Source organism: Alnus glutinosa, chromosome 10, assembly GCF_958979055.1.
Source record: "Alnus glutinosa chromosome 10, dhAlnGlut1.1, whole genome shotgun sequence".
In the NCBI taxonomy this organism is placed as follows: domain Eukaryota; kingdom Viridiplantae; phylum Streptophyta; class Magnoliopsida; order Fagales; family Betulaceae; genus Alnus; species Alnus glutinosa.
The window spans coordinates 5,496,813-5,615,552 of NC_084895.1; the positions used below are offsets into that span (position 1 = coordinate 5,496,813).

General features: G+C 36.3%; 8 protein-coding genes, 1 long non-coding RNA gene and 1 pseudogene across 12 annotated transcripts in view; 2 read left to right on the top strand and 8 right to left on the bottom strand.

The window, feature by feature from the left end:
• Nucleotides 1–3, top strand: part of LOC133880459 (probable pectinesterase/pectinesterase inhibitor 46) — a 4,925-nt gene extending 4,922 nt beyond the window's left edge. Inside the window, exon 3 of the mRNA XM_062319407.1 lies at nt 1–3. This exon is cut by the window's left edge and continues 713 nt beyond it. The gene's annotated coding sequence lies outside the window, so the exon portion shown is untranslated.
• Nucleotides 4–17,279: 17,276 nt separating this feature from the next.
• LOC133879935 (probable pectinesterase/pectinesterase inhibitor 25) lies at nt 17,280–22,416 on the bottom strand. The gene is made up of 4 exons (XM_062318757.1): nt 21,671–22,416; nt 19,422–19,779; nt 18,357–18,680; nt 17,280–17,770 (listed from the first exon to the last, which is right to left on the bottom strand). The coding sequence occupies exons 1-4, from the start codon at nt 22,304–22,306 to the stop codon at nt 17,403–17,405; spliced, it is 1,686 nt and encodes a 561-aa protein (XP_062174741.1). The 5' UTR covers nt 22,307–22,416; the 3' UTR covers nt 17,280–17,402.
• A 4,688-nt stretch (nt 22,417–27,104) lies between these two features.
• LOC133880246 (probable pectinesterase/pectinesterase inhibitor 25) lies at nt 27,105–31,081 on the bottom strand. Its single transcript, XM_062319159.1, has 4 exons — nt 30,441–31,081; nt 29,103–29,460; nt 28,027–28,350; nt 27,105–27,472 (listed from the first exon to the last, which is right to left on the bottom strand). Exons 1-4 carry the CDS (start codon nt 31,074–31,076, stop codon nt 27,105–27,107), a joined length of 1,686 nt encoding a protein of 561 aa, XP_062175143.1. The 5' UTR covers nt 31,077–31,081.
• An 8,458-nt stretch (nt 31,082–39,539) lies between these two features.
• LOC133878942 (uncharacterized) lies at nt 39,540–40,832 on the bottom strand. The gene has a single exon (XM_062317505.1). It carries the CDS (start codon nt 40,830–40,832, stop codon nt 39,540–39,542), a length of 1,293 nt encoding a protein of 430 aa, XP_062173489.1.
• A 1,632-nt stretch (nt 40,833–42,464) lies between these two features.
• On the bottom strand, nt 42,465–94,337 carry LOC133880267 (probable pectinesterase/pectinesterase inhibitor 25). Of its 4 annotated transcripts, none has more exons than XM_062319187.1 (5): nt 57,388–58,116; nt 47,300–47,357; nt 45,479–45,836; nt 44,415–44,738; nt 42,465–42,869 (listed from the first exon to the last, which is right to left on the bottom strand). In XM_062319187.1, the coding sequence occupies exons 1-5, from the start codon at nt 57,957–57,959 to the stop codon at nt 42,502–42,504; spliced, it is 1,680 nt and encodes a 559-aa protein (XP_062175171.1). In that variant the 5' UTR covers nt 57,960–58,116; the 3' UTR covers nt 42,465–42,501. The 4 variants fall into 4 exon arrangements, with proteins under 4 accessions (XP_062175171.1, XP_062175169.1, XP_062175168.1 ...); XM_062319185.1 differs by having other exon boundaries at nt 47,300–47,343; nt 57,368–58,116; XM_062319184.1 differs by lacking the exons at nt 42,465–42,869; nt 47,300–47,357; nt 57,388–58,116 and adding exons at nt 43,391–43,827; nt 93,531–94,337.
• Nucleotides 61,860–62,662, top strand: LOC133879495 (uncharacterized). The gene is made up of 3 exons (XR_009902100.1): nt 61,860–62,186; nt 62,280–62,438; nt 62,605–62,662. It is a non-coding gene; the product is annotated as an uncharacterized LOC133879495 (long non-coding RNA).
• Nucleotides 63,974–66,641, bottom strand: LOC133879762 (uncharacterized). Its single transcript, XM_062318539.1, has 4 exons — nt 65,906–66,641; nt 64,819–65,814; nt 64,558–64,729; nt 63,974–64,227 (listed from the first exon to the last, which is right to left on the bottom strand). Exons 1-4 carry the CDS (start codon nt 66,521–66,523, stop codon nt 63,974–63,976), a joined length of 2,040 nt encoding a protein of 679 aa, XP_062174523.1. The 5' UTR covers nt 66,524–66,641.
• On the bottom strand, nt 69,161–73,365 carry LOC133880334 (probable pectinesterase/pectinesterase inhibitor 25). Its single transcript, XM_062319287.1, has 4 exons — nt 72,692–73,365; nt 71,228–71,585; nt 70,129–70,452; nt 69,161–69,567 (listed from the first exon to the last, which is right to left on the bottom strand). The coding sequence occupies exons 1-4, from the start codon at nt 73,325–73,327 to the stop codon at nt 69,200–69,202; spliced, it is 1,686 nt and encodes a 561-aa protein (XP_062175271.1). The 5' UTR covers nt 73,328–73,365; the 3' UTR covers nt 69,161–69,199.
• A 4,468-nt stretch (nt 94,338–98,805) lies between the features above and the next one.
• LOC133880276 (probable pectinesterase/pectinesterase inhibitor 25) lies at nt 98,806–103,110 on the bottom strand (annotated as a pseudogene).
• Nucleotides 103,111–106,640: 3,530 nt separating this feature from the next.
• On the bottom strand, nt 106,641–114,821 carry LOC133880741 (probable pectinesterase/pectinesterase inhibitor 25). The gene is made up of 4 exons (XM_062319734.1): nt 113,941–114,821; nt 108,662–109,019; nt 107,686–108,009; nt 106,641–107,129 (listed from the first exon to the last, which is right to left on the bottom strand). The coding sequence occupies exons 1-4, from the start codon at nt 114,589–114,591 to the stop codon at nt 106,762–106,764; spliced, it is 1,701 nt and encodes a 566-aa protein (XP_062175718.1). The 5' UTR covers nt 114,592–114,821; the 3' UTR covers nt 106,641–106,761.
• Nucleotides 114,822–118,740: the final 3,919 nt, after the last annotated feature.

Sequence of the window (118,740 nt, forward strand, 5' to 3'; positions counted from 1 at the left end):
CTTTTTGGATAAAGATGTTAGTTTTTGTTTTTGTTTCTTTTTTTATTATTATATATATGGTTCATTGGTTGAGAAAAAGCTTGGAATAATAATAATAAAAAAACACACTCTAACAAGTACTGTAGAATTAATAGGCCCCTCAAGCTTCACGGGAGGGGTGGACTTTGAGGGTTGTGCAAAAAGAGCCGAATTTGTGAGAGATGATAGAGTGGCTTGGTGAGGATGTTAGCGATTTGGTCGCCATATCACTACAAAAAATCGAAAGAATTGAGTTGTTTTTTGGCATAAAAATAACTCAAATAATTTTAGATCGTCTTTTTGGAGTCAATTAGAAAACGACTTAACATATAGGGTTTAGACTCTAGGTTAACGTCGTTTTACTGTTCAAATGATTCCAATTAGAGTCGTTTTGGAAAAAACGACTCAAATTGTTTGGAGTCGTTTTGCATTCAAAACGACTCCAAAAAAGAAAATAAAGAAATTAATAATTTGATTAATTGTTTTAAGTTTTTTGTTTGGTTTTTTTTTTTTTTTTTCCTCTGGTAATACCTGATATAACAAGAATAATGTTTACATATTCATACACTGATAAACGATCAAATACACTCATAAACAATCACTATGACTTGATGTAGATCAAAACAATAACAAATTAGACGACGACGTATTAACGTAATGTCACTCAACTCCAAACATATATGATACAAACCCCAAACCGTTCAAAGTAATTCCAAACATAATATATAAGTTACCTACAATCCCAAACTAATCAAGTCTAACCGATAAAACCATATGAACAGTGTTTACATTATTTACAAACTTCAATATCCTACCGATATTCAAAAGAATACTAATTCGGTCTGTCACGAGTGGAAACATAACTTCATATCCTATGTACATAGTCACTCATGCGGATCATCGTCTTGGGATGAGGACGTGGCACCTACATTAATGATTCGGATGAAATGTGTTACGCAAATATATATGGGAAACTAATAACCATATACATAACATTTTCAACCATATAATGAAAAAAGCACACTTTGTTAATTAGTTAATCATTTTGTGAACTAACATGGTCAGCTGGCTACTGAAGATTTCTCCTTCAAGACACCAGGTGACTCAATGTCTTGTGCAGCCAAAGTGTCACCCACTACTGCATTGGAGCCAACACTTTCGATAATCCTCTTCAAATCCGCTATCATCTAATCCTGTGCTGCCATCCGTTCCTGAGTGATTCACTTCTCTTTCTGCAGTTCATGCATTTGTGTCTTCATTGAACTCATTTCAGAGACATATGTAGGGTCCTATGACATGCGTGACTCTGATGTAGATGAGTAACACGTGGATCTAATAGGTAGTGGACCAAGCCCCGTTCCAAGGACACGGCCTGAGTATCCTAGCTTCTTCGTTGTCCTTGCATATGCATTATCCTCGACCCATAGTATTGAACTCTCTGGAGATACCAAGTTCCTTATTGCACTGTCCTCGACCATGTGCTCCTTAAGCTTGTCCTAACATATATTAAATGTGTTAGTTATTAAACACCTATTTGCCTCAGTAAATACTTATATTATTTCAATATATATGGTAAATATAACAACACACAAATTAAATCATTAAGTTAAGCACATACGATTATCTTCGAAAACTGTTGAGTGCTGGCCGTCACCAATGGGTATTGCCCAAATTGCGTTGGGACCCCCAACATCTCAAACTTGAAAATTACCTTCGGTATCTGTATTTAAATTAAACATATGCAAAATATTAGAGACATTACATGTGTATATTTGTTGAATGGAATATAAGCATTCTTGCAGCATGACCATGTAACAACTTTGGACCCTAGATAACATATCAAACGTAACATACATACCTATCGTACGGACTTGCCGACTATCCAAGACTGTAAGATGGATTAGGTGATGGGATGGAAGTATCAAGTAAACTTGAAAAGTCGTTGCCTGTATCTGACGGAGTATGTATGTAGTCGATTAAGGGTTCATACATGAGTAGTTGGGGTCTTGTGTCTCATCGTCATCTTCGATAGATGGTTGTACTGACGGTGTGGTCTTCGTAATGCGTCGTGATGGGATCCATGCCAAAGGTCTCTTCTTTGATAGTGAGGCAATATCGATCTACAAAATACACAAATAAATAAAGTGTAAGATCACATGGAAAATATAAAACCACTCAACATGTATAAAGTAATTTGATATCAGTTTAAGTTCATTAAAAAAATAAATAGTCATACAAGCTACTTTTACTGTGTTAGTTGTACTTCGAATGCAGGTATGTCGTTACAGGATAGTAAACAACGTGGTTGTCAACATCATTTGGATCTAATTGACATTCAAGTTCAAAGGCTCACTCTCATGATAGTTGAGACCTTCATAGTTGTTCCCTTCCCCTTGACCAACGTCATACTCGTTTCTTGATTTAGTCCTTACTACCACTACAAAAATTCTTGGTTTTAGTAACCTGGGTTTACTAACGTGCAAAAGCCTTTTGCACGATAGTAAATTATAATAACGTGAAATCAGTGGCGTGATTCTCACGTTCCTAATTCCTCAATTAGTAATATCATTTTAGTAACGTGGAAATTGTCACCACGTTACTATTTAGTAACGCACAAAATTTTGCACATTACTAAATATTTAGAAACGCACAAAAGTGTTGCACGTCACTAATTTTAGTAACATGCAAATTTTTGCACGTTACTAAATTAGTAATGTATCAAAATTAACACATTACTAACTTTAATAAAAATTATATAAAAAAAAACGCGTTACTAATCTAATACAGAAATTTTTTTAAGGAAATTATAGTAACGTGTGTTCACACGTTACTAAAATTAAAAAAAAAAAAAAAAAAAAACCACCGGAGACCCATCCAAAGACCCAAGACACTGAACACAAAACCACCGCCGTCCATTCCTATTCAAGATTTCTGCTCCTCTCGGTGAAATTGTAAGAAGAAAATGAGAAAACGTAAGAAGAAAAGCGTAAAGAAAAATAGGGAGAAATGAAAACGAATAAAAAAGAGCGTGTTCTTCAACGCCACCTCCAGTTTTGATAAACCCACAACAAACCAAAAACCAACCATAATCCAAAACCAACCATTTTCCGGACCTCGTAAATACCCATATATAATTCGAGAGAAAAATTCAAGAATCTAAAATCAAAGCCATCAAATCCAACCCAAAATCATAATCAGAAACTAAACAAAATTACCCAAAAAAAAACAGGAGCTCATAAAGACCAATAGATCCATACCAACCAAAAGTCTAACCCAGCAAACCCAACCAAAACGCAAAACTTAAAAATCAAACAAAAATAAACAAAACTCAGAACCAAAAAAGAAAAGAAAAAAAAAATCATTAAATATACCAAAAAAAAAAAAAAAAAAGGATTTATGAGAAAAGCGAATCGAAGGAAGAAAACTAAACCGATTGTACCAGAAATTTCTAGCCATCAAAAAGAATAAACAAGCTCTCTAAGCAACGACGTTTAGGAGAATCAGAAACTTAGATCCAGGGGCTTCGATGTGTCTGGGCTTTGCCTTTCTTCTTGTGGATTTGTGTGCGGAAGAGAGAAAATGCTTTGCTTTTTTCTTTTTTTTTTTTTTTTTTTTTTTATTTATATTTTTTTTTCTGTGGTGTGTGCGAGAGTGAGAGAGAGGTGTTTTAAAAGAAAAAAAAAATTAAATTAAATTAAAAAAAAAAAAAAAAAACCCAAATGTTTGACATTTGGGATGTGGCACGCGCGGGACAAACTCCTGTCCAGGGCGGACATCAAAAATTTTCATTGCATTAGTAACGTGCCACATTTGGCACATTACTAAATGCATTTTAATTAAAATAAGTATATTAGTAATTAATTATTTAGTGATATAATAAAATTTTAACACGTTACTAATTTAGTAACGTGCTAAATTAGCATGTCACTAAAAAAATTTAATTTCAATTTATTTTTATATATGTAAATATATTTATAAAAATGGATAATTCTTTCATTTTCATTTTTTTTTTGTTTTTGTTTTTTGTTTTTGTTTTAGTTTCTTTTTCAAAAAATTGGTTTTTTTTAGCTTTTCTAATTTGTTTAGTTTTCAGTTAATTTTTTTTTAAATGCTTAATTTGGATGCGTTTTTGTAACTAGAGAAGGAAGAAAAAATAAAAAATAAAAAAAATGAAAGAACTAGTGGCATTTTACTTTTGACACGTCATTAATTAATGATAGATATTCTATCAATCCTATGATCCTGTCATGATCGATCAGACTAGTGCTTATTAGGATCAATCGGACTAATTAGATCGTTGTGAATGCTCTTATATCGAACATTCGATCATGATAGATCAATAGGATCGATAAATCATCGGATCGATCATAGTAGATCATCCAATCGATCATGATAGATCAATAGGATCGATAAATCATCCAATTGATCATGATAGATCAATAGGATCGATCATGATTCATGATAAATCATCTGATCAATCATGATAGATCATCCGATCAATCATGATAAATCATCCGATCAATCATGATAGATCATCCAATCGATCATGATAGATCAATAGGATTAATAGATCATTCGATCGATCATGATAGATCAATAGGATCGATCATAATAGATCAATAGGATCGATAGATCATCCGATCAATCATGGTAGATCATCTGATCGATCATGATTCATGATAAAATCATCTGATCGATCATGATTCATGATAAAATCATCTGATCAATCATGATAGATCATCCGATTGATCATGATAAATCATCCGATCAATCATGATAGATCACTAGGATCGATAGATCTTTCGGCCAATCATGGTAGATCATCCAATCGATCATGATAGATCAATAGGATCGATAGATCATTCGATCGATCATGATAGATCAATAGGATCGATAGATCATCCGATCAATCATGATAGATCAATAGGATCGATAGATCATATGATCAATCATGGTAGATCATCCGATAGATCAATAATGGTAGATCATCCAATCGATTATGATAGATCAATAGGATCGATAGATCATCCGATCGATCATGATAGATCAATATGATCGATAAATAATCTGATCCATCATGATAGATCAATAGGATCGATAGATCATCCGATCGATCATGATATATCAATAGGATCGATAAATCATCCGATCAATCATGGTAGATCATTCGATCAATCATGATTCACGATAAATCATCTGATCAATCATGATAGATCATCCGATTGATCATGATAAATCATCCGATCAATTATGATAGATCAATAGGATCGATAGATCTTCTGACCAATCATGGTAGATCATCCGATCGATCATGATAGATCTATAGGATCGATAGATCATCCGATCCATTATGATAGATCAATAAGATCGATAGATCATCCGATCGATCATGATAGATCAATAGGATCGATGGATCATATGATCAATCATGGTAGATCATCCGATAGATCAATAGATCATCCGATCAATCATGGTAGATCATCCAATCGATCATGATAGATTAATAGGATCGATAGATCATCCGATCGATCATGATAAATCATCTGATCAATCATGATAGATCAATAAGATTGATATATCTCCCGATCAATTATGGTAGATCATGATAGATCATTATTATTTAGTAAGGTGTTAAATTTGACACATCATTGATTATTTAAAATTTAAAATTATTTTTTAAAAAAAAATCATACCAACTTAGTAACGTGCAAAATTAGTCAGGCTACTAATTATTTAAATTTTTATTATTTTTAAAAAAATTATATTGACATAATATTTAGTAACGTGCAAATTTTCCCACGATACTAAATAGTAACGTGCAAATTTTCGCATGTTACTAAATAGTAACGTGCTAAATTTTAGGGTTACTACTTTAGTAACGTACCAAATTTAGTAACATGCAAATTTTAGCACGTTACTAAATAGTAACGTGCATATTTTCGCACGTTACTAAATAGTAACGTGTTAAAATTAGCAGGTTACTAAAGTTTTTAGTAACGTGCGAATTGTTAGCACGTTACTAATGTTAGTAACCCACGAAAATTTGCACGTTACTAAATCCTCAATTTTTTGTAGTGTACGCAACACCAGTTTGAGTTCCTGTCGTCACGAACGTAGTATACTTCTGATACTTATGAAGATAATACGTACGGATCATCAGTAATCCGCTCTCCCATGTGATACTTGTAGAATTATATATTTAAGTATAACCCTAACCTCATTTATGTATGTATGTATGTATGTATGTATGTATGTATAACCCTAACCCTATATACTTTATATATATAGCACTAAAATAAACCCTAAGTGTATGAGACACTATATTGAGGATATATATCTTGTTGTATGTACGTACAATATACCTTAAACACTAAACTTTAAAACCATAAAGTATCCAAACACTACACCCTAAACCCTAAAACTAAAATACTAGGCCTAAACTTTAAACCCCAAACCATAAAACCATATATGTACCCTAAAATACTAGACACAAACCCCAAACACCAAACATTCATGTGCACCAAATACCAAACACGCAACACAAAACCCTAAAACCCTAGCTAGCTAATCCACAAATGCCAAAACCTGGCCAAGTGGGCGACTGAGTTTTTGTTGTTTAGGTTTGATGGCCAGCGAATTGGTTTTTTTTTTTTTTTTTTGATTTCTAGCGACTGGATTTTTGTTCTTTTGGTTTTTTGAATCTAATGTACGTGATTAGGTTTTTCCCATTTTGGGTTTTGTATTTTTTGTTTGATGGGTTCAAATTTGGCGACTGGGTGATTGCCGGTCCTAGCCTGGATGTACGCTGAAAATATTGTATATATACGATATTGGGAGAAAAAAAAAAACAGTAAAAAACTTTAGTACGTGTCTTTAATTACATGTGGCTAGAAGTGCCCATTTTTTTTTAAAAAATAAAATTGCATCTAGTCACTTGGAGTGGCATGTGGCTAAACATCACGTAACTAAATAGCCACATATATAAAAGGCCATGTCTATAAATGTACATTTAACAACAACCGGATTCACTACGAGTAACCCATGTAGCTAATTGCACATGGCTAACTGCAAGTATCTAAAAACCAAGTTTTTTGTTGTGAGGGTTTTTCACGTACAAAATTTGGTGCATTGCTTGTGTGTGCTTAGTTTATTTTTCTACAGTATTTGTGAGTTAATTGGGTTGCATTTATTTTCTTTTTCTTTTTCTAATTGATAACAGGAAAGGGTTACAAGGGGTACTTGATTTGCATAAATAATGGTAGGAAATTTAACTGGGTGTTGGGAATAATCCTACTCTAAGTTGAATTGGGATAGTAGTCTCAATCCGGGTTCAATAAGGACTCTTTGGAGAATTTTGTCAACAGTCCAACTCTCAATTGAATGAGGATGAAATGACTTCACATTTTTACCTATAAATAGGTTCATACGTCAGGTATAAACGACAAACTGAAGATTTTATGCATAGAAACATTTTTCTCTTAAGTTAATTTAGGCATTAAAACGAGACCCCCCAAAAGAGTCTCTTAGTTTTAATTTTAGGGATAATTGCACCGTTGGTCCCTGTGGTATACCGTAATTATTTTTCACTCCCTATGGTTTAAAAAGTTCATGGGAGGTCCTTGTGATATGTAATAATTACAAATCGATCCTTGGCGTCAAATTCTGTTAAATTTTTTAACAGATTCCGTCAAATGCCACGTCAGCGACACGTGTCGCCAATAAGATGGCGACACGTGTCCACCGTAATAAAAAAAATATAAATTTATTAAAATAAATAAAAATACTTATTTATTTTTTTTAAAAAAAATAAAAAATAAAAAAAGCTAAAGGGGCCGGCCACCCCCAGCCACTGGGGGTGGCCGCGCGCCCCCCCCAGTGGCCGCAGGGGGTGGCGCGCAGCCATCCCAAGTGGCCGGGGGTGGTGCGGAGCCACCCCAGTGGCCTGGGGGTGGCCCGAAAGGCCACCCCTGGAAGATCGAGGGGTGGCCATTGGGCCACCCCCAGCCACCCTTGGATCTTCCAGGGGTGGCACGAAGGCCATCCCCTGTGGCTTGGGGGTGGCCGGCTCCTTCAGTTTTTTTTTTTTTTTTAAAAAAAAATAAGTATTTTTATTTAATTTTTAATAAATTTATATTTTTTTATTACGGTGGACACGTGTCGCCATCTTATTGGCGACACGTGTCGCTGACGTGGCATTTGACGGAATCTATTAAAAAATTTAACAGAATTTGATGCCAGGGATCGATTTGTAATTATTGCATATCACGAGGACCTCCTATGAACTTTTTAAACCATAGGGAGTGAAAAATAATTATGGTATACCACAGGGACCAACGGTGCAATTATCCCTTAATTTTAATTGTTTTACATGCAGTGATCGTGGGAGTGTAAAAAGAACATATAAATAAAATTAAAAAAAGAAAAAAGAAAAAAACATATGGTGTACGTATCATTGGTTTATGTGTTTACCCTACAATGACCAAAGTAAACTTTCACAACAATCGTCGTTGCCAAACAAGTTGATAAATGGAAGAGGTTGGTGAGAAATGCTAGTGTTGGGGATAAATTCCACTCAACCCGATCTAAGGAGGAGATAGACATTTACCAACTACTCCAGAGAAATCAGGTATTAGTTATCTCAGTAAATTCGGATTAGGACTCTACTCCAAGTTGAATTGAAGTAAATAGTCATAATTCGATCAGTACATGATCTTATCCCAAAGGGAATTGGGATAGGACTCATGGTCCAATTAGATAAGAAGAATAATCAAATCAAAAGTCTAATAAGATATCAAATTAGAAGTCTAATCAATGATCGAAGTCAAATTAAAACTCTGACACTAGTTCTAGATCAACAAGGAGCATGAATCCTAATTCAGGTTTGAGTCTACCTCTTTGCCTATAAATAGGCTCATACCCTAGGTATAAACAGAGACTCAATATTTTATGCATAGAGCATTATTTTCTCACAGAAGTTAATTTAGGCATCGGAGAGGACCCCCGAAAGGGTCCTTTAGTTTTTATTGTGTTGCAGAATTATTGAGAAGCGTGAAGAACATCAGAAGAACGTGCAGATTCACACCATACCGAAAACTGTACCAACAATTTGGCGCCGTCTGTGGGAAACGATCATTTGTTTCTTATAAAAGAAAAAGAAGATCCAACATGGTGATGAACACACGTTCCGAAAGCCAGACCAACCGACAGCCCCAAGCCCCACTGGAACCGGTTATTCACAATAATCCACCGCCTCCACCACCCGGTGGAGACTAGGATCGCATAGCAGCGTTAAAAGCTCGGATTGAAGCCTTAAATGCAGAATTGTTGCGCAAGAGGCCGGGACAGTCCAATCCCAAGATGAACAGGGATGAGCATGAGGAAGAAGATCGTAACAGCAACACTAATCCTCGGAGGGAGGATGACCGCCAAGGAGATCTGAGCAGAGTTATTGCCGACTTAGAGAGAAGATGCACATACATGGAGATGGAAATGAAGGACAAAAGCAGATCCGTAGTTGTGGATAAGCTCCTAAGGGGTACAAACTCACCCTTCACCAGATGAGTAGCGGACTATCGGCTACCCGAGAAGTTTAAGGTACTCCAAATTCTAAGTTATGCTGGAGACAGAGATCCTCTAGATCACCTAGAGAATTTTCGAGCTCATCTAGACCTTCATGGGACACTCGATGAAGTAGTGTATCAGGCCTTCCCCCTTACTCTTTTGGGGAATGCTCGGGACTGGTTCAGAAAATTGCCCCCGAATTCTGTTAATCAGTTCAAGGAGTTGTTCAAAATATTTGTAACGGAATTTCTAGCTTTCTAGACAAAGAAGAAGCCTTCGGGATATTTGCTATCGTTGCACCAGCAAAGTAACGAGAGTCTTAAGGAGTTTATGGCCCGGTTCAACCGAGAGAAGGTTACAGTCGAAGATCCGACCGAGGATATGATCTTTGCTGCCATTTATAAGGGAATTTCACCCAAGGAACCTTTGATGAAGAAGTTGGTCCGGAAGCAACCGAGTACATTGCAGGGCCTAATGGATAAGGTAGAAGAATTCATCAATCAGGAATAGACGTTGAAGGCTATGACCAGTTCTAGGCTACCCCAAGAGACAGCTCCAGAAAAGAAAAGGAAAGAATTCAGAAAAGCTGATGGGGAAGGGCAGAGGCAGGTAAAGAAGTTCAAAGATTACAACTTTACACATCTTAATGCCGAGATATCAGAAGTCCTTATGGAGATAAAAAAAGACCCGGCGTTTCGGGAACCACAAAAGATACCAGGTAATCCTCCTTACAGGAATGCAGGCAAGTATTGTGATTTTCACAAACAAGCAGGTCATTACACCGAGGGGTGCGTAACCCTAAGGTTGTTAATAGAAGAATTCATAAAGAATGGCAAGCGGGTTCTGTTCTTGGGAGAGCAACGAACCAGCCAGGAAATAACAGGCCTCGGAATCATCGAGACTATCAGCCCCTAGATCAGCAACCACGGGATTACTATCCTTGAGACCGTCCTCATCTAGACGAGAGGCATTAGGAGAATGATCCCCGAGATGACATAGAAAGAATAGAGGACCGAGGAAGCAGAAGCCCATGGCATAGAGAGCCAAGGCAACAGCAGAATCTACTTGTGATCATGTAGAAAGAACTCTCGGGAATTTCAGGCTAGACTTTTATTTTTAGCATTTATGTTTGCAAAGAACTAGAATTTTATTTTTAACTCAAACTAGCTATAATAAAAGACAGAAAATTCCCCAAATTTTGAGAATAAGTATTTTCAGAATAAAAGAATAGAGTTGACTTAAGCATCGGAGTGTTCCCAGTCTAGGGACCGGGAACCCGTTGATTTCGCTTCTTTTGCAGGCAAAAGCCTCTCGGATTAGTCCTAGCCGAGAGCAAGAAGAAAACCTCTCAGATCAATCCTAGCCGAGAGAAGGAAGAAAGCCTCTTGGATCAGTCCTAGCCAAGGCCAAGAAGCAAAGCCTCTCGGATCAGTCCTAGCCGAGAGCAAGAAGAAAGCCTCTCAGATCAGTCCTAGCTGAGAGCAAGAGGAAAGCCTCTCAGATTAGTCCTAGCCGATAGCAAGGCAAAGCCTCTCGGATCAGTCCTAGCCGAGAGTAAGAAAAAAAACTCTTGGATCGGTCCTTCCCGAGAGCAACAAGAAAGCATCTTAGATCAATCCTTGCCGAGAGAAAGAAAGAAAGAGAGCCAGGGGGTCAAATTTAACCCTCAGGTTTTGCAGGTTTTTCAAGAGTTAGCCCTTCCAAGAGACAGGGAGAAAACCCTAAGGAAAAACAAGAAGGTAATGGGGGGTAAGATTTAACCCTAAGGTTTTGCAAGTTAGTGGGTTTTCAGATGGAGACAAAGCTCAGGTTTCCTTAGACATAGAATTCTCATTATTCAAGCAAGCTTCGGATAAGGGAATTGGGGGATAACTGTTGGGGATAAATTTCACTCAACCCGATCCAAGGAGGAGATAGACATTTAGCAACTACTCCAGAGAAATCAGGTATCAGTTATCTCAGTAAATTCGAATTAGGACTCTACTCCAAGTTGAATTGAAGTAAATAGTCATAATCTGATCAGTACGTGATCCTATCCCCAAGGGAATTAGGATAGGACTCATGGTCCAATCAGATAAGAAGAATAATCAAATCAAAAGTCTAATAAGATATCAAATTAGAAGTCTAATCAAGGATCGAAGTCTAATTAAAACTCTAACACCAGTTCTAGATCAACAAGGAGCAGGAATCCTAATTCAGATTTGACTCTACCTCTTTGCCTATAAATAGGCTCATACCCCAGCTATAAACAGAGACTCAATATTTTATGCATAGAGCATTATTTTCTCATGGAAGCTAATTTAGGCATCGAAGAGGACCCCTGGAAGGGTCCCTTAGTTTTTGTTGTTTTGCAGAATTATTAAGAAGCGTGAAGAACATCAGAAGAACGTGCAGATTCACACCATATTGGAAATTGTACCAATAGCTAGGGAAAGGAAAGAAATATGGAATTTTTTATTTTTGTTATTATTATTTTTTTTTAGCCTGAAGGCAAGAAAAAAGAAACCTTTGTATATGTGATTGATTTACTCTCTGGGTTTTTGTTTTAAGGATTTTTTTTTATTTTTTTTATTTTTATTTTTATTTTTTTTTATTTTTTTATTTTTTTACTATGGTTTGTGAGTGTGTTTGCTGCCTTACCAGAATTTGGTGAAGGCACTTGTATATATAACGAGAACAGTTACGGATTGAGATTATCTTGTACAAGTGATTTTTATCAAGAATAACAAACAATAGTTACAGATTATAAGCTGAATGCAATCGAGTGTTATCTTTTGAGATTTGATTGAACTCTTCCCATCTTATCAGTTGTTGTCGAGAAATGATTATTTATTTTGGAGTCTTCAATTTCTGTTGTATGAGAATGATTTTGTGATGCAGCAGATTGTGTTGATGGATAATCCTTATCATTTTCTATTATGTAAAATTAAACTTTTGGTATATGTGATTGACTAATTATTTGGGTTTCCGTTTTACCTTTGGTCTTGGGTTGCCAAGCTCAAATGTGCAAGGTTTGAGTCTTGGGTGGCCATTACATACAAATTACTGAAGGGTAGAACCGTATCCAAGTCACACCAAGACTCTACCTATATAGGTTCAACACTAGATAATGACCCTTAATTTTAGGTGCTTGATTAACTAAATAATTAAAAAGAACAGAGGAAAAAACAAAAGGTAACTATCAAGGCAATGAAGTTACTTGGACTAGACACTTTCAAGAAGTGATGTCTATTGACTAAATTTTTGTTGCTTTGAATGTATGTATCCACTAGTTGGTCCTAAAGATTAACTTAGAGCCTGTTTGTGATTGTGTTAAAGAGCTTAAAAAGTGTTTTTAGTACATAGAAAATTGTGTCAAGCAAAAATGTGTTTGTTTGGTAAAAAACTTTAAAATCTTTAAAAACTTTTTTTTTTTTTTTTTGGCTCTAAAAAAGCCCAAAACTGCTTTTTAGGGAAGCTTAAAAATGAAGCATTTTCTATAGACATAAGCTCTATTTTCCTACGCAATCATAAATAGGCTCTTAATAATATATTTATTAGTTCCTTGTAAACAAAGATCATGATTTTGAAGATTAATTTAGGGAGAAATGCCAATATAGAGATATTGATTATGGGGGCTGAAATACTGTTAAGAACATTGCAACTTGTACATAATGGCATTTAGTTGAATACTTAAACCAAGTGGTATATAAATTATACTTTACATAGAGAAAATTCATATGTTTTGTTGCTGAGATGGTGTCTGGGAAAAGGAAAAGATGGTATTCATCCCTTCTGTACTTTTGATTTTAGAGGCCTCAGAATAACAAGTTTCCTTATAATTAAACCTAATAAAACTATGTAGTTGTCTAGTTTGATTTCCTTTAAGATTGTATTTTATCTCTACTTGTGTGTAGTTGTCTAGTTTGATTTCCTTCAAGATTGTAATTTTTGGTTCTTGCATTCTATATGCTGGAGTATTTGTACAGGGTCACTTTGTAGACTAATTGTTGTGGTTCTATTTTGTGCACTTTGTAGACTGATTTGGATGGGCTGCAAGCTTGTTGATTTTATCTATCAGGGTCACTTAGAAGGTTTGAAGTTTATCTTGTTTTTTAAGTGGATGAGTGACACAACAATTGATTCTCACCCAACCAAAACAAAGCACCCGAAGATCATCGAAGCCGCTGAAACTGTTGACGATAAGATTATGAAAGTTGCTGAAACTCTTGACGATAAGATCAAAGACACTAATGAAGAGAAGGATGCAAGAGGATTTAGAATAAGATGAACTTCATGTACTCAAGATATATATTGTATTTTCAAACATTATGTAATCACTTTTTAAGTGTGCAGCTTTTTTTTACAGGATGTGATTATCTAAAATTGTCTAATTTATTAGAAGGCTCAAACTTGAGTGTTAAAGTGGTGTTGATGGATTTAGGTTTATGAAAAAAAATTTGATGTGATAGAAAATAAAGAATTCTCAAATTATATGAGGCGAATACAACCGGAGAAAAATTGGCAAGTTGGATTTTTAAAGATCATAGTTAAATTTGATTAGATTGTTTAATACATAAATTTCATCATTTTCCTCTTTTTCTTGTAGGGTTTGCACTTTGTCAAATGGACTACTTTGCTTCATATTAACTTGAAAAAGAATCATGCTTTTGCATTAATAATGCATAAAAATCTAGAAGAAGTCGATCCACTCTGTTCTACCAATCATGCAGTTCTCAAATTACATTTGGTGCGTACATAACAATCAACATACAAATCTGAGACCCTTGATGTACAAGAAACAATAACCAGTAACACAAAGCTCATGTTGCGACCTTGGCATCTTATTAATACACACAAAAAGAAACACAATACAATTTTAAACAACCCAACATGCCAATAAATATACTATTGCAAATTCATATTAGACCAATAAAAATGTACTACATGTTTTAAAATGTAGACGTTGCTTGTTTATCTTCACCATGAGGCAAATGTAGACACTGCTTGTTATAAGAAAGGAATGTACTCTTCTAGAGCTGGCTTTTCAATAGTCAACACTCAACACGTTCTGTAGCTGAGAATTTGTAGGTGCACCTATACCATAAATTTCAACAAGAGATACAATTAGAAATAGATAATAACTATATATTGAAAACATGATGCCAAATATGCCAAAGTCGAAAAAAATGAAAGGCCAATTTCAAAATCTAATTTATTTTAGTGTTATGCAGCAAGAATGCAGAATATATACTGTTTGTTATCAAGCTTAAAGGAATCTGAAAAAGAACACATATTTTTACTTCTTGTGGGCCTTTGTTGTCTGAGTCTAACCATTCAATCAATTGTATCATCAAAATCTATTCCCGAAACTCTACACTTCAATTATGCACCTACAGAAAAAAAACTCAACATTTGAGAGAAACCCAGCATAACACTAAAAATTTTCATCAAGTGAGGAGTGTCCTCAAATCGCTTAATCAACCATTCAGATGAGTGCATTCAAATCAAACTTATAATCATTCAGAATGCAAATGATGTTATTGACCTTAAAACACCCTACCAAAAAACTCCAAGCATGCCATATTTGTCACAATAGTAAAAACCAGCAAAACCAATTGTAGATAAAGTCTATAAAAAAAATTGGGCAGCGCATTTAAGTTAGAAATCAACATCATCTTAACCACACACTTCTCCAATTGTTAGCATAATCTTAATAACTATCATGAAGTCCAGATTATTTCTAGTTTCTACTTCAAGGATGAACATTTCGGTAGATGATCAAACACATAAGATTCTGTCTTTCTTACTAATCAAGTAATGACAAAATACATTGCAGGAGCAAACAAGCATACATTTACAAAAACAGAACTACAGTTAAATGCCATTTGTCATGAACCATAGTGGAAAAATTAGTAGGCTATTTCTTTCTCCTAAAGCTTCGTAGATATAACAATTAGATGTGATACATATTAATATAACAAAACTAAACTTTCCAGAAAAAGAAGAGAAAACAACTTTTCCAAGAACAAAAACACTATTCCAGAAATCTAATACCCATGGTAACCAACAATACAATGCCTCTCTTCAAAAGCAATAGATGCTATTTATTAGACTAAAATTTTGAAATGATAATCCAGAGGCTAACCCAGCAAGATCCATTTTTTTTTTTTTTTTGAAGTGCAAGACCCATTTGTTAACACTTTCTTAATTAACACAGAGTTCATGTAATGGTAACAACAAGAGCAAGAAAATAGCAACAAGAAAATCATTAGACACACTCTTTCTCGTAAAACCATAAGCCATCAAAGAGGTTGAATCATTTGACAGATATCTGCAGAGAAACCATACATACATTCTTTAGTTGATCTGAATAAAGTGAAAATCAGTCTTCAATTTATAGGAAGAAAAAAAAGACCCATAAACAAAACTCTAAAACTCTACCCAAAATACAATCAAAAGGACCAAAACAGCCAAACATCTGAAACACCACACAACATTGTAGGAAGGATACTTGAAATTAGGAGGAAATCTATGGCTAGTACCAAATCCGAGGTCGCTGGAGGTTGGGTCGGCGTGATTACCGGTGCTCAGAGGTTAGGTCGGCGTGGTCATCGATGGGCGGCGTTGGGAGGGGGAGAGGGAAGATGGAGACAGAGGGATATTTTTTGGGTGAAAACCATATATAAGGTCGCCGGAGGTTGCGCAGTGTGGTCACCGGTGCTTGGAGGTTGGGTTTTGATGGTCGCCGATGGGAGGCTTTGAGCTGGAGGTGGGAGGGAGACTCCGGGAGAGGAAAGATGAAGGAGCGCGGGAGAGAAGATGAGGAGGGGAAAAAAATTTGGGGAGTGAAAAATGTTCAAAAAGATAAGATGCTTCAGCTTTTCAATTTTTTTTTTTTAAAAAAAAAGAAAAAAAAAAAGAGCAAAAAGAATTCCACGTAGGATTTTTGGCTACAAATTTTTGGCAGACAAAAACTTTAGAAGCTCATCATCATCATCATCTGTGACAATGCAAACTAAAACCCGACCATGTGATGCATGTGATGTCCAACAATGGTTAAGATTAACTCTTCAATAATTTCGTATTTTAATTTTTGAATTTTTAAAATAATTAACGGATGAGGATTTAGGTATTTGGGTGGATTAGGCTTAATTGCACCTATGCAGTTGTATGTATTCAGATTTTAATTTTTTTATTCTTTCCATAAAACACTTAAAATTAAATTTAGACCATTAAAATTTAAAACAACAACGTATAGGTGCTATAGTATGTTTTACGGCACTTAAGCCTAATCTTGTTTGGATAACCCCACTCAAACCACCGTTTCGACTAAAGAAGTTGCTAGTAAACGAAGTTCTTTGTTATTAGGTAACTTAAAAGATGAACTGTATGACTTATCTATCTCAAACGATTTAAGATCAATGCAACGGAAGATTTATTAGCTCGAGACAGTTTAGGGGGTTAACGTGAAATTCTCAAGAATCACAACTAAAGCATTAACAAATAATGTTCTTCACAAAAAAAATTCATATATATTTAATTGAAATGTGAGGCGAATGACTGAAATAAGGTTCGAACTCAATACCTCTAGACTCTGTAACCATATTAATTGATCCATCGTTCATCCAAAAAATTTAAGCTGATAGGAAGAGAAAAATTAAATCATTTAATCAATATATAATTTAACAAACACTAAAAACACCTCCTAAAAACTGTTATCAGACTTACACCACCGAATCATTTTTCTCGAAGATATAGGGTTCGAAAAAAAAAAATCATTAAAAAGGTAATCCCTGAAAACCAAATGAAACTTTTTATCTAGATACAAATCTCTAGCTAGTTTATAGAAGTCCTGTAGAGAATGGTATATCAGTATAAGGCAACCAAGTATCCCCCATTGTGAAATTGGAAACTGTAAAATTCAAAGCCTGTGAAGCATTCATCAAAGTATAACCAGGCCAATTTACTCTCATTCTCGTATCTGCCCCGAGCCCATGATTCTCAAACTCCCCATAATAGAGTGTGTCTAATCCAAAGGTTCCATTCCATTCCAACCATCCGACGGGATGGATCAAACTGCCAATATATGATTGCATGTACACAGTCCTTGAGTAATTCTTCCATGGTCTCCCCAGATAATTTAAGGTTGAATTGATCTCCATTGCCAAGTCTGGTGCAGCTTCAATTGTGCAGTTGTGGATTGATATACCTGTCAAAAGATAAATTAGATGATTCAACATTCACTCCTATCAGCTTAAGCTTTTAAGATAAATGGTAATTTATAACATGATTTCAGAGCAAAGGTCGTCTTGTGTTCGAATCTTGTCCCCGTCAATTTACCCCCTATTTAAATTAAATATTACACATGTTGAGCTTTACTTATTAAATGAGAGTTTCAGCCAGATGAGGATTCCCATTCTAAAATTACGTGAATCAGGCCGTTCTTTGCATCGAACAGCTTGAAAAATATTACCGATTTAAAATGTTGCATGTTATCAATAAAAATTAAGTATGTTAAAGCCAAACGACAGCTTTTGGCTTAAAGCTTTTCTACAACATGAAATGCACTAACCTAATAAAAATATACTCAATTCTTCTTGTTAATATAGCACATTTTTAATAGCTAGCATTTTTTTATCGATGTAAGTAATGGCCTGAATTCACATAATTTTAGAATCTACAATTTCAAGAGATCTTGAACCGTTTCAACCCACACGTGATGGAGAGTGTTATAATATAAATCTATTCCTTCCTATCAGCTTAAGTATTTAGAATAAATAATGATTTAACAATACCGGTGTTTTGATTTGGGTCCGACCGGCCTTGGGCTGTGAAGGCAATCTTTTGATTAGCCATTGGCTTCCGAGCAAATAGATTGCAACTCTGGAAGACAGCAGCAGCATTTCCAAAAATGAAATCTACAGTTCCATGAATTTCACATTCTCTGTAGAATTGTCTGAGAGAGTGAACATAAAGAATGTCTTGGTAGCCTTCAAAACTGCAACGGTAGAACGTGGAGAGGTCAGCATTGTTCCTTAGAGCTACTGCTTGGTGCTTTTTGGGACCAGCCGTGTTCCTGAACGTTACATCTACTGCTATAAATTGGTCTCCAGAAACAGCTGCATCAACGCATAATACATTAATTAGTTCAATTGTTACTTATGATCATGTTATGTATATATGAGATCCACATTCACAAAGCCTTCATTAATGTCTACTATATTCCACAAGTTATGATTGTTTATGATTAGAGAAGTCAAAGAGAAAATCTTGCAATTATATATCCAAATGAAAAGAAAACTTTAGTGGCATTGTCATAAAATTAGAGCCGACAGTTTTTACATAACCCATTAATCTAACAAAAACCTAACATAAAATTCGCAGTATAGAGTTAAAGGTTTGACTTGTTTAAATAAATGGGTCGAGTTAAGGTCTGACCCGTCTTGTAATGCTATGTCTTAACCCGATCTAAACCCGACACCCGACATTTAGTGTTTGTTGTCAATCTTTTACACTATTTGCAAGCCCTAAGGTTGAATGATTTGACCCGTTTAATTAAATTGATCAGACTAAGGTTATCTTGTATAATCTTATACCTATGCCTCGACACAACTTAAACCCGACATTCGACATTTAAGGCATGCAATTTTTGACACAATTCGTGAACCCGACATCAATCCAACACGAAATTAGCGAGTTAAGGTTGAGAGATCTAACCAATTTAATTAAATGAATCAAAATATGATTAACTTAGCTATATAGTTTAATAAAATAAACATATTTCGACACGAACCGAACCCGACAAGTAAACAAGAACTGTCACAAAAATTATAATGTTAATTTGGGAATGGTTTTCTTACCAAAGGTTGAAGAATTAAAAGTAGTCCAGCCATCAATTACACTATGGTTTCCTGTGATGACAGTCCGGTTGATCCCATCTCCAAGCAACATTATATTCTTCTTATAGTTCGGCACCTCCACATACTCCTCGTAATATCCTTCTGTGGCGTAGATCACAAAATATCCATCTTCGGGCTTTGAATTATTGGGAGCAAATGCGACGGCGTCGGAGATGGACGTGAAGTTGTCGGAGCCAAATAAGCCGACAGTCACAGTCTCATTAATAAGAATGCCATTGCTTTCTCCCAAAGCACTCAGAATCCGTTCCTTTTTCATGGGGCAATCCGTTGATTTTTTGCAAGTGGTTTTCCGTAGAACCTGAAGTAAAATACTGTCAAATAAAATAAATATACTTTTCTCATTATAATTGAAGAATTTCCTCTTCTTCTTCTTCTTCTTCTTTTTTTTTTTTTTTTTTTTTTTTTTTTTTTTTTTCTATGAATACAATTTCCTATTTTCCGTGCTTTATATCCACTATTAACCAACAAAGTAAAGCATAAATGCATGCGTATAGTAGTCCTAATGCGGATCCAATAAGAACTCGTTAAAGAATTTGGTCAATAGTCCAACTCCTGGTTGAACGGGGATGAGACTCCCATACCAAATTAAACACTAGACACTCATAATTCAAGTGAAAGTAGTAAACTCAATTCAGGTTTGACTCCATGTCTTCGCCTATAAATAAGCTCATTCCCCAGCTGGTACAAACGACAGACTGAATTCTTGAGGCAATTAAAAGATATACTTTTTTCTTTCAAAAACTAATTTAGACATAGGAGACGTGTTGTTTACACCATGCCAAAAACTGTCTCAAAATATACGAATAAGGCAAACAACTTTTACTATAAACCAAAGGAAAAATATTTCAAAATCCTGTATTAATATTCTCAATTTTACCTTTTACACCTCATTTTTTAATTTAATCAATTTAAGATCTAATTTTACTAAGATTTTAAACCTAATATATTTATTTGGGATTTAATTCTTGTACAACACCAATACAACAACTGTACAACAATCTCTCACATGAGGGTGGGCCCCAGTATGTGGGACCCACCCTCATGTGAGGGATTGTTGTATAGTTGTTGTATTTGTGTTGTAAATCTAACATTTTCCTATTTAAATATTAAAAAAAAAAATAGAGCTTGCTTTCTCCAACTGCTTGATAACCATTATTTTTTCTTATCAGATAACAATTATTTTCATAATAAAGAAAACTTTATTGTAAATAAGACAATATGGGCAAAGCTATCAATTTTTTATACGAGTTTAATACAAAAAACTAGTGGATTAAGGTTAATGAGTATGATCCGTTTAGTTAAATGAGTCAGGTTATAATTGACCAATATAGTAAGGGTTTAGATTTTTAATTTTTTTTCTCCTTTTTTATATAACACTTAAAATTAAATTTAGGCCATTAAAACAACAATATAGGAGCTATAGTTTGTTTTACGGCACTTAAGCCTAATCGTGTTTGGGTAACCCCACTCAAACCACCGACGTCTCATTAACCAATGAAGTTGCTAGTGGATGAAGATTCTTTGTTATTAGGTAACTTAAAAGAGGAACTGCAAAACTTATCTGTCTCAAACAGTTTAAGATGCAATGCATCGGAATGCCTGAAATCTCCTTATAAGAGTTTTCTTACAATTTTTTGTCCAAATTACTAAAAATTTATAGGGATTTGATTCATACACAACACCATCACAACAACCCCTCACATGAGGGTGGGCCTCAATGTGTAGGGTCCACCCTCATATGAAGGGTTGTTGTGTAGTTGTTGTGTTGGTGTTGTAAATTTAACATTTTCTAAATCTATATTTCGCTTAACTAATTGAGAAATGATCCCTACACTCATTTCTTACAATAGCCCCACAACAAGCTGACGTGACTGGTAATATTTTATTTTTTTTTGTTTTGTTTTCATTTCTTTTTGTAAAAAAATAATAAAATATTACCAGCCACGTTAGCTTGTTGTGGGGCTGTTGTGAGAAATTAGTGTATGGATCATTTCTCTTACTAATTAACCGATCTGGTTGAAATTGGGACACATTACACTACTAACGCTGTCATAATATTAATATTAATATTATTATTATTATTATTTAATTTTTTTTTTATATAGTCCCAATTAATCTATCATTTAATTATTCCCGTACGTGCATTAAAACAAGATAAACAAAAAGAGCAAGAACTAAAAATTGTTTACCTTGATGAGACTTTCAAGGCGTTCACGGACCGGGTGCACCATCCCCGGAAATCCACCTTCAGACCCCTTCTTCCGTTTGTTTCGTTTCAGATTCCGATCTAACGCATGTGTCACCAACCCAAGCGACATGCTATACAGCTGAGTTACGTTGTTCCGCGGCTCAGACAACGCGCTCGCAATGCTGCTCACGGAATCCTCAAGCCCGTCGTAGCACGTTAGCTGGTTCGTCACTATCGCGCTTAGCAGCGTCTGGACTTGCTCCACCGCCTCGTCGTTCAGCGACTCAGCTGACTTCAGCTCCGCCGAGATGGACTCCAAGTACTCCACGTTGAACTGGGACAGCTGGCGGCAATCGTCCAGTGCACCAACCTCGGCGTGGCCCATTGACGACCGTCGCTTTTGGCTGAGGTAGCTGTCGATCGCGCTCGACATTCTGCGTGCTTGCTTGAGGCATTGCTTCACAGAGAACTTGCCGTAGCGGTAGGGATCAGACGGGGAGGAGCGGATGGTGGAGAGGATTGAACGGCAGAGCTTCGAGTAGAGGGTAGACTTGCACGCAGCGGAAGGTGTCGACTGGGCTGAGGTAAACAGAGCTAAGAAAAGGAAGAGAATGAAGGAGAAGGCTTGGTTTGGCATTGTAATGGAGGTGGCTCGCTCTGCCTGCAACTGTAACTGTGATTATATATATATAGGCCGGTAAAAAGGGAAGCATAAGATGCGCGTGAAATTAATAATGGTGATGGGGTTTGGCGCGTTGGTTTGAGAATATGGGAATGGACATTTAATGCAGAGATGGTGGGAGGTTGCAAGGAAGTTCATGACCAAAGGTAAGCGCAACGTTTTAGAGAAAGAAAATGGTGCAAACTCTTGTCATTTTGCAAAGGCCACTTGTCTTTTAGGGAGAACAAAAAGTGTGTCGTGTGTTTTGTCAGAGAATGAAGAGGGGTTATTTATGGTATGATTTTGTTAAGATTTTAATATGTTGTTGAGACAATGAGAGCTTAGAGCTTCGTATTGACTGGTTTTCGATCGTTGAAAATCCTCTCCAATTGCTTGGTTACTCATACCTATAGATTGCGAGATCTTTCTTAACTGTTTTAATTGAAATCCACCTTAAGGACCGTGGTGAATTGATATTGTTATCCAAGAATATAATGTGTGTGTTCTTATGTGTTGGTAGCCTTTAAATATTATTTTGGAGAAGATAATTGTAAATCCATTGTTGATAATAAAAGATTTAACGAGATTAAGTCCCGTGATTCTTCTTTTCACATTGAAGGACAGGGTTTTTCATGTACAAAATTTGGTGTCTTGCTTGTGTGTGCTTGGTTTATTTTTCTACAGTGTTTGTGAGTGTTAAAGTGTCTCACATTGCTAAGAGATCCTTGTCTTGTAAACTTTATAAGCCATTGACACCCCTCCTCTCTCAAGGCGTCTTTTGAGAGTGAGTAAAGCCTATGAACTTTTACATGGTATCAGAGCAGGTTCCTTTGACAATGATGGGTCTTTTCCTCCCATTGTTGAACACGTGTTTGGCCAAAGATGCCACACGTGATCAGGAGGCGTGTTAAAGTGTTACACATTGCTAAGAGATCCTTGTCTTGTAAACTTTATAAGCCATGGACACCCCTCCTCTCTCAAGGCGTCTTTTGAGAGTGAGTAAGGCTCATGGACTTTTACAGTGAGTTGGGTTGCATTTATTTTATTTCTTGTTTTAATTGATAACGGGAAAGGGTTACAAGGGGTACTTGATTTGCATAAAAAATGGTAGGAAATTTTATTGGGTGTTGGGAATAATCCTATTCTAAGTTGAATTGGGGTAGTAGTCTCAATCCGGGTTCAATAAGGACTCTTTGAATAATTTGGTTAACAGTCCAACTCCCAGTTGAATGGGGATGAAATGACTCCACCTCTTTATCTATAATTAGGTTCATACGCCAAGTATAAACGGCAGACTGAAGATTTTATGCATATAATACATTTTTCCCTTAAGTTAATTTATGCATTAGAACGAGACTCCCAAAATGGTTTCTTAGTTTTAATTTTAATTGTTTTACATGCAATGATCGTGGGAGTGTAAATAAAAAAATTAAATTTAAAATAAAATAAAATAAAATAAAAAAACGTATGGTGTACGTGTCACTGGTGTGTGTGTTTACCCTAAACTTTCACAACAATCGTCGCTGCCGAACAAGTGGATTAATCAATTAATTGTAACCCCTCTCGCAACCATAATTGTTCCCAATAATACTTTCAGAATAATACAAGTCGCCAAAAGAAATTGATCAAATTCAATTTCTGCTTTTGCAAACAATATAAGCTTTTTTCTTTTCTTTTTTTTCAAAGTGCACTTTTCAGCTAGCGACAAAACTTCTGGCTGCAAGAAGCCTCCAATTTCGGCGGACTAAGATCGTGGTGTTACATCATGTACAATAGTTCTGATTTGAATTGAATGGCCTAGATCAGGATAACATAGTATTAGAGAAAAAAAAATGAAGCGTGTAAGTCACCGAGCTAGATGGTCATGGCCGAACCACCAAATTGGCTATTGACGGTGGCCGAGCTACCCCTTAGGCCAAAGGGGCAGTACGCTCACCCCAATTGCCGAGTTTTGAGATGGCTGAACCACTCTTTCGGCCACAATAAGTGGTTTGGCCACTCCTAATGGCCACGTTGGTGGCTTGCAATTTACTATTTTTTTTTTTGTCCTATGCAGAAGCAATTTGAGTTGTTCATTTTAAACGAACAATCCAAATTAGAACTATTGCACCATTTCCAAATCCCCTTTTGCCACCCAGTTATCAACAACAACCTGGGTGCAACAACTAATTTTTCGTTGCCGAAGTTTTGGCAATGAGATTTCTGCATTTGGCCACACTATAAAAATTTATGGGCCTTACTTATTCTCATAAGACGTCTTGATAGAGGATGGGACACCATGACTTATAAAGTGTCCAGGTGAAGGAAATCTTATCAATGTGAGACATTTTAATCCGGCCTAGTCCATTTCTTGGAGTGTAAGGAAAGTCAATGAAGTGCGAATTTCTGTACCTATTTAGTAGTGAGTAATGCTACACATCATCCTCTTGTCCACCTTTTATCCTCCCAAAATTGATGTGGCTCTTAAAATCACCATTGGATCAAAATTCAATAATGATCTATCATAAATTCAATGGTGATTTTAAGAGCCACATCAAATTTGGGATGATAAAAGGAGGACAAGGGGATGATGTGTAGCATTACTCTTTAGTAGTACACTGGGCCACAGCCAGTTCTTTTTTCTGGCCACATTCTCATTGCTCCTCCCCCTCTTTCTTCTATCCATATTATAAGTGGGAAAGATCCACCTCCCACTAGTTTGTTAGGTTTTTAATTTCGTTTGCTTTAAGCTTGTTTAGCTGTTTTGTACAATGTACTTAACCAAAAAAAAAAAGAAAAGGAGAAGAAGAAGAAGAAGAAGAAAGATATGAGCTTATTATAATACTTCATCATTTGCTGCCAACTATTGGTAAACGAATTTCTAGACCATATCGACGTTGTCTCGTTATCTTTGATGTTGATGTGGCTGCTGTGGGAATGATACATAATTATGAAGTGTTTTGAGAGTTATTTTATCTGAGACCTTGTCTCCATGTTTGATATCACTTCTCCTACTTTGTTTCCTTCTTTACTTACCTTAATTAGGCTTTAAATCCTAATTAAAACGATCCGTACCCTTTTTGTTTGATAGGCCCACGCATGTTAAAGTATATATGACAAAGTGATAAGTAAAATGCTTGTGCAATGTTTTCCTCATTAAATTAAAGCCTACTAATTGTTGATTAATTTATGCAATTGTGTTGGTGTACATGATTATGCAATCTTAATGTGATATATAAAATTGTGTGGGCATACATTTTGCAATCCTGATCTGATTTTTCTGTTCATAATCAACCTTTCTCAGTCTAAATTTCTTTGAAATTAGACTATAATAAGTCATTTGCTTATAATATATGGTAGTTTAACAAATTTTTCAAATGAGACTGAGAAATCACTAAATTATTTTAGACATGTCTGTTACAATTGTACAATTAGTTAGTTACAACTTAACGTAGAACAGAGCCCATTGAAGTCTACAAAGAAGAAAAACAACCAAGACCACCTGTCACTATATATAATAATAATATAATCAATTGGGGTCAAGAAATGTAGACGAGTCTCTCTTTTTTTCACACTCTTAACCATGATCACTTCAACTAGATTTGGTCATGTGATGAACTGCAAAAAGGAGAAAAGACAATTCTACCATACATGCTACAAAAGCTTTAGAGGAGGAACTTCATGTGACTGCTCTGCTGATCGAAGAAGCCCAAAATGCATTTAAAGCAACCAAAGCAGGTGAAGAGAGCAAGAAAAGGGAGTGATGGTCTCCAATGGAGGAAAGAGGTAACACTGAACTTTATGACATGTGATGATGGGTAAGCCCAAGATTGAGGAAAAGAATATTTAAAGATGAGTTCGGAATTTGGATGAATGAGCATGAGAAAAGGTTAAGAAGAAAAGATGAGAAATAAGGAATATTTGGTAACCCAACGTACAAATAATCAAACATGTGGTAGAACTTTTCTCAACCGTTTAAACCCTGTGTGATTAGAATAGCCACCCCCTACCAGCCAAACACCAATTTTCTTTCTTTTTCTCTATTTTTTTTATTAAAAAAATAATTATTTTTTATTTTTTATTTTTAGGGTTAATTTTTATTATTTTTTTAATTGAAAAATGACACGTAGAATGAGTAATATGGAGATATTTCGTTAAATTTGACATTTTTTAAAGGTTTTGGTAGTTTGGAGGGCCAGAGTTGGAGTGTTGACAGTTTGCGGGGCTAGTTGCAAACGACTGGCAGTTTGGAGGGCTAAACTGTAATTTTCCCTTAAAATTCTCAAGAATCACAACTAAAGCATTAACAAATAATGTTTTTCACAAAAAAAATTCATATGTATACAATTGTTTTTAACCAAAATACTATTAAATCAACACTTATCTTAAAAGTTCAAATTGATCTGAATAGGTAAATTTAATCATTTAATAAATACCTTAACAATCATTCTCACGTGTGGGCTCAGACTACCTTTTAATAGATGAAACCCAAACACGTGTAATATTTAATTGAAATGTGAGGCGAATGACTAAAATAAGGTTCGAACTCAAGGCCTTTAGGCTCTGTAACCGTATTAATTAAGCTACCGTTCATCCCAAAAATTTAAGCTGAAAGGAAGAGGAAAATTAAAACATTTAATCAATACATTAACAAATACTAAAAACTCCTTAAAAAAAACGTTATCAAACACCATCGAATCAGTTTTCCCAAAGTTATAGGGTTCCCAAAAAAATCATTAGAAATGTAATCCCTGATAAACAAACAAAACTTTTTATCTAGTTACAAATCTCTAGTTTATAGAAGTCCTGCAGAGAAGGGTATATCAGTATAAGGCAACCAAGTATCCCCTATTGTAAAATTAAAAACAGTAAAATTCAAAGCCTGTGAAGCATTCATCAAAGTATAACCAGGCCAATTTACTCTCATTCTCGTATCTGCCCCTGGCCCACGATTCTCAAACTCCCCATAATAGAGTGTGTCTAATCCAAAGGTTCCATCCCATTCCAACCATCCGACGGGATGGATCAAACTGCCAATATACGATTGCATGTACACGGTCCTTGAGTGATTCTTCCATGGTCTCCCCAGATAATTTAAGGTTGAGCTCATATCCATTGCCAAGTCTGGTGCAGCTTCAATTGTGCAGTTGTGGATTGATATGCCTGTCAAAAGATAAATTAGATAATTAAATTCATTCATTCCTATCAACTTAAACTTTTAAGATAAATGGTGATTTATAACTTGATTTCAGAGAAAAGGTCGTCCTATGTTCGAATCTTGTCCCCGTCAATTTACCCTCAATTTCAATTAAATATTACACATTTTGAGCTTTACTTATTAAATGAGAGTTTCAGCCATGAGGATCCCCATTCTAAAATTATGTGAATCAGGCCATTCTTTGCATCGAACAACTTGAAAAATGTTACCTATTAAAAATGTTGCATATTATCAATAAGAATTGAGTATGTTAAAGCCAAACAACAGCTTTTGGCTCCAAGCTTTTCTACAACATGAAATGCACTAACCTAATAAAAATATATTCATTTTTTTTAAGCCAATCAATGCAAGTAATGGCCTAAATTCACATAATTTTAGAATCTACAATTTCAAGAGATCTTGAACTGTTTCAACCCACACGTGATGGTGAGTGTTATAATATAAATCTATTTTTTCCTATTAGCTTAAGTATTTAGAATAAGTAATGATTTAACAATACCGGTGTTTTGATTTGGGTCCGACCGGCCTTGGGCTGTGAAGACATTCTTTTGACCGGCCATTGGCTTCCTGGCAAATAGATTGCAGCTCTGGAAGACAGCAGCAGCATTTCCAAAAATGAAATCTACAGTTCCATGAATTTCACATTCTCTGTAGAATTGTCTTTTAGAGTGAACATAAAGAGTGTCCTGGTAGCCTTCAAAACTGCAACGGTAGAACGTGGAGAGGTCAGCAATGTTCCTTAGAGCTACTGCTTGGTACTTCTCAGGACCAGCCGTGTTCCTGAACGTTACATCTACTGCTATAAATCGGTCTCCAGAAATAGCTGCATCAATGCATATATACGTTAATTAGTTCAATTGTTACTTATGACCAAGTTATATATATATATATGAGATCCACATTCACAAAGCCTTCATTCATGTCTACTATATTCCACAAGTTATGATTGTTTACGTTTAGTGGAGGCAAAGAGAAAATCTTGCAAATATATATCCAAATGAAAGGAAAACTCTAGTGGCATTATCATAAAATTAGAGCCAAAAGTTTTTACATAACTCGTTAATCTAACAAGAATCTAATTAACATAAAATTCGTGGCATAGAGTTAAGGGTCTGACTCGTTTAAATAAATGGGTCGGGTTAAAGTCTGACTTGTTTTGTAATGCTATGTCTTGACCCAATTTGAACCCAACACCGGACATTTAGTGTATGTTGTCAATCTTTTACACTATCTGCAAGCCCTAAGGTTGAATGATCTGATCCGTTTAATTAAATTGATAAGATTAGAGTTAGCATATATAGTCTTATACCTATGTCTCGACATGACCTGAACCTGACATTCGACATTTAAGGCATGCAATTTTTTGACACGATTCATGAATCCAACACGAAAATAACAGGTTAAGGCTGAGGGATCTAACCAATTTAATTAAATGAGTCAAGTTATGATTAACTTAGCAATATAGTTTTATAACTATATACATTTCGACACGAACCGAACCCGACATGTAAACAAGAATTGTCACCAAAATTATAATGAGCTCCAATAATGTTAATTTGGGAATGGTTTACTTACCAAAGGTTGAAGAAGTAAAAGTATTCCAGCCATCAATTACACTATGGTTTCCTGTGATGATAGTCCGGTTGATCCCATCTCCAAGCAACATTATATTCGTCTTATAGGTCGGCACGTCCACATACTCCTCGTAATATCCTTCTGTGGCGTAGATCACAAAATATCCATCTTCGGGCTTTAAATTATTGGGAGCAAATGCGACGGCGTCGGAGATGGACGTGAAGTTATCGGTGCCATATAAGCCGACAGTCACAATATCCTTAATAAGAATGCCATTGCTTTCTCCCAAAGCACTCAGAATCCGTTCCTTTTTCTTGGGGCAATATGTTGATTTTTTGCAAGTGGTTTTCCGTAGATCCTGCAGTAAATTAATATTGTCAAATAAAATAAATATACTTTTCTCATTATATTTGAACAATTTCCTTCCTCCTTTTTTTTTTTTTTTTTTTTTTTTCAAATGAATACAATTTCCTATTTTCCCTACTTTATATCCACTATTAATCAACAAAGTAAAGCATATATGTTGTCGAATTGGGGTAGTAGTCCTAATGCGGGTCCAATAAGAACTCTTTGAAAAATTTGGTCAATTGTCTAACTCCCAATTGAATGGAGATAAGACTCTCATACCAAATTAAACACTAGACACTCCTAGGTCAAGTGGAAGTAATAAACTCAATTCAAGTTTGACTCAATAAATTCTTGAGGCAGAAGATATACTTTTTTCTTTCAAAAACCAATTTAGGCATAAGAGACGTGTTGTTTACACCATATCAGAAACTGTCTCAAAATATACCAACAAGGCAAGCAGATTTTACTATAAACCAAAGGAAATATATTTCAGAATCCTGTATTAATATTCTCAATTTTACCTTTTACACCTCAGTTTTTAATTTAATCAATTTAATATCTAATTTTACTAAGATTTTAAACCTATTATATTTAAATATTAAAAAAATAAAAAAATAAATTTTAAAAAAAACTAGGGCTTGCTTTCTCCAACAGCTTCATAAACATTATTTTTTCTTAGCAGATAACAATGGAAACGGATCTCAAATTGAAATTACACAGTGAACTTGCAACCCCTTCTAATAAAAGAAATTCAATCGATCCGTTGCTACCCTCGCAAGAAAGCAGAATGCCTGAAATCTTCTTATAGAAATTCGGGCACATTACACTACTAACGCTATCATAATCTTAATATTATTATTATAAAAATACTAATAATTATTATTATTATTTAATTTTTTTATCTAGTCCCAATTAATCTATCATTTAATTATTCCCGTACGCGCATTAAAACAAGATAAACAAAAAGAGCAAGAACTAAAAATTGTTTACCTTGATGAGACTTTCAAGCCGTTCACGGACCGGGTGCACCATCGCCGGAAATCCACCTTCAGGCCTCTTTCTCCGTTGGTTTCGTTTCAGATTCTGATCCAACGCATGTGTCACCAACCCAAGCGACACGCTATACAGCTGAGTCACGTTGTTCAGCGGCTCAAACAACGCGCTCGCAATGCTGCTCTCGGAATCCTCGAGCCCGTCGTAGCACGTCTGCTGGTTCGTCACTATCGCGCTCAGCAGCGTATGAACTTGCTCCCCCACCTCGTTGTTGAGCGACTTGGCCGACTTCAGCCCCGCCGAGATGGACTCCAAGTACTCCACGTTGAGCTGGGACAGGTGGCGGCAATCGTCCAGCGCACCAACCTCGGCGTGGCCCATTGACGACCGTCGCTTTTGGCTGAGGTAGCTGTCGATCGCGCTCGACATTCTGCGTGCTTGCTTGTGGGATTGCTTCACAGAGAACTTGCCGTAGCGGTAGGGATCAGACGGGGAGGAGCGGATGGTGGAGAGGATTGAACGGCAGAGCTTCGGATAGAGGGTAGACTTGCACGCAGCGGAAGGTGACGACTGGGCTGAGGCAAACAGAGCTAAGAAAAGGAAGAGAACGAAAGAGAAGGCTGGCTTTGGCATTGTGATGGAGGTGGTTCACTCTGCCTGCTACTGCAACTGTGATTATATATATAATGGTGACGGGGTTTGGTATGTTGTTTATCAGCTTTATCGTATATTGCTTGAACTCTTCGGATGATTTTTGGTTGATCATTCTCGATCCGTAGTCCTCTATTTATTAATTTGGATTTGCAATTATAATTGACTTAGGAAATAAAATGGAGTTGCAGTAGAACAAGGACTGAAATCATGGATGAACCAATATTAAAACCACATTAGAACTAGAATCGGAGTTATAAAAGAAGTAAGGCTCCTAAGCCTATCCTACTATATGCACAGCCACCTATATATGCAGTACTTCCAGTCTTCCACGACGTTGAAGAGTCACCAAATTCTGTCAAGTGTCAACCCCATTAATCCGGCCACCACGCCGGAAACCGCGTGGGCACGTCACGGTCAGAGATGGGCAGTGATCAGTTTTGTAAAGGTTGTCCATGCATGGTTATGATATCGTCCGTAGTGTGTTTAATTTGTATTTATTCGTTTTGGATAATATTCTGTTCACAAATGAATTAATTGATCGATGGGAGACACGACATTCAATAAGACAGCAAAATTCCTAATTAGCCTACTCAACCCAATTTTGCTATGGATTTGTTCCTTCTGTTTGTATTATTCATCTTTTGTTTTTCTTTTTATTTTTCTTTTTTTTTTAATTTTTCTTTTTGGGTAAGCAGAGAACTTAAGGAGATCTTGTCTGGTAATTAATTAATGATTTTAAAAATAGAAATTGTTTTCAAAATCATTAACCAACGGTTCAAAATACAAAATAGTGTTCAAAACACGGAATACGTACTTCTCATAAACATGGTAAATGGCGTTAATTTTTTCCTCGCAAAATCATGATGCTACTTTAATTATTTAAAAGACGTGTCACTATTAAAATTATGTATATTATTATATGCACTAATATTTAAGGGACAATAAAACCCACCCGAACCCAACCAACCCGATGTACCTGACCCATCCACTTTGTCCCAAAATTCAAGAATTTCGAGGTTTAAAAATTGGCTACGGTTTGTTACTTTAAAATTATTATCAGGTTGGATTGGAATTTACTAATGATTTTCACGATTTTCAACTATTGACCCGCACCAAAAAAAAAAAAAATACTAATATATATATATTACGCTTTTTAAATTTTTCCCTCAGAAACCCTAAGTCCTCCTAAACCCTCAAATGCAGCACATATCTCTCAGAAACCCTTCACTCTTCTTCTCTACTCTTCAACCTCCACGCTTCGCCTCCACATTCCAGCTTGTCATCGAGCCATCTAGGTCTCTCTCTCTCTATCTCCCTTTGTTGTGATTTCATCCTGAATGTATAACCTCAAACCCTATCAAGCAAGGATTCTTCGTCAAATTCGTTCAAGTTATTGTTGTTATCATCAGGGGCAGGGCCCCTCTTTCATCATCACAGTGTAGATTGACTATTTCACCATTCACAGCACAATGTCCTTGAAATTATATATATGTTAGCTCCACCACAGCTCCGCCATTGACATCACAAACAATTATATATAATGAACTAGCACAAGGGTATGAAGGAAGACATGAAACATGATGACACCATTCGAGAATACATGACCCCGCCCCGAACTGCAAAACCCAAAAGCCAACGAAAACAACATACACATCTCAGGTAGGGATGTAAATAAACCAGTCCGTTCGACAGCCCGCTCGATACCAGCTCGGTTTAGCCCGATCCAAACTCGAGCTCGATACTGTAGAAACTCGATCGTTACTGTAGAAACCCGCTCGATTAGTAAGTGATACATACCCGACTCGCTCGACAAAACTCGATACGGGCTCGCAAGCTCAGCTCGTTTAAAGCTCGACCGGATCGCTCGCCCGGCTCGTTAGTTCAACTCGTTAGCTCGTTCATATCTTACATATATATTAGTGAATAGTAAATATAGTATAATATATATAGTATTACATATTAATTATAATACTTTGATAACAATATTTAGTATGTTAAATTAACATATTAAGTTATTAATAGTTAGTATATAACAATATTAAATAGTTAGCATATATGTATATATATAAACACATATATCACATCACACATGGTTAACAATAGTTATATATTATACTTATATTTTAGTTACTTAGTTATATCGAATATATTAGACTTACTATTTGTTCACGTTATACATATACCATAGTTTATACTCTCTATTTATATATAATAACATATTGTTCATTTGTTACTTATAAACTATAGTTATGTACTATATTTTATAATATGCCTTATATAGTTACATATTATATATTTTTGTTATTAATAAATGCATAGAGGTTGTTCATAAACTTGGGCTTGAATTCTGCTTTGATTACTCATTGAAAAATTTAATAGTCTACATCGAGCTCTAATTGAGCCAAGCTTGTCCAGTAACCCGGCTCGGCTCGAATGTCATTTTCAATGAACTCGAGCTTGAGTTCGAACTCGCCCGAGTTTTAAACGAGCCGAGCTTGAACATGCAATTTATAGCTCGGCTCGAATTTAAGCTCGACTATTTAGGCTCGACTCATAAATGAGCCAGTCTTGAAATTTTCAAACTCGACTCGTCTCGGCTCGATTACATCCCTAATCTCAGGTATCGGTCATCGGAATTGAAAATCGACGACCATAGGTCGGCTTCAATATAATAGTATTAAATTCTAATCATAATATAAATGGAAAGGATAAGATCCTATTCTATCCTAGCCGGCTACCATTTCCTATATATAAATTAGGATAAAGTGGGGTATGAGCATTTTTAGTAGCCTCACCAAATTAGTTTTTTAGTTATTTTGGTGAGCCAATTTGATGAAAACTCTTAAAAACCACTCCCAACAGCCTCACCATTTTAACCAAAAAAATTTGATGACTGAAATTACTAGTCAAATTAGACCAGGCATTTTCACTCAACAACCCACTCACCAAATTTTGTTTCACCTTTCTCTCTCACATGATTAGCACACTTTTTTCCTTTTTTTCTCTCATTTTCTTCTCCCATCTCCCATCTCTCACACGATATTGTCCTTATTTCATGGATATGAATGATTTTTTGTAAAAAGATTATATAAAATATATATATATATATATATATATATATATATATATATATATATATATGAAAAAATTATTATTTAAATGGAATAGTGAATATTGACTAGTTAAAATGGTGAGGCTGCTGGAGGAATTTTAATAAAGTGGCTCACCAGAATAGAAAAAAGTGATTTTTAGTTATTTTGGTGAGTAAAATTTGGTGAGGCTACTAGGAATGCTTGGCCACAGATTTTTGGCCCACAAAAACTTTAGAAGCTCATCATCATTATCTGCGACAGTGCAATTAAACTAAAACCCATGTGATGTGATGTCCAACAACGGTTAAGATTTCATCACAATTGACTTGCACCGGCCCACGTGATTATGCAACCTTTAAGTGATAAATAAAATTGTGTGGGTGTACATTTTGCAATCTGATTTTTTTGTTCATAATCAACCTTTCTCAATCTAAATTTCTTTAAAATTAGACTATAATAAGTCATTTGCTAATAATATATATATGGTAGTTTAACAAATTTTTCAAATGAGACTGAGAAATCACTAAATGATTTTGGACATGCCTATTACAATTGTACAATTAGTTAATTAGTTACAACTTAACGTGATTATCTATTATGATATCTAAAATACAAAAAAAATCTCTATACATGTTGAGATTTGAGGGTTAAGATTGTAGTAATCCATTGGTGATTGAACCTAGCTAGCTTAGAGCACTAGTAGCAGATGCCCTATAAGAGGTTCTATTCCCTAAAATAGGGAAAATTTAGAAAAAATCACAAAAAATCAAACCACAGCAGTTACCCTATTTTAGAGGGTCACCCTTGGGAAGCTACAGTGCTTCCCAATACATTGGGTAGCACTGTAGCTACCCAATAACTTATATAATCATAAAAAATTGGTCCGGCTTCTCTCACCTTCACGCAACCCCAATTCCACTTTCGTTTTCCCTCCATAAAAATCGACCTCGCGCCAGACACAAAAAAAGTTAAAAACAACTCCTTCACGCCTCTATCTCATTCTTCACTTTCTGGACAGCGGGAGTGAGAGAGAGGAGCAGCAGATTTCGTAATAAAGGGCCATCGTCATCTTGCAATACCTGGTGTGTGGTTGGAGCAGCAGAGAACACCCAAAGCATAGGTTCTCTCTCTCTCTCTCTCTCTCTCTCTCTCTCATGAAATTTCTGCATCTCTGTTTCTGAAAATGGGAGTGCTTTGTTATACAAAAATGGCTTCGTCTTTCTGTTGGAGACTTGGAGTGGTCTGATTATGAAATTTTGTCTCGCTTTTGTTTTATTTGGTGTTAATACATGAAATCCCCATCTGGGTTTGCTTTGTTTTGTCTGTTGGGTTGATTGTTGTTTTGTGGATGATAGATTTTGGGGGTTTTGGTTGTGGGGTAAACTGAGATGGGTTGCATTGGAGTTTTTTCGTTTCCTTATCACCGTAATTATATTGCTTGCGTGATTTCAAGTTTTTGACAATATTTTTCTTCTGTTTATGTAAGCTTGGTTATTGAAACGTTGTTGGAATTAGATATGGGTTCTATTTATTTCATTGCATCTGTTTATGATTTTTCTATTTTGCTTGTTTGGCTCTTTCTACAGATTAGATTTTTATGTCGATTTTCTGTTTTTGGTTTTTTGGGTGTTCTTGTTTGGCTTTCTGTTTAGCTAGCTTGCCCGTGTGCGATTATATATTGGTGGATTTTGTCCGTCCTAGATCATTGAACTAAAAAGTGAACTAAAAGAAAAGATTTGTATGTTTATAATGTTGGGTACATGAGCAGATGTAAGGGAAATCAGGAAACGAAATGAATTATCATTTTGATACATTTATTTACACACAAAAAAAAAGCATTTTGATAAGTATAGATTCTTTCTTAAGGAATTCTTTAATTCCAGATCGTGCATTTTTTATTCAGCCACTATTTTTCTAGAAATCCTATCTCAGTAAACTTTCCCTTGCTACACCACCTAACCTGATACTCTACAATTCAACCATTCAATTATGTCGTTCACAATAGCCTCTCGTTCCAGTTCAAATAGGAGATCATGTAAGAACCGTTCTAACACCTATAGTTGATGTCCAATAACCTATTGTAAGGTATAACCGTAAAACATTATATACAAATGGATCATGAGTATCTGTGAACTTACATGCTACATTTCAATTTGGGCTGTTTATGGTGGCTTTACATGGACCCAAACGATTATGTTTCCCTTTATATAATAAGTAAACCAAGAGACCAAACAGCAAAAATGTGTAAAACATGAAAAATAGCTAAATGAGATATGCTATGCATTGATAGTGTTTAAAAAGAAATGTCACATTGTGTAAATAATTAAAATATAATTATGAATTCTACCCTTAATTAAATGTGCACTCACAGTAAAAGCCTTATTCTACTATGTCCTACCATACAAGGTTTCTTCTCACCAAGCAAGTTACTCACTGAGCTGTGCATATACCGATGGATATGTTGAAAGATGATTCATTTTTGTTGTGAAGGAATCATGCATGAGATTAATTATAGCAATTAATGTTAAAAATTGGTGTGCTTTATTTCAATATTTTCTAGGTGCAAGAGCAATTTGGTGGTCCCTTTAGTTGCAATCATGTTCTTAAATGTGTTGTAATTTGAATTTTGTGCTAATGAGTATTAGGGTCTTGCACAATTTCTTGATAATAAGAAATGTAAGTAGTTACTTGGATATGGAACAACAATTGATTGGCTAAGAAATGAACATCTTTACTATTATTCTTTTTATCTATGTTAATGCTAATCCTTTCTTTAGTCATTAACCATTAAGACAAAGTTTACTAATACAATTGAATGAATTGTTGCATACATTTAGATATAAATCAAGCTACATTCATGAACATCCTTATTCACCACACTTGCTAGAAAAAAACTTTCATGATTTTAATTTTTTGGCTTCCTATTGTTTGGTAGTCTAGTCACATGGATTCACTTGACGAGAACCAAAGCTTCACTACGCTCTTACAATCGGGGTTGCAAAACTACAATGAAACTCCATCCCAACCTAAAATGAAATCTACGAAAAAATCAAATTTCTCTATTGAAGAAGACATTCTACTAGTAAATGCTTGGATCAGAACTAGCATTGATCCAATTCAAGGGACTGATCGAAAAGGCAGCAAATTTTGGGATAGAATTGGCAAAGACTATCATGAGAACAAGAAAGGAAACACGGTGGAACGTACGGTTCATTCTTTATCAAATCGATGGTCATCAATCCAAAAGTTTACCAACAAATTCTGTGGGTTCTTGGCGCAAGTTGAAACAAAGAATCCAAGTGGTGCTACTGAGGAAGATAAGGTAAAAATGAATTATTACTAGTAGAATAAATTAACCTTATTTAGTTTGAAGATTTTAATTATTTTTCATTTTTTTTTTTCAGATTAATTTGGCAAAGGATATGTACCGGGACGAATACTCTATCGGATTTCAATTTGAACATTGTTGGAACTTGTTGAAGACATTGCCAAAATGGAAGCAATTGAAGCCAATGTTGAGAAGGAATCCATTGGTATAAGTCCTTCTTCTCCTCAACTTGTGATAAATCTAGGGGAAGTCAATGATGATGAAAATGTTATTGTAGACTTAGAGAGACCTATAGGCAAGAAGGCTGCGAAAGAGAGGGAGAAAAAAAGAAAGAGCAAAGATTGTGGAGAGAAAGAGATTGTGATAGAGGTTTTGACTGAATTAACAGAAGTGAAGAAAAGATCGTATGAGGAGAGAAAGAAAGATATTGATATGGCAAAAGAAGAGATTGTTCGTATTGAGAAACAAAAGCTTGAGATTGAACTTAGGAAAGAGGCAAGGGAACAAAAGAAAGAAGAAAGAGAAATTATGATGATGGATACAAGCTACTTGTCTTCAATTCAGCTTGAATATATTCAATCTCTCCAAATGGAAATCATGCAGAAGCGTAGGGCTAACTAGTCATTGGTAATTGCCTAGGTATATATTTTAAATGAACTAATCATGTCATTGGCTTTTGTTTATGCCGTATATATTTTGTATTGGCTTTTGTTTATGCCGTATATATTTTGTATTGGCTTTTGTTTATGCCATTAGCTTTTTGTTTATGCCCTTGGCTTTTTGTAGACTAAAAAGGACAAAAGGGAAATCTGTTTGATGGTTGTGACCTTGGCTTTTGTTTATGCCGTATATATTTTGTATTGAATTTTGTTTATGTCATTAGCTTTTTGTTTATGCCCTTGGCTTTTTGTAAACTATAAAAGACAAAAGGGAAATCTCTTTGATGGTTGTGACCTTGGCTTTTGTGAATGCTTGAGTTGCTTTTTGTGCTACTATTGGGTCTATTAGTTTTTATGAAACTTGGTGTAATTGTGATCATCCTGTTTGGAAATTTGATAGACCACAAGATGGAAGCAGCAAATATTGGCAGAAGCAGGTTTGGAGTAGGATTTGTCTAGAAGAATCCTTTGTAGGAGTCAATAAGCTTTGATGAGCAACAGTTTAATGTCAATAGGATTAGGATTAGGAGAGTAGGAGTCTAGTTCCATTTGCTATAGGTAGAGAGTATGTTTCGTAACCAATCTGTGTATTCTAGCTACAACACTCAAGGGTTTAAGGACATGATTGGAGAGTATAGAAGCTGAATCTTTTGTTAAAAATTGACAGCTAATAAATGTACAAGAACATGAAATATCTGGGGAGGGTATTCGATATGTACATAAATCTTATTATTCAAAATTGTGAAATATTATAATATCCTGGAAACACATTTCCAAAGTCCACTCCAAATTCTGTGTATTTAAACTTTAAACCATTGTGAAAGAATTAAGATAACCCATTTATTATAAAGTAGGTGACTAGAACTGGGTCCAAACATGAAGAAAGACATCATGTGCTTCTCCATGGTTCATCTAACAATTGCAGACACTCATATGGGTTGGCATAGAAATAATCTTCTTCCTTTGGTCTATTTGCTATTATAATCTGTTTCTTCCTTTGGTCTATCTGCTATTTGTGTGTGCAAAGAATGCTCTGCTCTGAACTAAAAACAGGTCATTAAGAATATATGCCGGGGACAAATATATAAAGCACATATAATAGCTACACAATTGGCAGCAAAATATTACCTGCGATGGCCTTCAACGACCTTTTTACATAATGTAACAGTTGACAAAAAACTGGTTCGTAGCTTTGTTGACAAAAAACTTAGTAGTTAACCAAATGCCAATTACAACAAAAATAAAAATAAATAAATAAATAAAAAAGAAAAATTACAAAAGAAGTCAAGTGGACATAAATACTTGGGAATATCTGATTTTCCAAGCTAAATAACATGATACCAAATTTAGAGATAACAATTTCTTACGATTGGCTATGTATTTGCCATAAATGCTCGATGAGATCTAACTGGAGTTGAGAATGTGTTTCTTGGTCTCTAATACGATGACGATTTTGCATAAACTCAACAATTTCATCTGTACATTCGTGTGACGGTGGTTCGAGTGGAATATCATTGATTTGCTCGTAATTGAATTCATCTGCTCCAATATATAAATCTCGTCCATCCTCAACGATCATGTTATGCAATATTATGCACGCCATCATAATATCTTTAAGAAGTTCAGGTTCGTATAATCGTGTCCGTCCACGTACAATTGCAAATCGTGCTTGAAGCACTCCAAATGCTCGCTCCACATCCTTTCTTGCTGACTCTTGAGCTGCAGCAAAATTTTTTCTCTTATTTCCTTGTGGAGCATGAATTGTCTTTACGAATGTTGCCCACGAAGGATATATACCATCGGAAAGATAGTATCCCATTGTATAATCATGACCATTGACTGAGTAGTTGACTGGAGGAGCACGCCCTTCAGCTAGATTGGCAAATACATTAGACCGTTCTAATACATTAATATCATTATGAGACCCTGGTAATCCAAAAAATGCATGCCATATCCAAAGATCATTGGACGCCACGGCTTCCAAAATAATTGTAGGTTCACGAATATGGCCAGAATACATACCTCTCCAAGCATTTGGACAATTCTTCCACTTCCAATGCATGCAATCGATGCTTCCCAACATTCTGGGAAATCCACGGCTTTCGCCAATTGCTAGCAATCTAGCAATGTCTTCTGGGTTTGGCGACCTTAAGTACTCGGCAGAAAAAACTGAAACTACCGCTTTAACAAACCGTATAAAGCTATCCATTGCGGTCCTTTCTCCATTCAGTAAGTATTCATCCATAAAATCTGCTGTTACTCCATAAGCGAGCATCCTAATTGCAGTAGTCATCTTCTGTAGAGATGAATGTCCGAGCTTTTTAGCAGCATTTCTTCGTTGGACAAAATATCTGTCATGAGATATTATTGCATCATGAATGCGCATAAAAAGGTCACGACGCATACGAAACCTCCTTCGAAATTTTTTGGGAGGAAAAACTGGCGATTCTGCAAAATAATCGCGGAATAGGTTTTCTTCACCTTGCAAAGAATCACGCCAAATGGTATTGCGGCGTCGTGCAGAATCATGCCGTGACCTTGATCCTCCTTCGCCATCCAATCGTCCTTTTACGATAGCTAAAGTTGAAATTATTTCCAACTCATCATCAGAAGAAGAATCATATAGAAGGCTATCGAGTTCGAGAATATGATTCATTGAGGAAATGGGTATTGAAATGGATTAAAATCAGTGAGGCAATGAGTCTATTTAAATTGAAAGAACACGAAACGTTCGGTTGTGAAATGGATGAAAATCAATGAGACAATGGGTCTATTTAAATTGAAAGAACACTCGTGTTTGGTTGTGAACAATTTAAATCGAAAGAACACTCATTTAATTTACAACCGTTGCTTGGCATCAGTTTAATTCACAGCTGTTGAACATTTAATTCCTAGTCGTTGAACATTTAATTACTAGCCGTTGCCAAACGTTTTCACTGTCATTGAAGCAATTTAATTCAAAGTGGTTCATTACATTTAATTCCTAGTTCGTAGTCATTGCAGCAATAGTTCACAGTTGTTGAAGCAATTTAATTCGAAGTAGTTCATGGCATTTAATTTTTTCACTGTCATTGAAGCAATTTAATTCAAAGTGGTTCATTACATTTAATTCCTAATTCACAGTCGTTGCAGCAATAGTTCACAGTTGTTGAAGCAATTTAATTCGAAGTAGTTCATGGCATTTAATTCCTAGCATTGGTGATGACTACTCGCTACAATCTTGCAAGACACTAGTTCCATTCACTTTTGGATTGGCAAGTCAGTGTGATATCTGGTCTTGTGCTTGTAGATGCTAGTGGCTATTTTTTTTTTTTTTGAAACATACTAATTAGACAATATTGATAGATGATTCTGACGATGGTGGATATTTAGTCACGAAAGCAGGGCTGCAAGCAATTTAATTGGTGGAGTCGTAAGTTAATGCAAAATTTTGAAATTGTTCCAGCAAAAATTAATTGAGTTCTATCTATCATCCAAAATTTAAATTAGCCAATAAATGGTCATTAAATAATTGTATGAATATAAAAACAAAGACATGGAGGATTGGAAAAGAGTTAGTTGGGAGTTGGTTGGGATAGTAAAATAACAAAAAGTAGGAAAGAGAAAAAAAAGAATAAAATAAGAGTAAGAAAAGAGTATTTAATTGATATAGGGAAAGATAAGGGAATCTATTGTGAAGTGTTTTTTTATAGGGAATCAAAAAGTGGTTTGGTTCCCTAAATTTTCCCTAAAATAGGGAAAATGGTTGGGAATCTGCTGCTAGTGCTCGCCAGCAAGCTATAAATTAAAATTCTCAAGAATCACAAGTAAAGCATTAACAAATTAAATAATTTTCTTCACAAAAAAAATGATATATATATATATATATATATATATATATCACATCAAAACACTTTTTTAACCAAAATACTATTAAATCACCACTCATCTTAAAAGCTTAAAATGATAGGAATAGGTAAATTTAATCATTTAATCAATACCTTAACACTCATTCTCACGCGTGGGCTCAGACTACCTTTTAATAGATGAAGCCCAAACATGTGTAATATTTAATTAAAATGTGAGGCGAATGACTGAAATAAGGTTCGAACTCAAGGCCTTTAGGCTCTGTAACCATATTAATTAAGCTACTGTTCATCTCAAAAATTTAAGCTGAAAGGAAGAGTAAAATTAAATCATTTAATCAATACTTTAACAAATACTAAAAACTCCTCCTAAAAAAATCATATCAGTTTTTTCAAAGCTATAGGGTTCCCAAAAAAATCATTAGAAAGGTAATCCCTGAAAAACAAACGAAACTTTTTATCTAGTTACAAATCTCTAGTTTATAGAAGTCCTGCAGAGAAGGGTATATCAGTATAAGGCAACCAAGTATCCCCTATTGTGAAATTAAAAACAGTAAAATTCAAAGCCTGTGAAGCATTCATCAAAGTATAACCAGGCCAATTTACTCTCATTCTCGTATCTGCCCCTGGCCCACGATTCTCAAACTCCCCGTAATAGAGTGTATCTAATCCAAAGGTTCCATCCCATTCCAACCATCCGACGGGATGGATCAAACTGCCAATATAAGATTGCATGTACACGGTCCTTGAGTGATTCTTCCATGGTCTCCCCAGATAATTTAAGGTTGAGCTCATCTCCATTGCCAAGTCTGGTGCAGCTTCAATTGTGCAGTTGTGGATTGATATGCCTGTCAAAAGATAAATTAGATGATTAAATTCATTCATTCCTATCAACTTAAACTTTTAAGATAAATGGTGATTTATAACTTGATTTCAGAGAAAAGGTCGTCCTATGTTCGAATCTTGTCCCCGTCAATTTACCCTCAATTTCAATTAAATATTACACATTTTGAGCTTTACTTATTAAATGAGAGTTTCAGCCATGAGGATCCCCATTCTAAAATTATGTGAATCAGGCCGTTATTTGCATCGAACAGCTTGAAAAATGTTACCAATTAAAAATGTTGCATATTATCAATAAGAATTGAGTATGTTAAAGCCAAACAACAGCTTTTGGCTCCAAGCTTTTCTACAACATGAAATACACTAACCTAATAAAAATATATTCAATTCTTCTTGATAATATACCACATTTTTAATAGCTAGCATTTTTTGATCGATGCAAGTAACGGCCTGAATTCACATAATTTTAGAAAAGCTTGGAGCCAAATGAAACTTTTTATCTCGAAGATATAGGGTTCGAAAAAAAAAATCATTAAAAAGGTAATCCCTGAAAACCAAATGAAACTTTTTATCTAGATACAAATCTCTAGCTAGTTTATAGAAGTCCTGCAGAGAATGGTATATCAGTATAAGGCAACCAAGGATCCCCCATTGTGAAATTGAAAACTGTAAAATTCAAAGCCTGTGAAGCATTCATCAAAGTATAACCATGCCAATTTACTCTCATTCTCGTATCTGCCCCGGGCCCATGATTCTCAAACTCCCCATAATAGAGTGTGTCTAATCCAAAGGTTCCATTCCATTCCAACCATCCGACGGGATGGATCAAACTGCCAATATATGATTGCATGTACACAGTCCTTGAGTAATTCTTCCGTGGTCTCCCCAGATAATTTAAGGTTGAGTTGATCTCCATTGCCAAGTTTGGTGCAGCTTCAATTGTGCAGTTGTGGATTGATATACCTGTCAAAAGATAAATTAGATGATTCAACATTCACTCCCTATCAGCTTAAGCTTTTAGGATAAATGGTAATTTATAACATGATTTCAGAGCAAAGGTCGTCTTGTGTTCGAATCTTGTCCCCATCAATTTACCCCCTATTTAAATTAAATATTACACGTGTTGAGCTTTACTTATGAAATGAGAGTTTCAGCCAGATGAGGATTCCCATTCTAAAATTACATGAATCAGGCCGTTCTTTACATCGAACAGCTTGAAAAATATTACCGATTAAAAATGTTGCATGTTATCAATAAGAATTGAGTATGTTAAAGCCAAACAACAGCTTTTGGCTCAAAGCTTTTCTACAACATGAAATACACTAACCTAATAAAAATATACTCAATTCTTCTTGATAATATACCACATTTTTAATAGCTAGCATTTTTTGATCGATGCAAGTAACGGCCTGAATTCACATAATTTTAGAATCTACAATTTCAAGAGATCTTGAACCGTTTCAACCCACACGTGATGGAAAGTGTTATAATATAAATCTATTCCTTCCTATCAGCTTAAGTATTTAGAGTAAATAATGATTTAACAATACCGGTGTTTTGATTTGGGTCCGACCGGCCTTGGGCTGTGAAGGCAATCTTTTGATTAGCCATTGGCTTCCGAGCAAATAGATTGCAGCTCTGGAAGACAGCAGTAGCATTTCCAAAAATGAAATCTACAATTCCATGAATTTCACATTCTCTGTAGAATTGTCTGAGAGAGTGAACATAAAGAGTGTCCTGGTAGCCTTCAAAACTGCAACGGTAGAAGGTGGAGAGGTCAGCATTGTTCCTTAGAGCTACTGCTTGGCGCTTCTTGGGACCAGCCGTGTTCCTGAACGTTACATCTACTGCTATAAATCGGTCTCCAGAAACAGCTGCATCAACGCATATATACATTAATTAGTTCAATTGTTACTTATGATCATGTTATGTATATATGAGATCCACATTCACAAAGCCTTCATTAATGTCTCCTATATTCCACAAGTTATGATTGTTTATGATTAGAGAAGTCAAAGAGAAAATCTTGCAATTATATATCCAAATGAAAAGAAAACTTTAGTGGCATTGTCATAAAATTAGAGCTGACAGTTTTTACATAACCCGTTAATCTGACAAGAACCTAACATAAAATTCACGATATAGAGTACTTAAGGGTTTGACTTATTTAAATAAATGGGTCGGGTTAAGGTTTGACCCGTCTTGTAATGCTATGTCTTGACCCGATTTGAACCCGTCACCTGACATTTAGTGTTTGTTGTCAATCTTTTACACTATTTGCAAGCCCTAAGGTTGAATGATTTGACCCGTTTAATTAAATTGATTAGACTAAGGTTATCTTGTATAGTCTTATACTTATGCCTCGACACGACTTAAACACGACATTCGATATTTAAGGCATGCAATTTTTGACACGATTCGTGAACCCGACATCAATCCAACACGAAATTAGCAGGTAAAGGTTGAAAGATCTAACCAATTTAATTAAATGAATCAAAATATGATTAACTTAGCTATATAGTTTAATAACCATATTTCAACACGAACCGAACCCGACAAGTAAACAAGAATTGTCACAAAAATTATAATGTTAATTTGGGAATGGTTTTCTTACCAAAGGTTGAAGAATTAAAAGTAGTCCAGCCATCAATTACACTATGGTTTCCTGTGATGACAGTCCGGTTGATCCCATCTCCAAGCAACATTATATTCTTCTTATAGTTCGGCACATCCACATACTCCTCGTAATATCCTTCTGTGGCGTAGATCACAAAATATCCATCTTCGGGCTTTGAATTATTGGGAGCAAATGCGACGGCGTCGGAGATGGACGTGAAGTTGTCGGAGCCAAATAAGCCGACAGTCACAGTCTCGTTAATAAGAATGCCATTGCTTTCTCCCAAAGCACTCAGAATCCGTTCCTTTTTCATGGGGCAATCCGTTGATTTTTTGCAAGTGGTTTTCCGTAGAACCTGAAGTTAAATACTGTCAAATAAAATAAATATACTTTTCTCATTATAATTGAACAATTTCCTCTTCTTCTTTTTTTCTTTTTTCTTTTTTTTTTTCTATGAATACAATTTCCTATTTTCCCTGCTTTATATCCACTATTAATCAACAAAGTAAAGCATAAATGCATGAGTATAGTAGTCCTAATGCGGATCCAATAAGAACTCTTTAAAGAATTTGGTCAACAGTCCAACTCCTGGTTGAATGGGGATAAGACTCTCATACCAAATTAAACACTAGACACTCATAATTCAAGTGAAAGTAGTAAACTCAATTCAGGTTTGACTCCATGTCTTCGCCTATAAATAAGCTCATTCCCCGGCTAGTATAAACGACAGACTGAATTCTTGAGGCAATTAAAAGATATACTTTTTTCTTTCAAAAACTAATTTAGGCATAGGAGACGTGTTGTTTACACCATGCCAGAAACTGTATCAAAATATACCAATAAGGCAAACAAATTTTACTATAAACCAAAGGAAAAATATTTCAAAATCTTGTATTAATATTCTCAATTTTACCTTTTACACCTCATTTTTTAATTTAATCAATTTAAGATCTAATTTTACTAAGATTTTAAACCTAATATATTTAAATATTTAAAAAATAATTAAAAAAAACATAGAGCTTCTTGATAACCATTATTTTTTCTTAACAGATAACAATTATTTTCATAATAAAGAAAACTTTATTGTAAATAAGACAATATGGCAGAGCTATCAATTTTTTATACGAGTTTAATACAAAAAATTAGCGGGTTAAGGTTAATGAGTATGACCCGTTTAATTAAATGAGTCAGGTTATAATTGACCAATATAGTAAGGGTTTAGATTTTTAATTTTTTTTCTCCTTTTTTATATAACACTTAAAATTAAATTTAGGCCATTAAAACAACAATATAGGAGCTAAAGTTTGTTTTACGGCACTTAAGCCTAATCGTGTTTGGGTAAGCTCCAGTGTGTGGGGTCCACCCTCCTGTGACGGGTTGTTGTGTAGTTGTTGTGTTGGTGTTGTAAATTTAACATTTTCCAAATCTATATTTCGCTTTACTAATTGAGAAATGATCCCTACACTCATTTCTCACAACAGCTCCACAACAAGCTGATGTAGCTGGTAATATTTTATTATTTTTTTACAAAAAAAAAAAAAACAAAACAAAACAAAAAAAATAATAAAATATTACCAGCCACATCAGCTTGTTGTGGGGCTGTTGTGAGAAATGAGTGTAGGGATCATTTATCTTACTAATTAACCGGTCTAGTTGAAATTGGGACACATTACACTACTAACGCTGTCATAATATTAATATTATTATTATTATTATTTAATTTTTTTTATATAGTCCCAATTAATCTATCATTTAATTATTCCCGTACGTGCATTAAAACAAGATAAACAAAAAGAGCAAGAACTAAAAATTGTTTACCTTGAGACTTTCAAGGCGTTCACGGACCGGGTGCACCATCCCCGGAAATTGATAGAATCTGAATTGTAGTGAAGATATTGAAGAACAGAGAATGAAAAGGGAACAACAATAACAAAGAGAAAAGGAAACTTGAGAGAAAAGTATTCTCGCTTTTTTGTATTAACTGATAAGATCAAGTACTGAGATTACATTTATATATCTAACTTCTACCAGCTGTCAAAAAACAAGTTGTACATAACAATCTGTTCAAACACGTGACTATAATTGTAATACTCCCCCTAAAGAGGAATGTATATCAAGAACATTCATCTTGGAAATTAAAGAAGTAAATAAAGGACAGCCAAGAGCCTTTGTAAACACATCCGCAAGCTGATTATGACTATTGACATGCATCGTGCGAATGATACCATTCTGAATATGCTCACGAACCAGATGACAATCTATATCAATATGTTTTGTGCGTTCGTGGAAGACCGGATTTGCTGCAATGTGAAGAGCAGCAGAACTGTCACAAAACATCAAGGCAGGCTGAGAATGAGAAACAGTAAGATCACGTAGCAAAGAAAGGATCCAAACAAGCTCACAAGAAGTAGACGCCATACTACGGTATTCAGCTTCAGCAGAAGACCGAGAGACAGTAGATTGTTTCTTGGATTTCCATGAAACAAGTGAATCACCAAGAAATATACAAAATCCAGTAGTAGACTTCCGACTGTCTATGCAATCGGCCCAATCACTGTCACAAAATGCTTTAAGCTGCAAATCACAAGCAACCGAGTAGAATAAACCCTGACCAGGAGCATTTTTAAGATACCGAAGGATGCGAGTTGCTGCATCAAGATGAGGTTGACGGGGAGTGCTCATAAACTGGCTCAGAACTTGTACTGAATAGGTAATATCAGGTCTGGTTATGGTAAAGTATAAGAGTCTACCAATTAACCGACGATATGAAGTAGGATCTGCCAAAAGAGAACCATCATCTCGAGACAATTTGTGAGTAGAATCCATAGGAAACAGAATAGGCTTTGCTGCCAATAGTCCAGCATCTTGAATTAGCTCCAAGGCATACTTCCGTTGGGATAAAGAAATACCATGTTTGCTACAGGCTACTTCCAAACCAAGAAAGAATTTTGCAGGACCCAAATCCTTGAGGCGAAATTTGGAGTTCAAAAAAGAAGTGAAATCATTTATAGCAGCGCATCATTGCTGGCCAGCAAGATAGCATCTACATATACTAACAAAGCCATGTAAGTAGATCCCTGCATCCTTGTAAACAATGAATAATCAGATTTAGATTGGATAAATCCATGATCAAGTAAAGTAGAGGAGAATTTTGAAAACCACTGACGGGAAGCCTGCTTTAAGCCATATAAAGATTTAGTAAACTTACAAACCCGAGACTCCCCCTTGCTAGCAAAACCGGGAGGTAAAGTCATATAGACTTCCTCATGTAAATCTCCATGTAAAAAGGCATTATTGACATCTAATTGGTGAAGATGCCAATTATGAGCTGCAGCAAGAGTAAGAAAAATTCTAACAGTAGTAATCTTAGCGACCGGAGAAAACGTTTCAAGATAATCAATCCCTTCACATTGATTATATCCTTTAGCTACTAAACGAGCTTTGTATCTTTCAATACTACCATCCGACTTGTATTTAATCTTATACACCCACTTACAACCAATAGGGTGCTTATGAGGAGGAAGATCAACTAAAACTCATGTATTATTAAGCTCAAGGGCTGTAATCTCAGCATCCATAGCATCTCGCCAATGAGCATGCTTGATGGCTTGATGAAAAAATTTTGGTTCAACATTAGAAGAAACCGAAAGACAAAAATGACGATGAGTAGGAGAGAGGTTATTATAACTAAGAAAAGAGGAAAGAGGATAAGAAATACCTGATGAGCATGCTGTCTTGTCCTGAGGAGTAGATGAGAGTGAGGTAGAAGAAGTCACCAATTGACAATGAAAATCTTGCAAGTATCGTGGAGGCTGTTTGGTGCGAGATGATTTTCTAAGATGAGGAATAGGTGGATGAACATTAGGAGAAAGTTGAGATTCAGAATTGGAAATGTCTGAATGATGAACAGAGTCAGAAATGGATGTAGGATTCAAGATGGGAACAGAATTTGGTAAGGGAGAATGAGGTTCGGGTATAGAGACAGGAGCTGAATCAGGAATGGGATGAGAATTTGGTAAGGAAGATGGAGGTTCGAGTATAGAGACAGGAGCTGAATCAGGAATGGGATGAGGTAAAACAAGATGACCATCTGAAGTAGAAATGAAATTAGAAGCAAAAGGAAAAATATGTTCATGAAATATAACATGTCGAGAGATAACAAGTGATTTGGTGTGAAGATCATAGAGAGTATAACCTTTCATACCAATAGGATATCCAACAAACACATAAGGCTTTGCTCTAGAATCAACATGACGGTAGAGCTGAACATTTTCACCATCAGCAAATAGCCGAGGGAGTGTGATGAGATCAACAATGTCTGCCTGATCGAAGAAATCCTGGAGGAAAGCATTGAAGAATCAAGCATTCAAGACCCCCTGGAAGCATGCCTTGCTCAATTTGAAGAGGATCTGGACTTGGATGTCCTGCTTGAGCAAGCAAATGCTGTTTTGGAGTTTGCTCCTCTGGAGAGCAAGAAGGAAGAGGAGGCAGCAGTACCTGAGCCTCCAAAGAAGGAACTTAAGCCCTTACCGGACAATCTCAAGTATAAGTTCCTCGGTCCAGCAAAAACTTTGCCTGTAATCATAGCTTCAGATCTTTACACCGCTCAGGAGGAGAGGTTGTTAGATGTCTTGAGGGAGCATAAGGAAGCTATAGGCTGGACCATTGAAGACATTAAGGGAATCAGCCCCTCGGTGGTGATGCATAGGATACACTTGGAGGAAGACACCAAGCCATCGAGGGAGCCACAGAGAAGGCTCAACCCGACTATGCAAGAAGTCGTCAGAGGAGAAGTCATCAAGTTATTGGATGTTGGCATCATCTACCCTATCTCTGACAGCAAATGGGTGAGCCCCATTCATGTCGTGCCCAAGCGAGCTGGAGTTACAGTCGTGCAGAACAAGGAAGGCGAGTTGGTTCCAACTCGAGTACAGTCTGGATGGAGAGTCTGCATTGACTACCGCAAGCTGAACACCGCCACCAGGAAAGATCACTTTCCTCTTCCGTTCATTGATCAAATGGTGGAGCGGTTGGCCGGGCACGAGTATTATTGCTTTTTGGATGGTTATTCTGGATATAACCAGGTCCCTATGGACCCTGAAGACCAAGAGAAGACGACCTTCACTTGTCCGTTCGGAACGTTCGCCTACCGACGCATGCCCTTTGGCTTATGCAATGCACCAGCTACTTTTCAGCGGTGCATGATCAGCATCTTTTCTGATATGGTAGAGCGTTTCCTGGAGGTGTTTATGGATGACTTTTCGGTTTTCGGGTCATCTTTTGAGGAATGTTTGCACCACCTCTAAAGAGAAGAACCTAGTGCTCAGTTGGGAAAAGTGTCATTTCATGGTGCAACAAGGAATCGTGCTCGGGCACGTCATCTCTCGTCGGGGGATTGAAGTCGACAAGGCGAAGGTAGATCTGATATCCAACCTTCCTCCCCCACGGACGGTGAAAAAGGTTTGCTCTTTTCTGGGCCATGCAGGATTCTATCGGCGATTTATTCAGGATTTCAGCAAGATCGCCCGGCCCTTGTGCAAACTGTTGGTAAAGGAGGCCCCTTTCATTTTTGATGAAGACTGCAAGAAGGTATTTGGGGTCTTGAAGGCAATTCTGACGTCCACACCCATCATTCGGCCCCAAGCTGGGGTACACCTTTCGAGATCATGTGTGACGCGTCCGATTACGCCGTTGGAGCTGTATTGGGGCAGCGCATTGACAAACTTCCCCACGTCATTTATTATGCTAGTCGGACTCTGAACGACGCCCAGCTGAACTATTCAACCACTGAGAAGGAGCTGCTGGCAGTCGTTTTTGCTCTGGATAAGTTTCGATCCTACCTATTAGGATCGAAAGTCATCATCTACTCAGATCACGCGGCATTAAAGTATCTTTTTTCCAAAAAGGATGCTAAATCTCGCCTCATCCGGTGGATTTTGCTCTTACAAGAGTTCGACATTGAGATTCGGGACAAGAAGGGTTCCGAAAACGTGGTGGCTGATCATCTCTCGAGGATTACCGTGGACTTCATGGAAGAAGCCGCCCCCATCTCTGAGACCTTCCCCGATGAGCAGTTGATGCATATTGCTCATACTCACTCACCATGGTTTGCTGACATAGTGAACTATCTTGTCACCGGACAAATGCCTTCGCATTGGGGACGGCAAGATAAGTCCAAATTTCTGTCCATGGTGAAGAATTTTTTCTGGGACGATCCTTACTTGTTCAAGTATTGTCCTGATCAGATCATTAGGAGATGCATTCCCGAGCCTGACCAATCTAGTGTCATTTCCTTTTGTCATGATCATGCCTGTGGAGGCCACTTCAGTGCGAAGAAGACCGCTGCAAAGATTTTGCAGTGCGGATTTTACTGGCCTACCATCTTTCAAGATGCTCACACTTATTGTGTTGCATGCGAGCACTGTCAGAAGCTAGGGAGTATTTCACGTCGGAATATGATGCCCCTCAACCCGATTCTTATTGTTGAGATTTTCGATGTATGGGGCATTGATTTCATGGGACCTTTCCCAAAATCCTTCGGCTATCTGTACATTTTGGTTTCTGTGGACTACGTGTCCAAATGGGTAGAGGCAGTTGCGTGCAAGACCAACGACCACAGAGTTGTGGTCCAGTTTTTAAAAGACACTATATTTGCTCGTTTTGGTACTCCTCGAGCAATTATAAGTGATGGTGGGAAGCACTTCTGCAACCGGGTCTTCGAACAGCTGATGAAGAAATATTGCATCACGCACAAGGTTGCCACTCCTTATCACCCTCAGACGAGTGGACAAGTGGAGGTTTCAAACAGAGAGATCAAGAGGATTTTGGAGAAGACGGTGAACCCGTCAAGAAAAGATTGGTCTCTCCGGTTGAACGATGCATTATGGGCATACCGGACAGCGTTCAAGACACCGATTGGCATGTCACCTTACCGTATCGTGTACGGGAAAGCATGCCATCTGCCTGTGGAGTTGGAGCACAGAGCTTACTGGGCCATTAAGCAGCTGAATTTTGATCTCACAAAGGCTGGCTCACAGAGGAAGCTCCAACTCAATGAATTGGAAGAGCTGAGGAACGATGCCTATGACTGTGCTAGGATGTACAAAGCACGGATGAAGAAGGCTCACGACCAGAACATATTGAGACGATCTTTTGAGCCTGGTCAGAAAGTCCTTCTTTACAATTCACGTCTGCATCTGTTCCCAGGGAAGCTCCGATCTCGATGGACAGGCCCTTTCATAGTTCGATCAGTGTTTTGTTATGGGGCCATTGAGATTGAGGATCCAAAAAATGGCAGCACGTTCAAGGTGAACGGGCAACGACTGAAGCCATTTTTGGAGTTACAGAGCTCGGAGGTTGAGACGACCCTTTTAGAGGACCCGAGTTACTCGGAGTAATTGTCGTCATGATGGAAAGTCTGGCTGAAGACTGAAAACTTAGCGCTTGTGGGAGGCAACCCTCATCATCTCTTTTCCCTATCATTTGATTTTCTTTCTTGTGTTTTAGTTGTGATTTTCAGGACAGTGTCCGTCATTCAAGTTTGGGGGAGCGCGTCTCTTACAAGTGTGCCCAACTTGCATCACCCGTCGGTATTGTATCTCTAGCCACATTGGGGACAATGTGTTATTTTAGTTTGGGGGTGGGGTAGACATTTCTGTCTGTTTTCATTTAATTATTGCTTTGTTGCCCTGCTAATATTCATTTTAAAAAAAAAAAAAAAAACAATAATATGCCTTATTGTTAAGTTGAGCATGGTTACATCTTGCTATGGTTTGCACCTCATTGGTTTGTTTAACATGTTGAATTTTGCATATCATTAAAATCTAAGATCTTTTGACTCATCTTTGGATTAGAGAGACTTGACATGTTTAATTTATTTAGCACAAGCACATTAGCATTGTTTCTGTGGGGTATGAGATTTGAATTAAAATTTAGATGTCTTGAGATTTGTAGGATGACTTGTTGATGAATCCATGGCTAGTTGTTCAAAAAAAAAAATGCTTAGAATAATATCACCAATTTGACTTTTCATTGAGTAACTGGGCCCCTTGCCTCATTAAGCATTGGGTGTTCGCGTAAAAAGATGAGAATTTCAGCTTGGATGATTGTTTGGCTAGTTTGACTTCGTAGCCTTTTTGACTTGAGTATTTAAGCCCTTAGGGATGTCTTTACATCTAGTGCCCTAAAACCATCTGGTTTGGGAGTCACTGGCCCAACACTCGTTACATAGGTTAATTAGAAAGCTTAAAGGAGTCAAACATTGCACAGCCAACACAAAATAATAATAAATGATAATAAATATATGATGAGCCTTGGTCATTTGACGGAAGTCCTGCGAATTTTTGGATATATGTGCTTTGAGGAAAATCGAAACCCCATGATTCTATGCTATTCACACCTTACACTTTTGAACATGTGTTGTCTCAAATTTTCCATCTATGAGTTGATCGATTTTTGATAACATGATAATGTGATATTCATTTTGTTAAACATGCTCATGATGTGTGAACCATGTGTTTGAATGATGATTTTCGCTCAATTGATAAATACGGCATTTCAATGTTTGTGGGTACCATTTCTGGCAAACCCTCACGAGACTTCACTCGTCCACTAGGGAGTCCTAGGGGTTTAAAAGGCTTATTGCATATGCTAAATGCAATCGTTTCTCACATGAAAGAGGACTTATGTTTCATGTTTTGATTTTGTTTTTCATTTTGTTTTTGCTAAGGGACTAGCAAAATGTAAGTTTGGGGGTATTTGATGAGTGCCAAATATTGTGTATTTGGACCCCTTGATTTGCACTAGTTAAACCTTTAGCCTTGTTATTTTTCTAATGTTTTGGTTAGTTTTGTGTTTTCTGTTTTTGTAGGACAATAAGAGAGGAATGACAAAATTCATAAGGAAATAGCTGGAAATTCGGAGATCCTAGAAAGTCGATCGATCGAACTTAAAATTCGATCGATCGAATATTTGCCCGAAGTCGATCGATCGAAATAAAAGTCGATCGATCGAATTTTCCCAGAAACTGCTTTTGCAGAGCGCGCCAGAATGCCCAATCAGAAGCCAAAAAGCAGTCCTCCCTCTGATTTCTGCTGCAGAACACGCTGGTTTCGTGTTTATGGTTGTCTCTAGCTGCAGAAGAACCCTAGAGGAGGGTAGAGGAGTCATTTCTTGCCATGGCCTTCTTCTATAAAAGCCATGGCCATCCCCTTGTTGAGAGAGTAGTAGAGAGAGTAGGAGAGGAAAGAATAGAGCAGATTTAATTTCGTGCTTATTGTAGTGTAATTCAGTAGTTTATTTTCAGAATACTTTCTCTTTGTAGAGCTTTTCTTTCATTTCCATGGTTGTTCATCATTTTCTTGTGGTGTTCTTAGTCATGGAAGGCTAGTAACCTCAACTAGGGTTGAGGATGAAACCTTTCCATTGATGACACTCACAACCTTGCTGTACCACTTGCATATTTAATGATATATCATGTTAGTTGTTCAAGTTCCATTCATTTAAAGCTTTATCTTTTGCAATGAATGTGGTTAGTGGTGGATAAAGGACATTTTATGTGTTTCAACCGACTAATACATTGTTTTATCGGTTTGAATGATGATATCCATTGTGATTGAATGATACATTGGATGTTTTGATTTCAATCGGTACTCTTTGTGATTTGTCAATGTGTTGGATTCATTTAATGGTTCTTGGGTTTATGGTTAAGAAACTTGAATAACACCCTAAGCTTAATGTTCTTTGGGTGTTCAAGTGGAAACCAAGAGTGTGAGTTGTAGGATTTGGTTTGGTGGATTCCTTAACCTTAGTTCCTTTTATTTTACATATTTCATTACATCTCTTTCATTCAGTCTTTTGTTCTTGAATCAAGTCTCAAACCTTTGGAACTAGGTTAAAATGAGGTTGATTAAGCAAGATACCAATATTTGACCATTTCCCTGTGGGATCGACCTCGCACTTGCATAACACTATATTGCAAAATGATTCGTGCACTTGCGAGTACTATTTAAAACACACATCAGAAGGTTTCCCTGATACTTGCAGAAAATAGTAGAGGCCACTTCATTCTTCACCCACTCCAATCGTCTTCCAATGGGACAGATTCTGCATGAAACAATAAGAGCCAAAAAAAATGATACAACAGTGAAGGTTTAAAATGAGTTTACTTACTGAAATGAGATTAAAGGAGAAGGATGGAACACAAAGAACATTATGAATAGTTAAATTTTGGGAAAGCCGAACAGTGCCAATATGAGTAATCAAAGCTAGGTGACCATTAGGAAGCTTAACATACCTAGATTTAACAACAGAAAAAGTGGTAAAACATGAAATAGAATTGCACATGTGATCGGTGGCTCCTGTATCTATGATCCAGGAATTCTTTTGAACATTTTCAGAGGCAACTTTGAAAGTGTGGGATGAATAGAAAACCGAATGTTTAGTATTCAAAATAGGAACTAAATTAATAACATGAGTACCTGTCATCTTTGAGAAAAGATGATCCTGATTGGCAGGTGATGCGCAGACTTGATGAGCAGAGACAGTGTCAGAGGCAGAGGCGGAAGGATTGATCAAAGTGAGGAGTTTCTGACACTGTTCTTGGGTAAAAGGAAATTGTGGAGTGAAAGATGGAAGATACTCATACTCTTGAACATGGTTGGCCGAATGACCAGATGGATTATATTGCTGAGATGTCTTGGTTTTGGTGAATTCGAAACCTGGTGGAAATCCATGTAACTTGTAGCACTTTTCCACAGTGTGGCCGAGGATGCCACAGTGAGTACAGGTTGGTCGATCTTTGCGCATAGCCGGCTTACCAAAACGATTCGGAGTGGTGAAAACAGCCTTTCCAGCCAAGGCAGCAGTATTGTGATTAAGAATATCCTCAGTAGAGGAAATTTCCCTCTGTCGTTCCTCTTGCAAAAGAAGAGAGAAAACTTTGTTCATAGGTGGCAGAGGATCAATAAGAAGAATCTGACCTCGTATATGCGCATAACTGTCATTAAGGCCCATAAGAAATTGAAAAATGGACTCCTGTTGAAAGTATTCAAGAGCAGATGTTTGCGCGCCACATGAACAAGCAGAAATCGGACGGTAATTGTTAAGCTCTTCCCACAGAGCTTTCAGCTTGGTGTAGTAAGCACTTACACTTAGGTTTTCTTGAGACAGAGTGGAAATGGACTTCTGAATTTGATAAATCCTTGGTCCATTTTTCTGAGAAAATCTCTCTTTCAGATCAAGCCAGATCTCTTCTGCAGTGTTAAGGTAGATAACACTTGCGGCAATATCCTTGGAAATTGAATTTATAATCCAAGATAATACCATTGTATTGCACCGAATCCATGGTAGATATGTTGATGCAGTAGGAGCTGGTTTGGTAATGGATCCATCGACGAATCCAAGCTTATTTTTGGCCGTGAGCGCCATGATCATAGATCGACTCCATGTATGATAATTGTCTCCGTCCAATGGAAGAGAAACCAGAACAGATCCTGGACTATCTCCATGATGGAGATAGTAGGGATTGATGAAGGATTCACTCATGTCGATGATGATTGGATCTTCCATGAGAAAAAATTAATCGAAGAAAAAAAATGAGAAGAGATGAAATGAGACCTAATTCAGATTGATTGAAAAAAAAAACAACTAATTTTGCTCTGATACCATGATAGAATCTGAATTGTAGTGAAGATATTGAAGAACAAAGAATGAAAAGGGAAGAACAATAACAGAGAGAAAAGGAAACTTGAGAGAAAAGTATTCTCGCTTTTTTGTATTAACTGATAAGATCAAGTACTGAGATTACATTTATATATCTAACTTCTACCAGCTGTCAAAAAACAAGCTGTACATAACAATCTGTTCAAACACGTGACTATAATTGTAATAGAAATCCACCTTCAGACCCCTTCTTCCGTTTGTTTCTTTTCAGATTCCGATCTAACGCATGTGTCACCAACCCAAGCGACATGCTATACAGCTGAATTACGTTGTTCAGCGGCTCAGACAACGCGCTCGCAATGCTGCTCTCGGAATCCTCAAGCCCGTTGTAGCACGTGAGCTGGTTCGTCACTATCGCGCTCAGCAGCGTCTGGACTTGCTCCACCGCCTCGTCGTTCAGCGACTCGGCTGACTTCAGCTCCGCCGAGATGGACTCCAAGTACTCCACGTTGAGCTGGGACAGCTGGCGGCAATCGTCCAGTGCACCAACCTCGGCGTGGCCCATTGATGACCGTCGCTTTTGGCTGAGGTAGCTGTCGATCGCGCTCGACATTCTGCGTGCTTGCTTGAGGCATTGCTTCACAGAGAACTTGCCGTAGCGGTAGAGATCAGACGGGGAGGAGCGGATGGTGGAGAGGATTGAACGGCAGAGCTTCGGGTAGAGGGTAGACTTGCACGCAGCGGAAGGTGTCGACTGGGCTAAGGTAAACAGAGCTAAGAAAAGGAAAAGAATGAAGGAGAAGGCTTGGTTTGGCATTGTGATGGAGGTGGCTCGCTCTGCCTGCAACTGTAACTGTGATTATATATATATAGGCCGGTAAAAAGGGAAGCATAAGATGCGCGTGAAATTAATAATGGTGATGGGGTTTGGCGCGTTGGTTTGAGAATATGGGAATGGACATTTAATGCAGAGACGGTGGGAGGTTGCAAGGAAGTTCATGACCAAAGGTAAGCGCAACGTTTTAGAGAAAGAAAATGGTGCAAACTCTTGTCATTTTGCAAAGGCCACTTGTCCTTTGGGGAGAACAAAAAGTGTGTCGTGTGTTTTGTCAGAGATTGAAGAGGGGTTATTTATGGTCTGATTTTGTTAAGATTTTAAAATGTTGTTGAGACAATGAGAGCTTAGAGCTTCGTATTGACTGGTTTTCGATCGTTGAAAATCCTCTCCAATTGCTTGGTTACTCATACCTATAGATTGCGAGATCTTTCTTTACTGTTTTAATTGAAATCCACCTTATATAAGGACCGTGGTGAATTGATTTTGTTATCCAAGAATATAATGTATGTGTTCTTGATGTGTTGGTAGCCTTTAAATATTATTTTGGAGAAGATAATTGTAAATCCAATGTTGATAATGAAAGATTTAACAAGATTAAGTCCCGTGATTTTTACTTTCACATTGAAGGCCAGGGTTTTTCATGTACAAAATTTGGTGTCTTGCTTGTATGTGCTTGGTTTGTTTTTCTACAGTGTTTGTGAGTGTTAAAATATCCCATGCACATTGCTAAGAGATTCTTATCTTGTAAACTTTATAAGTCATTGACACCCCTCCTCTCTCAAGGCGTCTTTTGAGAGTGAGTAAGGCCTATGGACTTTTACATGGTATCAAAGCAGGTTCATTTGACAATGATGGGTCTTTCCCTCCTATTGTTGAACACGTGTTTGACCAAAGATGCCACACGTGAGGAGGCGTGTTAAAATGTCCCACATTGCTAAGAGATCCTTGTCTTGTAAACTTTATAAGCCATGGACACCCCTCCTCTCTCAAGGCGTCTTTTGAGAGTGAGTAAGGCTCGTGGACTTTTACAGTGAGTTGGGTTGCATTTATTTTATTTCTTGTTCTAATTGATAACGGGAAAGGGTTACAAGGGGTACTTGATTTGCATAAATAATTGTAGGAAATTTTATTGGGTGTTGGGAATAATCCTATTCTAAGTTGAATTGGGGTAGTAGTCTCAATCCGGATTCAATAAGGACTCTTTGAAGAATTTGGTCAACAGTCCAACTCCCAGTTGAATGGGGATGAAATGACTCCACCTCTTTATCTATAATTAGGTTCATACGCCAAGTATAAATGGCAGACTAAAGATTTTATGCATACAATACATTTTTCTCTTAAGTTAATTTATGCATTAGAACGAGACTCCCAAAATGGTTTCTTAGTTTTAATTTCAATTGTTTTGCATGCAGTGATCGTGGGAGTGTAAATAAAAAAATTAAATTTAAAAAAAAAAAAAAAAAAAAAAAAAAAAAAAAAACATATGGTGTACGTGTCACTGGTGTCTGTGTTTACCCTAACATTACCAAAGTAAACTTTCACAACAATCGTCGCTGCCGAACAAGTGGATTAATCAATTAATTGTAACCCCTCTCGCAACCATAATTGTTCCCACCAATAATACTTTCAGAATAATACAAAGTCGCCAAAAGAAATTGATAAAATTCAATTTCTGCTTTTGCAACAATATAAGCTTTTTTCTTTTCTTTTTTTTTTCAAAGTGCACTTTTCAGCTAGCGACAAAACTTCTGGCTGCAAAAAGCCTCCAATTTCGGCGGACTACGATCGTGGTGTTACATCAGGTACAATAGAGAAAAAAAAAATGAAGCTTGTAAGCCACCGAGCTAGATGGTCAATTAGAGTGGCCAAACCACCAAATTGACCATTGACAGTGGCCGAGCTCCCTTAGGCCAAAGGGGCAGTACAGTCACCCCAATTGCCGAGTTTTGAGATGGCTAAACCACTCTTTTGGCCACACCGAGTGGGTTGGCCACTTTGGTGGCTTGCAATTTACTATTTTTTTTTCTTTGTCCTATGCAGAAGCAATTTCAGTTGTTCATTTTAAACGAACAATCCAAATTAGAACTATTGCACCATTTCCAAATCCTCTTTTGACAATTTCAAATGTGAGGTTGCAAAAAATAATAGCCACCCAGTTATCAACAACCTGGGTGCAACAACTAATTTTTCGTTGTCGAAGTTTTGGCAATGAGATTTCTGCATTTGGCCACACTGTAAAAATTTATGGGTCTTACTTACTCTCATAAGACGCCTTGATAGAGGAGGGGACACCATGACTTATAAAGTATCCAGATGAAGGAAATCTTAGCATTGTGAGACATTTTAATCCGGCCTCCATTTCTTAGAGTGTAAGAAAAGTCAATAGAAGTGCGAATTTTTGTACCCATTTAGTAGCACACTGGGCCACAGCCAGATCTTTTTTCTAGCCACATTCTCATTGCTCCTCCCCCTCTTTCTTATGTCCATATTGTAAGTGGGAAAGATCTACCTCCCACTAGTTTGTTAGGTTTTTAATTTCGTTTGCTTTAAGGTTGTTTAGCTGTTTTGTACAATGTACTTAATTAACCAAAAAAAAAAAAAAAAAAAAAAGAAGAAGAAGAAGATATGAGCTTATTATAATATATACTTCATCATTTGCTGCCAACTACTGGTAAACTAATTTCTACACCATATCGACGTTTTGTCTCATTATCTTTGATGTTGATGTGGCTGCTGTGGGAATGATACTACTATTAACACCAACAAGTACAGAATTATGAAGTGTTTTGAGAGTTATTTTATCTGAGACCTTGCTTCCATTTTTGATATCACTTCTACTACTTTGTTTCCTTCTTTACTTACCTTAATTAGGCTTTAAATCCTAATTAAAACGATCCGTACCCTTTTTGTTTGATAGGCCCAAGCATGTTAAAGTATATATGACAAAGTGATAAGTAAAATGCTTGTGCAATGTTTTCCTCATTGAATTAAAGCCTACTAATTGTTGATTAATTTATTCAATTGTGTTGGTGTACATGATTACACAATCTTAATGTGATATATAAAATTGTGTGGGTATACATTTTGCAAGCCTGATCTGATTTTTCTGTTCATAATCAACCTTTCTCGGTCTAAATTTCTTTAAAATTAGACTATAATAAGTCATTTGCTTATAATATATGGTAGTTTAACAAATTTTTCAAATGAGACTGAGAAATCACTAAATTATTTTAGACATGTCTATTACAATTGTACAATTAGTTAGTTACAACTTAACGTAGAACAGAGCCCAATGAAGTCTACGAAGAAGAAAAACAGCCAAGACCACCTGTCACTATATATAATAATAATATAATCAATTGGTCAAGAAATGTTGACGTCTCTTTTTTTTTTTTTTTTTTGCCACTCTTAACCGTGATCAGTTCAACTAGATTTCGTCGTGTGACGAACTGCAAAAAAGAGAAAAGACAATTCTCCCATACATGCTACAAAAGCTTTAGAGGAGGAACTTCGTGTGACTGCTCGATCTGCTGATCGAAGAAGGCCAAAATGCATTTAAAGCAACGAAAGCCTATTTGATAAGAAAAGAGGTGAAGAGAGCAAGAACAGGGAGTGATGGTCTCCAATGGAGGAAAGAGGTAACACTGAACTTTATGACATGTGATGATGGGTAAGCCCAAGTTTGAGGAAAAGAATATTTAAAGATGAGTTCGGAATTTGGATGAATGAGCATGAGAAAAGGTTAAGACAACGTAGAAATAATCAAACATGTGGTAGAACTTTTCTCAACCGTTTAAACCTTGTGTGATTAGAATAGCCACCCCCTACCAGCCAAACACCAATTTTCTTTCTTTTTCTCTTTTTTTTTTTGGGATAACTTCACAAAAGGGTACCCAACTATACCGTTTTTTCACTTAAGGGTACCAATGTAGCAAAACGTTCAATCGAGTGTATGAAGTTATCAAAACCGTTCAATGTAGGGTATTCTGTCACCCTCCGTTCTAAATCGATGACGGAGGCCAAAACACGTGCGTTTCACGTGATATTTTAGCCTCGAACTACCACTTTTGCCCCTCATCTAAACGATCAAAAAGACCCGTTATACTCGAACTCAAAACACACTCTTCTTCCCTCCCAACGCAACACAGCAGCCGAACTGGAGAGATCGGGCTCTCAAACATTTTCGTCCAACAACATCGTGAAAAGGTGGGTTTTTATTATTGGCCATTATCCTCCTAAACTTCACTCCTATTTTCGTTCATGAAGGAGACGGGTTTTTATTCTTGGCCATTTGTGCAGTTACGGCGCCGGGGTGAAATGGAGCCTATGTCCGACAGTGAGTCGACAGAGTCCAGATCAAACAGTCCAGTATGCAAATGTGGAAAGACATCATCATCTTGGACGTCGTTCACCCTAAGTAATTTTGGTAGGAGGTTTTTTTCATGTGTAGATTACAAGGTAAGAGATTTTCCCCAAAGTTTTTCCTTTTGGTTTTCCCCAAAGTTTTTCCTTTTGGTTTTCCCCAAAGTTTTTCCTTTTGATTTTCTCCAAATTTTTTCCTTTAGGGTTCTATCTCTGAGTTACCGTGAAATGGGTTGATTTGATTTTATTTCCGATTATTCAGAAACCAGAGGTGAGATGTGATTATTTTAAATGGCGTGATCCTGAAATCTGTGTCTACGGTCAGAGTGTTGTGTCGAGATTGAGAGATTGGCACGAGAATCTGAAGGTACTGAAGGCCGAACATGAAATGAGTCGAATAAATAGGTTGGATGAAGTTGGAAAATACAAGAATGAAGTTGAGAAATGCAAAGCTGAAGTTGAGAAATGCAGAGCTGAAGTTGAGAAATGCAGGGCTGAAGTTGAGAAATACAAGTTCAAACTACAGAGACAAAAGGATAAGTCTCGGTCAGTAGAGAGGAAGTACCAAATTGCAATGGTCTGTTCATGGGTGATGTTGATGTGGTTGCTGGTATATCCTTCGTACAGCAGAGAGTTTCTTCCATTAAGAATGATGTTCCAGTGAAACAATTGATCAATTGTACGATGATCAATTGATCAATTTTGTTGTTGATCAGATGCTAATGTTGTAGTTGTAGTATTTTGTAATGCTCTGAACATTTTGTAGTGCAAGATTCTGTAATGTTCTTGTTAATATTGATGTTGTTGACATTGTATGGTGCTTGGTATGGTAATTCATTATGCACAATTCAATTATGAGCAATGGTTGCAAGTGGGCAGCAAATGGGCATAAGCAAATATGGTACCAAATTTTGTAGCATCTTTGGCCACAACTTTGGTACCAAATTTGACCACAATCCTCATATGCTTGAGCATTAACATTATGCACTTCTCTTTTCCTTTTGTACCAAATTTTGGTACCAAATCTGCAAAGGGGTAGTAAATAGGTACCAAACTTTGTTGCAAATTTGGTACCAAATTTACAAAATAGACAGTAAATCCACCACAATGATACCCTGCACAAATCCACTTGATACCATAACCTGCCTAATCAATTTACAACAATGGTTGCAAGTGGCCAACATAACCAAATTTGGTACCAAGTTATGCAGTAAATACTTGGTACCAAACTTTGTTGCAAATTTGGTACCAAATTTACAAAATGGACAGTAAATCCACCACAATGATACCATAACCTGCACAAATCCACTTGATACCATAACCTACCTAATCAATTTACAACAATGGTTGCAAGTGGGCAACATAACCAAATTTGGTATCAAGTTATGCAGTAAATACTTGGTACCAAATTTTGTTCCAAATTTTACCACAATCCTACACAACCAAATACTTCCATACCATAATCTGCATAACCAATTACTTTAACATAAATCATCACACTTTAACTTTCCATGTTCATCACACTTTAACATAACATAACTAGCAAACTTGTTCATCAAACTTTAACATAACATAACATAACATAACTATCATCACACCTTAACATATGTCAACATAATAATAAACCATGTTCAGACTCTCCACATCTTTTTCTTCCCTTTGTCATTCTTCTTTGCAACTCCTTGTACTTCTGGTTGAGGAATGACAGTGGATGCAGCAACCAAATTGTGCATGTCGAAATCAGGGGGAGCAACTCTAAAAGTGATACCAGTTGCACTTCTGGGAGGACCCCATGAGCATGCTAGTCCACCCCCTGGAACTTTCGGTGGTCCAGCAGGGTTTCCAGTGAGATAGACAAGGAGTTTTCCTTTGCTCTTGTGCATTCCTGTTTGTAAAACAGAAGTTCTCAACCTGCCAGATATTCTTGTCCTGGTGGCCAACCCGAGATTGCTCTTTTGCCCCCTACCTTATGCAGTAGCAATGCCTTCACCCTGACTGCTTGCACCCCTTCCTCTTGTGCTCCTTTGACCTCGACCTTGTGCAGTAGTTGTACTGCTTTCACCCCTTCCTCTTGTCGTATTTTGCCCTCTACCTTGTGCAGTTGCAATGCCTTCACCCTGACCTTATCCTTCCCCTTCACTGCTTGCACCCCTTCCTCTTGTGCTCCTTTGACCTCGACTTTGTGTAGATGCACTGCTTGCACCCCTTCCCTGACCTTGTCCAGACGCATTGCTTGAACCATCTTCTCTTCTCCTCTTTTGCCCCCTACTTCCTGTTGGGTGAGTAGGATTACCAACACATGGGGCGCTGGATGTGGCACTGGATGGGGCACTTGGCATTGATGCAGTAGATTGGGCCACAGATGGGGCATTGGATGAACCATCCAACTACAAACAAAATCAAATAAACTAGTTAGTAAACAACATTGAATAACATACAAGTTTGCAATCATAAATATAACACAGGAAACACTTACCCTGTCAAGATTGCAGTCAAGATCTGCTGCATGTTTTCTATAGAAATTCCGCCTACGTTCTTGTCTTTCATCATGTCGCATCCTCGCAGTGCATGTTCTAGTATTGTGACCATATTTTTTGCACATCCTACATTGGTTCTTCGTACCACCCTTTCTAACTGTGTAGGGATTTAAGGTCTCATCAGCCCCTCTGTTCCTCAGTTTTTTAGGTCTTCCCGAAGATGCCCTTGCCTTAGGTGGTTCAATGATGGGTTGATTTGTCCTAGCCCACTGCTCCTCACTGGGTACAAGGTAGATGATGGGTGTGTATGCCTTTAGGTACATCACCTTGCCAAAGTATGGGCTCAGATAATCCTCAGGGTTGCCTCCACCATGCCATATTGATGAGATGGCATGAGCACATGGGATACCAGAAACATCCCACTTTCTGCACCCACATGTCTTGGCAGGTAAATTCACAGCATACCTTCTACCCCTGCACTCGACCTCAAATAAACCATCACCAGCAAATGTTGGTGTGCAATGTCCGGCCTCATCTTCTTCTATCTCCAACTTCTCCTTAATTTTTGGCCCAACATTGCCTTCCATCGCAGCTATAATTTCTCTTTTCCGCTGGTACCTTCTCATCAAACTTGTCCTAATGCCTTCCAACATTACCAGTATGGTCTTATCTCTGAACTTGATGATCCAAGAATTGAAGCACTCGGCCAAATTGTTGTGTAAGAGGTCACACTTTGCATATGTGTTGAACCATCCCCTACACCAAGTTGCAGGGTCAACCTTCGAAAGGTACTCATAGGCTGGCAGATTAAGGCCCTTAAGCTCTTCCATTACAGCATAGAACTCATTCTGTGTGTAAGATGCAGCAGCTCTCCACAGCAAGTCCTTTAGTAACACCCCCCAGTGACCGTCGTTCCGAAAATTGGTGTACAAGTGCCGCACACATATCCGATGCTCAGCGTTAGGGCACACCTCCATAAGACTTGGTACAAGACCCTACACACATGAAAAGCAAGTCAAACACATAGAAAATACCACATAATCTGGAATGAAATGTCCAGCATAAAAAGCATAAGTGGAAAGATACCTTTTGTCTATCTGAAATAAAAGTCCATCTACGTACACCACTGGGGCGAAGATCAGCCAATAGTGCCTCAAGAAACCATGACCAGCTATCCTTGGTCTCTGCCTCTACAACTGCCATGGATATTGGATACATGTTATTATTGGCATCCCTTCCAATAGCTGCCATTAACTGCCCCTTGTAAACCCCCTTCAAGAAACACGCACCAAGGCCTATCACAGGCCTACACCCATCCTTGAAGCCATTTTTCATTGCTGCCAAGGATATGTACATCCTTTGGAATCTACATGGCATTTCGGGCATAGGTCTCTCAACCATCAAAATAACACAACTCCCCACATTTGTGCTTCTGATTGTCGCGCAATAGTCCCATAGACGATGGTACTGCTCACCCAACTTCCCATAAATCACCTCTTGTGCCCTCTTCCTAGCCCTATATAGGGTACTAGGATGGATCTCAACATTCCATTTCTTCTTCACCTTCTTCTTCAGGACTTCTACAGGCATGTTCGGTTGATCTCTAAAACTGTCCAAGCACCACTCAGCAATCCACTTGGAAGTAATCAAATGATTCTTGTATTTCCGAGCACATGTATGTTTGGGCCTAAGTGAAATCAACATGAATGTGGCCTCACCCTTCAACTGTCTTCCATAAACCCTATATTTACAATTCTTTCTCTCTACACACTGCAATTACTTTTGATTTAGAATTCTTTTGGTAAACTAAGTCCTTCCCCTTCAATATATTGGCCTGTTTAATAGCTTTTCTGAAATCATACACACTATCAAAAGTATTACCTTTCTGCAGAGTCGGCTTCTCAAAATCAGATTTTGAAAATGGTACCCTCTTGGTGACACGCGGCCTTTTTGAAGAATCCGGCTCATCATCTCCACTAGTATTATCGGGAGTGATCAGTATACCACTCCGAGACACATCGGAAACAGGCTCATCCTCACCCTCAACCACACCCTTACCCTTACCCACACCTTGTGCAAACTCATCTTCAGCTGCAGCTAAAACTACTGCTACTTCTGCTTCCAAATCTTCTTCTACTACGTGTGATGGTTCTCCTACAAACTCTTGATCTACTCCTACATCTTCTCCTTTGACAAAAGCTCCTGCCTCTCCATACCCCGTATCAGCATTTACTTCTAAGGCGCCCGAGTCATCACTTAGAACCTCATTCCAAAATGGATCTCTCCTATATACAGTATTTCTCTCATATTCTTCTTCATATTCCTCATCAACACTTTCCTCTCCTCCAGGTAAATCTACAGGTACATCATACAAAATAAACCCAACCACATATAACTCTGCTACTCCATGACCAATGTGGTGCCCCACCATTTCAATGACATCATGGTCAGAAGACAGAAGCCGTAGCCCTTCATCTAGACTCTTGTTAGGTATTCTGTAATAAATTAGATCACCGGGACTATACCCATAGCACTTAACTACAGTCTCCACCTCAAAAAAAGACAGCTCATCTTTGTCATACAGGTCAGGGTAATTTGTTACATCCCCACCAACATAGGCTACCCCATTTTCCCTATTAAACCAACCTCCGTGGTGCACCTCAAACATAAGACATTCATTAAACATTATGTGTCCTACAAATTGACCAAAAAAAAACTAAAAATGAACAAGTTTGAAAATTCAATGAGCAGACAAAAAGAAACGAATAAGACACTACAATATTGCAGTCACTAGATAAAGTCATTGGGACCACTTCATCACAGACAAAAACAAACCAGCACATTGCACAGTCATTAAAAAGACCCACGGGACCACAAGAGTAAACAAAATTCAGAGCAGCACATTGCACAGTCTTACCGACCCAGCACCAATCACAACACACCCCAAACAAGATACTCACAACATAAGGGACCACAAAATGTAAAAAAATATACCTTTTTCACTAACATAAAAACACAACCAGATGTTGACAGTAGCGCTAAACATGGTACCCAAACAAAATCAACCAGATGTGAAAACCCCCTCAACTACAAACATGATGTTATTAACATACAAAAATCACATAACTGAACCGGATTTCACTAACCCATTAACAAAATAGTAAACTTTGACAGATTACGGTTACATAAATAAACTAAAATATAAGTTAGGGTTTAGGGTTACCTTTCTCAACCCTTTGTGTATTTCACTTCTGTATACAGCCGAAAGCCGAATCGATTTAGAACGAAATGCACCAGATTAGGGTTCTGAGTCGCAAGAAGGAAGTGGGTGAGTTGTGTTCGAGGGAGTAGTTGCTTCGAGTTGTGAAATTTTTTCGGCCGATTATTCTCAAGTTTAAAAAATCCGAACGTTTAGATGAGGGGAAAAAGTGGTAGTTCGAGGCTAAAATATCACGTGAAACGCACGTGTTTTGGCCTCCATCATCGATTTAGAACGGAGGGTGACAGAATACCCTACATTGAACGGTTTTGATAACTTCATACACTCGATTGAACGTTTTGCTACATTGGTACCCTTAAGTGAAAAAGCGGTATAGTTGGGTACCCTTTTGTGAAGTTATCCCCCTTTTTTTTATTAAAAAAATAATTATTTTTTATTTTTTATTTTTAGGGTTAATTTTTATTATTTTTTTTAATTGAAAAATGACACGTGGAATGAGTAATATGGAGATATTTCGTTAAATTTGACATTTTTTAAAGGTTTTGATAGTTTGGGGAGCTAGAGTCGGAGTGTTGACAATTTGCGGGGCTAGTTGCAAAACGACTGGCAGTTTGGAGGGTTAAACTGTAATTTTCCCTTAAAATTCTCAAGAATCACAACTAAAGCATTAACAAATAATGTTCTTCACAAAAAAATTCATATGTATACAATTTTTTTAAACCAAAATACTATTAAATCAACACTTATCTTAAAAGTTGAAATTGATCGGAATAGGTAAATTTAATCATTTAATCAATATATTAACACTCATTTTCACGTGTGGACTCAGACTACCTTTTAATAGATGAAACCCAAGCACGTGTAATATTTAATTGAAATGTGAGGCGAATGACTAAAATAAGGTTCGAACTCAAGGCCTTTAGGCTCTGTAACCATATTAATTAAGCTACCGTTCATCCCAAAAATTTAAGCTGAAAGGAAGAGGAAAATTAAAATATTTAATTAATACTTTAACAAATACTAAAAACTCCTCCAAAAAAACGTTATCAAACACCATCGAATCAGTTTTCCCAAAAGCTATAGGGTTCCAAAAAAAAATCATTAGGAAGGTAATCCTTGAAAAACAAATGAAACTTTTTATCTAGATACAAATCTCTAGTTTATAAAAGTCCTGCAGAGAAGGGTATATCAGTATAAGGCAACCAAGTATCCCCCATTGTGAAATTAAAAACTGTAAAATTCAAAGCCTGTGAAGCATTCATCAAAGTATAACCAGGCCAATTTACTCTCATTCTCGTATCTGCCCCTAGCCCACAATTCTCAAACTCCCCATAATAGAGTGTGTCTAATCCAAAGGTTCCATCCCATTCCAACCATCCGACGGGATGGATCAAACTGCCAATATACGATTGCATGTACACGGTCCTTGAGTGATTCTTCCATGGTCTCCCCAGATAATTTAAGGTTGAGCTCATCTCCATTGCCAAGTCTGGTGCAGCTTCAATTGTGCAGTTGTGGATTGATATACCTGTCAAAAGATAAATTAGATGATTAAATTCATTCATTCCTATCAGCTTAAACTTTTAGGATAAATAGTGATTTATAACATGATTTCAGAGAAAAGGTCGTCCTATGTTCGAATCTTCTCCCCGTCAATTTACCCTCAATTTCAATTAAATATTACACATTTTGAGTTTTACTTATTAAATGAGAGTTTCAGCCGTGAGGATCCCCATTCTAAAATTATGTGAATCATGCCGTTCTTTGCATTGAACAGCTTGAAAAATGTTACCAATTAAAAATGTTGCACATTATCAATAAGAATTGAGTATTGAGTATGTTAAAGCCAAATAACAGCTTTTGGCTCCAAGCTTTTCTACAACATGAAATGCAATAACCTAATAAAAATATATTCATTTTTTTTAAGCCAATCAATGCAATTAATGGCCTAAATTCACATAATTTTAGAATCTACAATTTCAAGAGATCTTGAACTGTTTCAACCCACACGTGATGGTGAGTGTTATAATATAAATCTATTTTTTCCTATTAGCTTAAGTATTTAGAATAAGTAATGATTTAACAATACCGGTGTTTTGATTTGGGTCCGACCGGCCTTGGGCTGTGAAGGCATTCTTTTGACCGGCCATTGGCTTCCTGGCAAATAGATTGCAGCCCTGGAAGACAGCAGCAGCATTTCCAAAAATGAAATCTACAGTTCCATGAATTTCACATTCTCTGTAGAATTGTCTTTTAGAGTGAACATAAAGAGTGTCCTGGTAGCCTTCAAAACTACAACGGTAGAACGTGGAGAGGTCAGCAATGTTCCTTAGAGCTACTGCTTGGTACTTCTCTGGACCAGCCGTGTTCCTGAACGTTACATCTACTGCTATAAATCGGTCTCCAGAAATAGCTGCATCAATGCATATATACGTTAATTAGTTCAATTGTTACTTATGACCAAGTTATATATATATATATATATATATATATATGAGATCCACATTCACAAAGCCTTCATTCATGTCTACTATAATCCACAAGTTATGATTGTTTACGTTTAAAGGAGGCAAAGAGAAAATCTTGCAAATATATATCGAAATGAAAGGAAAACTCTAGTGGCATTATCATAAAATTAGAGCCAAAAGTTTTTACATAACTCGTTAATCTAACAAGAATCTAACATAAAATTCGCGGCATAGAGTTAAGGGTCTGACTCGTTTAAATAAATGGGTCGGATTAAAGTCTGACCCGTTTTGTAATGCTATGTCTTGACCCAATTTGAACCCAACACCGGACATTTAGTGTATGTTGTCAATCTTTTACACTATCTCTGCAAGCCCTAAGGTTGAATGATCTGACCCGTTTAATTAAATTGATAAGATTAGAGTTAGCTTATATAGTCTTATACCTATGTCTCGACATGACCTGAACCCGATATTCGACATTTAAGGCATGCAATTTTTTGACACGATTCATGATCCCAACATGAATCCAACACGAAAATAGCAGGTTAAGGTTGAGGGATCTAACCAATTTAATTAAATGAATCAAGTTATGATTAACTTAGCAATATAATTTTATAACTATATACATTTCGACACAAACCGAACCCGACACGTAAACAAGAATTATCACCAAAATTATAATGAGATCCAATAATGTTAATTTGGGAATGGTTTACTTACCAAAGGTTGAAGAAGTAAAAGTAGTCCAGCCATCAATTACACTATGGTTTCCTGTGATGACAGTCCGGTTGATCCCATCTCCAAGCAACATTATATTCGTCTTATAGGTCGGCACGTCCACATACTCCTCGTAATATCCTTCTGTGGCGTAGATCACAAAATATCCATCTTCGGGCTTTAAATTATTGGGAGCAAATGCGACGGCGTCGGAGATGGACGTGAAGTTATCGGTGCCATATAAGCCGACAGTCACAGTATCCTTAATAAGAATGCCATTGCTTTCTACCGAAGCACTCAGAATCCGTTCCTTTTTCTTAGGGCAATTCGTTGATTTTTTGCAAGTGGTTTTCCGTAGATCCTGCAATAAAATATTGTCAAATAAAATAAATATACTTTTCTCATTATATTTGAACAATTTCCTTCCTCCTTTTTTTTTTTTTTTAAATGAATACAATTTCCTATTTTCCCTACTTTATATCCACTATTAATCAACAAAGTAAAGCATATATGTTGTCGAATTGGGGTAGTAGTCCTAATGCGGGTCCAATAAGAACTCTTTGAAAAATTTGGTCAACTAAATGGAGATAAGATTCTCATACCAAATTAAACACTAGACACTCCTAGCTCAAGTGGAAGTAGTAAACTCAATTCAGGTTTGACTCACTACATTCTTGAGGCAGAAGGTATATTTTTTTCTTTCAAAAACTAATTTAGGCATAAGAGACGTGTTGTTTACACCATACCAGAAACTGTCTCAAAATATACCAACAAGGTTACTATAAACCAAAGGAAAAATATTTCAGAATCCTGTATCAACATTCTCAATTTTACCTTTTACACCTCAGCTTTTAATTTTATCAATTTAATATCTAATTTTACTAAGATTTTAAACCTATTATATTTAAATATTAAAAAAATAAAAACAAAAAAAACTAGGGCCTTCTTTCTCCAACAGCTTCATAACCATTATTTTTTCTTAGCAGATAACAATTATTTTCATAATAAAGAAAGCTTTATTGTAAATAAGATAGTATGGGCGGAGCTATCAATTTTTTATACAAGTTCAATACAAAATTAACAGGTTAAGGTTAATGGGTTTGACCCGTTTAGTTAACGCGTTAATTTTTTTTTTAATTAAAAAAAAATATTAGTTAGAGCAGCAATGGAAACGGATCTCAAATTGAAATTACACAGTGAACTTGCAACCCCTCCTAATAAAAGAAATTCAATCGATCCGTTGCTACCCTCGCAAGAAAGCAGAATGCCTGAAATCTTCTTATAGAAATTCGGGCACATTACACTACTAACGCTATCATAATCTTAATATTATTATTATAAAAATACTAATAATTATTATTATTATTTAATTTTTTTATCTGGTCCCAATTAATCTATCATTTAATTATTCCCGTACGTGCATTAAAACAAGATAAACAAAAAGAGCAAGGACTAAAAATTGTTTGCCTTGATGAGACTTTCAAGCCGTTCACGGACCGGGTGCACCATCGCCGGAAATCCACCTTCAGGCCTCTTTCTCCGTTGGTTTCGTTTCAGATTCTGATCCAACGCATGTGTCACCAACCCAAGCGACACGCTATACAGCTGAGTCACGTTGTTCAGCGGCTCAAACAACGCGCTCGCAATGCTGCTCTCGGAATCCTCGAGCCCGTCGTAGCACGTCTGCTGGTTCGTCACTATCGCGCTCAGCAGCGTATGAACTTGCTCCCCCACCTCGTTGTTCAGCGACTTAGCCGACTTCAGCCCCGCCGAGATGGACTCCAAGTACTCCACGTTGAGCTGGGACAGGTGGCGGCAATCGTCCAGCGCACCAACCTCGGCGTGGCCCATTGACGACCTTCGCTTTTGGCTGAGGTAGCTGTCGATGGCGCTCGACATTCTGCGTGCTTGCTTGTGGGATTGCTTCACAGAGAACTTGCCGTAGCGGTAGGGATCAGACGGGGAGGAGCGGATGGTGGAGAGGATTGAACGGCAGAGCTTCGGATAGGGGGTAGACTTGCACGCAGCGGAAGGTGACGACTGGGCTGAGGCAAACAGAGCTAAGAAAAGGAAGAGAACGAAAGAGAAGACTAGCTTTGGCATTGTGATGGAGGTGGTTCACTCTGCCTGCTACTGCAACTGTGATTATATATATAATGGTGACGGGGTTTGGTATGTTGTTTATCAGCTTTATCGTATATTGCTTCAACTCTTCGGATGATTTTTGGTTGATCATTCTCGATCCGTAGTCCTCTATTTATAAATTTGGATTTGCAATTATAATTGACTTAGGAAATAAAATGGAGTTGTAGTAGAACAAGGACCGAAATCATGGATGAACCAATATTAAAACCACATTAGAACTAGAATAGGAGTTATAAAAGAAGTAAGGCTCCTAAGCCTATCCTACTATATGCACAGCCACCTATATATGCAGTACTTCCAGTCTTCCACGACGTTGAAGAGTCACCAAATTCTGTCAACCCCATTAATCCGGCCACCACGCCGGAAACCGCGTGGGCACGTCACGGTCAGAGATGGGCAGTGATCAGTTTTGTAAAGGATGTCCATGCATGGTTATGGTATCGTCCGTAGTGTGCTTAATTTGTATTTATTCGTTTTGGAGAATATTCTGTTCACTAAATGAATTGATCGATGGGAGACACGACATTCAATAAGACAGCAAAATTCCTAATTAGCCTACAGAACCCAAGTTCGCTATGGATTTGTTCCTTCTGTTTGTATTATTCATCTCTTATTTTTATTTTATTTTATTTTTGGTTTTTGGGTAGGCATAGAACTTAAGGGGATCTTGTATGGTAATTAATGATTTTAAAAATAGAAATTATTTTCAAAACATAAACTATATTGTTTTTCAAAATCATTAATTAACAAATAATTCTCAAAACACAAAATACTTCTCAGATATTTGGTAAACGATGGTAAAATTTTCCCCATAGAATCATGACGCTACATTAATTATTTAAAAAGCGTGTCACCATTAAAATTATATATATATCGTTAGATGCACTAATATCATAATCTGAATAATTAGATACGAATTTGTTCCTCTTTAACACAAATCTAACACAATTAAAATTAAATTAATGTACTCACAAAAATAAATAAATTAATGTGTCCAGAGAACATGCGCAGTACATTGTATCAAAGAGTTTCCACTTTCCACCACAAGATTCAGTGAATGGTATTGCTCTTTTTTCTTTTCTGATGTGATATGTATGTATATATGTTGTTGCTTTTCAATTATAATATAATACAGTTGGTAACTTAAGTTCCCATATATTCTCCACTAATAACTAGTTTAAGGCCCTATTAATATAATAAAATATGTTAAAGATTTAAATAATTAGTAATTTGAAATCGAATTGTATGTCCTCGTCCTCTGTTGTAATAACATGACAGTCATGCATTTTAAATATTAACAAGGAAAATGATTGAAGTATCAAAACTTTTATTATAACCTCTTATAATTAAACTCACGTAACAATTCATACATATACAATCAAGTGATAGTCCACTAAGTAGTTTAAGCCCCTCTTAATGTAATATAAAATAACGTTAAAGATTTAAATAATTAGTAATTTAAAGTCGAATTAGGTATGTCATTTGTTAGAGGAACATGATAGTCATGTGATTGTCAAAGTATATTGTTTAATTTGTATTTATTCGATTTGGAGAATATTCTGTTCACAAATCAATCGATGGGAGACCATTAAAATTATGAATATTGTTAAATCAATATACCATTAAAATTATGTATATTGTTTAATTTGTATTTATTCGTTTTGGAGAATATTCTGTTCACAAATCAATCGATGGGAGACCATTAAAATTATGTATATTGTTTAATTTGTATTTATTCATTTTGGAGAATATTCTGTTCACCAATCAATCGATGGTAGACACGGCATTCAATAAGACAGCAAAATTCCTAATTAGCCTACTGAACCCAGTTTTGCTATGGATTTTGTACTTTATAAAACTAACAGACATATATGTCTGTTTGTATTATTCATCTTTTATTTTTATTTTATTTTGTTTTTTGTTTTTTTGGTAGGCAGAGAACTTAAGGGGATCTTGTATGGTAATTAATGATTTTAAAAATACAAATCATTTTCAAAACATAAACTACATTGTTTTTCGAAATCATTAACAAATAATTCTCAAAACACAAAATACTTCTCAGATATATGGTAAACGACGATAAAATTTTCCCCACAAAATCATGATGCTACATTAATTATTTAAAAGGCATGTCACCATTAAAATTATGTATATTCTTAGATGCACTAATATTTAGGGACAGTAAAATCCACTTGAATCCGACCAACCTGATGTACCTGACCCACTCTGCCTCGAAAAATCACGAATTTCAAGGTTTAAAAATCGGTTACAGCTTGTTATTTTAAAATTCTTCTCGGGTCAGGTTGGAATTCAGTAATGATTTTCACGATTCTCATCAGCAACCAACCGACCAACGCCAGAAAATGTGATAGTTTGGGGGAAAATACAATTTAACCTCCCAAAACTATCACATTTTCTTCGGATGGCCCCCCAAACTACCAAAGCTTGCACTCTGGCCTCTCAAACTACCAAAACCTTTGAAAAAAATCCATTTTTCCCAAAATATCCCAATAATACCACTACTACGTGTGATTTTTGAATTAAAAAAAAAATAAAAAAAAAATTCAAAAAAAATATCAAAAAATTTTATAAAAATAAAAAAAAATTAACAAAACTTAAATTTTCTTTTTTTTTTAGAAAAAAAAAAATATTGCGATCGACCAGAAAACATACTGCTTCTTTCCAGCATTGTCATTGGGCATGATGCACCCCTGCAGCTTGGTAAACTCGTTCCCGCCTTTCCGAACGCGAACGTGACTAATTTTCTGTCATTCGATGTCTTGATCATATTGATCTTTCGAATGTTATATATGATTCCAATCTGAATTTTGTTTTGTTACAAACTACAAGCAAGTCTATCATCGTTACAGAAGACCTCGATCGGGATCTGGCGGAGAAATGGACGATGACCGGAGGGGTGTTGGGAAGATTGGGTCGCTGTTGGGAAATAACGCCACTCCAAACACCCATATTTTTCTTAAAAAAATAAAAATACGATTAAGAAATAAAATTTTAGTTTATTTATTTTTTTTGAATTTTTTTGAATTTTTTTAAATTTTTTAAATTTTTTGATTTTTTGATTTTGATTTTGATTTTTTTGATTTTTTTTTAATTGAAAAATCACACTTGGCATGGGTAAAATGGGGATATTTCGCCAAAATGAACATTGTTCAAAGGTTTTGTTAGTTTGTGGAGCCAAAGTGCAAGCCTTGGTAGTTTAGGGGGTCATCCGAAAAAAAAGGTGGTAGTTTGGGAGGATTAATTATATTTTTCCATATATATATATATAAATTTTTCCCTCGGAAACCCTATGTCCTCCTAAACTCTCAGATGCGCAGCGCATATGTCTCAAAAACCCTTCACTCTTCAATCTCCACGCTCTGCCTCCACATTCCAGCTTGCCGTCAAGCCATATGGGTCTCTCTCTCTCTCTCTCTCTCTCTCTCTCTCTCTCTCTCTCTCTCTCTCTCTCTCTCTCTCTCTCTCTCTCTCTCTCTCTCTCTCTCTCTCTCTCTCTCTCTCTCTCTCATCCTGGTTTTATAACATCAAGCCCTATCAAGCAAGGGATTCTTTGTCGAATTCTTTCAAGCCATTGTTGTTGTCATCAGGGACTAGCCACTCTCTCTCTCTCTCTCTCTCTCTCTCTCTCTCTCATCCTGGTTTTATAACCTCAAGCCCCATCAAGCAAGGGATTCTTTGTCGAATTCTTTCAAGCCATTGTTGTTGTCATCAGGGACTAGCCAAGGCCCCTCTTTCATCCTCACAATGTAGATTAACTTTTTCACCATTCACAACACAATATCCTTGAGATTATAGGTTAGCTCCACCACAGCTCCTCCATTCACATCAAAGACAAGTATGATGAACTAGCACAAGGGTATGAATTAAGGAAGACATGGAATATGTGGACGCCATTCAGGAATACCCAACCCCGCCCCAAACCAAAAAACTCAAAAGCTGACAAAAACAACATACACATCTCGAGTATCGGTCATCGAAATTGAAAATCGTTCACCACAGGTCGGTTTCAATATACTAACATTAAATTCTGATCATAACGTAAATGGAATGGATAAGTGTAATACTCGGGAAATATCATGCTTAGGTTAGTAATTTGTATTTAATAATATTTACGTGTGTGTGTGTGTATATAGGTATAAGACTTAATTAATGTTTGTTATAGATTAAATAGGATTGTGTATAAGTATATATGCATGTATAGAAATCAGATTAGTAAGGATATTATTAACCAAAGTCGATCAAGCGACTTTAGAAGCGAAATCGATCAAATATTAAATTGATCGAGTGACATAATATTTGCTAGTAAATGGGATCAATCGAGCGATTTTGGGTCGATGTCGATCGAGGGACTTAATTATTCAGTATGATGCAGTCTACGTGTAAACTACAAATGTCGATTTTCTACCTTTGATTCAAGAACCCATTTCGTGTTATTGGTCTCAGGAGATTAGAAACCCATCTAGTTAGTCTAGTTAGCTGGTTTGGTTCAAAACCGATGAGATTTGGTGCATTTATTATTCAAAGATATGAAAATCATATTTTAGAAGATATGGGAGATCTAGTTATTGTTTTCTCTAGCTGATGTGTTTTAAATCCGGCCATTGGAGCATCTGGCTATTGGCTTGATCTCAACCATCCAAGATTGATATATAAGGAATGCATGGATGATCAATTTCCAAAAAAGAAAAAAAAAACCAAATTCCAGCAAACACTCTCTCTCGTAAACCTGTTGTCTCTCTTTTCTGTTAGTACAGAAACTCTAAACTTAGAAATCTCCTTGTTTCACCATGTTTTCAAGCACCTTGTAATCCAAAACTAAGCCTTAATTACCCTCTTTTCATCACCAAATCAGTAAGAACCAAGTTAGAATCAACCTCTGTTTCTTTAGACAAAAAACAGAGCATCTATTGGTGGAGTTTTTGTTTGGACAGCAACCTCCCATCCTCATTTGAATCACTTTAGGATATCCTCAGTAAGTATCTTTTCCCTTAAAATCCTCAAAGAATAAATATTTATTTTGCTGTTTTTTAAACCATGATTTATTCCTCCATTGATGAAGTAACAATTATGTACTTATATATGTGTGCTTGTGTGTGAGTTTGTATTTGAAAAAGAGGTGTGTGGATGTGTTATAAAAATATAGGTGTATGTGTGTGCTGTACGGATAGGGAGTGCTTACAAAAAAATAAATAAGTTTATATGAATGTGTGTTAAGGATATGTGTTTTTGGTGTGATCTTTACTATAAGGGACGTGTATGTGTGTGTGTGTGTGTCTCTGTGTGTGTGTGTGCGCTTTATTAGGTGACACTTGTATTCTAGTTTTAAACTTAAATGTCCACTAAGTGCTATATATATATATATATATATATATATGTCAAAAGGTATTTTAGAGGGAGGTACGTTTAATGAAAAATGGTAACTTTAGTCACATCGTCTAACTATTTTTATTAGTAATAGATGTTGTCAATATTATGTCCAATTTGTATTTTATGCTGCCCATCTTCTTAGATAAAATATTTGTATGGGATACATAAGTATAAGATTATATTTATCATATTTAAATCTGTGGCCGTTGCAATTTCTGGAAAAATAGGTATAGTAATAATAATAAATATTTTCATAGTGCTTTTATTAATCTATTATTATTACATGATTGTAATTATGCAGTTTTAGAAGAAAATCTTTGGAGCAGAAATAGTAAGTATCTTTATACTTACTGAGGACGAAGCTGGTTGATTTTCCTATAACATTATGATTACTGTTTTATTTACTTGTTTGTGCATGTGACTTTGCATGTTTTATTATTTTTAATAATCTGACTTATAACAAGCTATTGGATCTAGATCCACAGTGGGTACATGAGGTTTCACAAGAGTTCCTAGGTTCTCGGTAAATGAGGAAGTACCCGAAAAGAGAATAATAAATACAAAAACTAGTATACCTAGGTCACCAGGGAAACCAAGGTTTCCAAGAGCCTAGGCTCCCAAAAAAAATAATTAAAAGTTAAAAGAAGGAAGCCCAGGCTTCAAATAAGACGTTAACCGTGCCTAGGCCAACAGATGAGTGGAAAAAGAAAAATACCTAAAACTCTACATTTAAAACTATCATACTACTGCTTTATGATTATGTTTATATTCAATTTATGTCTATGATTCGCGACCAAAGATTATATATTGCGTATACATGTAATTATAAAGCCATTGCATCATGTTGCATTTATTAAGTAAATCAACATTCATATTATTATGGGAAACAACAGACTCACTTTAGTATTTTCTATTGTTCTTTTCTTTCTATGTTGGGTGCCAACACAGGATATGAAGAGGAGGAATATCAAGACTATCCAAGCCCTTAGATGGATCCTAATACTAGTATTTGAGGCTAGTCTACCTCCTTTTTGGGAACTACCATATTGTAGTTCATTAACTTAGTTTAAAGACAATATTTATAATTTTGCAGTTATGTAATTATTAAACCTTAGATATTTTGGCTTGTATGACTATTTATGCTCTATGAGGCATGACTACTACTACTTTGTATAATTACGCTGACTTGCTTATTATATCTATTTTGATGTATTTCAATAGAAGCTCTGAAATGTTATTTAATTTCTAAGTCTGTATCATATTTATATATTTCGTTGCCAACATTTAACTCTGATGAGATAGTAATGTCACATGAAAATTCGAAAAAAAATTCACTTACGCTTTTTGTAAAAGCGGGGCATTACAATAAGATCCTATTCTATCCTAGCCAGCTACCATTACGTATAAATTAGGATAAAGTGCGGTATAATGAGCTCGTCTATACGGAGGACGAGGGTTAGACCTTCATCCTACATGGCAGCTTTATTATTATTTTTTATAAAAACAAAAAGTTATGAAAACGCATCACTACCTTTTCTTCCCCCCATTTTCAAAAAACTCATCCTCAAAATTTCAAAATCCTCTCAAACCTCACCCCATCTCCACCGGGCGACCACCGCAATTCGCCGCCCACCACAGTTCGCGGACTAGGAGCGTCGACCACCGCCACTCTCTCTCTACAGGATCCTAATCTTCAAACATCAATCTTCCTTTTCTCGCCCATATAAGGCTACCGAGGGCTGAATCCTAGCCCCCAAACCGTAAAAAATGCATATTTCAAGCGCTATCAACGACTTGTTAGTGGTAATTCCGCCGACCATTAGTTTCAGGTCCCCAAAATTCAGGCACTTCCTTTCTGTTGGATTCCCCAAAGTATGCTACCTAATCTTTTTTCTTGCGGCTCTTTATACGTGTTTGTTTGTGTACTATCAATCTCTTGTCCTGCGTTTGGTTTCTCAGAAAATGTGGGAAAGTGAAAGAAACGAAATTTCTTTCTTGATCTTTTCAAGTTTCTCTATTTTGGAGTGGAGGAAACTATGACTGATGGGCTTTTGAAATGAGGGGTTTGTTTGGTTGGTGAGAAATGCTAGTGTTGGGGATAAATTCCACTCAACCCGATCTAAGGAGGAGATAGACATTTACCAACTACTCCAGAGAAATCAGGTATCAGTTATATCAGTAAATTCGGATTAGGACTCTACTCCAAGTTGAATTGAAGTAAATAGTCATAATTCGATCAGTACATGATCTTATCCCCAAGGGAATTGGGATAGGACTCATGGTCCAATTAGATAAGAAGAATAATCAAATCAAAAGTCTAATAGGATATCAAATTAGAAGTCTAATCAAGGATCGAAGTCAAATTAAAACTCTAACACCAGTTCTAGATCAACAAGGAGCATGAATCCTAATTCAGGTTTGAGTCTACCTCTTTGCCTATAAATAAGCTCATACCCCAGGTATAAACAGAGACTCAATATTTTATGCATAGAGCATTATTTTCTCACAGAAGCTAATTTAGGCATTGGAGAGGACCCCCGAAAGGGTCCTTTAGTTTTTATTGTGTTGCAGAATTATTGAGAAGCGTGAAGAACATCAGAAGAACGTGCAGATTCACACCATACCGAAAACTGTACCAACAATTTGGCGCCGTCTGTGGGAAACGATCATTCATTCCTTATAAAAGAAAAAGAAGATCCAACATGGTGATGAACACACATTCCGGAAGCCAGACCAACCGACAGCCCCAAGCCCCACTGGAACCGGTTATTCACAATAATCCACCGCCTCCACCACCCGGTGGAGACTACGATCGCATAACAGCGTTAGAAGCTCGGATTGAAGCCTTAAATGCAAAATTATTGCGCAAGAGGCCGGGACAGCCCATTCCCAAGATGAACAGGGATGAGCATGAGCAAGAAGATCGTAACAGCAACACTAATCCTCGGAGGGAGGATGACCACCAAGGAGATTTGAGCAGAGTTATTGCCGACTTAGAGAGAAGATGCACATACATGGAGATGGAAAGGAAGGACAAAAGAAGATTCGTAGTTGTGGATAAGCTCCTAAGGGGTACAAACTCACCCTTCACCAGATGAGTAGCGGACTATCGACTACCCGAGAAGTTTAAGGTACCCCAAATTCTAAGTTATGCTGGAGACAGAGATCCTCTAGATCACCTAGAGAATTTTTGAGCTCATCTAGACCTTCATGAGACACTCGATGAAGTAGTGTGTCGGGCCTTCCCCCTTACTCTTTTGGGGAATGCCCGGGACTGGTTCAGAAAGCTGCCCCCGAATTCTGTTAATCAGTTCAAGGAGTTGTTCAAAATATTCGTAACGGAATTTCTAGCTTTCTAGACAAAGAAGAAGCCTTCGGGATATTTACTATCGTTGCACCAGCAAAGTAACGAGAGTCTTAAGGAGTTTATGGCCCGGTTCAACCGAGAGAAGGTTACAGTCGAAGATCCGACCGAGGATATGATCTTTGCTGCCATTTATAAGGGAATTTCACCCAAGGAGCCTTTGATGAAGAAGTTGGTCCGGAAGCAACCAAGTACATTGCAGGGCCTAATGGATAAGGTAGAAGAATTCATCAATCAGGAATAGACGTTGAAGGCTATGACCAGTTCTAGGCTACCCCAAGAGACAGCTCCAGAAAAGAAAAGGAAAGAATTCAGAAAAGCTGATGGGGAAGGGCAGAGGCAGGTAAAGAAGTTCAAAGATTACAACTTTACACATCTTAATGCCGAGATATCAGAAGTCCTTATGGAGATAAAAAAAAGACCCGGCGTTTCGGGAACCACAAAAGATACCAGGTAATCCTCCTTACAGGAATGCAGGCAAGTATTGTGATTTTCACAAACAAGCAGGTCATTACACCAAGGGGTGCGTAACCCTAAGGTTGTTAATAGAAGAATTCATAAAGAATGGCAAGCTGGTTCGGTTCTTGGGAGAGCAACGGAACCAGCCAGGAAATAACAGGCCTCGGAATCATCGAGACTATCAGCCCCTAGATCAGCAACCACGGGATTACTATCCTTGAGACCGTCCTCAGCTAGACGAGAGGCATTAGGAGAATGATCCCCGAGATGACATAGAAAGAATAGAGGACCGAGGAAGCAGAAGCCCATGGCATAGAGAGCCAAGGCAACAGCAGAATCTACCTGTGATCATGTAGAAAGAACTCTCGGGAATTTCAGGCTAGACTTTTATATTTAGCATTTATGTTTGCAAAGAACTAGAATTTTATTTTTAACTCAAACTAGCTATAATAAAAGACAGAAAATTCCCCAAATTTTGAGAATAAGTATTTTCAGAATAAAAGAATAGAGTTGACTTAAGCATCGGAGTGTTCCCGGTCTAGGGACCGGGAACCCGTTGATTTCGCTTCTTTTGCAGGCAAAAGCCTCTCGGATTAGTCCTAGCCGAGAGCAAGAAGAAAACCTCTCAGATCAATCCTAGCCGAGAGAAGGAAGAAAGCCTCTCAGATCAGTCCTAGCCAAGACCAAGAAGCAAAGCCTCTCAAATCAGTCCTAGCCGAGAGTAAGAAGAAAGCCTCTCAAATCAGTCCTAGCTGAGAGCAAGAGGAAAGCCTCTTAGATCAGTCCTAGCCGATAGCAAGGCAAAGCCTCTCGGATTAGTCCTAGCTGAGAGTAAGAAAAAAAACTCTTGGATCGGTCCTTGCCGAGAGCAACAAGAAAGCATCTTAGATCAATCCTTGCCGAGAGAAAGAAAGAAAGAGAGCCAGGGGGTCAAATTTAACCCTCAGGTTTTGCAGGTTTTTCAAAAGTTAGCCATTCCAAGAGACAGGGAGAAAACCCTAAGGAAAAACAAGAAGGTAATGGGGGTTAAGATTTAACCCTAAGGTTTTGCAAGTTAGTGGGTTTTCAGATGGAGACAAAGCTCAGGTTTCCTTAGACATAGAATTCTCATTATTCAAGCAAGCTTCAGATAAGGGAATTGGAGGATAACTGTTGGGGATAAATTTCACTCAACCCGATCCAAGGAGGAGATAGACATTTAGCAACTACTCCAGAGAATTCAGGTATCAGTTATCTCAGTAAATTCGAATTAGGACTCTACTCCAAGTTGAATTGAAGTAAATAGTCATAATCTGATCAGTACATGATCCTATCCCCAAGGGAATTAGGATAGGACTCATGGTCCAATCAGATAAGAAGAATAATCAAATCAAAAGTCTAATAAGATATCAAATTAGAAGTCTAATCAAGGATCGAAGTCTAATTAAAACTCTGACACCAGTTCTAGATCAACAAGGAGCAGGAATCCTAATTCAGATTTGACTCTACCTCTTTGCCTATAAATAGGCTCATACCCCAGCTATAAACAGAGACTCAATATTTTATTCATAGAGCATTATTTTCTCACGGAAGCTAATTTAAGCATCGAAGAGGACCCCTGGAAGGGTCCCTTAGTTTTTGTTGTTTTGCAGAATTATTAAGAAGCGTGAAGAACATCAGAAGAACGTGCAGATTCCCACCATATTGGAAATTGTACCAACAGCTAGGGAAAGGAAAGAAATATGGAATTTTTTATTTTTGTTATTATTATTTTTTTTTAGCCTGAAGGCAAGAAAAATGAAACCTTTGTATATGTGATTGATTTACTCTTTGGGTTTTTGTTTTAAGGATTTTTTTTTTTTTTTTTTTTTTTACTATGGTTTGTGAGTGTGTTTGCTGCCTTACCAGAATTTGGTGAAGGCACTTGTATATATAACGAGAACAGTTACAGATTGAGATTATCTTGTACAAGTGATTTTTATCAAGAATAACAAACAACAGTTACAGATTATATGCTGAATGCAATCGAGTGTTATCTTTTGAGATTTGATTGAACTCTTCCCATCTTATCAGTTGTTGTCGAGGAATGATTATTTATTTTGGAGTCTTCAATTTCTGTTGTATGAGAATGATTTTGTGATGCAGCAGATTGTGTTGATGGATAATCCTTATCATTTTCTATTATGTAAAATTAAACTTTTGGTATATGTGATTGAATAATTATTTGGGTTTCCGTTTTACCTTTGGTCTTGGGTTGCCAAGCTCAAATGTGCAAGGTTTGAGTCTTGGGTGGGTTTGAGTCTTGGGTGGCCATTACATTCAAATTACTGAAGGGTAGAACCGTATCCAAGTCACACCAAGACTCTACCTATATAGGTTCAACACTAGATAATGACCCTTAATTTTAGGTGCTTGATTAACTAAATAATTAAAAAGAACAGAGGAAAAAACAAAAGGTAACTATCAAGGCAATGAAGTTACTTGGACTAGACACTTTCAAGAAGTGATGTCTATTGACTAAATTTTTGTTGCTTTGAATGTATGTATCCACTAGTTGGTCCTAAAGATTAACTTAGAGTCTGTTTGTGATTGTGTTAAGGAGCTTAAAAAGTGTTTTTAGTACATAGAAAACTGTGTCAAGCAAAAATGTGTTTATTTGGTAAAAAACTTTAAAATCTTTAAAAACTTTTTTTTTTTTTTTTTTGCTCTAAAAAAGCCCAAAACTGCTTTTTAGGGAAGCTTAAAAATGAAGCATTTTCTATAGACATAAGCTCTATTTTCCTACGCAATCATAAATAGGCTCTTAATAATATATTTATTAGTTCCTTGTAAACAAAGATCATGATTTTGAAGATTAATTTAGGGAGAAATGCCAATATGGAGATATTGATTATGGGTGCAAAAATACTGTTAAGAACATTGCAACTTGTACATAATGGCATTTAGTTGAATACTTAAACCAAGTGGTATATAAATTATACTTTACATAGAGAAAATTCATATGTTTTGTTGCTGAGATGGTGTCTGGGAAAAGGAAAAGATGGTATTCATCCCTTCTGTACTTTTGATTTTAGAGGCCTCAGAATAACAAGTTTCCTTATAATTAAGCCTAATAAAACTATGTAGTTGTCTAGTTTGATTTCCTTTAAGATTGTATTTTATCTCTACTTGTGTGTAGTTGTCTAGTTTGATTTCCTTCAAGATTGTAATTTTTGGTTCTTGCATTCTATATGCTGGAGTATTTGTACAGGGTCACTTTGTAGACTAATTGTTGTGGTTCTATTTTGTGCGCGCACTTTGTAGACTGATTTGGATGGGCTGCAAGCTTGTTGATTTTATCTATCAGGGTCACTTAGAAGGTTTGAAGTTTATCTTGTTTTTTAAGTGCATGAGTGACACAACAATTGATTCTCACCCAACCAAAACAAAGCACCCGAAGATCATCGAAGCCGCTGAAACTGTTGACGATAAGATTATGAAAGTTGCTGAAACTCTTGACGATAAGATCAAAGACACTGATGAAGAGAAGGATGCAAGAGGAGTTAGAATAAGATGAACTTCATATACTCAAGATATATATTGTATTTTCAAACATTATGTAATCACTTTTTAAAAGTGCAGCTTTTTTTTACAGGATGTGATTATCTAAAATTGTCTAATTTATTAGAAGGCTCAAACTTGAGTGTTAAAAGTGGTGTTGATGGATTTAGGTTTATGAAAAAAAATTTGATGTGATAGAAATAAAGAATTCTCAAATTATATGAGGCGAATACAACTGGAGATAAATTGGCAAGTTGGATTTTTAAAGATCATAGTTAAATTTGATTAGATTGTTTAATACATAAATTTCATCATTTTCCTCTTTTTCTTGTAGGGTTTGCAATTTGTCAAATGGACTACTTTGCTTCATATTAACTTGAAAAAGAATCATGTTTTTGCATTAACCTAATGCATAAAAATCTAGAAGAAGTCGATCCACTCTGTTCCACCAATCATGCAGTTCTCAAATTACATTTGGCGCGTACATAACAATCAACATACAAATCTGAGACCCTTGATGTACAAGACACAATAACCAGTAACACAAAGCTCATGTTGCAACCTTGGCATCTTATCAATACACACAAAAAGAAACACAATACAATTTTAAACAACCCAACATGCCAATAAATATACTATTGCAAATTCATATTAGACCAATAAAAATGTACTACATATTTTAAAATGTAGACGTTGCTTGTTTATCTTCACCATGAGGCAAATGTAGACACTGCTTGTTATAAGAAAGGAATGTACTCTTCTAGAGCTGGCTTTTCAATAGTCAACACTCAACACGTTCTGTAGCTGAGAATTTGTAGGTGCACCTATACCATAAATTTCAACAAGAGATACAATTAGAAATAGATAATAACTATATATTGAAAACATGATGCCAAACATGCCAAAGTCGAAAAAAAATAAAAGGCCAATTTCAAAATCTAATTTATTTTAGTGTTATGCAGCAAGAACGCAGAATATATACTGTTTGTTATCAAGCTTAAAGGAATCTGAAAAAGAACACATATTTTTACTTCTTGTGGGCCTTTGTTGTCTGAGTCTAACCATTCAATCAATTGTATCATCAAAATCTATTCCTGAAACTCTACACTTCAATTATGCACCTACAGAAAAAACTCAACATTTGAGAGAAACCCAGCATAACACTAAAAATTTTCATCAAGTGAGGAGTGTCCTCAAATCGCTTAATCAACCATTCAGATGAGTGCATTCAAATCAAACTTATAATCATTCAGAATGCAAATGATGTTATTGACCTTAAAACACCCTACCAAAAAACTCCAAGCATGCCATATTTGTCACAATAGTAAAAACCAGCAAAACCAATTGTAGATAAAGTCTATAAAAAAAATTGGGCAGCGCATTTAAGTTAGAAATCAACATCATCTTAACCACACACTTCTCCAATTGTTAGCATAATCTTAATAACTATCATGAAGTCCAGATTATTTCTAGTTTCTACTTCAAGGATGAACATTTCGGTAGATGATCAAACACATAAGATTCTGTCTTTCTTACTGATCAAGCAATGACAAAATACATTGCAGGAGCAAACAAGCATACATTTACAAAAACAGAACTACAGTTAAATGCCATTTGTCATGAACCATAGTGGAAAAATTAGTAGGCTGTTTCTTTCTCCTAAAGCTTCGTATATATAACAATTAGATGTGATACATATTAATATAACAAAACTAAACTTTCCAGAAAAAGAAGAGAAAACAACTTTTCCAAGAACAAAAACACTATTCCAGAAATCTAATACCCATGGTAACCAACAATACAATGCCTCTCTTCAAAAGCAACAGATGCTATTTATTAGACTAAAATTTTGAAATGATAATCCAGAGGCTAACCCAGCAAGATCCATTTTTTTTTTTTTTTTGAAGTGCAAGACCCATTTGTTAACACTTTCTTAATTAACACAGAGTTCATGTAATGGTAACAACAAGAGCAAGAGAATAGCAACAAGAAAATCATTAGACACACTCTTTCTCGTAAAACCATAAGCCATCAAAGAGGTTGAATCATTTGACAGATATCTGCAGAGAAACCATACATACATTCTTTAGTTGATCTGAATAAAGTGAAAATCAATCTTCAATTTATAGGAAGAAAAAAAAGACCCATAAACAAAACTCTAAAACTTTACCCAAAATACAATCAAAAGGACCAAAACAGCCAAACATCTGAAACACCACACAACATTGTAGGAAGGATACTTGAAATTAGGAGGAAATCTATGGCTAGTACCAAATCTGAGGTCGCTGGAGGTTGGGTCGGCGTGATTACCGGTGCTCGGAGGTTAGGTCGGCGTGGTCATCGATGGGCGGCGTTGGGAGGGGGAGAGGGAAGATGGAGATGGAGGGATATTTTTTGGGTGAAAACCATATGTGAGGTCGCCGGAGGTTGCGCAGTGTGGTCACCGGTGCTTGGAGGTTGGGTTTTGATGGTCGCCGATGGGAGGCTTTGAGCTAGAGGTGGGAGGGAGACTCCGGGAGAGGAAAGATGAAGGAGCGCGGGAGAGAAGATGAGGAGGGGGAAAAATTTTTGGGGAGTGAAAAATGTTCAAAAAGATAAGATGCTCGAGCTTTTCAATTTTTTTTTTTTTTTTAAAGAAAAAAAAAAAAAAAAAAAAAAAAAAAAAAAAAAAAGAGCAAAAAGAATTCCACGTAGGATTTTTGGCTACAAATTTTTGGCCCACAAAAACTTTAGAAGCTCATCATCATCATCATTTGCGACAATGCAAACTAAAACCCGACCATGTGATGTGATGTCCAACAACGGTTAAGATTAATTTTCAATAATTTCGTATTTTAATTTTTGAATTTTTAAAATAATTAACGGATGAGGATTTAGGTATTTGGGTGGATTTGGCTTAATTGCACCTATGCAGTTGTATGTGTTCAGATTTTAATATTTTTATTCTTTCCATAAAACACTTAAAATTAAATTTAGACCATTAAAATTTAAAACAACAACGTATAGGCGCTATAGTATGTTTTACGGCACTTAAGCCTAATCTTGTTTGGATAACCCCACTCAAACCACCGTTTCAACTAAAGAAGTTGCTAGTAAACGAAGTTCTTTGTTATTAGGTAACTTAAAAGATGAACTGTATGACTTATCTATCTCAAACGATTTAAGATCAATGCAATGGAAGATTTATTAGCTCGAGACAGTTTAGGGGGTTAACGTGAAATTCTCAAGAATCACAACTAAAGCATTAACAAATAATGTTCTTCACAAAAAAAATTCATATATATTTAATTGAAATGTGAGGCGAATGACTGAAATAAGGTTCGAACTCAATACCTCTAGACTCTGTAACCATATTAATTGAGCCATCGTTCATCCAAAAAATTTAAGCTGATAGGAAGAGAAAAATTAAATCATTTAATCAATATATAATTTAACAAACACTAAAAACACCTCCTAAAAACTGTTATCAGACTTACACCACCGAATCATTTTTCTCGAAGATATAGGGTTCGAAAAAAAAATCATTAAAAAGGTAATCCCTGAAAACCAAATGAAACTTTTTATCTAGATACAAATCTCTAACTAGTTTATAGAAGTCCTGCAGAGAATGGTATATCAGTATAAGGCAACCAAGTATCCCCCATTGTGAAATTGAAAACTGTAAAATTCAAAGCCTGTGAAGCATTCATCAAAGTATAACCAGGCCAATTTACTCTCATTCTCGTATCTGCCCCGGGCCCATGATTCTCAAACTCCCCATAATAGAGTGTGTCTAATCCAAAGGTTCCATTCCATTCCAACCATCCGACGGGATGGATCAAACTGCCAATATATGATTGCATGTACACAGTCCTTGAGTAATTCTTCCATGGTCTTCCCAGATAATTTAAGGTTGAATTGATCTCCATTGCCAAGTCTGGTGCAGCTTCAATTGTGCAGTTGTGGATTGATATACCTGACAAAAGATAAATTAGATGATTCAACATTCACTCCTATCAGCTTAAGCTTTTAAGATAAATGGTAATTTATAACATGATTTCAGAGCAAAGGTCGTCTTGTGTTCGAATCTTGTCCCCGTCAATTTACCCCCTATTTAAATTAAATATTACATGTGTTGAGCTTTACTTATTAAATGAGAGTTTCAGCCAGATGAGGATTCCCATTCTAAAATTACGTGAATCAGGCTGTTCTTTGCATCGAACAGCTTGAAAAATATTACCGATTAAAAATGTTGCATGTTATCAATAAAAATTGAGTATGTTAAAGCCAAACGACAGCTTTTGGCTTAAAGCTTTTCTACAACATGAAATGCACTAACCTAATAAAAATATACTCAATTCTTCTTGATAATATAGCACATTTTTAATAGCTAGCATTTTTTTATCGATGTAAGTAATGGCCTGAATTCACATAATTTTAGAATCTACAATTTCAAGAGATCTTGAACCGTTTCAACCCACACGTGATGGAGAGTGTTATAATATAAATCTATTCCTTCCTATCAGCTTAAGTATTTAGAATAAATAATGATTTAACAATACCGGTGTTTTGATTTGGGTCCGACCGGCCTTGGGCTGTGAAGGCAATCTTTTGATTAGCCATTGGCTTCCGAGCAAATAGATTGCAGCTCTGGAAGACAGCAGCAGCATTTCCAAAAATGAAATCTACAGTTCCATGAATTTCACATTCTCTGTAGAATTGTCTGAGAGAGTGAACATAAAGAGTGTCCTGGTAGCCTTCAAAACTGCAACGGTAGAACGTGGAGAGGTCAGCATTGTTCCTTAGAGCTACTGCTTGGTGCTTTTTGGGACCAGCCGTGTTCCTGAACGTTACATCTACTGCTATAAATCGGTCTCCAGAAACAGCTGCATCAACGCATAATACATTAATTAGTTCAATTGTTACTTATGATCATGTTATGTATATATGAGATCCACATTCACAAAGCCTTCATTAATGTCTACTATATTCCACAAGTTATGATTGTTTATGATTAGAGAAGTCAAAGAGAAAATCTTGCAATTATATATCCAAATGAAAAGAAGACTTTAGTGGCATTGTCATAAAATTAGAGCCGACAGTTTTTACATAACCCATTAATCTGACAAGAACCTAACATAAAATTCGCGGTATAGAGTTAAGGGTTTGACTTGTTTAAATAAATGGGTCGAGTTAAGGTCTGACCCGTCTTGTAATGCTATGTCTTGACCCCGATCTGAACCCGGCACTCGATATTTAGTGTTTGTTGTCAATCTTTTTCACTATTTGCAAGCCCTAAGGTTGAAGTATTTGACCCGTTTAATTAAATTGATCAGACTAAGGTTATCCTGTATAGTCTTATACCTATGCCTCGACACGACTTAAACCCGACATTCGATATTTAAGGCATGCAATTTTTGACACGATTCGTGAACCCGACATCAATCCAACACAAAATTAACGGGTTAAGGTTGAGAGATCTAACCAATTTAATTAAATGAATCAAAATATGATTAACTTAGCTATATAGTTTAATAACCATATTTTGACACGAACCGAACCCGACAAGTAAACAAGAATTGTCACAAAAATTATAATGTTAATTTGGGAATGGTTTTCTTACCAAAGGTTGAAGAATTAAAAGTAGTCCAGCCATCAATTACACTATGGTTTCCTGTGATGACAGTCCGGTTGATCCCATCTCCAAGCAACATTATATTCGTCTTATAGGTCGGCACGTCCACATACTCCTCGTAATATCCTTCTGTGGCGTAGATCACAAAATATCCATCTTCGGGCTTTGAATTATTGGGAGCAAATGCGACGGCGTCGGAGATGGACGTGAAGTTGTCGGAGCCAAATAAGCCGACAGTCACAGTCTCGTTAATAAGAATGCCATTGCTTTCTCCCAAAGCACTCAGAATCCGTTCCTTTTTCTTAGGGCAATCCGTTGATTTTTTGCAAGTGGTTTTCCGTAGAACCTGAAGTAAAATACTGTCAAATAAAATAAATATACTTTTCTCATTATAATTGAACAATTTCCTCTACTTCTTTTTTTCTTTTCTTTTTTTCTATGAATACAATTTCCTATTTTCCCTGCTTTATATCCACTATTAATCAACAAAGTAAAGCATAAATGCATGCGTATAGTAGTCCTAATGCGGATCCAATAAGAACTCTTTAAATAATTTGGTTAACAGTCCAACTCCCGGTTGAATGGGGATAAGACTCTCATACCAAATTAAACACGAGACACTCATAATTCAAGTGAAAGTAGTAAACTCAATTCAGGTTTGACTCCATGTCTTCTCCTATAAATAAGCTCATTCCCCAGCTGGTATAAACGACAGACTGAATTCTTGAGGCAATTAAAAGATATACTTTTTTTCTTTCAAAAACTAATTTAGGCATAGGAGACGTGTTGTTTACACCATGCCAGAAACTGTCTCAAAATATACCAATAAGGCAAACAAATTTTACTATAAACCAAAGGAAAAATATTTGAAAATCCTGTATTAATATTCTCAATTTTACCTTTTACACGTCATTTTTTAATTTAATCAATTTAAGATCTAATTTTACTAAGATTTTAATCCTAATATATTTAAATATTAAATAAATAATTAAAAAAAAAATAGAGCTTCTTGATAACCATTATTTTTTCTTAACAGATAACGATTATTTTCATAATAAAGAAAACTTTATTGTAGATAAGACAATATGGGCAGAGCTATCAATTTTTTATACGAGTTTAATACAAAAAATTAGCTGGTTAAAGTTAATGAGTATGACCCGTTTAGTTAAATGAGTCAAGTTATGATTGACCAATATAGTAAGGGTTTAGATTTTTAAATTTTTTTCTCCTTTTTTATATAACACTTAAAATTAAATTTAGGCCATTAAAACAACAATATAGGAGCTATAGTTTGTTTTACGGCACTTAAGCCTAATCGTGTTTGGATGAAGATTCTTTGTTATTAGGTAACTTAAAAGAGGAACTGCAAAACTTATCTGTCTCAAACTGTTTAAGATGCAATGCAAGATTTATTAGTTCAAGACAATTGAACTCGACAACCCCTCTTAAAAGCCCTACACAGTGAACTTGCAACCCCTCCTTTAAGGAGTCAAATAGAAAATTGGCGAGCCTAATAAAAGAAATCCAATCTGTTGCTACCCTAGCAAGAAAGCGGAATGCCTGAAATCTCCTTATAAGAGTTCTCTTACAATTTTTTGTCCAAATTACTAAAAATATATATTTTGCTTTACTAATTAACTGGTCTAGTTGAAATTCGGACACATTACACTACTATCGCTGTCATAATATTAATATTATTATTATTATTATTATTTAATTTTTTTTTTATATAGTCCCAATTAATCTATCATTTAATTATTCCCGTACGTGCATTAAAACAAGATAAACAAAAAGTGCAAGAACTAAAAATTGTTTACCTTGATGAGACTTTCAAGCCGTTCACGGACCGGGTGCACCATCCCCGGAAATCCACCTTCAGACCCCTTCTTCCGTTTGTTTCGTTTCAGATTCCGATCTAACGCATGTGTCACCAACCCAAGCGACATGCTATACAGCTGAATTACGTTGTTCAGCGGCTCAGACAATGCGCTCGCAATGCTGCTCTCGGAATCCTCAAGCCCGTCGTAGCACGTGAGCTGGTTCGTCACTATCGCGCTCAGCAGCGTCTGGACTTGCTCCACCGCCTCGTCGTTCAGCGACTCTGCTGACTTCAGCTCCGCCGAGATGGACTCCAAGTACTCCACGTTGAGCTGGGACAGCTGGCGGCAATCGTCCAGTGCACCAACCTCGGCGTCGCCCATTGACGACCGTCGCTTTTGGCTGAGGTAGCTGTCGATCGCCCTCGACATTCTGCGTGCTTGCTTCAGGCATTGCTTCACGGAGAACTTGCCGTAGCGGTAGGGATCAGACGGGGAGGAGCGGATGGTGGAGAGGATTGAACGGTAGAGCTTCGGGTAGAGGGTAGACTTGCACGCAGCGGAAGGTGTCGACTGGGCTGAGGTAAACAGAGCTAAGAAAAGGAAGAGAATGAAGGAGAAGGCTTGGTTTGGCATTGTGATGGAGGTGGCTCGCTCTGCCTGCAACTGTAACTGTGATTATATATATATAGGCCGGTAAAAAGGGAAGCATAAGATGCGCGTGAAATTAATAATGGTGATGGGGTTTGGCGCGTTGGTTTGAGAATATGGGAATGGACATTTAATGCAGAGACGGTGGGAGGTTGCAAGGAAGTTCATGACCAAAGGTAAGCGCAACGTTTTAGAGAAAGAAAATGGTGCAAACTCTTGTCATTTTGCAAAGGCCACTTGTCTTTTGGGGAGAACAAAAAGTGTGTCGTGTGTTTTGTCAGAGATTGAAGAGGGGTTATTTATGGTCTGATTTTGTTAAGATTTTAATATGTTGTTGAGACAATGAGAGCTTAGAGCTTCGTATTGACTGGTTTTCGATCGCTGAAAATCCTCTCCAATTGCTTGGTTACTCATACCTATAGATTGCGAGATCTTTCTTTACTGTTTTAATTGAAATCCACCTTAAGGACCGTGGTGAATTGATTTTGTTATCCAAGAATATAATGTATGTGTTCTTGATGTGTTGGTAGCCTTTAAATATTATTTTGGAGAAGATAATTGTAAATCCAATGTTGATAATGAAAGATTTAACGAGATTAAGTCCCGTGATTCTTCCTTTCACATTGAAGGCCAGGGTTTTTCATGTACAAAATTTGGTGTCTTGCTTGTATGTGCTTGGTTTATTTTTCTACAGTGTTTGTGAGTGTTAAAATATCTCATGCACATTGCTAAGAGATTCTTGTCTTGTAAACTTTATAAGTCATTGACACCCCTCCTCTCTCAAGGCGTCTTTTGAGAGTGAGTAAGGCCTATGGACTTTTACATGGTATCAAAGCAGGTTCATTTGACAATGATGGGTCTTTCCCTCCTATTGTTGAACACGTGTTTGGCCAAAGATGCCACACGTGAGGAGGCGTGTTAAAATGTCTCACATTGCTAAGAGATCCTTGTCTTGTAAACTTTATAAGCCATGGACACCCCTCCTTTCTCAAGGCGTCTTTTGAGAGTGAGTAAGGCTCACGGACTTTTACAGTGAGTTGGGCTGCATTTATTTTATTTCTTGTTCTAATTGATAACGGGAAAGGGTTACAAGGGGTACTTGATTTGCATAAATAATGGTAGGAAATTTTATTGGGTGTTGGGAATAATCCTATTCTAAGTTGAATTGGGGTAGTAGTCTCAGTCCGGGTTCAATAAAGACTCTTTGAAGAATTTGGTCAACAGTTCAACTCCCAGTTGAATGGGGATGAAATGACTCCACCTCTTTACCTATAATTAGGTTCATACGCCAAGTATAAACGGCAGACTGAAGATTTTATGTATACAATACATTTTTCTCTTAAATTAATTAATTAGGTATTAGAACAAGACTCCCAAAATGATTTCTTAGTTTTAATTTTAATTGTTTTACATGCAGTGATCGTGGGAGTGTAAATAAAAAAAAAAAAAATTTAAAAAAAAAAAAAAAAAAAAAAAAAAAAAAAAAAAACGTATGGTGTACGTGTCACTGGTGTGTGTGTTTACCCTAACATTACCAAAGTAAACTTTCACAACAATCGTCGCTGCCGAACAAGTGGATTAATCAATTAATTGTAACCCCTCTCGCAACCATAATTGTTCCCAATAATACTTTCAGAATAATACAAGTCGCCAAAAGAAATTGATAAAATTCTATTTCTGCTTTTGCAACAATATAAGCTTTTTTCTTTTCTTTTTTTTTTAAAGTGCACTTTTCAACTAGCAACAAAACTTCTGGCTGCAAAAAGCCTCCAATTTCGGCGGACTAAGATCGTGGTGTTACATCAGGTACAATAGTTCTGATTTGAATTGAACGGCCTAGATCAGGATAACATATACAGTATTAGAGAAAAAAAAATGAAGCGTGCAAGCCACCGAGCTAGATGGTCAATAAGAGTGGCCGAACCATTAAATTTGCCATTGACGGTGGCCGAGCTACCCCTTAGGCCAAAGAGGCAGTACGGTCACCCAATTGCCAAGTTTTGAGATGGTTGAACCACTCTTTGGGCCACACTGAGTGGCTTGGCCACTTCTAATGGCCACTTTGGTGGCTTGCAATTTACTATTTTTTTTCTTTGTCCTATGCAGAAGCAATTTGAGTTGTTCATTTTAAACGAACAATTCAAATTAGAACTATTGCACCATTTCCAAATCCTCTTTTGACAATTTCAAATGTGAGGTACTTGCAAAAAATAATAGCCACCCAGCTATCAACAACCTGGGTGCAACAACTAATTTTTCGTTGCCGAAGTTTTGGCAATGAGATTTCTCCATTTGGCCACATTGTAAAAATTTATGGGCCTTACTTACTCTCATAAGATGTCTTAATAGAGGATGGGACACCATAACTTATACAGTGTCCAGGTGAAGGAAATCTTAGCAATGTGAGACATTTTAATCCGGCCTCCATTTCTTAGAGTGTAAGGAAAGTCAATAGAAGTGCGAATTTCTGTACCTATTCAGTAGCACACTCGGCCACAGCCAGATCTTTTTTCTGGCCACATTCTCATTGCTCCTCCCCCTCTTCTTCTATCCATATTGTAAGTGGGAAAGATCCACCTCCCACTAGTTTGTTAGGTTTTTAATTTCGTTTGCTTTAAGCTTGTTTAGCTGTTTTGTACAATGTACTTAACCAAAAAAAAAAAAAAGGAGAAGAAGAAGAAGAAAGATATGAGCTTATTATAATACTTCATCATTTGCTGCCAACTATTGGTAAACTAATTTCTAGACCATATCGGCGTTGTCTCGTTATCTTTGCTGTTGATGTGGCTACTGTGGGAATGATACATAATTATGAAGTGTTTTGAGAGTTATTTTATCTGAGACCTTGTCTCCATGTTTGATATCACTTCTCCTACTTTGTTTCCTTCTTTACTTACCTTAATTAGGCTTTAAATCCTAATTAAAACGATCCGTACCCTTTTTGTTTGATAGGCCCACGCATGTTAAAGTATATATGACAAAGTGATAAGTAAAATGCTTGTGCAATGTTTTCCTCATTAAATTAAAGCCTACTAATTGTTGATTAATTTATGCAATTGTGTTGGTGTACATGATTATGCAATCTTAATGTGATATATAAAATTGTGTGGGCATACATTTTGCAATCCTGATCTGATTTTTCTGTTCATAATCAACCTTTCCAGTCTAAATTTCTTTAAAATTAGACTATAATAAGTCATTTGCTTATAATATATGGTAGTTTAACAAATTTTTCAAATGAGACTGAGAAATCACTAAATTATTTTAGACATGTCTATTACAATTGTACAATTAGTTAGTTACAACTTAACGTAGAACAGAGCCCATTGAAGTCTACAAAGAAGAAAAACAACCGAGACCACCAGTCACTATATATAATAATAATATAATCAATTGGTCAAGAAATCTAGACAGGTCTTCTTCTTCTTTTTTGCCACTCTTAACCGTGATCACTTCAACTAGATTTGGTCATGTGATGAACTGCAAAAAGGAGAAAAGACAATTCTACCATACATGCTACAAAAGCTTTAGAGGAGGAACTTCATGTGACTGCTCTGCTGATCGAAGAAGCCCAAAATGCATTTAAAGCAACCAAAGCATGTGAAGAGAGCAAGAAAAGGGAGTGATGGTCTCCAATGGAGGAAAGAGGTAACAGTGAACTTTATGAGATGTGATGATGGGTAAGCCCAAGATTGAGGAAAAGAATATTTAAATATGAGTTCAGAATTTGGATGAATGAGCATGAGAAAAGGTTAAGACAACATACAAATAATCAAACATGTGGTAGAACTTTTCTCAATCGTTTAAACCCTGTGTGATTAGAATAGCCACCCCCTACCAGCCAAACACCAATTTTCGTTCTTTTTCTCTATTTTTTTTATTAAAAAAATAATTATTTTTTATTTTTTATTTTTAGGGTTAATTTTTATTATTTTTTAATTGAAAAATGACACGTAGAATGAGTAATATGGAGATATTTCGTTAAATTTGACATTTTTTAAAGGTTTTGGTAGTTTGGGGGGCCAGAGTTGGAGTGTTGACAGTTTGCGAGGCTAGTTGCAAAACGACTGGCAGTTTGGAGGGCTAAACTGTAATTTTCCCTTAAAATTCTCAAGAATCACAACTAAAGCATTAACAAATAATGTTTTTCACAAAAAAAAATTCATATGTGTACAATTTTTTTTAACCAAAATACTATTAAATCAACACTTATCTTAAAAGTTGAAATTGATCGGAATAGGTAAATTTAATCATTTAATCAATACCTTAACAATCATTCTTACGTGTGGGCTCAGACTACCTTTTAATAGATGAAACCCAAACACGTGTAATATTTAATTGAAATGTGAGGCGAATGACTGAAATAAGGTTCGAACTCAAGGCCTTTAGGCTCTGTAACCATATTAATTAAGCTACCGTTCATCCCAAAAATTTAAGCTGAAAGGAAGAGGAAAATTAAAACATTTAATCAATACATTAACAAATACTAAAAACTCCTCCTAAAAAACGTTATCAAACACCATCGAATCAGTTTTCCCAAAGTTATAGGGTTCCCAAAAAAATCATTAGAAATGTAATCCCTGAAAAACAAACAAAACTTTTTATCTAGTTACAAATCTCTAGTTTATAGAAGTCCTGCAGAGAAGGGTATATCAGTATAAGGCAACCAAGTATCCCCTATTGTAAAATTAAAAACAGTAAAATTCAAAGCCTGTAAAGCATTCATCAAAGTATAACCAGGCCAATTTACTCTCATTCTCGTATCTGCCCCTGCCCACGATTCTCAAACTCCCCATAATAGAGTGTGTCTAATCCAAAGGTTCCATCCCATTCCAACCATCCGACAGGATGGATCAAACTGCCAATATACGATTGCATGTACACGGTCCTTGAGTGATTCTTCCATGGTCTCCCCAGATAATTTAAGGTTGAGCTCATATCCATTGCCAAGTCTGGTGCAGCTTCAATTGTGCAGTTGTGGATTGATATGCCTGTCAAAAGATAAATTAGATAATTAAATTCATTCATTCCTATCAACTTAAACTTTTAAGATAAATGGTGATTTATAACTTGATTTCAGAGAAAAGGTCATCCTATGTTCGAATCTTGTCCCCGTCAATTTACCCTCAATTTCAATTAAATATTACACATTTTGAGCTTTACTTATTAAATGAGAGTTTCAGCCATGAGGATCCCCATTCTAAAATTATGTGAATCAGGCCATTCTTTGCATCGAACAGCTTGAAAAATGTTACCAATTAAAAATGTTGCATATTATCAATAAGAATTGAGTATGTTAAAGCCAAACAACAACTTTTGGCTCCAAGCTTTTCTACAACATGAAATGCACTAACCTAATAAAAATATATTCATTTTTTTTAAGCCAATCAATGCAAGTAATGGCCTAAATTCACATAATTTTAGAATCTACAATTTCAAGAGATCTTGAACTGTTTCAACCCACACGTGATGGTGAGTGTTATAACATAAATCTATTTTTTCCTATTAGCTTAAGTATTTAGAATAAGTAATGATTTAACAATACCGGTGTTTTGATTTGGGTCCGACCGGCCTTGGGCTGTGAAGACATTCTTTTGACCGGCCATTGGCTTCCTGGCAAATAGATTGCAGCTCTGGAAGACAGCAGCAGCATTTCCGAAAATGAAATCTACAGTTCCATGAATTTCACATTCTCTGTAGAATTGTCTTTTAGAGTGAACATAAAGAGTGTCCTGGTAGCCTTCAAAACTGCAACGGTAGAACGTGGAGAGGTCAGCAATGTTCCTTAGAGCTACTGCTTGGTACTTCTCAGGACCAGCCGTGTTCCTGAACGTTACATCTACTGCTATAAATCGGTCTCCAGAAATAGCTGCATCAATGCATATATACGTTAATTAGTTCAATTGTTACTTATGACCAAGTTATATATATATATATATGAGATCCACATTCACAAAGCCTTCATTCATGTCTACTATATTCCACAAGTTATGATTGTTTACGTTTGGAGGAGGCAAAGAGAAAATCTTGCAAATATATATCCAAATGAAAGGAAAACTCTAGTGGCATTATCATAAAATTAGAGCCAAAAGTTTTTACAAAACTCGTTAATCTAACAAGAATCTAACATAAAATTCGCGGCATAGAGTTAAGGGTCTGACTCGTTTAAATAAATGGGTCGGGTTAAAGTCTGACTCGTTTTGTAATGCTATGTCTTGACCCAATTTGAACCTAACACCGGACATTTAGTGTATGTTGTCAATCTTTTACACTATCTACAAGCCCTAAGGTTGAATGATCTGACCTGTTTAATTAAATTGATAAGATTAGAGTTAGCATATATAGTCTTATACCTATGTCTCGACATGACCTGAACCTGACATTCGACATTTAAGGCATGCAATTTTTTGACACGATTCATGATCCCAACATGAATCCAACACGAAAATAGCAGGTTAAGGTTGAGGGATCTAACCAATTTAATTAAATGAGTCAAGTTATGATTAACTTAGCAATATAGTTTTATAACTATATACATTTCGACACGAACCGAACCCGACACGTAAACAAGAATTGTCACCAAAATTATAATGAGCTCCAATAATGTTAATTTGGGAATGGTTTACTTACCAAAGGTTGAAGAAGTAAAAGTAGTCCAGCCATCAATTACACTATGGTTTCCTGTGATGACAGTCCGGTTGATCCCATCTCCAAGCAACATTATATTCGTCTTATAGGTCGGCACGTCCACATACTCCTCGTAATATCCTTCTGTGGCGTAGATCACAAAATATCCATCTTCGGGCTTTGAATTATTGGGAGCAAATGCGACGGCGTCGGAGATGGACGTGAAGTTATCGGTGCCATATAAGCCGACAGTCACAATATCCTTAATAAGAATGCCATTGCTTTCTACCGAAGCACTCAGAATCCGTTCCTTTTTCTTAGGGCAATCCGTTGATTTTTTGCAAGTGGTTTTCCGTAGATCCTGCAATAAAATATTGTCAAATAAAATAAATATACTTTTCTCATTATAATTGAACAATTTCCTTCCTCCTTTTTTTTTTTTTTAAATGAATACAATTTCCTATTTTTCCTACTTTTTATCCACTATTAATCAACAAAGTAAAGCATATATGTTGTCGAATTGGGATAGTAGTCCTAATGCAGGTCTAATAAGAACTCTTTGAAAAATTTGGTCAACTGTCTAACTCCCAATTGAATGGAGATAAGACTCTCATACCAAATTAAACACTAGACACTCCTAGTTCAAGTGGAAGTAGTAAACTCAATTCAGTTTTGACTCACTAAATTCTTGAGGCAGAAGATATACTTTTTTCTTTCAAAAACTAATTTAGGCATAAGAGACGTGTTGTTTACACCATACCAGAAAATGTCTCAAAATATACCAACAAGGCATGCAAGCAGATTTTACTATAAACCAAAGGAAAAATATTTCAGAATCATGTATCAATATTCTCAATTTTACCTTTTACACCTCAGTTTCTAATTTAATCAATTTAATATCTAATTTTACTAAGATTTTAAACCTATTATATTTAAATATTAAAAAAATAAAAAAATAAAAACTAGGGCTTGCTTTCTCCAACAGCTTCATAACCATTATTTTTCCTTAGCAGATAACAATTATTTTCATAATAAAGAAAGCTTTATTGTAAATAAGATAGTATCGGCGGAGCTATCAATTTTTTATACAAGTTCAATACAAAATTAACGGGTTAAGGTTAATGGGTTTGACCCGTTTAGTTAACGCGTAATTTTTTTTTTTAATTAAAAAAAAAAAATTAGTTAGAGCAGCAATGGAAACGGATCTCAAATTGAAATTACACAGTGAACTTGCAACCCCTCCTAAGAAAAGAAATTCAATCGATCCGTTGCTACCCTCGCAAGAGATCGAAAGCAGAATGCCTGAAATCTTCTTATAGAAATTCGGGCACATTACACTACTAACGCTATCATAATATTAATATTATTATTATTAAAATATTAATAATTATTATTATTATTTAATTTTTTTTATCTAGTCCCAATTAATCTATCATTTAATTGTTCAATCCATATCTCGCTTTACAAATTAACCGATCTCGTAGAAATTCGGGCACATTACACTACTAACGCTATCATAATATTAATATTATTATTATTAAAATACTAATAATTATTATTATTATTTAATATTTTTATCTAGTCCCAATTAATCTATCATTTAATCATTCCCGTACGTGCATTAAAACAAGATAAACAAAAAGAGCAAGAACTAAAAATTGTTTGCCTTGATGAGACTTTCAAGCCGTTCACGGACCGGGTGCACCATCGCCGGAAATCCACCTTCAGGCCTCTTTCTCCGTTGGTTTCGTTTCAGATTCTGATCCAACGCATGTGTCACCAACCCAAGCGACACGCTATACAGCTGAGTCACGTTGTTCAGCGGCTCAAACAACGCGCTCGCAATGCTGCTCTCGGAATCCTCGAGCCCGTCGTAGCACGTCTGCTGGTTCGTCACTATCGCGCTCAGCAGCGTATGAACTTGCTCCCCCACCTCGTTGTTCAGCGACTTAGCCGACTTCAGCCCCGCCGAGATGGACTCCAAGTACTCCACGTTGAGCTGGGACAGGTGGCGGCAATCGTCCAGCGCACCAACCTCGGCGTGGCCCATTGACGACCGTCGCTTTTGGCTGAGGTAGCTGTCGATTGCGCTCGATATTCTGCGTGCTTGCTTGTGGGATTGCTTCACAGAGAACTTGCCGTAGCGGTAGGGATCAGACGGGGAGGAGCGGATGGTGGAGAGGATTGAACGGCAGAGCTTCGGATAGAGGGTAGACTTGCACGCAGCGGAAGGTGACGACTGGGCTGAGGCAAACAGAGCTAAGAAAAGGAAGAGAACGAAGGGGAAGGCTGGCTTTGGCATTGTGATGGAGGTGGTTCACTCTGCCTGCTACTGCAACTGTGATTATATATATAATGGTGACGGGGTTTGGTATGTTGTTTATCAGCTTTATCGTATATTGCTTCAACTCTTCGGATGATTTTTGGTTGATCATTCTCGATCCGTAGTCCTCTATTTATAAATTTGGATTTGCAATTATAATTGACTTAGGAAATAAAATGGAGTTGCAGTAGAACAAGGACCGAAATCATGGATGAACCAATATTAAAACCACATTAGAACTAGAATCGGAGTTATAATAGAAGTAAGGCTCCTAAGCCTATCCTACTATATGCACAGCCACCTATATATGCAGTACTTCCAGTCTTCCACGACGTTGAAGAGTCACCAAATTCTGTCAAGTGTCAACCCCATTAATCCGGCCACCACGCCGGAAACCGCGTGGGCACGTCACAGTCAGAGATGGGCAGTGATCAGTTTTGTAAAGGATGTCCATGCATGGTTATGATATCGTCCGTAGTGTGTTTAATTTGTATTTATTCGTTTTGGATAATATTCTGTTCACAAATGAATTAATTGATCGATGGGAGACACGACATTCAATAAGACAGCAAAATTCCTAATTAGCCTACTCAACCCAATTTTGCTATGGATTTGTTCCTTCTGTTTGTATTATTCATCTTTTGTTTTTCTTTTTATTTTTCTTTTTATTTTTTTTTTATTTTTTGGGTAAGCAGAGAACTTAAGGGGATCTTGTCTAGTAATTAATTAATGATTTTAAAAATAGAAATTGTTTTCAAAATCATTAACCAACGGTTCAAAATACAAAATAGTGTTCAAAACACGGAATACGTACTTCTCATAAACATGGTAAATGGCGTTAATTTTTTCCCCACAAAATCATGATGCTACTTTAATTATTTAAAAGACGTGTCACTATTAAAATTATGTATATTATTATATGCACTAATATTTAAGGGACAATAAAACCCACCCAAACCCAACCAACCTAATGTACCTGACCCATCCACTTTGTCCCAAAATTCAAGAATTTCGAGGTTTAAAAATTGGTTACGGTTTGTTATTTTAAAATTATTATCAGGTTGGATTGGAATTTACTAATGATTTTCACGATTCTCAACTATCGACCCGCACCAAAAAAAAAAAATACTAATATATATATATTACGCTTTTTAAATTTTTCCCTCAGAAACCCTAAGTCCACCTAAACCCTCAGATGCAGCACATATCTCTCAGAAACCCTTCACTCTTCTTCTCTACTCTTCAACCTCCACGCTCCGCCTCCACATTCCAGCTTGTCATCGAGCCATCTGGATCTTTCTCTCTCTATCTCCCTTTGTCGAGATTTCATCCTGAATGTATAACCTCAAACCCTATCAAGCAAGGATTCTTTGTCAAATTCGTTGAAGTTATTGTTGTTATCATTAGAGGAAGGGCCCGTCTTTCATCATCACAGTGTAGATTGACTATTTCACCATTCACAGCACAATGTCCTTGAGATTATATATATGTTAGCTCCACCACAGCTCCGCCATTGACATCACAGACAATTATATATAATGAACTAGCACAAGGGTATGAAGGAAGACGTGAAACACGAAGACACCATTCGAGAATACATGACCCCGCCCCGAACTGCAAAACCCAAAAGCCAACGAAAACAACATACACATCTCAAGTAGGGATGTAAATAAACCAATTCGTTCGACAGCCCGTTCGATACCCCATCGGTTTAGCCCGATCCGAACTCGAGCTCAATACTGTAAAAACTCGATCATTACTGTAGAAACCCGCTCAATTAGTAAGTGATACATACCCGACTCGCTCGATAAAACTCGATAGGGACGCGCGATCTCAGCTCGTTTAAAGCTCGACCGAATCGTTCGCCTGGCTCTTTAGTTCAACTCGTTAGCTCGTTCATATCTTACATATATATTAGTGAATAGTAAATATAGTATAATATATATATAGTATTACATATTAATTATAATACTTTGATAACAATATTTAGTATGTTAAATTACATATTAAGTTATTAATAGTTAGTATATAACAATATTAAATAGTTAGCATATATATATATATATATATATATATATATATTATGTACTATATTTAATAATATGCCTTATATAGTTATATATTATATATTTTTGTTATTAATAAATGCATAGAGGTTGTTCATTAACTTGGGCTTGAATTCTGCTTTGATTACTCATTGAAAAATTTAATAGTCTACATCGAGCTTTAATTGAACCGAGCTTATCCAGTAACCCGGCTCAGCTCGAATGTCATTTTCAACGAACTCGAGCTTGAGCTCAAGCTCGCCCGAGTTTTAAACAAGCCGAGCTTGAACATGCAATTTATAGCTCAGCTCGAATTCAAGCTCGACTATATAGGCTCGACTCATAAATGAGCCAGTCTTGAAATTTTCAAACTCGACTCGGCTCGGCTCGATTACATCCCTAATCTCAGATATCGGTCATCGGAATTGAAAATCGACGACCATAGGTCGGCTTCACAATGGAAAGGATAAGATCCTATTCTATCCTAGCCGGCTACCATTTCCTATAAATTAGGATAAAGTGGGGTATAATGGCCACAGATTTTTGGCCCACAAAAACTTTAGAAGCTCATCATCATTATCTGCGACAATGCAATTAAACTAAAACCCATGTGATGTGATGTCCAACAACGGTTAAGATTTCATCACAATTGACTTGTACCGGCCCACGTGATTATGCAACCTTTAAGTGATAAATAAAATTGTGTGGGTGTACATTTTGCAATCCTGTTCTGATTTTTTTGTTCATAATCAACCTTTCTCAATCTAAATTTCTTTAAAATTAGACTATAATAAGTCATTTGCTAATAATATATATATGGTAGTTTAACAAATTTTTCAAATGAGACTGAGAAATCACTAAATGATTTTGGACATGTCTATTACAATTGTACAATTAGTTAATTAGTTACAACTTAACGTGATTATCTATTATGATATCTAAAATACAAACAAAATCTCTATATATGTTGAGATTTGAGGGTTAAGATTGTAGTAATCTATTGGTGATTGAACCTAGCTTTGCCAGCAAGCTATACATTAAAATTCTCAAGAATCACAACTAAAGCATTAACAAATAATTTTCTTCACAAAAAAATTCATATATATATATATATATATATATATATCACATCAAAACACTTTTTTAACCAAAATACTATTAAATCACCACTTATCTTAAAAGCTTAAAATGATAGGAATAGATAAATTTAATCATTTAGTCAATACATTAACATTCATCTTCACGTGTGGACTTAAACTACCTTTTAATAGGTGAAGCCCAAACACGTGAAATACTTAATTGAAATATGAGGCGAATGATTGAAATAAAGTTTGAACTCAATACCTCTAGGCTCTATAACCATATTAATTAAGTTACCGTTCGTCCCAAAAGCTTAAGCTATAGGAAAAAGAAAATTAAATCATTTAATCAATACTTTAACAAGCACTAAAAACACCTCCTAAAAAATGTTATCAAACACCACCAAATCATTTTTCTCGAAGCTATAGGGTTCCAAAAAAAAATCATTAGGAAGGTAATCCCTGAAAAACAAATGAAACTTTTTATCTAGATACAAATCTCTAGTTTATAGAAATCCTGCAGAGAAAGGTATATCAGTATAAGGCAACCAAGTATCCCCCATTGTGAAATTAAAAACTGTAAAATTCAAAGCCTGTGAAGCATTCATCAAAGTATAACCAGGCCAATTTACTCTCATTCTCGTATCTGCCCCTGGCCCATGATTCTCAAACTCCCCATAATAGAGTGTGTCTAATCCAACGGTTCCATTCCATTCCAACCATCCGACGGGATGGATCAAACTGCCAATATATGATTGCATGTACACAGTCCTTGAGTACTCCTTCCATGGTCGCCCCAGATAATTTAAGGTTGAGTTCATCTCCATTGCCAAGTCTGGTGCAGCTTCAATTGTGCAGTTGTGGATTGATATACCTGTCAAAAGATAATTAGCTGATTAAATTCATTCATTTCTATCAGCTTAAGCTTTGAGGATAAATGGTGATTTTTAAAATTGTTCCATAGCAAAGGTCGTTATGTGTTTGAATCTTGTCTCCGTCAATGTACCCTCTATTTCAATAAAATATTACACGTGTTGGGCATCACTTATTAAATGAGTGTTTCAGCCGGATGAGGATTCCCATTCTAAAATTATGTGAATTAAGCCGTTCTTTACATTGAACAGCTTGAAAAATGCTACCAATTAAAAACGTGGCACGTTATCGATAAGAATTGAGTATAGTTTCATTAGGTTTTTGCGCTTTATGTTGTAGAAAAGCTTCAAGCCAAAAGCTGTCGTTTGGTTTTAACGTACTCAATTCTTATTAATAGTATGCCACATTCTTAATAGGTAGCATTTTTTTTTCAAACCGTTTGATGCAAGGAACGGTCTTGAACCGTTTCAACCCACACATGATGTATAATGTTATAATATAAATCTATTATTTCTTATCAACTTAAACTTTTGGAATAAGTAGTGATTTAACAATACCGGTGTTTTGATTTGGGTCGGACCGGCCTTGGGCTGTGAAGGCATTCTTTTGATTATCCATTGGCTTCCGAGCAAATAGATTGCAGCTCTGAAAGACAGCAGCAGCATTTCCAAAAATGAAATCTACAGTTCCATGAATTTCACATTCTCTGTAGAATTGTCTGAGAGAGTGAACATAAAGAGTGTCCTGGTAGCCTTCAAAACTGCAACGGTAGAACGTGGAGAGGTCAGCATTGTTCCTTAGAGCTACTGCTTGGTGCTTCTCGGGACCAGCCGTGTTCCTGAACGTTACATCTACTGCTATAAATCGATCTCCAGCAACAGCTGCATCAACATATATATATATATATATATATATATATATATATATATAATAGTTCAATTGTTATATATATGAGATCCACAGTCACAAACCCTTCATTTATGTCTACTATATATCTTCCACGTAAAAGTTATGACTGTTTACGTTTAGAGAAAACAACAAAGCAAGCGAAAATGTTAAATTTCATAGAAGGCAAAGAGCAAATCCTGCAATTATATATCCAAATGAAATGAAAACTTTAATTAGTAGCAGCACGGTCATAAATTTAAGGCTGACAATTTTTTACATGACCTGCCAACCCGATATGATTCTTACACAAAATTAGCATGTTAGCTAGGTTGAGGGGTCTGAATAGTTTAATTAAATATATATGTCGAGTTATGGTTAAACATAAAAGGGTATATATACATAACAAAACGACGTCGTTTTAGAGAATTTATTAAACATAAAGGGTATGTAGACCTTAAAGCTGCTATCCGGATCCACATATGTAGATAGTGGTTTTTGATAACCACATTTGCATATAGTGAATGTAGGCGATTAATATTCACCCGCATATACACCTCCTACCCGACACACGAACACAAATTATCATTCTTAATCATAATTAATGAGCTCGATCAATTAATGTTATTTTGGGAATGGTTTACTTACCAAAGGTTGAAGAATTAAAAGTAGTCCAGCCATCAATCACACTATGGTTTCCTGTGATGACAGTCCGGTTGATCCCATCTCCAAGCAACATTATATTCTTCTTATACTTTGGCACCACCACATACTCCTCATAATATCCTTCTGTGGCGTAGATCACGAAATATCCATCTTCGGGCTTTGAATTATTGGGAGCAAATGCGACGGCGTCGGAGATGGACGTGAAGTTGTCGGTGCCATATAAGCCGACTGTCACAGTCTCGTTAACAAGGATGCCATTGCTTTCTACTAAAGCACTCAGAATCCGTTCTTTTTTCTTGGGGCAATCCGTTGATTTTTTGCAAGTGGTTTTCCGTAGATCCTGCAGTAAATAAATATTGACAAATAAAATAAATATACTTTTCTGATCATTATAATTGAACAATTTCCTTCTTTTTTTTAATTTTAATTTTTTTTTTATTTTCTGAATACAATTTCCTATTTTCCCTACTTTATATCCACTACTAATCAACAAAGTAAAGCACATATGCATGCATATATGCTATTGAATTGGGGTAGTAGTCCCAATGCAGGTCCAATAAGGACTCTTCGAAAAATCTGGTCAACTGTCCAATTTCCAGTTGAATGGAAATAAGACTCTCATACCAAATTAAACATCAGGCACTCATAGTTTAATTGGAAGTATTAAACTCAATTCAAGTTTGACTCCACATCTTCGCCTATAAATAAGCCCATACCCCAATTATAAACAACAGACTGAATTCTTGAGGTAGAAGATATATTTTTCTTTCATAAACTAATTTAGGCATGGGAGTGAGACTCAGGTCATGAAGAACCTAGAAGAACTATCAGAAACTGTCTCAACATATACCAATAAGGCAAACAAATTTCACTATATATAAACCAAAGGAAAAATATTTCAGAATCCTGTATTAATATTCTCAATTTTACCTTTTACACCTCAGTTTTTAATTTAATCAATTTAAGACCTAATTTTACTAAGATTTTAAACCTAATATATTTAAGTATTAAAATAAAAATAAAAATAAAAAAACTAGGGCTTGCTTTCTCCAACTGCTTCAATTCATATATAACCATTAATTTTTCTTAGAAGATAACAATTATTTTCATAATAAAGAAAACTTTATTGTAAATAAGACAGTATGGTAGAGCTATCAATTTTGTAATGAGTTTAATACGAAATTAGGGTTTTTTTTTTTTTTCGGATAATGGAGATAATCTCATTGCAATCAGAAAAATAAAAGCTACAAGTTGAAAGATACGTATGAGTATGAGTGTGACCCGTTTAATTAAACATTTAAAACTAACAATTTTTTACATAATCAATAAAATACCACACAAATCCAATATTACAATTAACGGATTATCTATCAAGGGTCTAACTTTCATTAGAATTAACATAGCTATATAGTCTTATATCAAGACTTCTTCCAGAGTCCCGATACCATACAACTTAAAATTTAACCGGCTGAAACAAGAATTCCCAACCCTAAATTATGGGGAATATGAACAAGTTGGCCAGTACGTGGCTTTCATTATCCATAGATAGCATGACATCAAGGCGTGGGTGTCGATGTTCCTTTCTTGTTTCGGTCTCTTCCAATTTTCTTTTGGTTTTTATTCAAGAGCCACCGGCCTTAGCGGCCTATACATATATATATACAGTACTTCCACAACGTTGAATAGTCACCGAATTCTGTCAAGTGTCAACCCCATAAATCCGGCCACCATGCCGGAAACCGCGTGGGCACGTCACGATCACAGATGGGCAGTGGCCAGTTTTGTAAAGGATGTCCATGGTGATGATATATATCTTAATTTGTATTTATTCGATTTAAGAATATTAATTCTCTGTTCACAAATGAATTGATGGGAGACACGACGTCGACATACAATAAGACAGCAGAATTCCTAATTAGCCTACTGAACCCAATTTTGCTATGAATTTGTTCCTTCTGTTTGTATTATTCGTCTTTGAATTTTTTAATTTTTTTTTTATTTGGGGTAAGCAGAGAACTTAAGGCGATCTTGTCTGGTAATTAATGATTTTAAAAATAAAAAACTAGAAACTACATTGTTTTCAAAATGATCTATATATAAAAAAACATTGTTTTCAAAATCATTAAAAAACAGTTCAAAATACAAAATAGTTTTCAAAACACGGAATACTTTTTAGTAAATGGCGTTAAATTTTCCCCCACAAAATCATGATGCTACATTAATTATTTAAAAGTTGTGTTATTATTAAAATTATGTATACCGTTAGATGCACTAATATTTAGGGGACGGTAAAACTCACCCGAACTCAACCAACCCGATGTACTTGACCCACTCTACCCCAAAAATACGAATTTTGAGGTTTAAAAATTGGTTATGGTTTGTTATTTTAAAATTATTATCAGGTTGGGTTGGAGTTCAGTAATGATTTTCACGATTCTCAAGTCTCAACTATCGATTCACATCAAAAAAAAAAATAAAAACCCTAAACATGTCATCCTATCAATTAAGTAAGGGATTCTTCGTCGAATTCGTTCAAGCCATTGTTGTTGTTGTCGTCGGGCCCAAGGCCCCTCTTTCATCATCACATTGTAGATTGACTTTTTCACCATTCACAGCACAATGTCCTTGAAATTATAGGTTAGCTCCACCACCACATCTCCTCCATTAACATCACAAACAATTATGATGAACTATCACAAAGGTATGAAGGAAGACATAAAAGGTAAAGACGTCATTCGGTAATAACCGACCCCGCCTGAATTGCAAAATTCAAAAGTCGACAAAAACAACATACACATCTCGAGTATCGATCATTGGAATTGAAAATCGACAACCACATGTCGGCTTTAATATACCAACATTAAATTCTGATCATATCATAAATGAAATGAATAAGATCATATTCTATTCTATCCTGGCCAGCTACCATTTCCTATAAATTAGGATAAACTAAAGTTGGGTATAATGGCCACAGATTTTTGGCCCACAAAAACTGTAGAAGCTCATCATCATCTGCGACAATGTAAACTAAAACCCATGTGATGTGATGTGATGCCCAACAACGGTTAAATTCCATTCATGAACTCTCTCATTAAATTTCATCACAATTGAAGTACTTGCACCGACCCACGTGGTTCACAATTACTTTGGGAATACCTATCCGATCCGACTATTAATGCACCACCTAAGTCGACGCTAGCTTTACATTTTGGCAATCTATCACATCATTCTTCAATAATTTTTTAATTTTTAAAATAATTAACGGGTGAGGATTTAGATATTTGGGTGGATTTGGCTTAGGCACCTATGCAGTACTAGTAAGGGTTCATATTTTTATTTTTTTTTATTTTTTTTTATTTTTTCTTTCCATAGAACACATCAAATTAAATTTAGACGATTAAAACAACAACATAGGGGTTATAGTTTGTTTTACGGCACTTAAGCCTAACCCTGTTTGGGTAACCCCGCTCAACAAGACAGCAGAATTCCTAATTAGCCTACTAAACCCAATTTTGCCATGGGTTTGTTCCTTCTGTTTGTATTATTCGTCTTTTAATTTTTTAATTTTATTTTATTTGGGGTAAGCAGAGAACTTAAGGCGATCTTGTATGATAATTAATGATTTTAAAAATAAAAAACTAGAAAGTACATTGTTTTCAAAATGAACTCTATAAAAAAAAATAATAATAATAAATAAAATAATAATAAATAAAAACATTGTTTTCAAAATCATTAACAAACGGTTCAAAATACAAAATAGTTTTCACAACACGGAATACTTTTTAAATATATGGAAAATGACGATAAATTTTCTCCCACAAAATCATGATGCTACATTAATTATTTAAAAGTTGTGTTACTATTAATATTATGTATACTGTTAGATGTACTAATATTTAGGGGACGGTAAAACTCACCCGAACTCAACCAACCCGATGTACCTGACCCACTCTGCCCCGAAAATCATGAATTTCGAGGTTTAAAAATCGGTTACGGTTTGTTATTTTAAAATTATTATTAGGTTGGGTTGGAATTCAATAATGATTTTCACAATTCTCAACAATCGATTAAAAAAAAAAAATCCTCATAACTATATATATATATATATATATATATATATATATATATATATATATATATATATATATATATATATATATATATATATATATTACACTTTTTAAATTTTCCCCTCAGAAACCCTAAATCTTGCTAATTAAACTCTCAGAAGCAGCACATATCTCTCAGAAACCCTTCACTCTTCTTCTTCACTCTTCAAACTCCACGCTCGGCCTCCATATTCCAGCTTGTCGTCAAGCCATCTTGGTTTCCCTCTCTCTCTCCCTTTGTCGAGATTTCATCCTAAATTTATAACCTCAAGCCCTATCAAGCAAGGGATTCTTCAACAAATTCGTTCAAGTCATTGTTATTGTAGTGAGGGGCCGCCCCTCTTTCACCGTCACAATGTAGATGGACCTTCTCACCATTCACAACACAATGTCCTTGATATTATAGGTTAGCTCCACCACAGCTCTTCCATTGACATCACATACAATTATGATGAACTAACACAAGAGTAGGAAGGAAGATCGACATGGAACATGAAGACGCCATTCGGGAATACCCGACCCCACCCCAAACCGAAAACTCCAAAAGCCGACAAAAACAACATACACATCTCGAGTATCGAGTATCGGTCATCGGAATTGAAAACCGATGACCATAGGTCGGCTTCAATTTAATAATATTAAATTTCGATCATAACTTAAATGGAATGGAGAAGAACCTATTCTATCCTAGCCAGCTACCATTTCCTATAAATTAGGATAAAGTGGGGTATAATGGCCACAGATTTTTGGCCCACAAAAACTTTAGAAGCTCATCATCATTATCTGCGACAATGCAATTAAACTAAAACCCATGTGATGTGATGTCCATCAACGGTTAAGATTTCATCACAATTGACTTGCACCGGCCCACGTGGTTCACAATTACTTCCGGCATACTTATGCGATTGGACTCATTAATGCAACGTACCGCCTAAGACGTACGCTAGCATTTAATTTTTTTTATTATTATTATTTAATTTTTTTAAATAATTTTTTTAATTTTTTTTATCTAGTCCCACTCTATCATTTAATTTTATTATTATTATTATTATTTAATTTTTTTTATCTAGTCCCACTCTGTCATTTAATTTTATTCCTCTACGTGCATTAAAACAAGATAAACAAAAAGAGCAAGAACTAAAAATTGCTTACCTTGATGAGACTTTCAAGCCGTTCACGGACCGGGTGCACCATCGTCGGAAAGCCACCTTCAGACCCCTTTTTCCGTTTGTTTCGTTTCAGATTCCGATCCAACGCATGCGTCACCAACCCAAGCGACACGCTATACAGCTGAGTCACGTTGTTCAGCGGCTCAGACAACGCGCTCGCAATGCTGCTCTCGGAATCCTCGAGCCCGTCGTAGCACGTGAGCTGGTTCGTCACTATCGCGCTCAGCAGCGTCTGAACTTGCTCCACCACCTCGTCGTTCAGCGACTCGGCCGACTTCAGCTCCGCCGAGATGGACTCCAAGTACTCCACGTTGAGCTGGGACAGCTGGCGGCAATCGTCCAGTGCTCCAACCTCGGCGTGGCGCATTGACGACCGTCGCTTCTGGCTGAGGTAGCTGTCGATTGATTTCGACATTTTGCGTGCTTGCTTCAGGCATTGCTTCACAGAGAACTTGCCGTAGCCGTAGGGATCGGACGGAGAGTAGCGGATGGTGGAGAGGATTGAACGGCAGAGCTTCGGGAAGAGGGTAGACTTGCACGCAGCAGAAGTTGACGACTGGGCTGAGGTAACTAAAGCTAAGAAAAGGGAGAGAAGGAGAAGGAAGAGAATGAAGGAGAAGGCTGGCTTTGGCATTGTGATATGGAGGTGGTCCACTCTGCCTGCAACTGCAACTGTAACTGTGATTATATATATATATAAAGGAAAGCATAAATGCGCGTGAAATTAAAAATGGTGACGGGGTTTGGTGTGTTGGTTTGAGAGTTTAGGAATGGACATTTAATGCAGTGATGGTGGGAACTTGCAAGGAAGTTCATGACCAAGCAAAATGATTTTTTTACAATAAAAAGTGCATAATTTTTACACAATCAAGATAAATATGTAGAATTCACACGTAAGCGCAATGTATCTGGATGTCTACAATTATATGCTTGAAGTTTAAACGATTCAGACAGGTGATTGTGAAATTATGATCATCTACAATAATTATTTGTTTGAATTTAATTAAGATTATGAGAGACTATTTCTGAAACCCATCTGACCAAATAAAAATTGGGCTGTCCAACCACTTATCCGGTCAAGTGGATTCCATAAGTGGTCTCTCACAATAACCTGCATGAATTCTCTTAAATTCGAGCAAATAATTGTAAACAATCGATCATGATCCGTGATTGTGAGAAATCACTTATGAGACCCACCTGATCAAATAAAAATTTGGATGTCTAACTACTTATTCAATTAGATGGGTCTCATAAGTGGTCTCTCACAATCACCTGCCCCCAAATTCTCTCAAATTCAAACAAATAATTGTATACAATCATGTTCCTTGATTGTGAGAAATTACTTATGAGATCAACCTGACCGGATAAATTAATGGTTGAGCAGCTCAATTTTTATTTGATCAGATGGATCTCACAAGTGGTTTCTCTTAATCACCTGCTCGAATTGTTTACAATTCAAACAAATAATTGTAGACAAACATACGGAATGGATTGAGAATTTGAGGGGTTTTTTTATTTATTTTTTTCAAATGAGAGGCTTATGATTAATGATTGATTTAAAAATATTATTATCGTCTTGTGTGTGAATTGGTATGGAGAAAAATATACCTGCATTGCAGTAGTATATTTTATGTCAAAATATACTTTCATTGCTGTGAACAGGAAAGATATATTTGGTCCATCGACCCTCAAGTATATGCATATATAATAGATCAATGACATTCTCCTTAAAACCACAAGAGCTGACAATGATCTTATCCAACTTCAAATACCACTATTTTGATGCCTATTAAGCCCATAAATGGATTCCTGAAGTTTTCAAACTATAGAAATGTTATTTTCATACTTGAAAACCATCTAGTTGCTCCATATATACATTCTCTATAGATGCCGGTTAAGAAAAGTCGTCTTGACATTCATTTAATATATTTCTATGTCAAAATGAGCTACTAGTTTCATGATTATCCGAAAAGAGTCCTTGCTGCATTGTAGTGTTCTAGCCTTCACAAATTTTTGTTTTGCATGATTTTATACTATGCTTTCATGACGATTATGGCATTTTTTGGATTCTATAATTCTATTTGCGCGCAATAGTGTTCGGGTTTTTCAAAAACAAATCAGATTTTATCCAATTTTTTTTAATTTTATCTCAGAAAGTCAAACTATCCAAGCATCTTTTTCAACTTTATTTGCCTTCGAATTCGCACACGAAGTTATAGTTGAATTCAATCAAATTTTAAAAAATCGAACATTCAAACATGTTTATTCTTTAATATTTCTGGTTGTATATATCTATGAGATATATTCTGTTGGATGGTCCCTCCTGTGGAACCAAGGAACCAAACTTTGTAGAAGAAAAAGAAAATGGTGCAAACTCTTGTCATTTTGCAAAAGCCAATTGTCTTTTGGGAGAACAAAAAGTGTGTCGTGTGTTCTGCCGGAGATTGAAGAGGGTTATTTATGGTCTGATTTTGTTAAGATTTTATATGTTGTTGAGACAATGAGAGCTTCATATTGAGTGGTTTTCGATCGTTGAAAACCATCTCCAATTGCTTGGTTACTCATATATATATATATATATCCTAGTTTGCGAGATCTTTCTTTATTGTTTTAATTGAAATCCACCTTAATTAAGGTAGGGGCCGGTGAATTGATATTGTAATCCAAGAATATAATATATGTGTTCTTGATGTGTTGGTAGCCTTTAAATATTGTTTTATATATATATAATGGAAGATTTAACAAGATTAGGTCCCGTGATTTTTCCTTTCATATTGGAGGATTTTCTACATACAAAATTTGGTGTCTTGCTTGTAGGTGCTTGATTTATTTTTCTGCGGCTAGTTTTTTTTAGTTGGGTTGCATTTCTTTTCTTTTTTCTTTTTCTAATTGATAACGGGGAAGGATTACAAGGGGTACTTGATTGTGCATAAATAATGGTAGGAAATTTTACTAAGGGTTGGAAATAATCCTATTCCAAGTCGAATTTGGATAATAGTCTCGATCCGGGTCTAATAAGAACTTTTTGAATAATTTAGTCAACAGTACTCCCACTCCCAGTTGAATGGAATGAAATGACTCTACCTCTTTGCCTATAAATAGGCCAATATCCAGGTATAAACGACAGACTAAATATTTTATGTATAGAGCATACTTTTCTCTTATAAGTTAATTTAGGCATCAAGGCGAGACCTCCGAAAAGGTCTCGTGAGAATGTGAAAAACATCATAAAATATGCAATTCACACCGTACAAAAAACTGTACCAAACACTAAGTATTTATCATTGGTGTTTACCCTAACATTGCCAAAGTAAACTCTCACAACAATCGTCGTTGCCAAACAAGTTGATAAATGGAAGTGTCCGCATTCACAACCACAGCCGTCGTTGCCAATCGAACAAGTGGATTAATCAATTGTAGCCCCTTTCGCAACCATAATTGTTCCCAATAATACTTTCAGAATAATACACCAAAATAAATTGATAAAATTCAATTTCTCTTATTTTTGATAGATAAGTTCAAAATATACGAGACATGTCGGTCGGTAACAAACTATTAACAAAGACAATCATCACCAAATCATTTCTTTTGGCATCAAAACTTGTGGCTGCATGCAAAAAGCCCCCAATTTTGGCGGACTAAGATCAGGGATTCACGGTATTACATCGGGTACAATAGTTCTGATTTGAATTGAACGGCCTAGATCATGACAACATAGAATTAGAAAAAAAAAAAAAAATGAAGCGTGTAACCCTCCGAAATGGTCAATGAGAATGGCCGAACCGCCAAACCAGCCATTGGCCGTGGCCGAACTGCCCCTTGAGGCCAAAGGAGCAGTACAATCACCCCCAATGGCCAGATTTTAAGGTGGCTGAACCACTCTTTTGGCCACAATTGGTGGTTTGGTCACCTCCAATGACTACTTTGGTGGCTTGCAATTTACCTTCTTTTTTTTTTCTTTTTTTTTCTGTTCCTTGCTGGAGCAATTTGAGTTGTTCATTTTAAATGAACAATCTAGATTAGAACTATTGCACCATATACAAATCCTTTTTTGACAACTTCAAATGTGAGGTTGCAAAAAATAATAGCCACCGAGTTCTCACCAACATGCATGACAACTAATTTTTCATTGCCGAAGTTTTGTCAATGAGAATTCTGCATTTGGCCACAACTAAAATCTCTGCTAAAAGCCGCAATTGAACTGGAGAGGAGCCGGTTAGTATAAAAATAAGGGCAAAATTGTTTTTCTATATTTTTTTGGAAAATTGCCCTTCCACTTAAACTTACCAACTCCTCTCCGGTTCAGATCCAAATGCCAGTTTTTTTGGAGTGAAGAAAAGTGTTATTTAAATCTCGGGCGCTAAACCGATAATTAAGAATCATAGAAATATACATCACTGAGACACTTACTGATGTATATATATAAGTAACTTCCTGATGAAATTTTCAGAAACTACAAATTGAAAATGCAGCATGAATATATAACTTTCAAAGTAACAAAAACATTGAAGTATAATAAGCTGCAATCTTCAGGGCATAAAACCCTGTTGTTAGATTTTGAAGACTATGCCATACGCATTCTTAAGTTCTGTTGTTCCTAATTCTTTCTTTCTTCTACACTGTTTTAGAAAAGCCAAAATGGTGCTACTACAAAACAAATAACAAAATTACATATACCAATGACGATAGGTTCATGCCAGTGTAATACTTTCAGCCTTTTATCTGAGGCTTTGTCCTGGGCCACCTAACACAGAAACATGAGTACTTGGTGTAAATTTTCAGA

Coding starts and splice junctions, on each gene's coding strand:
- LOC133878942 (XM_062317505.1), bottom strand. CDS start 40,832: ATGAATCATATTCTCGAACTCGATAGCCTTCTATATGATTCTTCTTCT.
- LOC133879935 (XM_062318757.1), bottom strand. CDS start 22,306: ATGCCAAACCAAGCCTTCTCCTTCATTCTCTTCCTTTTCTTAGCTCTG. Junction 18,681..19,421: donor TTTTAATTCTTCAACCTTTG/GTAAGAAAACCA, acceptor GCGTTGATGCAG/CTGTTTCTGGAGACCAATTT. Junction 17,771..18,356: donor GGACCCAAATCAAAACACCG/GTATTGTTAAAT, acceptor ATCTTTTGACAG/GTATATCAATCCACAACTGC.
- LOC133880741 (XM_062319734.1), bottom strand. CDS start 114,591: ATGCCAAAGCCAGCCTTCTCCTTCATTCTCTTCCTTCTCCTTCTCTCC. Junction 108,010..108,661: donor TTTTAATTCTTCAACCTTTG/GTAAGTAAACCA, acceptor ATGTTGATGCAG/CTGTTGCTGGAGATCGATTT. Junction 107,130..107,685: donor CGACCCAAATCAAAACACCG/GTATTGTTAAAT, acceptor ATCTTTTGACAG/GTATATCAATCCACAACTGC.
- LOC133880334 (XM_062319287.1), bottom strand. CDS start 73,327: ATGCCAAAGCTAGTCTTCTCTTTCGTTCTCTTCCTTTTCTTAGCTCTG. Junction 71,586..72,691: donor GGCTTGAAAGTCTCATCAAG/GCAAACAATTTT, acceptor ATTTTATTGCAG/GATCTACGGAAAACCACTTG. Junction 70,453..71,227: donor TTTTACTTCTTCAACCTTTG/GTAAGTAAACCA, acceptor GCATTGATGCAG/CTATTTCTGGAGACCGATTT.
- LOC133880246 (XM_062319159.1), bottom strand. CDS start 31,076: ATGCCAAAGCCAGCCTTCTCTTTCGTTCTCTTCCTTTTCTTAGCTCTG. Junction 29,461..30,440: donor GGCTTGAAAGTCTCATCAAG/GTAAACAATTTT, acceptor AATTTACTGCAG/GATCTACGGAAAACCACTTG. Junction 28,351..29,102: donor TTTTACTTCTTCAACCTTTG/GTAAGTAAACCA, acceptor GCATTGATGCAG/CTATTTCTGGAGACCGATTT.
- LOC133879762 (XM_062318539.1), bottom strand. CDS start 66,523: ATGTTGATTTCACTTAGGCCCAAACATACATGTGCTCGGAAATACAAG. Junction 64,730..64,818: donor TTGACTGCAATCTTGACAGG/GTAAGTGTTTCC, acceptor TTTTGTTTGTAG/TTGGATGGTTCATCCAATGC. Junction 64,228..64,557: donor AAGCAATGCGTCTGGACAAG/GTCAGGGAAGGG, acceptor TTTTACAAACAG/GAATGCACAAGAGCAAAGGA.
- LOC133880267 (XM_062319185.1), bottom strand. CDS start 57,959: ATGCCAAACCAAGCCTTCTCCTTCATTCTTTTCCTTTTCTTAGCTCTG. Junction 45,837..47,299: donor AACGCCTTGAAAGTCTCAAG/GTAAACAATTTT, acceptor ATTTAACTTCAG/GTTCTACGGAAAACCACTTG. Junction 44,739..45,478: donor TTTTAATTCTTCAACCTTTG/GTAAGAAAACCA, acceptor GCGTTGATGCAG/CTGTTTCTGGAGACCGATTT.